Source organism: Bos mutus, chromosome 11 (assembly GCF_027580195.1).
Source record: "Bos mutus isolate GX-2022 chromosome 11, NWIPB_WYAK_1.1, whole genome shotgun sequence".
In the NCBI taxonomy this organism is placed as follows: Eukaryota; Metazoa; Chordata; class Mammalia; order Artiodactyla; family Bovidae; genus Bos; species Bos mutus.
Window position 1 is genome coordinate 85,744,874 of NC_091627.1, and position 144,179 is coordinate 85,889,052.

The 144,179-nt window shown below is 41.0% G+C and overlaps 1 protein-coding gene across 7 annotated transcripts; it reads left to right on the forward strand.

Annotated features, from left to right (window-relative positions):
- The first annotated feature begins 47,687 nt into the window (after nucleotides 1-47,687).
- On the forward strand, nucleotides 47,688-115,594 carry ATL2 (atlastin GTPase 2). 7 transcript variants are annotated; one of them, XM_070379717.1, is made up of 14 exons: nucleotides 47,688-47,846; nucleotides 76,166-76,410; nucleotides 97,940-98,074; nucleotides 98,321-98,425; nucleotides 102,732-102,782; nucleotides 103,081-103,137; nucleotides 104,569-104,661; nucleotides 107,293-107,431; nucleotides 108,254-108,381; nucleotides 109,517-109,573; nucleotides 110,495-110,566; nucleotides 111,204-111,635; nucleotides 113,155-113,169; nucleotides 113,270-113,748. In XM_070379717.1, the coding sequence occupies exons 1-14, from the start codon at nucleotides 47,729-47,731 to the stop codon at nucleotides 113,375-113,377; spliced, it is 1,755 nt and encodes a 584-aa protein (XP_070235818.1). In that variant the 5' UTR covers nucleotides 47,688-47,728; the 3' UTR covers nucleotides 113,378-113,748. The 7 variants fall into 7 exon arrangements, with proteins under 7 accessions (XP_070235818.1, XP_070235812.1, XP_070235813.1 ...); XM_070379711.1 differs by lacking the exons at nucleotides 113,155-113,169; nucleotides 113,270-113,748 and adding an exon at nucleotides 113,761-115,594; XM_070379713.1 differs by lacking the exons at nucleotides 47,688-47,846; nucleotides 113,155-113,169; nucleotides 113,270-113,748 and adding exons at nucleotides 48,202-48,390; nucleotides 113,761-115,594.
- The last annotated feature ends 28,585 nt before the right edge of the window (nucleotides 115,595-144,179 follow it).

The following is a 144,179-nucleotide window of genomic DNA, read 5'->3' on the forward strand; positions in this document are numbered from 1 at the left end:
CAAGGAGATCCAACCAGTCCATCCTAAAGGAAATCAGTCCTGAGTAGTCATTGGAAGGACTGATGCTGAAGCTGAAGTTCCAATACTTTGGGCACCTGATGCGAAGAACTGACTCCTTGGAAAAGACCCTAATGCTGGGAAAGATTGAAGGTGGGAGGAGAAGAGGCTGACAGAGGATGAGATGGTTGGATGGCATCACTGACTCGATGGACATGAGTTTGAGCAGGCTCTGGGAGTTGGTGATGGACAGGGGAGCCTGGTGTGCTGCAGTCCATGGGTGGCAAAGAGTCAGACACAACTGAACGACTGAACTGAACAAAGTGAAGCCCAAATTCTTCAGGCAGCAGGGAAGACCCATGCTGATCAGCTTCTGCCCCACTGTTTGGGTTGTCCTCCTGCCTCTTCACTTCCCCAAGAACACACGCTCCTGTTCTCCTGGACGCTTGCTGTTCCCCAAAAACTCATCCCTGGGTTCCCCACCCCTGTGCCTGGAAACTTGTCTCATCTGGTCCACACTTGTAAACCAGACCAGTCAAGTGGCAGCCTCTAATAAACAGGCACCTCCTTCTTCTCTAGGTCTCCTCTCTCTTCCTGTTCTGCCAGCTCTGACCCTTTACCTCTGTTGCCAACCGATCTGGACTTTGTTGGTGATGATCTCCCAGCTCTTTAAAGGTCTAGCCTGGCACCCCTCCCCGGCTCTCCCCACTCCTTGTTGAGTTCAACTCTGAGGTTCATGGCCCAGGCCCTGGAGGGGTTCATTCTGGTTCCAGGCAAGCAGAGATTCAATAGCTCTTGCTTTTCTCTTTCACCTGAAACACCCTTTCCTCACAGCCAGAGGCGCTTTCCATGACTTAGCTCAAAAGCCATGTCTTTGGGACTTCCTTGGCCATCCAGTGGTTAAGAATCCATGCTTCCATTGCAGAAGCATGGGTTTGATTCCCTAATCAGGAACTAAGATCCCACGTGCCACATGATGTCGCCAAAAAAAAGTCATTTCTCAAAGATAGCCTTTCTGATGTTCCCAGGAAGAACTAGCCACTCCTTTCTCTGGCTCTCCTGGTACTCTGTGCAGACTTGGAACTGCCCTTATCATATTGATGTGCACAATTGCCTCCTCCTTGGGGCCAGGAACTTATCTTAATAGACCTGCTACTGTGCCAGGTGTTCAGTGCATGCTTCCTAAATGTTTGTGCAAAGAACGGAGGCTTGTTGACTTCCACTCTGCCCCAGGTTGACACCCTGGGTTCATATACTGGTTACCTAGGGGACACCAACCACAAATTGCACCATCAGTAACAGAACAAAGTTTAGAAATGTGCAAATCCTAACGCAGCTGTGGTTCTTTCTTCCTGGGCTCATTCAGATCTCTTAGATGAGTTTATGGCCTTGTTCTTCACAGTTACCTTATTAATTATTTTCTATACTGCATACTTTGACATTGCTGCTCAACATCACCTGACCTTAGGAATTAGTTCACCTTCTTAAGAGTTGTGCACTCTCTCAGTGCTATTCCCAGATGACAGTTATTATGATTCCCTCTGCAACTTATTAATAATTATAAGCAGGAAGAAGCTTAGCAATGTTTAATATAGGTGTTGTTAAAACCCAATACATAATCCTCACAGATGAACACAGCAAACCTTATTCTCATGGTTAATTTCAACTTTTTCTTTTCTTACTCAGCTCACTTTGTTACTCATCTCACCCATAAAAGCCTAGAAGTCTGTGTCAGGACAGGTTAAATCTCATCTGAGGGTTGTTTTTGTTGGCTCTACCAGGAAGAGCTCATTATAGAAGTTTTACTTGTGACTTGATCCCACAGCATGCCCCCTAAGGACAGTGCTGGGCTGCAGTCAGGCTCCAGTGAATACTGTAAAGTTGAAAATTCATGAGGGGTGTAAAATGTATACCCAGGTCTTCACTCGAATTTTTTTCCTTTTCTTTTTGGCCGCGTGGCATGCAGGATCTTAGTTCCCTGACCAGGGACCGAACCCATGCTCCTCATAGTGGACGCTCACAGTTGTAACCACTGAACCACCAAGGAAGTCCCTAGATCTCCACTTGAGACGCAACACCCAAACATGAGACAAACACAGGTAATGCCCAGCATTATCTTAGACAATGATTTGATATTTAGAAACAAGGACTAACTTTGGCTTAGAGATGGGGATATTCACCATCTTCTGAAATTAATCAAGATAATATCAGAAAGATTTTTGGTGATACTTTTTAATTTTACAGGCATTGTCTCATTTATTCTCTGCAGAGTTATAAACTCTGCTTGTATGCAAGGAAAACAAAAGTAATCATTTTGACCAGGATCACAAGAAACAGGAACTGTGTAGGTAGGTTTCCAGCTTTATGCATGAAGTGGATTCTGTTTCCTGTGGAGCAGCTAGGTGTGTCAGTTGGATTGTGATGGCCTAGGTCATGGGTTTATGTCCAGCTGGCTCACTTAGCCACCTGGGAATGTTTCTTCATTTCTTACAGTATACATGGTTTCACAAATATGTCATTCGTGTTTTAGCACTTAAGATTTATTGAACATCTGTTTTATGCCAGGCTCTGTGCTTGGTGCAGGAAATGCAGTCTCACCCTCAATAAACTCAGAATTTAGTAGCAAAGACAAACAAGGAAATACAATATGATAAGGAATTTGACAGAGGTATACTCTGGCATAAATAGAGCCAGGCGAAGCATATATACTTCAGAAGGAGCATTGAGGTCAGCAAAAGTTTCTAGGACTCTCCTGATCACACAGATCTTGAAAGCTAAGTAGCCAGGCTAGTAGGAGATAACTAGGGGAAAGCCATTGTAGGAAGAGGGGACAGCATGTGTGAACACGCATTATTGTGAAAAAAGCATGGTAGATTCGGGCAATAGTGAGTGGTCTGGCTTGGTGAGAGCTTAGAGTAGACGATGTGAGGTGCAAGAGTTAGGAGGGTCCAAACTTACAATGGCCTTAGAGTCCATGCTAAGAGACTTGTCTTAACAGTTTTTATGAGTCATGCAGGATTTAAAATTAGGGTGGGGATGTATATGTCATAAAGATCCCTCAGGAAATCATATATAGGAAGAATAGGTATATCTGAGCAAACTCCATGAGATGGTTAAAGACAGGGAAGCCTGGCATGCTGCAGGCCACGGGGTCACAAAGAGTTGGACCCAACTGCTGAGGGACTGAGCAATAACAACGACAAAGCTTGGAGGCAGAGCCCAGAATATCCTGGGGAGTGGCCAGAAGGGGACTGAAGATATCAGAAAGGGACAGGGGGACTTCCTGGTGGTCCAGTGGCTGAGTGTCCACTTTCCAATGCAGGGGGTGTGGGTTTGATCCCTGGTTGAGGAGCTAAGATCACATATGCTGTGGGGCAACTAAGCCCACACACTACAACGATGATCCTTGAGCTGCAACTAAGACCCAACACAGCCAAATAAATAAATGTTAAAGAAAGGGCCAGAGAACATCCTCGGAAGACCAGGTTGATCTAGCATCATAACAAGCCTCTGTGCCAGGTGTTCATACACTTTCTCAAATCCTCACACCAACTCCATGGGTGCTAGGTCGTGGGTATCAACCATTCTCTTTTACAGATGGTAGATTTGAGACCGTGGCTTCACAGCTACACATGTTGGAGCAGACATTTGAACTCAGCCCTTAATCAACTCCAGAACCAATGAGCTTCATCTCTCCATCCACTGCCTTTTCTTGAGGATTAGCCTCATCCAGAATACAGAGCAGGCTCTTTGTTTAAAACACAGGGACTGTTCAGACTGAGCAGCTCAGATTTTTTTTCCTCCACTGCACAGTGGTAGAAAAGGGGTCCTCTGTATTACAAGCCAGTAAGTGGTAAGGATTCCACAGTGGCTTACCTAAAACACACTGCAGCCTCTATCTTTGATGTAGCTGGGGCACAACAGAGAAATTCTTGTTTTGCTGAATAAGGCTGGGATTGGTAGAGCTCAGGAACAAGTTGAGGTGATAACCCTAACTTTTTCTGATCAACTGTGACAGTTCCCTTTTGGGAGGGCGATCATGTCATGCTGTACCTGCCGTGTCACCATTCCCATCAAGGGCCTGCAGTAGAAGCAGCCACGTTACAAAATGGACCAGTGATCTCCTTCTGAAGATTTAGATGGCAGACTCGAAGGGAGTGGGCTGGAGGTCCTCTCTCCAGTGGATGAAGCCAGGAGATGAAATAGTTAGGAGTTGTTGGTGGTCGGGTTTTCTACCATGAGGAGAAAGCTGGACTTAGAGGAATAGAAACTTGATTTCCTGTACAAAGAAGCAGAGACTGGCAGAGATGGGGTCCTTGATTCTAGTTGTTTCTGAGACTCACCTGTATTCCAGCCTTTCTTAAGACTGGATTCTTTGATTCGTTCCTTGGAGCTTATAAATGCCCCCAGCATCCTTCTAATGCAATCTGTTCTTTGTTTAAGCTAGTTTGAGTTGGTCCTAACTAATTCATCAACTTCATCCCAAATTCGCTTAATAGTAATTGGCTCCTGGTTTCAGAAGAATGATTTAGGGGTGATAAAAGGTGACCATTAGGTGTGAAGTGTACCTCAGTGTGGCCACCAACACATAAAGGCTCAACAGGTGAGTGAAGAACCTTTCAGCAAGAGCGATGTTTATGCCATGTTTGCAGCTGCTTTTCTAAATGAAGGTCTGCCTTAATCGGGTGCATTAGTCTATGTAGCTTGACTGGTGAAATGGGTTGGCTACTTTTGGTCTCTGTGTTGTAGCTGGGTATCTGAATGAGGTGGGATCGTTGGGAGGACTCAGTAACTGCCCCGTCTGGTAAAAATTGACTTACTTTCCATTTATGTCCAACTCTCCATGTGAGAAACTAAAACTTGCCCAGTAAGGGGCTCAGTGATACCTGTAGGCTGGGGTGTGTTCCCAGGAGAGCTTCGCGTTAGTGCAAGTTCAGCGCTGGCAGTCAAAGCAAGGGAACCGAATTAGATTACAATCTCCAGGGATCCAGGAACAAGATACAAAGTCCAAAGGGTCACAAACATGGAACACAGGTCGACAACCTAATAAAGTGGCTGCCAGTGGCACGGGCAGTGCCGGTGGCACTCTGACTGATGTATGCTGACCTGTGTCTATACGTCTGTTTTTGTTTTTGTTTTGGCTGTGCGGCTTGTGGGATCTTAGTTCCCTGACCAGGGATTAAACCTGCACCCTTGGCAGCAAAAGCGTGAATTCCTAACCGTTGGACTGCCAAGGAATTCCCCATAGATCTGTTTAGATTAAAACACAGGTTGCTGCTGCTAAGTCGCTTCAGTCGAGTCTGACTCTGTGCGACCCCATGGACGGCAGCCCACAAGGCTCCCCTGTCCCTGGGATTCTCCAGGCAAGAACACTGGAGTGGGTTGCCATTTCCTTCTCCAGTGCATGAAAGTGAAAAGTGAAAGTGAAGTCGCTCAGTCGTGTCCGACTCTTAGAGACCCCATGGACTGCAGCCTACCAGGCTCCTCCGTCCATGGGATTTTCCAGGCAAGAGTACTGGAGTGGGGTGCCATTGCCTTCTCCGAAAACACAGGTTACAGGTGGACAATTCTAGCAACCAGTCAGGATTAGCTCACCTAATATACAGTGAACCCTGGACTTGGGGGAGGACCAGATGGGTAAACATAGAGGAGAAGAGGAGGGTAGCAGGCTAAGCAGATAGATTTTTACATGGATCGCTAGTCCCAGGAAGCCCCCTCCTTCCCCTTTGCTTGACCATGGAAGCCATGCAGCCATGAAATGGAACACAATCGAGTAGTGTTCCATTATATGTCAATTTGTGTAAAAGAGACAGGGAATTTCATACAACATCTTTATTTATCCAAACATTTGGCTCATGTGAGTGAAGATAACAAGCACTATTTGGGCTCTCTGCAGAGGCTCACCATGACATAAATAGACACAGTTGCCCAAAAGCATGATTTTTGTTCTAATAGCTGTCTGGCACCCACTAATCAAGACAGCTGAATAAATAATGTTTCTCTCACTTTATCCAGCATGGTGTCTGCAGTGTCTTCTCACAGTCAGAGAGTTTAGTTTAGTTTTGTTTTTTTTTAAATCTTTTCCAGGTCTGAGAAAATCAAGTATAGGAGTGGTTATTGAATCAACAAACAAACCCAGGGTCTCCGTGCTTCCTTCTTGTGGGGAAGACGCAGCAAGTTGACCCAAACAACGATGAGAATCACTCTGAAGGTCTGGAGAAATGTGTTTGGCCATGAAAGGGAAGTCGCAGTGAGCTGGTGGTAGGTGGATAAGAAACTCACTCTGCCAGCCCCCACGCCCCATGTGCGGAGCAGACCCCTGAAGTCCAAAGCTGAGCTCCTTTTGTTTTACCCTTGACTGCAGAGATAAATACTTTATAAGATGGAACAGAGGGAAGGAAGGCGAGGTTCCTGCACTGTCTGGAAGCTGAAAGCCACCCTTTGTTTGATGGTAGTGAGCAGTGGAGAGGGCACTGGAGGCCACGGCAGTCCTCCATGGCCAAGCTGAGGAGAAACAGTGGCTGGTTGGCGAGTCAACAGATACCTGCTTCTCTTCTCCTTTCCCCCCACAAAGCAGGATGTGACACAGGTGGCAAGAAACGTTTCTCAGCATCTTCCCCCTAAGCTGGCACAGGGTCCCGCAGCTGTTGGACAGATTTTCCATGTCTCAGATTACCTCAGGGTCCTGATTAGAATTCTCTGGGGGGTCTTCACCCACCGTGGACTGGTCCACACTGCTCCACCGTTGTTCGCTTAGCTTGCGTCCCAGTGAGGTCCCAGCTGCCTTTTAGGTCCTGGCCACAGAGGGCTCTTGTCATGTGCCCGTGTGCATGCTGTCTCTGGTCTGGATTGCCTCTCTCAGTCCATTTGGCTGAGATCCATTCATCCTTTATTTTTTGGCCTCACCACATGGCATGTGGGAATCTTAGTTCTCTGACCCGGGATTGAACCTGTGCCTTCCCCTGCTGTAGAAGCTCTGGAAGCCAGGAGTCTTAACCATTGGACCACCAGGGAAGTGCCCCATTTATCCTTTAAGACCCAGCTCAGAGGGTGTTGCAGAGAGGATTTCCCTGACTCTCCCGACTCTTTGCTCAGGGATACCATTCTCCTTGGGGTTTCTCCTTGCCCACACACAGCCCTTAAATATCTCATGCAATACTTAACTGTCACTGAAATGTCCTCAACCCACTTCCATACTTCCCCAGGCCTCACTAGGTTATGGGAACAAGTGAGATCACATTAATATTTAAATCCAAAGCCCACTGGCTGCAGAATGGTGGCAGGACCTCAAGTGACCTTTCTGTGTCCCCTTCCACCCAGTCCCTTTCAGTAGGTCACCCTGCTCACTGCCTCTGCTGCAGTGAGTTCTCCTGCAGTTCTCAGGAAGCCACAGTGGCCCTGGCCCCAGGGGATGCTGGGGCTGGGTACCATGCCAGCGCACAGGACGGCCACAGACCTATCCTTGCTTCTACTTCACTGAAAGCTCTGGCAGAATGGGAAGGAAAATAGAGAGCCCTCTTCCTGGCTCCTAAACATGGCGGCTCTCAGAGCTCATAGGCCCAGATCTGTTCCCATATTTGCTTACAGGGGCTTCTTTGTCAGATGGCACAGGCACCTCTCAGGCGAACCCCTCATGGGCCTCCCTGTCAGAGCCAGCTTCCCTCACCACCACTGGTAAGGCCAGCTCAGTGCACAACTCTAGCAGGCAGTGTTTTCATAAAATGCAACACGAACACACCCCCTGGAGTTGTCCAATAGAGTAGCTCTGAGTGTACCTAAATCTCAGACTCCTCGGGATTCAAATCTAGAGAGTAAGCCCAGAAAGGCCTCGCCTTTCCCTGGCCCAGGTCCTGCTTCCAAGCCCCACTTATCATGGTAGCCTCTGCCTCTTCCCAGCAGCGTGACTGCGGCTGAGCTTGCCCTTTACCCAGATTGGGGTGCCTAGTGATAAAAAGTCCATGGCCAACTTCTGTTACACAGTAACACTTAAGTGTCTGTCTCCCCTAAACGCTGTGTGCTCGCCGAGGGCAGGGCCTGGGGCTCACTCATTTATATCCCTGGAACCAACCACTGTCAATATTGGTGAGCGAATGGATTACTGAAAAGTATTAAGTTTAAAAGGCATCAGTAGGTGATTTCTTTTTGTTTTGGGGGTTTTTCTTTTTTCATTTTTTTTTTTTGGTTGCACTGCATGTGGAATCTTAGTTCCCCAAACAGGAATCTAACCTGGGCCCTCAACAGTGAAAGCTCAGAGTCCTAAGTGCTAGACTGCCAGGGAATTCCTTTGACTGCACGTTAGAATCACCTGGGGAGCTCGAAAAATATACTGATGCACAGACCCCATTTCAGACCAACTGAAGCACTCTGGGTTTGAGAACTGCCCCCCTAGGCCCCCAGAAATTGCCTCATGGCATTCTCAGAGGAAGCAGTTCTCTTTAAAAGCATCAGTTGGTATTCACTGCACTCGGTGTCCATGGTACAGAGGAGAAGTCCAGAGAGGAGTAATAAAAAGGAGGAAGGGAATGCAAAAAATGTTTCTGGTCTGGATAAGAGCCAGCCCTGTGGTAATACACTAGGCACCCATACCAGGACTGTCTCCTGTGAGGTATGTCTGTACCTCTGCCCTGAGACTTTGCTCCTGCAATCTACTGTTGGCTAATCTTCCAGGGACCATGGGCCTCTCAGACACTGTGTGCTGGCCTGTGACCAATTTACTGAGGCGTCAACAGCCACTGCAGAGCAGAGCCCACTGCTACTGCTGCTAAGTCGCTTCAGTCGTGTCCGACTCTGTGCGACCCCATAGACAGCAGCCCACCAGACTCCCCTGTCCCTGGGATTCTCCAGGCAAGAACACTGGAATGGGTTGCCATTTCCTTCTCCAGTGTATGAAAGTGAAAAGTGAAAGTGAAGTCGCTCAGTCGTGTCCGACTCTTAGTGACCCCATGGACTGCAGCCCACCAGGCTCCTCCATCCATGGGATTTTCCAGGCAAGAGTACTGAAGTGGGGTGTCATTGCCTTCTCCGAGAGCAGAGCCAAGCTGGCCAGCACCCTCATCAGACCCGGATGACCTCTCATTTAATTGGCATGGGTGTCCTCCCAGGAGGTTGAGCTGAGCTTGCTGGCTTATTACCCATGGCCTTGCATCCAACTCTGAGGGGGTAGCAGAATAGTTGCATAACCATTAAGGTGGCCCGGCCATGGCCCAGGGTCAAGCCCACTGGCTTCTGAGCCTGTGAAGCAACTTAATTTTGACTTTAGCTGCCCCTGCGGCCATGAGCTCCCGTAGCAGTTTCTGTTTGAAAATTCACTCACTAACCTTGTTATCTCTGTTGTCTCTTCCTCAGCCTCCTTCTACCAGGGAACCAGGAACTTAATTAAAAACCTTTAACCTTTTTAAAAACTCAGTCATTTTAATGACAGCGTTTAAACAGTGCTCTGTCCAGAGAAGCTAAGTCAGGAAATGGTTCCCTGTATTTTTCTCAGAGGATCAGAGAATGTCAGAGGTGATGTCTTAGAGCTCACCTACCATGGGGTTCTCAAGTGTGGCAACACATTAGAACCAGCTGAGGGGTTTTAAAAAGTGCTGCTGGCTGAGCCTGACTAATTAAATAGCAATTCCAGAGGTGGGGCTCAGGCACCTGTGTTTTTAAAGCCCCCTCGTGATACTAATGTGTAGTCAAGCTTAGAACTGTTCAGTGATTAAAATTCCTTTCATCTTCATGTGAGAAAATTAAGACTGAGGTATTTAGGGCAATTCTGCGGCGTTAGCCCTGCTTGGATGTCCAGAAGAGTGGTGAGCAGCCACCAGTGCAGTTCCGCTCTTTTCTGCCAAGCAGATCCCTCCGGCCCACTTGCCCGCTCTCTCACTTTTTCCCCACGTCAGAAATCTCAGAGGCTGTCAAGCCTGTTGTCTTTCTCAGTCCCCAACCTCTTCAATTCCACTTAAATCTGTATTAGTAGGGACTTCCCTGGTCCAGTGGATAGGACTCTACGCTTCCACTTCTGGGGGTGTGGGTTCGATACCTGGTTAGGAAACTAAGATCCCAATAGTCGCACGGTGTGGCCCCTCCCCACCCAAAAAAGAGAGAGATTTAAAACTAGGTTGTAACTTGGGGGAACTAGAAACCGGGGAATTGTTGACCCCTTTTTATTTTGCAGATGCTAAAGCCTTATGATGATACCTCAGAGGTGGAGGAGTGAATGGTGGATGGGGAAGGAGGTAACCGACATGGAACAGGGGTGAGGCATGAAAAAGGCCCCGGCGTGCAGAACTGAAGCTGCTGCTCATTCTCAAGGTCGTGCAAAGCCTCCTTATATTTTATACTCTGGGCCCCTCGCTTGCTTCACCCTAGACTTGACCCTGAGGCAAGAAGAGGGAGAGGAGAAGAGGGAAAATTCTATCCTCGCTGAAGAGCTAAATCTAGAATTTATTTCAAGTTAAATAAAGTTGGAATGTTAACATGCCTGCCTTAGGCGCTGCGTCCAGCTCACAGAGCAGTGACCTCGCAAGCAGAGAAGCCACGAACAGGGAGGCCCCTGAGGGTACCAGGCAGCTCTGAGTGAAGTTCCACTTTTCTCCCTCCAGCCTGGGGCTGGCTCAGTGCTACCACCAGCCACACAGCACCTCTGGGCAAAGTGGGTCCCTGGAGAGGCAAAGAGCAGACTCCTCAGGAGCTGCAGATCTAAATATTTAATTTGTTGCTTTTGTTCCTTTAACTTGAGAACTAGCTTCAGAAGTCAGCCTGTGTCCTGAGGCTTTGCACTCTTCCCATGTCTAGGGCAGGGAGTGTGGCTTCAGGCCTTGAGAAAGTCTCCCGTCTCTTGCTTGGAAATGCTCAGCCTCTTGGTCTTGTTTAGTCCCAGAGTCCATGATTAGAGCTCTTGATCTTTCATCCAGTACAAACTGCAAGTTCCCTGGGTGGTTAGTACACACTGAGGCAGATCTGGTATTTCTGAGAGCTGGGATGCTTGCCCTGACCTGTCTGCCATAAAACCAACTCCCCATTCCACCAGGCTCAAGTCAGGTCCCTCCTCTTTGAGTTTCATGTCTAGGTATCTCTCACCAAGGGAGGATGCTCTTTACTGGATGCATTTGACATTTCCTGTGTTGTTACATTAACTATATTAATGATCGATGTGGGATCCTAGAACAGACAAAAAGACATTAATGGAAAAACTGGTGAAATCCAAATAAAGTTGTAGTTTAGTTAATAATAACATACCAGTGTTGATGTGTTAGTTTTGACAAATGTACCCTGGTTGAGTAAGATGTTAATATTAGGGGAAGCTGTGTGACATTCATATAAGAGCTCTTTGGGCTATGTCTGCAAATTTTCTATAACTCTAAAATTATTGGAAAATATATATACATTTTTAAATTCGTTAGATGCTTTGTCCTATAGTGAAGTTGAGAGACTGAGGTTTTAGGGTAAGAATCTTGACCCAGCCGCTTGCTAGTTTGGAGTTCTTGGGCAAAGAAATTAACTTGAGTCTGTTTGGCTATGAAAGGGAGAGAATACCTGTATAGTCAGGACTGGAACTTGTCCACCAACACTGATCCTTTCCTTCTTCCACAGTAATAGAACACGGCTGCTCACTGTAGTCACTGCGGTTAGGTGACTATTGTGTCAATGGCCAGGGACCTGATGACGCTCTAGAAGCCTGTGATGAAGTTGGGTAATACTGGAGGCTAGACTGGAGGGAGTTCACACTAGGGTTTTGGTGGATTTAAATTAGAGCGTCAGTGACTATGGTGATCCACATGAAACCACCTGGAGAGCTTTAAGGAAATCCAGATGGCTAGGCACACCCTAGACCAACAAAATCTGAGGGTAGGATCCTGGCATTTTTTCCCCCCCAAGCCCTCCAGGAGATTCCAGTGTGCACCAAATTAAAAAAATATTATATGTATATATATATTTTGCTGCACCGGTCTTAGTTGTGGCACATGGGATCTTTGATCTTCATTGAGGCAAGTGGGATCTTTAGCTGTGGCGTGTGGGATTTAGTTCCCTGACCAGGAGTCGAATTTGGGCCCCCTGCACTGAGAGCAGGGAGTCCTGGCCGCTGGACCATCAGAGAAGTCCCACCATAATTGAGACTCAGTGAACTAGACGGTCTTTAAAATCCTTGCCATTCTCGAGCTTCTGGAAAGTGCAGTAAACATGTTTTTGGACTGTAGAATGTGTTTCTATATCAACAAATAATAGGTGTGTTTGGGAAGTCAAAACACTCTGAAACGAAGTCTTTAAGTCTCACATCTAGGGGCTGATTTAGGAAGATTTGGGAAGTTGTTACTTTTCCTCATTCTTACGCCTTTCAATCCTGCTTTACTCTTTTCTCAGTGTGTAGAGCCAGCATGAATTTTCAAATAGAGACAGTCACCGTGCTTCTGAACCAAATCTTCTGGATGAGGAGGAATTATTAAACGGACTTGGGTAAGGTAGTAGAGAGAGAACCAGCGGGGTTAAGAAAGAATGTTTACCAAAGCAAATGTGACAGTTTAGAAAAGTGCACGCACTATTTGTATATGTTTATGTACTAGGTGGAAAATACAGATGAGCACAAAGAATAATGTTTAAATCGCTCTCAATATCAATTTTAGAGATGCGCGGGTTGGAAAAGAATTTCCGGACATAGGGCATTTCAGAAGGGAGTGAGTTTTTATTAAGAACGAAGAGCAGATATAATGTGGGTACTGTGAGCCCAGTGGGCTGACCTCCTGACAGACCAGAAAGTCAACAGTTTTTGTGGGTAATAGCCAATTATTGTAGCCTCAAGACGAAGAAAATTCCTGCTGGACGGTTGGCGTTAGGTGATTGGTTAGGGGTCTATAGGGTGCTTACTGAAGTGGGCATCTTTGCCTAACTGGGAGTCAGGAAGCTTGTTAGTGAATATCAGGGGGCTTTTGGCAACGGTTACAAAAGGGCTCAGTCAGCTTCGGAGATGTCCTTGATTCTGGGCTCCGCTTCTGTGGCCTCGGGGCAAGGCCTCGCACCTGTGGCCTTGGGGCAGGACTCAATACGGACTACCAACATTTCGGTATACCTAGTTCCCATTTAAAATTTACATAAAAGTAGAATGATGGCGAATATAAAGTTTCATATCCTGCTTTGCCACTTAAAATATCTATGTTTTGCACATTAGATATCGTTGAAATCCTGATTTGAATGGCTACATGATATTTTTAACAAACAGTTGTTCCATATTTTATTCAACTGTTTTTTAGCAAGTATCATAAAATCTGCTTTAAAAAATTCCCTTTTATAAATTTCCTCTCTAAATGGACATTTTTGTCCAAAATGCCTTTAAAAATACCTTTCTGTGTGTGTGTGTGTGTGTGTGTGTGTGTGTGTGTGTGTGTGTGGTTGAGCCTCCTTTCAAATAATGGAGAGCTTGTTACCACACACAGCAAAAATCTACTCATGCACATTGTTTGAGAAAGTCTTGCTTGTTTTCTTAGAAATGACTGGAGGCCCTACCAAATACCTGTGACTTCCTTCTATTCAGTTTACATATTTTGGTACACAGATTTCATAATTCTGTCTCCACCCTGGCTATTCCCTACGGTGGCAAGAGAAAAAGAAAAATATTTTTTAACAGGCGGGGATTGCAGTCTTTCCTTGGCATGTTCTCCCACAAAGTACTGTGTATACTTAAGGCTCTGTTTAAATAAATGACACAAATATAGATCGAGTGGGGGAAGAGTCTTGCCCTGCTGTTTCTCTTGAGGCCCAGTGTGACTGTTTTGTTCACACGTTTATGGATTGAAGCTGGTTTGTGTTTTGAATGAGGACCAAGAAGAGATGCATTTGCATATTTGAATTGGGACCAAGAGGAGACAAGTAGATACCAATTTTCATGCATAACTTGTTTTGGGAATTTAAGAAAGAAGATGATGAAAGGTGAAGGGGAGGAGAATGAAAAGAAGGAGAACGAAGAAAAGGAGGAGATAAGGTTGCAACTGCTCTAAAAATTCTAGGGCTGAACTAGGGCTGTGCATCAAGTGCCCTGCTAATCCTGTCAATACGTGGATTCTGATGCAGTAGGTCTGGGGTGGGGCTGGAGAGTCTGCATTTTCCAACACGCCCCAGGTGAGACTGATGCTGAAGTCCCATGGACCTCCTTTGAGAAGCAAGGCTCTAGCTTGGGTTGAACCTTTTTAGAACTCATGCAAAGGCATGCTGTCTCACTGTGACTATTCTTGTGCTGTTTCACCTGTTAGTTACCTCCTTTATCACTAATGATGCTTTTTTGTCTTTGTGTCAAAAATGAGGAAGTTTTCACAAAATTTCTCTCAATGTGACATGGGAGTCACTTTCATGCCCCAAATTCCTTCAGTAGCTTCTCCTTCCTCTCGAGCATGATTTTTTAAAATTTTGGGGTTTTTTTAAAAATTGAAATATAGTTGATTTACAATGTTGTGCCAATTTCTGCTATACAGCAGAGTGTACACTCTTTTTAAAATATTCTTTTCCATTATGGTTTATCCGAGGAGATTGGATATAGTCCTCTGTGCTATACAGTAGGACCTTGTTGTTTATCCATTCGAAATGTAATAGTTTGCATCTACTAACCCCAAACTCCCAGTCCATCCCTCTCCCTCCCCACTCCCCTTTGGCAACCTCAAGTCTGCTCTCACTTGGCAACTCACAAGTCTGTGAGCCTCTTGTTTTGTAGATAGGCTCATTTATATCGTATTTAAATTCCACATATAAGTGATATCATATGGTATTTTTTTTCTCTTTCTGACTGACTTCACTTAGTATGATAATCTCTAGTTGCATCCATTTTGCTGCAATTGGCATTATTTCATTCTTTTTATTTGTCTTCTGTTTTGTTTTATTTCATTTTGGGCCATGCTTTGTGACTTTCGGGGACCTTAATTCCCGGAACAGGGATTAAACCTGCACCTTCAGCAGTGACAGAGGGGAGTCCTAGCCATCGGACCAACAGGGATCCCCTATTTTGTCCTTTTTTTATGGTAGAGTAGTGTTTCATTGTGTATATGCACCACTTCTTCTTTGGTCATTCATCTGTTGATGGACATTCAGGTTGTTTCCATGTCCTGGCTATTGTACACAGTGCTGCTATGAACACAGGGGTACGTACATTGTTTTGAATTACAGTTTTGTCCACATATATGCCCAGGAGTGTGATCACCTCCTTCAGCATGATTTTTATTTCTCAATCTCATTCCCAGTCCTTCCCTGGCTTGAGTCACTCATTCATCAATTCTTCTGTCCTTCTGCCTCTGCTATACCTGGTTTTATTTCTCTGGAGATTTTAACACATGGTCCTTGCATGAAGAACAAGCTTCTACTTTTTCTTTCTGGTTCTGCCTCAGAGCAAAATTACAAATGGAATCTCCTAATGTTGGATGAATTTAGACAAGGCAACTTACAGCTTCGATGGGACAGCTTTAGTTCAGCTCCCAGACCACTTATTCACAGAGGAATGGTCACCACAGTGTTTGGTTTCCAAGAAGTCTGGAGGAAAACAGGTGTTTTCCCTGGAATGCAGTTTCTGTGTCACTGTGGTAAACAGGAATTTTCAGACTTGCAGTTAATGAAAGCCTTTAAAATTCTCTTTGGACGAGACTAATCACCAAGGCTGCCTAACCTCCCTATAACTTAGAATCTTACAAGGTTTGTTGCCCAAATGTTTGATTTTCCTGCCTGAAAACAATGATTTGCATGTGAATCACTGACCACATGGTAATGCCTAACGTCGTCCCTTTAAACCCACTGGAGACCAGTGAGTGGTGATTAAACTGACAGTGCTGGAGCAAGCCTTTCTAGGCCTGCTGCTGCTGCTAACTCTGTGCGACCCCAGAGACGGCTGCCCACCAGGCTCCCCTGTCCCTGGGATTCTCCAGGCAAGAACACTGGAGTGGGTTGCCATTTCCTTCTCCAATGCGTGAAAGTGAAAAGTGAAAGTGGGGTCAACTCTGTGCGACCCCATGGACTGCAGCCCACCAGACTCGTCCGTCCATGGGATTTTCCAGGCAAGAGTACTAGAGTGGGGTGCCATTTCCTTCTCCATTTCTAGGCCTAAGTATGCATTTATCTCAAAAAACCTTAAGGCTGTTTTGGCAATAACCTCAGTAGATCATTCTATAGTATGTCAATTTGAAAACAATACAGTATTATTAAGAAATTGACTTATGTTCCATTCTATCAAATAGAACTCTCTGTTAATTGGTATTTTCACAGATTTATGATGTAATGGTAAAGAATGTTTATAATGAGCCTGAAGTGCTTGCTGAAATACCTTCTGAATCATCTAAGACAGATGCAATTTTTGCTTAATATTTTGATGTTAAGTATATTTGAGGCTCATTCTTAGAAAATTAATTATCATATGCCTAACAGTACCTTGTATCGGCAGATCAATTTCCAGTTTATTTACTATTTCATTTTATTGTTACTATTTTTATTTTTTGCTCTACCACATGTGGAATCCTAGTTCCCCATCCCTGGATTGAACCTGCACCCCCTGCAGTGGAAGCACAGAGTTCTAACCACTGGACCTCCAGGGAAATCCTATTTACTATTTTAAACAAGAATACTTTGGCATTTACAGTCTAAAGCTGGAGGAATATGAGACGAAGTGACTTTCCTAATTCCACAGGATATAGTTCATGAAAAAGCCAGGATCCCAGATCAAGGTCTCCTGTTCTCTTTCGTGGCGGTTCCAGCTCTGTCACATTAATCAGTGCAAGCTCCCACCAGAGAGACTGCACGGTTTTGTGTCCCAAATCATATTTACCTGCTTTATTTACTTGACCTAAGTGGTCAATTACATTACTTCATAGTCAAGATAAAAGAAATAGAGACTTTCCATGAAAGAAAACAAAGTGTGACTCTCTGTTCCAGATGCTTAGATATTCTGAGTTCGGGGTTGTGTCCCTTCTCGGTGTGGCAGACTGGTGAACTGTAGAGATGAGTAGGTTGAGTTGTGATTCCAGGAGGAAGAGATATAGTCCAGACCCACTTGATGCCTAAGTGGCTCCCTCCTTGGCCATGCTGGGGCCCTGGTGGCTTTGTTGAAAGGTGCCTCAGCCTCTTTCCCAAGTAGACAATTTCCAGCCTCTGCACTCACCTCTGTCTTCCTAGTTTGCTCTCGGAGTGTCCAGTCCAACACCCTGAAGCCATCTGTCTCCAACTGCTACTTGGTTTCCAACCAGCCTGGTTTGGCATTGGGTGGGGTACAGGTCTCAAGATGAAGCCTCTCAGATCACTCTTCTCTGCTCCCAGGACACTTCAAGGGAACAGTTCACCCTTATTCAGTCACTCACAGCCCACCTTCCTGACCTAGCAGAGAAACAAGCATTGCCTGCCATATTTGCAAAGAAATAAGCATGGCATGACATATTTGCAAACTGTTAGGCACCTTGGTTAACATCTCCTGGTTAAGATGCGGGTTTGATCCTTGGGTTGGGAAGGTCCCCTGGAGAAGGAAATGGCAACCCGCTCCAATATCCTTGCCTAGAGAATCCCATGGATGGAGGAGCCTGGCAGACTGAAGTCCATGGGGTTGCAAAGAGTTGGACACGACTGAGTGACACACACAGGTGAATAACAAAAGCCATCTCATTCTGTCTGGCCTGATAGCCTCTTATCTTCTTGTGCTTATTTGAGAATCACTCAGCACATCACTCTGGCGTTTATATAAAACCATCAATGATATGTGTAGTGCATACCAGGTGCAGTTATTTCATAGGCTTTACGGCTTCTGCAAACTTTATTATTTCAATCAGCTAAGCTGTTGAAGTGGAAAGGTTTTCTCTCCCCCTGCTCAGGCGCAACACACTAATCTATAATTTAAAGAATATGCAAATATAATTCTTCCTGCAAATATAAATCTACCTATGCTCCCTTCACTAATATTTTAATTATCTTTGATTCTTCCTTTGAAGGAATAAAAATTTAAAAGTACATGCTTCATATTTCTTTTGAGTCTTTTATCTTGTGCCTTTCTTGTCTTTGCTGATATTTTTAGAGAAATATATTAAAAACTGTCATTTTCTTTTCTGTGAGCCCCCAAAGAAGAGGAGGGAGACAGTTACAACTAATGATGAGTTGAGGGTAGAGAGGAGCTAAGCTGGTGGGTGGGGAGGATGGCTGCAGACCCATCTCCACCAGGAGCAGAGTCCATCATCAAACCACTAAGCCTGGGGAGTGAGGCTGTGTCTGATCCAGGCTGGGCTACTTGGCCAGGGTGGAGGTGGGGATTCTATCTGGGTTGAGCAAGCAAGGCACAGGGTGGTATTTTTAAGGAGAGTTTGGGTGTCCCATGTATATCCAAGATGTTTATCCAAGGGTCCATTTGTCCTGGGGAGGAGACTAGAATGAACATGGCCACAGCCCCTGGGACCAGGGTTCAGGGATAGGCTCTGATTCCAACAGGAAGGTGGAGAAGGAATTGAAGCCGAAAATGATGGCAGAGGACAGTTAGTCAGATAGGCCATATATGGTAATGGTGGATGATGCTTCTCAGAGACTCTGTGGAGTGTGTATGTCTCTGTGCCACATGTGGGAATGATAAGTGAGGATAAATTCCATTCAAGTCACAAACCAAGTTAGAAGTGAGACAGAAACAGGCTCTAAATCTCTTTACTCCTAAACTCAGTCTCTCTCTCAAAGGACAGGCAACACTGGAGAGTCTGGACCCCTGTTCTATTCAACTGGGATCAAAGAGCTAGTTACAAATCTCCTGCAGTAAAGTGTCCTAAAAATGATCAAAGGAGACACGATGCCACCAGTCATTCTTTTCTCATCTTTTGGTTTGTTTTCTAATGTCAAAAGCAAATGTTTTCGAGAAGATATTAAGGGTGGGATGGTCACAGAGTAGGGCTTTACCAAGTGCTCACCTTCACTCTCCCACTGCCTAATTCCAAAGGTACATAGAACTCTTAATCTGCGGATTATGCTCAGGGCCCCGGATGGACCTCAGGTTGCTGATCATAGGTCACATTTCTGCAGGCAGCTGAGTATCAACTGCAGTGGATCTTGGAGGCTCATGGCTTTTTGACTGTATCTGAGAGTAGACCAGACAGGTTTTGAGATAGGAAAGAAAGGACATTTTTCTTATCACTCTCTGTCTCAGGTCAGGTACCGTGGAAGCCACGCCCCAGGCTGGGTTTCAGTGTGCATGTCTTGATGGCACAGTGCTCTAGGAGAAAGGGAGTGAGAGAAGCTGAATGAGACAGAGGAAGAAGCTAAGCAAAGATGTCATCTGGGCTGGAGTCAAGCTTCAGTCTAATCCCAAAGAAGCATGAATTTAAAAATTGTGAATCACTATGTCATATACCTGAAACTTTTATGGTATTGTAAATCAATTATACCTCAATTTAAAAACAAAAAAAAAAAAAAAAAAAGGAAGCCTGATTACACCACAGCTGGTCCTACCTTCAGAAGGACTGCTGCCTTTTGTTACAAGAAGGGGCCACTCCCCATCACTCAGACATTGGTTAGCTGCCTCGGATGAGGGTGGTGGTAGAGCCTGCAGGATGAGGGGATCCCATGCAGCAGAGGGCATATTCTCTAGAGAAAGGAAGCTGGGTGCCCTGCAACCATCCAGCAGGGCATCAGCAGAGCCCGACTACACAAGGATGAATGGTGATCAGTAAGAGCCAGTTGGCAGAGGTGAAGTCATAGCGATGCTTGTCCTGTTCTTGCTTTCTGGTAATAGACTGAGAAGCTATTATTAGAAGACCCATCTAGGTTTTGTGGGTCCTAAAGCTTATTACAATTTGGGGATCCTTTTAAGAAAAGGACACAGAACTGAATTCAAAATTAGGTTCACAGTCTGTGCAAGTGGCAGATCCTAAAGCTAAAGCTCTATTAGCTTCATCCATCTCTGGGTGTTTAAGCTCCTTTATGCAGAAAGGAAAACTAAAGTTTAGAGTTAAGTGGAATTGCCCAAGATCAGTCAAGGAAGTGGTTGGAGCCAGAGCCCATCCTTCTGGCTCATAGTCCAGAGCCTGCTGTGATAACACCAGCCAAGCCCACTGAAGAGGACTACCTAGAGGGTGAAGAGATATCAAATGAGAACATGCTGTGTAAGCTGTCTCTCCAATGCCATCTGACTAGAAAGCATTATGATCAAATGGGAAATTGATCTGTGAGATGGGATCATGCCAACTTGAATAATTTGGTCAAAGGGGATATATATATATATCCCCATATATATATATGGGCTTCCCTGGTGGCTCAGATGGTAAAGAATTTGCCTACAATAAGGGAGACCCAGATTCGATCCCTGGGTTGGAAAGATCCCCTGGAGAAGGGAATGGCTACCTAATCCAGTATTCTGGCCTGGAGAATTCCATGGACAAGGGGCCTGGTGGGCTACAGTCCATGAAGTTGCAAAGAGCTGGACACGACTGAGCAACTAACACACACCTGTGAGCAATGGACAAAGACACACATGTATACATTCTCTCCCGAGTTTTCCACTCTGATTAACTAGGTTTGTATAATATTATAGCAGATATCCCTGACTTGATTCTAAGTTGCAAGCTTCAAAAATTGGCATGAGTAATAACCAGATAAATATCCCAGGCTTGTGTCTACTCACCTAAGCAGGGAAACAAAAAATAGACTTTATCATAGAAAACAAGAGCATTCTTCCTTATCACTCAGAAACAGTTGATGAATACTCAACAGTTCTTAAGAGGCAAGGCTGAGGAGATAATAGAAGTAAGCAGGGAGGAGCTCTTGAATTTTGGTGCTTAGCAGTGATGGGGTAGGTTCCTAAAAACGTGGCCTGTGTCCAAAAACTCTCTAAGTCCTGGATGCCACAGTTTGTGCCCAGTGAGTTTTCCTTCATCCAGGTTTTCATCAGCAGTGGATCAGAGGGGCCCACCAACCCCGTGAAAATATGAAAAAAAGCCTTTCTTTCAGAGAGCTTTTATTCACTTTGTTGGAAGTGAGGTCTAAGGATGGCAGGACTGGAGAATCTGAGTTGGTAGCGAGTGCTTAAGCCAACCTCCTACCCTATGTGGGCATTTCCTGTGGATGGTGGTTTCTGGCAGGTGGTCATCCAATCTCCAGTTGAACCCTCCCAGTGACAGGGCTCACTTCTTGATGCTGCTTCTTCATTGGGAGCTCAGGACAGCTCTTCTTATTCTGCCCTGGAATCTGCCTCCCTTTCACTTCTACCCACTGATATTTCTACCCATGAAGACTCATTTTAAAACCCAGACTCCTTGTCATCTCCTTTCACTACCTTGCAAACTGTTATACTTGCAATGATTTCTTTTTTTTTTTAATTAAAAAAAAAATTTGGCTGCCCTGTCTTCATCATGGCACTAGGCTCTTTGTTGTGGCATGTGGAGTGTCTCTAGTTGCATGCTTCTTTTGTGGTGGTGGTTCTAGAGTGTGTGGGCTTAGTAGTAGTAGCCTGAGGGCCTCTCTAGTTGCAACATGTGGGTTTAATTGTTCTGTGGCATGTTCCCCAACCAGGGATCGAACCCGTGTTCCCTGTATTGGAAGGTGGATTCTCAACCAGCAGACCACTAGGAAAGTCCCTCAGTGATTCCTTTAAAATTGGTCTTCCTGGTCACACTGCAAAGGTATATTTGGCTTGTTTCTCACTGTTGCCCACCACCTAGCTCAGTGCCCAGCACGTGATTAATGTGAGAAGTTTCTTGGATGAATGAATGAATGAATGAACAAAATTCATTTCTTTTTCTGCATGACAGCTTTTCACATATTACAACAGAGTTGTTAGACTTTCTCTCCTATTCCCCTTCTTGCCTTTTTTCTAACAGGCTGATTACCCTTCCACAGCCCCTTGCATTTTTCAGACCCACCTAATCTTATCAACCTCCCTCACTGGCATCCTTATTAACTTGTGGTTTTTACCAGTGTTCACAACACCACAGATGAGACCTCCTCACTAGTGTGAGTAGAATACGATCATCTTGTAGACACCATGAACCTTTTTCAGAAAGAAGGCTCTGTGAGTTCTTTTCAGTATTAGACGGAGAAAGTGAAGTAGAAAGGGCTTCATGTCATGGCTATTCCTACTCAGGCTGCAGTATGTCTCATCACTGCCCTGGGAATCAGGCATATCTAAGTTTGCATTTGTGTTCTATCATGTGCTGCCGTGCTCTTGAATAAGTTACTTGTTCTTTCTGCTTTTAGATTCGGTATCTAAAAACTGGAGATAATAAATGCTACAAGTCTGTTGTAAAGATGAAATGAAATTATATATGTGAAGTACCTGGAACATTTACTGACCTGTACCTAGTAGGCACTCAGTTCATGGGGGCTAGAATATTTTTCATGATCTTTGATTAGGGGAATATCAAGAGAATCAGTTAGATTCAGGTCAGATTCATGCAATTAGAATACATGATCTTTAAAGCATGACTTCCCTTTCACTTTTCACTTTCATGCATTGGAGAAGGAAATGGCAACCCACTCCAGTGTTCCTGCCTGGAGAATCCCAGGGACGGGGGAGCCTGGTGGGCTGCCGTCTATGGGGTCGCACAGAGTTGGACACGACTGAAGTGACTTAGCAGCAGCAGCAGTACATAGACTAACTTTCAGAGCCTTGGGTGTGAAAAAATATTCAATATATATTTTGCACTCAAAGAGAAATGTATAGAGTAATTATAAAAGCAACATGATAATACTCTGAGATGTCCCAGAAATTTTTATCATGTAATCTACAGAATAATCTTTCTAGGTCAGACAGGCCTGGGTACATCCACAGGGATATATAAGCTGACATACGCGGGAGATTTTGCTGCTCCCGTGGGCTACATATTAGGCCACGGAACTGTCTCATATACTTTCTAGACTTCAAGTACAGGACACAGGATAAAGCTTACACCAACTTTAGAGCTGCTGGATGAGCAGAAATAGTATAGAATTGGAGAACTTAGAGGCCTATTTCCTGGGACTGGTTTTCTCTTCTTCCTGTATACTTGACCACTAGGCTCAGATCTGTGCTTGAAAGCTCTGACAAGTGGTCGCTAAGGGTACTTAAAGCTGAATCTCTGACCTTTGCCTTCAAGCACATTGACTGGAAGGAAGTGCTCCGAACTTCAGGCCCCAACCTCCCTCCTCCCTCCATTTCTTTTGATGGGACAGTGGATGTTTTCAGTTCCTTGGGGTCCCCTGCTCCAAGGTACCCAAACTCAGCCAGCTGAGAAAGGCCAGCTCTTGGATGGCCGATCTGCTAACAGAGGACACGCCATGATCAACTTGTAAGGTCTATGGCGAATAAAGCATGAGAGTTTGAGACTCTAGCCTACTCATCTTGCATGAGTAGAAATGACTGGTGGCATGCTATTTCTTCATTGTCTTCTAGCCTTTTCTAGTTTTCATGCTGTGAGGCCATTTCTTTCACGTCTCTCTCAGCTCCTAGGGGATGAGGATAGGGTGGGGGCATGTGGATATTTCCTCTCACTCATCACTCTGTTTGCAGAGCTCCTCTCTGCTTGGCCTTGGAGAGGTTCTTCAGAACCATGAAGGTGGGGGAGGGGTAGAGGGATGAGTGAGGGTTGGGGTTAATGGGTATGGTGATGCACAGAAGCTGAGGAGACTGGGTTTTCAAGATCCTGGGATTTTAGTATCTTGTTGATTCAAATGTGATGTTCACTGCCTAGACTGTATATTGAAGATCAACCCCTTGAAATAGAAGCAAGCCATTCACTGAGGCTGAGATGGGAGCCAAAGAGGGAAACACATGTTTTTGGAATCTTCCTAACTGTCCTTTTTGTGCATCCCAGGGCTGCAACCAACAGTCCTTTTGATGTTACATTGAATGAGGCATTTTGACTAGGAACTTTAAGTAAATAATAACCACAGCCAGTTGCAAAGAACTCCGAAATTAGAATGTACATGGTTCAGACTTTTGTCCATGGCAAGTGACATGCTTGCTATTGCCAAAAAAAGAACAAAGGTAACACAGATTGATTTTTTCTTTTCTTCAAAAGAAATGCCATGCAAACAGGAGAGGCAAGTTGGAAAGTCTGGACTTTCTATCTGTGCTAAAATTCTCTAACATTGACTAAGATCAGTAAGATGGAAACTATTCTCATTAGTAAAATGGAATGGACAATGGACGTCACCTTCCTGCCTACTGTGATTAGAAATAATTGAAGTGTATTGGGACTTGCCTAGTGGTCCGATGGTAAAGAACTGTCTTTCAATGCAGGGGATGTGGGTTCGATTGCTGGTTGGGGAACTAAGATCCCACATGTTGAGAGGCGACTAAGCCTGTGCACCACACCTAGGGAAGCCTATGTGCCTCAGTGAAGACCCAGCATAGCCAACAACAAAACAACACTAATAATGATGATAGCCATATAATAATAATAATAATTGAAGTGTGAGTGTACTGGGAATAATAAGACTTCAGGTGACCCATAGGCGTGGTTCCTATAGAATGGCAACCTCCCTCCTCCCTACATTTCCACTGATTGCACTGAAACTGGTCATGAGGCCAAAATGCCATGCCAAGAGCCCCTTTCCTTGGATAATATTGGAGGTGGTGGGAGCCAGTGTTTATCGAGCACATTTATGAGCTTTATCAATGTGTGTTAAGAGCTTAATCAATATTCTCTCACATTTCTCATGATAAACCTTTGTGGTGTCATCACTTTTTAGATGCAGAAGCTGAGACTTGGAGGTTGTCACTTGCCTGAGGTTTCACAGCAAATAGAAATATAATTCTTTCACCTCCTCCCAGTGTCCTTATTCACTTTGGCTCAGATCAGCTTTTTGCTGTTGTTATTTTGGTCCTCTGGTCTTTTTTTGAGGTTTTCACCTTAGCTGCCTGTTAATTTCATTGGAATAGTTATAAACTCAAGTGGATTCAGCTGGATGAATCTATCAAATTGCAAACTTTGTAAGAATAAGGAATTTTGCCTGTCATGTTCTGGGCCATATCTTCTGACTCATAGTAGGTGCCCTGCAGTTATTTGTCAAATAACTATTTGTTATTGGATGAATGATATATCTACAGAAATTAGATCCAGGGAATGTCTGGACCAAGACAGGCTTCTTGGGGCTTCCAAGGTAGCACTGTTGGTAAAGAACCCTCCTGCAATGCAGGAGACACAACAGACATGGGTTCATTCTCTGGGTTGGGAAGATCCCCTGGAGGGGAAGATCCCCCGGAGGAGGGCACAGCAACCCACTCCACTTTTCTTATCTGGAGAATCTCATGGACAGAGGAACCTGGTGGGCTATGATCAATGCGGGTCACAAAGAGTTGGACATGACTGAAGCAACTTAGCACGCATGAATGCAGGTTTCTTGAAGCCCGGGGTCTGGGTTGGCTGTCCATGGGAGATGCCCTCTGGGATTTGAGAGTCTGGACAGGCAATTTCTTCTCAGAGCAGCCCTGATAGAACCACAGATGCAGGATCCATGAAGGATATATATAACTGGGTTCTTAAGACTTTTTCCAAGAAAACAAAGTCCTGTAAGGTATTATAGCATTATGGTTCAAGAGATGTATGTCTATCCTCGGTATTAGGACCAGAACAAAATATGTTCTGAGGATCCTGAAAAAGAGAGTCTTGTGTGATGAATACACTATGTCTTCAATGAATGACATTCATGCCAGAGACACCATGGAGAAATTCTGTGGCACTTTCCTATGGCTACACTCAGTAGAGGTGGATGGCAGATTCCAGAAGCTCAATCAGAAACCATCAGGCCCAGCCCTTGGAGGCCCCTGAAAAGGCAATCCTCCTCTTATTTTAACCATCCCTTCTCCCTGGCTGACTCAGAGGGTTTGGCCTCTGGGACTGTTGGGCACCCTGGGGAGATATCATTCTTTGATTGTTCTAAAAGCAGTGCTAGAAATTTAAACACATGCTCTCTCTGACCCATAACTTATCCTGAAATATGCTGGACCTAAAAGACCATTCCACTTGGAGGGAGCCAATAAGAAAGAAAAAAATCTCATTGCTTTCTAAATAAGATGATGGAAAAATGCAAAACAACACAGCCACAGCCACCCAGTTTGAAGCTGATGTCCTTTGTTCTGATGCAAATTGAAGACAGCCACTGCTCAGTGAAGAGAAAAGGGGCAGCTCAGGACCTCGCCCCCACCAAAATGTAAGTTGTCATTCTCTCTGGTGTGCTTGGCTGATGTGGCAGGGATTCGGAAAAGCCAGTTAATCCAAACTAGCACTTCTAAAATTCTGAAGCCCCCGGGGAGTCTTGCAATTTTCTTTGGAGTGGCAAAGTAAATTTCAGACCTATCATTTTGTCATTTAAAGCCCCAAGACCATTTAGAGCCAGAATGATGAGGGACGCTGGCAGAGGTGCAGGGTAAAAAGCTCTTTCCCAAGGCCTTGTTCTGTTCCAGGGAGCCTGCCAGTTCTGCCTGTCCGTCCAGTGAGAGATTGTGTAATTCCTAATAACCCTGCGAAACCACCGATCCTGCCAGAGCCTGCCTCCTACTTTAACCTGGTCCAGCAGGTCCCTGAGACAAAGAGTCACTTCAGCATCCATAGAACCAGCTTGGACCACTCTGCTGGGTTTAAAGCTGTAAGCCACCCACCTACTGTTGGCTGGCACCCAACTACTGTACCCACTGGCCCGAGTGGCTAGGGAGTAGCTCTTTTCTCTTTGTGTAAGTCAGGATTTCTGAGCTGACCAGTGTTGTATGTCTCCTGGGAGGATAACATGAGAGGGCATGACCTCTGATTACAGCATGGCAAATATAGGTTCCACTAAAGGCAGAGTCCTGGCCAGGGCTGGTGATGGACACCAGGATGAGATTACTGATTAGTCTCTGAAGGAGGCAGTGCAGGGCGTTGGGCAGCTCTGATTGCCCTTTGAGCAGCAGGATGTGGAGTCCACTGCCTCTAAGCTATCATCCGGACTAGAGATCTCTTCAAGAAAATTTGAGATACCAAGGGAACATTTCATGCGAAGATGGGCTCGATAAAGGACAGAAATGGTATGGACCTAACAGAAGCAGAAGATATTAAGAAGAGGTGGCAGGAATACACAGAACTATACAAAAAAGATCTTCATGACCCAGATAACCACGATGGTGTGATCACTCACCTAGAGCCAGACATCCTGGAATGTGAAGTCAAGTGGGCCTTAGAAAGCATCACTACAAACAAAGCTAGTGGAGGTGATGGAATTCCAGTTGAGCTGTTTCAAATCCTGAAAGATGACGCTGTGAAAGTGCTGCACTCAATATGCCAGCAAATCTGGAAAACTCAGCAGTGGCCACAGGACTGGAAAAGGTCAGTTTTCATTCCAATCCCAAGAAAGGCAATGCCAAAAATGCTCAAACTATGCACAATTGCACTCATCTCACATGCTAGTAAAGTAATGCTCAAAATTCTCCAAGCCAGGCTTCAGCAGTACGTGAACCATGAACTTCCAGATGTTCAAGCTGGTTTTAGAAAAGGCAGAGGAACCAAAGATCAAATTGCCAACATTCGCTGGATCATGGAAAAAGCAAGAGAGTTCCAGAAACCTCTATTTCTGCTTTATTGACTATGCCAAAGCCTTTGACTGTGTGGATCACAATAAACTGTGGGAAATTCTGAAAGAGATGGGAATACCAGACCACCTGACCTGCCTCTTGAGAAACCTATATGCAGGTCAGGAAGCAACAGTTAGAACTGGACATGGGACAACAGACTGGTTCCAAATAGGAAAAGGAGTTAATCAAGGCTGTATATTGTCACCCTGTTTATTTAACTTCTATGCAGAGTACATCATGAGAAACGCTGAGCTGGAAGAAGCACAAGCTGGAATCAAGATTGCCAGGAAAAATATCAATAACCTCAGATATGCAGATGGTACTACCGTTTTGGCAAAAAGTGAAGAGGAACTCAAAAGCCTCTTGATGAAAGTGAAAGTGGAGAGTGAAAAAGTTGGCTTAAAGCTCAACATTCAGAAAACAATGATCATGGCATCTGGTCCCATCACTTCATGGGAAATAGATGGGGAAACAGTGGAAACAGTGTCAGACTTTATTTCTGGGGGCTCCAAAATCACTGCAGATGGTGACTGCACCCATGAAATTAAAAGACGCTTACTCCTTGGAAGGAAAGTTATGACCAACCTAGAGAGCATATTGAAAAGCAGAGACATTACTTTGCCAACAAAGGTCCGTCTAGTCAAGGCTACGGTTTTTCCTGTGGTCATGTATGGATGTGAGAGTTGGACTGTGAAGAAGGCTGAGTGCCGAAGAATTGATGCTTTTGAACTGTGGTGTTGGAGAAGACTCTTGAGAGTCCCTTGGACTGCAAGGAGATTCAACCAGTCCATTCTGAAGGAGATCAGCCCTGGGATTTCTTTGGAAGGAATGATGCTAAAGCTGAAACTCCAGTACTTTGGCCACCTCAGGTGAAGAGTTGACTCATTGGAAAAGACTCTGATGCTGGGAGGGATTGGGGGCAGGAGAAGAAGGGGATGACTGAGGATGAGATGGCTGGATGGCATCACCGACTCGATGGACATGAGTCTGAGTGAACTCTGGGAGTTGGTGATGGACAGGGAGGCCTGGCATGCTGCGATTCATGGGGTCGCAAAGAGTCGGACACGACTGAGGGACTGAACTGAACTGAACTGAAGGGAGGGTAGGACAGCCCTGTCACCAAGTATTTATTTGTTAAATGTGTCTGCTGTCAGCACTCTTGTTTCTTGTTGAAAGCTGTTGGGAATTAAAGAGTGCCCTATTAAAATGCCGTGATCTTGAGGAGGGTCCTGCCTTAAACCTGACTGGTGTTCTAGTACTGATTGTAGCGAACAGGGAGGAAAAGGCTGGGGGTGCAGGTTGAAGGGCCACCAGGCATGGCGAGGCTTAGACTGGAAGAGAGGTGGAAGAGAAGGCTGAAGGAGAAAATATTTTGTTTCTGGACTGCTCTGCCTTCCAGTGCCACCAGCAAGAGAAACAACACCTGAGGTCCCTCTGTGCTACTGTGGGTTGAGGACATAGCTGGCTTGAGGAGAAAAGGAGAAAGGAGGAGAAGAGAAGGAAGAAGGAAAAGAGAAGGCTTCAAATGGGCAGGATAGGGGTCAGCACCTATCACCGAGTTTTGGAGGCCAAGGGCAGTGTGCTCAGCGTTACCCAGCCATTGGCTCCCAACCGCAGTCATGGGCCACTGGGGGTGTCAGAAGGCATAGTAGTGTGGTGGAGGGGGAGTGGCCCCTGCCTGCGTGTCAGAGGGTCTAGGCCTGTACTAACTGCCTGGATGACCTCTTGGGCTTTTTATCCAGAACAGAAATGGGTTGGCCCAATGGTTTCAAAGGTTGCTTCCAACTGGAACAATGTTGTGAAATGGTAATGATTTTGAAACTCTCTAATTCCACCAGCACCGAGGATCCACACCTGGCCCAGAAGACGCCCTAATTAACCCCAGGGAAAGGCTAGCTGGGTAGCCTGTGTCATCCCAATGCCCAGCCTCGCTGTTGGCAGAAAGTTTATTGGGAAAGTGCTTGGAAACTGCACCTAGCCTTAATTCCTCTCTTTAACCTTGAGATAAGAACGCCTTTGTTCAAGTCTCAAGCAAGTCTCAAGTTATGTAACTCACTCTTATTAAAACTCTCCCTGACTGTTTTATATTCAGCCTTTTCCCTGCCCTGGTTTGCAGCTTTAACTGAATAGGTGGCCTTGTATTTGTGCTAAGTTTTTTTGTCTTTCTCTTTCAGAACTTGACAGGATAATCACATTGGTTTGTTTAGTAAACACTGAAGGCCAGCTCTGCGATCCAGCGGCCTGACAAATGGCCAGTGATGGCTCTGGGAAAGAAAGCTTTGTTCCCCTTGCAAGACATGGCAAAGGCTTCCTAGGGGAAAAGCCCTCACTAAGCCAAACCCCCTTAGGGAAGCAATTTCCTTCTTGTTTGTTGAGCAAACCCTGGGGACAAGATTCATTTATCCTTTACTTCTCAGAGAGGTTGTCCCTGATGCCCTGTCTAAACTACCTCCTTCCCCTCACCCTACCTCCCAGCTGTAGTCCTTTTTAAAATGGTCTTCATAACACTTCCTGGGGCTTCCCAAGTGGCTCAGGGATAAAGAATCTGCCTGCAGTGCAGGAGACCCACGTTTGATCCCTGGGTCAGCAAGACCCCCTGGAGGAGGGCATGGCAACCCATTCCAGTATGCTTGCCTGGAGAATCCCATGGACAGAGGAGCCTGTCAGGCTATAGTCCATGGGGTGGTAAAGAGTCAGACACGACTGAAGTGACTGAGCACACACAACACTTCCTACTTTCTGAAATCATCTTATTACTTATTTGTGTTGTCACGTAATAGTATTTGGCTTCTACATAAAGGTTTATGGGAGACAGCCCAGACTTCACCTCTGGGTTCAGCAGAGAATCAGGACAATGATTATATAGTGCTAATGATTAAGTTTGGACAATAACAACACATCCCTCAGGGGCAGTAGAGTTTTATTACCTGTCATGAAAATGATGAGGGACTTGAATTTTCATTTTGATTTAATGTCAAAAGCACTGACTGCTAGGCAATGTCACATATTTCACCCATAAAGGTAAATCTATGAGATGGTGAGTGAAGAATGAAAGTCAATTTTACTGTTTTGTTTTTTTTTAAAAACAGAGGCATTGGACATTCCAATATACAATAGATACAGACAAATCTGTTTGATTCCACCTACATGAAGTACTTAGAATAGTCAAATTCATAATCAGAAAGTATATTTTGTTAGATGTCAAGGGCCACGGTAGGAGGTGGTAGGGGGGTTGGGGAGGGAGAATGGGGACTTAGTGTTTAATGAAGACAGTTTCAGTTTAAGAAAGTGAAAAATTCAGGAGATAGTTGATGTTGAAAGTTGCACAACAGTGTGAATGCGCTTAGTGCCACTGAACTGTACAGTTAAATATGGTGAAAATAGTAGGTTTTGTATTATGTGAGGTTCACCACAATACATTTTTTCAAAAAATCCCAAAAAACAAACAAAAACAACCCCAGAGGTATCGAAAGTAATGTTTTCCTAAAATTTTCTGGAGAATCAGTGACAAAATAGAGAGTTTAGAACTCTGGAATTCCTGACCCTCATCAGAGATTATTGAAAGTTAATTTCTACAACTCTTTGGGGCTTTGATTTTCTACTAATAGAAATCGTTAATAGAAAACTGTGTAAATCATATAGAGCTCAATGAATTCATACGAAGTGAACATGCTCATGTAATCAGCTCTCTGATAAAGAAACAGATCATTACCAGCACCCTATAATCCTCCTCTCAGCACTCATCGCAGTAACTACTCTCCCTAAATAAGGGTAACTGCCATCCTGTGTTTCACCACAATAGATGAGTTTTACCTGAGCTTTAAACAAATGGAATCATATATAATGTAGTCATCTTTTTCTGTCTGGCTTATTTTGCTCACATTATGTTCATAAGACTTATTCATATTGTTGCGTATAGTTGGAGTTCGTTTTTGCTCACTGCTCTATAATAGCATGTGAGTAAGGTACATGTCTATTCGACTACTGGTGGTCATTTGGGTTGTTTCCAGTTTGGGGCTGTTATGAGCAATGCTGCTGTAACCACTTTTATCCATGTCTTTTGGTGAAAATATATATGGATTTCAGTAGCACATAAATCCAGAAGTAGAATAGATCATAGAATAGATTTACATTCATAGAGATAATTAAAGAGTTTTCCAAAATGGTTTAAACCAATTTATTGTCCCATCACTGATATATGAGAGGTCCAAATGATTCATATTCTTCTTAGCAGTTGGTGTTATCTATTTTCTTGTTTTAACTCTGCTAGAATGTGTCCTATGATAGATTTTAATACATGTAGACAATAATTAATTTAATTTTTATGATTTTATAAATACATTTGTGAAATGGTACATAAGGAATCTGACATTAGGTAGACATTACATCAGACAATTTTTTTTTAATTGTACTATAGTCAATTTGCTACTTTAAGTCAATTTTAATGCTCAGTTATAGTCTTGTGTTGTTCTATAATTCCTTTATATAATATAGGTTCAGCACACAGAGAAAGATGGACAGCTTCAAGTGGTCAAGGACTTCGTGTTCCTTTCATAGTTGTTATAGCCCTTCGAACAGTGCTGGGTACAGAGTAGGCATCCAGTAAATTTTGATTGAATTGAACTGAACTAAATGAAATGAGGCAGTTATGGCTCAGACGGTAAAGAATCTGCCTGCAATGCAGGAGACCCAGGTTCAATCCCTGAGTTGGGAAGATCCCCTGGAGAAGGAAATGGTAAACCACTCCAGTATTCTTGCTTGGAGAGTTCCATGAATAAAGGAGCCTGGTGGGCTGCAGTCCATGGGGTCACAATGGAGGCAACCCACCTAGGTCTATGGAATGTCTTTCTATTCATAGTTCCCTGCCTAATCGGTCCACTTTCAGGTAATCCCTAAGGTAGTAAGGGGAACAGGAGAGAGTAATTCTAGAAAATGTCCAATTCCTTCATGTTTCTCTAGAGCCCACATTCTAAGCGCTGAAACTTCTTAGGTAAAATGAGCCCCTCTGTTTTCAAAAGGATTTTCCTGAAGCACATACCTAAGTCCACTAGAAAGTGGAACACACAGCAGACTGTCTTACCCGGGGTTGTCAGAATAGAGCATGGGTTGTGCCCTTCCATGCTGGAAGGGGTGCTCTGGACTCAAAATGTCTGGTCTTATTACACTAACCTGATTTCCTTATGGCTGCATCCAGTTTGATAGGAATTTCTCCAAAGGCCACAGTGTCTCTAGGATACTTAGTTCTTCTTTTTTTTTTTTTAATCTGTCCTAATTTTTAAGAACTATTTCTGTCATCTCATCAGCTAAAGGACCTGTACACAATTGCCCATTTCAACACACCGCGTTGTGTCATGTTATGCACATTTTTGTTCATACTGAATATTGGCTATTTTTCTATGGCTGCACTTGGCCTTCGATGCTGTGTGTGCTTTCTTTAGTTGCGGCGAGCAGGGGCCACTCTTCCTTTCCGTGCGTGGGCTCTTATTGTGGTGGCTTTTCCTGTTGCAGAGCATGGACTCCAGAGTGTGTGGGCTTCTGTAGTTGCAGCACGTGGGCTCAGTAGTTGTGATTCCTGGGCTCTAGGAAGCCGGTTCAGTGAGCTCAGAGTGCACGGGCTAAGTTGTTCCGTGGCATGTGGCATCATCTTCCGAGACCAGGGATTGAACTCATGCCCCCTGCGTTGGCACGCAGATTCCTAATCACTGGACCACCACCAGGGAAGTCCAAATATTGGCTATTTCTGGACTGAGATTCTGAGATGTTAAGTTAGTACATTTTAACTGTTCTAAGTTTGGAATTAGCACTTATTGAAAACAATTGGTGGAAATATCCACCCTCTACCTGCCTTCTTTCAGTTTTGAAATCTTTCTTTGGGAAGGTGGATCTAGAGGGAGTGGTCATAAAGGAAGGATTAAACAAGGCAGAAAATACAGACCTTGAGAAACGTGTATTGCTGATCAAACTAAGCCAGTTTTCAGACTCCATTTGGGCCCCGTGCTGTCAGGCACATCAAATTAGAGAGTGTGTGTGCTTGCGTGTGGTGACTGGTGGAAGAAATGAGAAATCCCTGAAAAGAATATTGTGATAAGATCCCTAGAGCATAACAGATTGTAACTGTATAGAGTCACTAATGGGAACAGGCTTGTTCTGCAATCGGAAATGGTGATCAGCAAGTAATCAGATCTAGTGCTCTGGGGCCTCTGCAACATGGTGACTGTTGTAGAGTAGATCAAAAAACAATGGGCTGTTTGACTCTCTCCTCTCCTGGCTGGGCAGCTTCCCAAGACTGGTGTGGAGAGCAGGGAGGGCTATGAATTTCAGAATGTTTTTCCTTTGGGGATGGGCCTCACGTCTCAGACCTCCTGCTAGGAGATCACATGTCACATACGTATATGTTTCTCCCTTCATGTGTGAATTTGCTTTCCAATCTCAGATTGAACTGGCTGTGACTCTAGGATTTATCAAGTCCATTAGGTTACTCCGTGGGTTTATTTGTTACGTAGCCAGGTGCCATAAGTTCAAATGCTGTGGTAGACAAGCAGGCAACATGAATATGAAGTGAGATTGGTCGCAAGCTGGGGAATCTATTTCTTTCTTTTCCAAAGAGAATATACTAGTCAGCATCAGACAATGGTTACTATATAGGTAGGCTGGCCCATGCGGCCAGATTTTCTGATTTTTTCAAGAAAAGCCAGAAATCCAGATTTTTTTTTTTTTTTTTTTAGAAAAAAGAGTGTGTAATTTGCTGATTTTTCCAATGTTTGTAATTAATTAAAAGAAATTATTTTGCAGGCCAACTATGTAACAAACAAAACAAATCTGCAGGTCTCACTCAGTTCCCAAGCCTGAACCTCCAGGTTAGATTGATTTTCTGGTGGGAAAAGCCCAACTTATTCAAGTCACTTCAAGTTATTGAGGACTATATAAACGGTCCCTGACTGGTGATAGTTTGACTTGACGATTTTTCAACTTTACAATGGTGTGAAAGTGATAAGCATTCAGAAGAAACTGGACTTTGAAGTTTGAATTTTGATCTTTTCTGGGCTACTGATGTGCAATATGGTCCTCTCTCCTGAGGCTGGGCACTGGCGGTGAGCTGCAGCTCCCAGGCAGCCACACCATCATGAGGGTGAACGACTGATACACTTAAAACTGTTCTGTCCCCATACAACCATTCTGTTTTTCCTTCCAGTCTTCAATACATTATATGACTATTCAACACTTTCTTATAAAATAGGCTTTGTGTTCGGTGATTCTGCCCAACTGTAGGCTGATATAAGGGTTCTGAGTACGTTTAAGGTAGGCTAGGCCAAGTGATGATGTTCCATAGGTGAGACCAGAAAGAGAAGAAATGACTTCATGAGACTTTGAGGCAGTGAGAAGTGGGAGGAAAAAACTGAAATCTCTCCATTCAGGAGAGACCTTGGGAACCTTTAAGCACAGGCAGGACTGCTTCGAACAAAGCATGGCAGGGCTGGTTGCAGCCTGACCTCTCTATCTCTGTACAGAATTTTCTCAGCTGTGGTACCCAGTGGACCAGAGGCTTTAGGAGCATCAGCAGTCTGTAGGCTTGGCCCAGATCCTAGTTCTCTCCATTGGCACTGCCAGCAAGGGGATGGCTTTGCCTTAAGAGCTCTGAAGAAAGTAGATGCTGACAGGAGGGAGTGTTGGAGGAGGTGGCAAGGCTAGGAGGAGAAGAACCCTGAACACCAACATGAATACTTGCTCAAGAAAAAACAAATTCACCTGCCTATAAATGATAACAGTATGTCGCACCCCCTTCAGTTTGGTGGAAATGAAAGTCCATAAAGGCTAAATACATTTTCAAGGATTCTTATCACAGAGTCAGAATTGCAGTCTGGAGCCCTGGCTGCTGCAGTTTCTGGGTTACCCTTAGCAAGTGTGGTTATGTTTAAGGATGAATTTCCATGGATTAAAACATGGCTGTGCTGGGAGTTGAGCATGCCTTTACAATGCACCATAGCTTCTGGAATGGAGTGGAGAAGGTGTACGTGATGGAGGGTGAGGTCAGCCACTGCCAGCATGGCTCAGTGTGCTATCCACAGGGTGGTGGCGGCTGATGTGAAGTTCTTCTCCAGCAACAGGTGACTCTCCTCTGAGGCAGTCTGGGCTCTGGATTTGAGAAGCAGACTACACCTGATACACTGGAACAGCAGTCTTACATTCTGAGATCTGCCACTGATGGCATGTGGTGACAAGGAAGGGACTTGTAGTGGGGGATAGTCAGGCCACCCCCAAGGAGCTATTGGTATCACACACCTGGAGTTCCTCAAGTTGCTATAGGAAAACAAAATTGATAGTTTCAAGTGTGAACTCCCAAGTTCTACCAGTGGGTTTAAAGCCTTAGCTCCGCTTTACTGCTGCTCTACCTGGGAAGACCCTCCATTATTTTATAAGCTGTGTAACCTTTGGCAGGGCTTCCCTGGCGGCTCAGCAGTAAAGAATCCGCCTGCCAATGTAGGAGATACGGGTTTGATCCCTGGGTTGGGAAGATCCCCTGGAGAAGGGAATGGCAACCCACTCCAGTATTCTTGCCCGGAGAATCCCATGGACAGAGGAGCCTGGCAGGCCATAGTCCATGGGGTCACAAAAGAGTTGGACAAGACTTAGCCACTGAACAACAACAACAACAAACCATGGGCAAATTATTTAATTTGTCTAGGCCTCAGGCTTCCTGGTGTAAAACAGAATACCTTTGCTTTGGAGTTGTGAAGCTTAACTGAAAAACAAGTAATATAACTATATTACCTTATTATGGTAACATGAATTACCAGACACGTGTAAGTACCTGATAAACATTACTTTTTTCTTTTGCTGTGTACAAGAAACGCACTTTATTTTTTTCTTCCAGTTTTATTGAGATATAATTGACATACAGCACTGTATAAGTTTAGGGTGTACAGCATAATGATTTGACTTACAGGCATCATGAAATGATTGTCAAATAAGTTTAGTGAACATCCATCATCTCATATAGATACAAAATTAAGGAAATAGAAAACAATTTTTTGCCTTGTGCTGTTATAAGTCTTAGTAGAGGCTTCCAGGGATCCTCTCCTGTGACTTGAAGATCTAATTCTCGTATGTTAGGTTCCATGTTTCTACTTGCTCCCAGAGCACTTAGCTAAAGGAACAGGGTTGCGGAGTAGAGAGCTTACTCAGGTTTACCAGTTGTTGAGGGGAGGTTCCCAGATATACATCTGGGTCCCATTGCTCTTGTGAGGGGCCTCGCTGGACTGTGCTGTGAGGTGGCTTGGCTCCTCTTCCCTAAGCCCCTTGCACTCATCTGTGGAGCTGGAGTTGATCTGCTTGTGCTCTGTTCTCTGGGGTGTTCAGGACCCAGTGCTCTTTTTTTGCTGATCAGGTCACCTCGGTGTGGCATACCTGTCTGAATCTTGCCTGCAGCCTCCATCTGATTCCTAGCTTAGGCTGAACGTGCTGTACTCACAAACGATGATGTCTGGTTCCCAACTCAGCTGCCTTCCTAGTCCTCCCTGGTGTACGTGGAGATGGCTAGACTCCAGCCAATGGATACTGAGAAGGAATAACCAAGCCCTGTTTCCACCTATCCCCATGTCCATCGTTTTTATCTTAATTTATTTCTTTGGCTGCACCATGCAGTATGAGGGACCTTACTTCCCTGACCTGGGATTGAACTCTAGTACCCTGCAGGAGAAACTTGGAGTTTTAACAACTAGACTGCCTGGGAAGTTCTGCACCATCAATTTTAATCTGCTATGACCATTTCTTGAAGGAGCAAGGCCACTCAGTGGACGAGTTCACTCCCTGAGTACTGAATAAGGGGGAGGACACAAAATCCCTCTGGTTTCTGTTTAACATTGACTTTTTGACATAAGTCTGAAAGGGGCAGAGCAGATCACATGTACCCTTTGTCTCTCTGTTCCTGTTCTCAGGCTCAAAGGTGACAGAACCACATGCAAGGTTAGGAGTTAAAGTGTCCCACGGGCCCAGCATCAGCAGTATGTATGTGGGGAGCAGAGGAAAAACGATGTGGAAAAGTCTTGAGCCAAAAACTAATCTCTGGAAAATTCTTCCAACCACTAGATGGGTAAAATTATAAAAACAGGATTTTGTCCTCATCAATGATGATGAAAAATGGAATTTCTCTCCTGTTAAGACTATTGAGAAAAGCAGCACATACAGTTATAAACCCCTGATGCATTTTCAATTCGAAGAGTATTTGAGATTCGTTGCTAAAAACAAAACTTGATATGCCCTGAAACCTGAAGCTCCTACATGAAAGAGACCTGACAGATTTTCCCAAATTTGACAGTAATCCTAAAAATTTACATGCCAGGAATAAAATGTTATGAAGCTGAAAGAGACTTTCCTAAGCTATCAATAAATGAAATTTTATTAACTCTGCTAGAGGAGAAATTAACTGTCTTATTATTTTCTTTTTGTAAAATGATACTCCAAGTCATATAATATGAAAAGCCAATCAAAGACTGTGCAGCCAAAAATGTCAGAAAGAAAGTATGAGATGTATATGTACATGCTAAGTCACTTCAGTCGTGTCCAACTCTTTGCAACCCTGTAGTACATAGCCCATCAGGCTCCTCTGTCCATGGGATTCTCCAGGCAAGAACACTAGAGTGGGTTGCCATTTCCTCCTGCAGGGGATCTTCCCAACCCAGGGATCGAAACTGCGTCTCTTAAGTCGCCTGCATTGGCAGGCAAGTTCTTTACCACTAGTGACACCTGGGAAGCCCATGGGATGTATGACATGAGGTTAATCAATATATAATTTTCCTGTATATTTGTGAAGTGTTAACATTACAAAATTTGTGATTTCTTGGGATTCCTTTTCTCATTCTAAATAAATATTTTCTTTCTGAGATTTCCCTGGTGATCCAGTGGCTAAGACTTCACCTTCCAATGCAGAGGGTATGGTTCAGTCCCTGGCTGGGAACAAAGATCCCACATGCCTTGCGGCCAAAAAACCTGAAACCTAAAACAGAAACGATATTGTAACAAACTCAATAAAGACTAAAAATGGCCCACTTAACAATGCAGGAGACCTGGGTTCGATACCTGGATCGGGAAGATCGGCTGGAGAAGGAAATGGCAATCCACTCCAGTACTATTGCCTGGAAAATCCCATGGACAGAGGAGCCTGGTAGGCTACAGTCCATGGGGTCGCAAAGAGTCGGACATGACTGAGAGACTTCACTTTCACTAAAAAAAAATTTATTTTCAAATCTAATTTTAACTCATAATTTGTTGTCTTCAAAAAATTCTTTAAATTTACAGATGCTTTAGACCCCACAAATCCTGGATCTGCTCCTGATGGGAGTTGCATGGCCACGGTCATTGACAGTGGCCTCCAGTGGGTATTTGTGCGTGCATCGTAAGGGAACTGACCTGTAAGCAAATGCTGTATATCATCTGTATCATCTGTTTATTTGTCAAATAAAACACAACAAAACAACAACAAATTAAGTACCACTGCTCTACACAGCAAAAGCAAACAACTATACCAGAGTGATATCCTGAATTCAATCTTTACTGTTACTATGTACTAGTTTATACTTTTACTACCTATATATGTTCACACACTGGTAGTATGCTGTGTCCATGTGGTCTGATTGTCTATTACTGTATCACAAATTACCCTAAAACTGAATGTCAAAATAACAATCATTTCATTATGATTTATGTTAGCTCACCTTCTGGGAGGGCAATCAGGACAAGCTTCCGTTCAGTTCAGTTCAGTCGCTCGGTCGTGTCCGACTCTTTGCGACCCCATGAATCACAGCTTTGCCATCAGATCAAGTGGCAACGGCATTACGTGCAGATATCTCAGCTTGAGCATAGAACTCTCATGGGAAAAGAAATAAGGAACTCACTTTCTTGGTGTTTATACCAGAAGACCAACCTCAAGAATATTAGGGGTCAGGAGAAATGGCATTGGGCTGGGGAGGTGGGGGTGGAGGGTGGGCAGTGTTGGAAGTGAAGTGCAGCTTTAACAGTTAGAATATAATGATGGAATTACACTGGTGGTGGTGAATCCAAGGATTAAGTAGGTTACAACAGGGACAATTAATTCTATTAATTAATCATCAAGGTGGAGTGTTTTGCCTGCCAACTTGGCAACCAGTTTTGGGGAGTCTGGAATTAAGCTTGGGTGTGAGAAAGATCTGACTGCTCTCTGGTTACAAAGAAAATATTGAACACGTTGATTGTGATATGCCCAAGTGGATATTGTCTTAATCTTAGAAGAGGCTAGGATGTGCAGCTCCTTCCGTGAAGCATGGATTTCCCACTGACTTTGAAGGCATTCCTAAGGATGGGAGTGATGGGGGAGGGGTGCTGTAAACTGTGTCTGGATGAGCTCTCTAGGGTGGGTATCATTCAGGGCCCTGTTCTCAGAGGAACTGAAAGCATGTGGCATTGTTTGCTTTAAGATACTGGCATGTTTTGTGTACCCTGGGGGCTACAGTCATTCCTTCATCGTTATTTTTGAAAAGATGTTATTGACTACAGTGTAGTTCCTAAAGAGTTCCCACCAGTGTTCTTTTGTATGCTTATCTTAATTAAAAAACCAAGTCACTACCTACTTTTCAAAATGTACGCCATCAAGTCCAGTTCATGAATTTGGATTTTTGTTTCTCCTATCACTAAACAATTTTAGTGACCACAAGACTCCATAGCATCTGTGAATTCCATAGACATTGAACATTCAGGTAATGTTTCTGTTGTCACGGTGTTCCTGGGTGCCTTTTTTCTGGACTTGGAGTTCTGTTTACCTCCATTCCAGCCACTTGAAAGTTTCCTGGATATCCAGAAGCTGTTTAGTGATCAACATAAATGGTTCTTATGATTATAGCGTTTCCAGCGTCTAACCCTGAGGCCAGTGTGTTATCCAGAGATTGATGGTTAAGAACATAGACTCTGGAGGAAGACAGAGCTGCATTTAGATCTCAGCTTTTCAGTTTACTAAGCATGTGGCCTTGAACAATTTATGCCACCTTTTAAGTTTATTTTTTTCTTTAGAATTCTATTTATTTATTTTTGGCTGCACTGAACCTTTGTTGCTTTCCGTGGGCTTTTCTCTAGTTACAGCGAACTGGGGCTACTCTTCAATGTGATTTGCAGGTTTCTCTCTGCAGCAGCCTGTCTTGTTGGGGAGCACAGGCTCTGGGGTGCACAGGCTCCAGTAGTCGCAGCATGCACGCTTACTAGTTGTGGTGCACAGCCTGAGTTGCTCCAAGGCACGTGATGACTGAGTGACTAACACACACACACACACACACACACACACACACACATTCTTATCCACTGTACCACCAGAGAAGTCCCTATGCCAACTTTTAAAGCCCTAGTTTCTTCTTTTGTAAAAGGCTGATGGTGTCAATAGTCCTTACCTCATAGAGATTTTATAGACTAAATAAAATTATAGGTGTTATCATTTTTAATATGCTCCTGCTCTTCAATTCTTCTTAGACTTGATTGGAGTAATAATCATGATGGCTATCATTTATTGTCATGTGCCAGCCACTGGGCTAAATACTTTATCTATATTGTCTGTAATCATCTTGAAAAAATGGCAAGAAGAGACCTTTATAGCAGAGGAAACCGAGGATCAAAGAAGTTAATTAACTTTCTGAAGGTCATAAAACCAAGCGGTATAGCTGGAGTTTGAACTCCAGAATTGGTGTTCTTTTCACTAAGTGACTCTGATGCTCACATATCCTGATTCAAATCATTACCTCTAAGGATGAATATGGATTGGAAGGGTGACTATTTCCTGTCACGTTCATGAGGGACAGCTGTCCCATGCTTCAGAGAACAATGGACACCTAATATTATGCAGCAAGCTGGGTGGAAATCCATCTGCCCACAGTTTTCCATGCAGAGCAAGTGCCTTTCATGATGCCCACAATTCTCAGCATGAGACCAGCCTGGCTGTATCAGAGAGGCATGTACGCATGTCCAGGGTCCTACTAGAAGTAGCCTCATGGAACCCTTGATGTTCTTCATTTGATTTCCTTTATAAGATATAATTCAATGACTCTGGCTTAGGTTTGGATAGAAATAACATTTCCCTACCAATCAATAACTCAGAGTCTATATTACTGTTCACAGCTGTTCCAGCAAGAACCTTGATTTCCCTCCTTCCCTGCAAAAATTTCCTCTTAGGCCCCTCCCTCAAAATGTTAATCCCAAAGAAAACCAAAGCCGATGTGGCAAATTGGTTGGTTAGCCACAGTGGCTGGGCAACTTCTGAGATCAATCAGTGGCCACTGCTCCCGAGGTCAGTGAGAGGAGCCTGCAGAATCCACCGAGAGATGCCAGTTGATGGGGTCAAGCTCCCTGGTGCCCCCAGGCTGCTGGACCAATTTTCCAGCCTTGTTCTTCATTTTGTCAACTAGGCCCTGGAGCAGTCCTGCCTGTGTCCAGATTTAGTCTCCCGTAGCCTCAGGGAAATGACTCATTCATCTTCTGCCAACCACTGTTGGACAAAAAACACATATCTTCACATAAAGGAGCAACAATTTGCAAACGTGGTATGTACCTTAAATTAAATTTCTAGCAAACACATCACTGAAAGGATAAGGTCTACAGAGATGCAATTTTCCTCTATCACAACCTTCGTCATTCTCAGAGAGCAATTTATCTCATTTTAGCCACAGCAATATCCAACTTTTCTATTGTGGCCTTTGTTTTACATTTGTTTTCTTGTTCCCCTACTCTAGCCCTGCCCCATCCATTTGCTGTCCCTCCCCTGAATCAAGGTAACAGTTTTCATTAATGGTTACCCAAATCTCTGACTTACAGGAAGGGAAGTTTCTGTCTGTCTTATACATTTCCATTAAGGTTAAAAAGATCTTACAATTGGTTCCCGTTAGATCTCATACACAGTAACCTGTGCTTTCCTTTCTTAAAAGACTCAGAAGGAAAGTCTCCCTGAGACATGCTCCATCATATTTTTGACTACTTCCTTCATTTCTGCCACAAAGGTGATGCTCATGGCTCACCTGGTATGCATCCTACCCCAGCTCTGGAACCAGTCATTTCTCCAAGGACTCTACTTCTTTTTAGGAGGGAATAGAATTAAGAGCAAGAGTGGGCACTAGGTCATGATCATTGCTACTTGGGTGTCTGTGCTTACAGGCCTGTTCTGTGGACAAAACTAGGAAATATATTCATGTACATACACGTCTGCTGAAGTTGAAGCTCAAAACTTTGGCCACCTGATGCGAAGAACTGGCTAATTGGAAAAGACCCTGATGTTGGGACAGACTGAAGGCAAAAAGAGAAGGCAGCAGAGGATGAAATGGCTAGATAGCATCATCGACTCAGTGGACATGAATTTGAGCAAACTCCTAGAGATAGCGAAGGATAGGGAAGCCTGGGTCGCTGCAGTCCATGGGGTTGCAAAAAGTTGGACGTGACTTAGCGACTGAATAACAACAACAATCATTTTTTTGGTTTGCTTTCAGTTTTAGCACCCTGTTCCCTTTCTTGTTGATTTTACTTTTTGATCATGTAACAGAAGTCAACACTAGATAAAAAGGTATTCTCTATTCTGTATTACTTCTACCTTATCCCCCTTACTCCCAACTCCTTGGAGGCAACTAACTTTGTTTTTTCACCTCTCCAAGTTTCTTTTTGGATAGGTTGATAGATATATGTATGTTTTCTTATTTTTTTCCTTTGGCACAATAGGTAGGCTCTACAGAGGCTCTTTTGCAGTTTGGCTTTTTCTTACGAATGTCTCTTGGAAATCACTCTGTATCAGTTCATAGATATCCTCCTGTTCCTTCTTTACAGTTAAGAAGTGCTCATCATGAAGAATTATCATAGCTTATTTAACCAATCATTTATGCTCAGATATTTAGCTTCCAGTATTTCGCAACTGCAAATAACACTACAGTGAATAACCTTGTGCACAAAAATTTTTTTTTGGATTATTGGAGTTGTATCTTCAGGGTTAATGCCCAGAAGCGAGATTGGCATGTCGAAGTGCAAATGTGAATGAAATTTGTTGGATATTGCCAACTTCTTCTCCATAGGGGTTATACCATTTTGCATTCCCAGTGAGGATGCAATGTAGGAGAGTGCCTGAGTTCCCCAACATACTTGCCAACTGAGTGTAATCGTCAGCTTTTGATTTTTTGCCAACCTGATGGGTGAAAAATGGTGTCTCAGTGTTGTTTTAATTTGCATTTCTCTTATTATGAGTAAAGCTAAATTTTTTTTATATGTTTAAGGTCCATAATTTGATCATTCTTTTTGGTGAGTAGTCTGTGGATGTTTTTGCCCATTTAGTAACAGGATTTTAAACATTTAAAAGTTGTTTATTTGGCAGAAATAACTTTTAAAATAATTTATGCTACCTGAGAGAAGAATCCCAAAGTACCTGGCTGTGGATAAACTATGGATTCTGCCCTCCAGGAATTTACAGTCTGTAAGCTGAACACCATTACAGTGGGTATCAGCATAAGCTGTGGACCCAGACTGCCTGCCTTCAAATGCCAGTCCTGCCACTTAGGCAAGTTTTTAATCTCTTAGTGCCTCAGTTTCTCCATTTGTAAGATGAAAGTAACATTAGCATTTATCTCTTAAGATTATTGTTAGGATTAAATGACTTAGCATATGTAAAGTACTTTGAGCAGGAAACATTCCATAATGTTGGCTATCTTAAGTGTCAAGAAAATCCTCTCAGTATGTTGATTTAATCCCATAAGAATCTTGTTATATAGTTATTTATAAAAAATGAAGACCTGGAAGTGTAGAAACATTAGGTGAATCAGTAGATAGAATCGAATTGTAACCCATTAATTAATTAATTTATTCATTTATTCTCAGCTATTTTTTGAGGCCCTACTAGGCACTGGCTTAGGTGCTGGAGATATAGTCTGAACAAGACAGATCTTTGGGCTCCTGAATGCTCACTTTTTTGTGGTGGAAGAGGCCTGTGTAGGGTGTGGAAAGAAAGAAAACCGAAGGAAACCAATTTTGTTTTTTGGCCACACCATGCGGCATGTGGAATCTTAGTTCCCCAACCAGGGATCAAACCTGAAGCCCCTTTATTGGAAACATGGAGTCTTAACCACGGGACTTCTAGGGAAGTCCCCAAGGAAACCAATTTTGTCTGTCTTGTTCATCAATAGTCTGTTCAGCACACACAACAGTGTCAAAATTCGTTTGTTTAAATGAAAGAATGAAGGAAGAAATGACAGAGTAGTGAAAATGAGGCTTGATGCATAGGTAGGGCCCAGATCATGAAAAGCCTTGTCAACTCTTTTGAAGAGTTTGGACTTCATCCTGAGCAGAGAAATCATGTGAAACAGATTTGCATCTAAGAAACTCAAGTCGGTCTGTGTGGAGGATCTACAAGGGGGAGAACAACAGGGAGGTTGTTATAATAAGTCCAGCGCAAGATGATGAGGTCCAAATCAAGCGGGAAGCTGAGGGGATGGAGAGGAGATGAGCTGAAGGGAGGTTTAGAAGTCAGAGTTGACATCACCCGGACTTGCTGGGTGTAGAGGGAGGAAGAAAGCTGCAGCATCACTGAGATTTCACTGCGATGAGAAACTGAAGACAGGAACTTCCCTGGCGGTCCAGTGGTTAACACTATGTGTTCCCAGGGCAGGGGGCATATGTTTGATCCCTGGTTGGGAAATTAAGATTCTATATGCTTCTTGGAACAGCCAAAAAAAGAGAAAGAAATTGAAAAGGCATGACTGATGGGGAAAATGGAGAAAGGCTTTACAAAAAAATTTTATTTACTTATTTTTAGCTGCACTGGGTCTTCATTGTTGCCCTCCGGCTTTTCTTAGCTGTGGTGAGCAGGGGCGACTCTGTAGTTGTGGTGCAATGGGCTTCTCACCGTGGTGGCTTTTCTTTTTGTAGAGCATGGGCTCTTGGTGCAGGGGCTTCAGTGGTTGTGGCTAATGGGCTTAGTTGCCCCACTGCATGTGGGATCTTCCCAGACCAGGGATTGAACCTGTGTCCTCTGCATTGCAAGGTGAATTCCCAACCATTGGACCACCAGGGAGGCCCAAGGATGGCCTTTTAAACTTATGGATTTGAGGTGACCACGGGACAGTGCTCAATCTCCTGACTGTACTTGCTTTTGGCTTCTTTACACTCCTTGGAGTCAGGAGACTGGGCCCTGTCCAGCACACTGTAGTGGCCCATGAGGTAAACGGTCTAATACTGGAAAGTACACTGGTTAGGGGCATTACTTTGCCAACAAAGGTACGTATAGTCAAAGCTATGGTTTTTCCAGTAGTCATGTATGGATGTGAGAACTGGACCATAAAGAAGGCTGAGCACTGAAGAATTGATGCTTTTGAAATGTGGTGTCGTAGAGTCCCTTGGTGGAGAAGGAAATGGCAACCCACTCCAGTATTCTTGCCTAGATAATCCCGTGGACAGAGGAGCCTGGTGGGCTGCTGTCCATGGGGTCGCACAGACTCGGACACAACTGAAGCGACTTAGCAGCAGCAGCAGAGTCCCTTGGACTGCAAGGAGATCAAACCAGGCAATCTTAAAGGAAATCAATCCTGAATATTCATTGGAAGGACTGATGATGAAGCTGAAGTTCCAATACTTTGGCCACCTGATGCAAAGAGTGGATTCATTAGAAAAGACCCTGATGCTGGGGAAGATTAAAGGCAGGAGGAGAAGGGGACAGAGGAGAGATGGTTGGATGGCATCACCGACTCGATGCACATGAATTTGAGCAAGCTCCAAGAGATGGTGATGGACAGGGAAGCCCGGCATGCTGCAGTCCATGGGGTCGCAATGAATTGGACACGACTGAGCAACTGAAAAACAACAACATTGCTTGGGAGGTCTCTTGACTAGTAGTGCAGCCTTAACCCCCCAGGGGTCCCTGATGGGGCATGCTGGTGCTAAGTTTATTGCTAATTGTAACTGGAAGTTTATTCTTTGATGACAAAAATAACTCATCTTTGCATCTTCTCTCACACCTTAGAGGATGCATAATGCAGACTGCGGGCAATATTAAATAGATGTCTCATAGGAGATTAGGAAATGTAGGGAATCCATCATAGGAAATTAGGAAATCCATCATCAAGCAGGGCTCATGGCTTGGGGGGTTGCCCCAGGGTCACTGAGCCAAGATGGAGAGTTATCACGTGCAGGAGGAACTCCAAATCCCTTTCCATTGATACAGAAAACAGATGAATAAAGAGTTCAACAAAACCCCCTCTAGAATGGCACTCTGCAAGCTTTGATGACACCAGTGCTTTTCTAGAGGTCATGCTAGATGAAAGGCTGTGAAAAGACCAGGACAAGACTGCAATTGGACACTGGACACATGCCTTTACCAGAGAGAAGGAATTTCTGATGAAGCTGGTGATAGGGCAAAGATCCAAAAGAATAGAAACCATGTTTCACAGAAGCCTGCACAGGCAGATATTTATTTTTAAAAGTGACCCGAACTTTCTCTAGGATGTCACTGGATCCCCACAAGAAGGTGCATCAGTTAGGAAAGGACCTGTTACAATTCATTTTCTGATTACAGCGCTTTCTGGTTGACCCTATAAGGGGCTAGGAGCAGAAGGGCAAGGGTATGCGCAGTTAAGAAGATAGGAGGAGGGTCTCAAGTAGAAGGAAGCTATGATAAACAAAGCAGAGGATGGTCTCTAGATGGGAAACGGTATGAGAGACTTGTGCGAAGAAAGACCAAAAGGAAAAGCAGGCCACCAGCAATAGCTCGGGAATGGAGGGAAAGCGAGGGAAGGAGGGAGAGACTAGCACTGGGGGAGGAGGTAGGGGATAAAAAAGGAGAGAAGGAAAGGAGTATGAAACATTTGCGTTGCACGAGTCAACGATTATGGAGAAGAAAGGTAAAGAGAATTGGGTTACTGAATTGGGAAGGGGGAACTTGGTTCTCCGGAGAATCCTGCGATTACACAGCGCTCGGGGGGTGTGGTCCTGAGTTTAGGGCGGTGGGAGTGCGAGAAGGTTGCGGTGAGGGCGCCGCCCAATTTCTCCCCGAAGTGGAAGCCTGGGAAAACCGAGGGGCAGGCAAGCAGGCTAGCAGGGAGGAGGCGGAGCGAGGGCGCCGAGGGGCGGGACGAGGGAGGGCGTGGGCAGAAGGAGGAGGAGGCACAGATTGAGGGCGGCGCTAGGACCTGCCGGCTCCCCGCCGGCTCCCGGGAGGTTGATAAAGCGGCGGCGGCGTTTGACGTCAGTGGGGAGTTAATTTTAAATCGGTACAAGATGGCGGAGGGGGACGAGGTAACGCGAAGCCAAGAACCGCACCAAGGGCTGCGCCGCCGGCGGCGGACCAGCGACTCAAACACCGGGGTTAACCACGTCTCGTCCACGACCCTCCTAGGTACGGGCCGGCAGGGTGGAGGCCGCAAGGCCCGCGCAAGGAGAGGGCGCGGGCCGCTCGGGCTCGCGGGCACCGGCCGCAGGCGGCGGGGTCGTCGTCCGCGGCTGGCTCGGCTCTCCTCCCGCCGCCGCGTCTGGCCGCCAGGCCTAGCCCCCTCCGCGCCCCGAGCTCCCGCGGCGCGCGGCCTGAAAAAGGCGGCCCTGGGGCCGCGGCTCCCGCAGCTGTCGGGTGAACGGGCGGCGCGCGCGTCTGCGTCCGACCCGGCCCCCCTGCCCGCCCGCCGCCGCGTGGCTGTCGCGGTGTCCGCCCCGACCTGAGGGGGCGGCCTTGAGCAGGGGCTGCAGACCCAGGGCGAGGGGAGGTCGGCGGCGGCGCGGCTCTGTCCTCGGGAGCTCCGGACTCGCCCGGGCGACCTGTCACCCGCCGCCACTCGCTGCCCTGTGTCTCGCGCGCGGAGAGGGAGGAAGGGTTAACCAGGTCGTGATGGGCCCGGCGGTGGAGGAGGACGCGCAGCGCGCGGGAGGAGCAGACACCTCGCTGCCAGGTCGGGAGGCTCTCCAGACACCCTTCCAGGAGGGAACCGCAGCCCGCAGGGCAGGGCTGCGTCCCGGGGCTTGGGTTCCGGGGCCCCGCAGTTTCCGAACCTATTCCTGCGGGTAGTGCGTGGCTAGGATGCAAGTTCAGATTTAATTGTCAAAACTGGGCTTTTGAGCTGTTTACTAGTTCTGAGACCATAGTGAGGCCCAGTCGGGCTGAAAGTGTCGGTGGTGTGAAGTCACCTGATCCTTCGCTCGCCGGTTTTGCTGAATGTGAGCTCCTACTGTACGGGTAAAGGAGCGCCCCTGCCCCTTGGAAGACGCACTTGCTTTGGCAGCAGAGTGTTGTGTGTCTCTCTTACTCATTACACCCTATTTTTAGGAGTTTAGCATTTGATCTTTCACTGTGGTGTGAATTGAACGCCTGAAATCTTGATTGAGAATTTTGATGGTACTTAAAGGCATGAAGTTTTCCCAAGGCTTATAATTAGTAAAAGCTTGAGCTTAGGCAAGTGTGGCCATGACATAGATAAGAGTTTATTAAGTATATTAAGTATGAACTGTGTTTTTCAAGTTTCTCTCCACAGTCTGATAAAGGTTTTGTGAGGTAAAATGTAAAACATTTTGATGAAAAACTCCCTTTAATAGAAAAGTTTATGTGAAATATATTTTATCATTTACGTTAGCCCTTGGACGTGTTGAACGTATGTCAGAGGTAAGGACAAACTGGAAGTTTTGTTAAGGTACAGGGAACAGGAAATAAAGTTGATTTTATTACTGCTTGCCAACCAAAGCACTTGACAGAGCTGTTTATGCAGGAAAAAAATGCCACCAGAGAAGAGAGGTACGCCTTAAGTCTATTCTGGTTGGAATTCTCAAGTCATTAGTTGTTCTGGAATGCCGATGGATTGGTTAGTTTAGCTCTTTTGGACCTGGGAATGTGTGTGCACGTGTTTGTTTACTTATACCGTTTTAGATGTAGTTTAGGAGCGTTTTATGTGCTTGCCTTATTAGGAGAAACGTTGCTTTATGACTCACAGTTATGAACATCGTTTTTAGGCTATGGCATATTGAGAAGAGATGCTATTCTTAAGACTTGATATATCGGGGTCATCATTTATTAAATGCTCTGTCTGCTACTCACAGGTTTTTGTCTTGTGTGTGTGTTTGTGAAGTTAGTCCTTCACTTGAAAGCCATTTCTATCAAATGACTGCCCAAAATAGTCCCTCTCCCTGCTGATTTTCTCTGAATCACCCTTTACTACATTAAAAACTAAGTAAATTGGCTGAGATTTGTGCAAACAGGCTCTGAATGAGCAGGTTAGATTTCGGCTGTAGAAACTCTGTCTCCCTCTGCTTCCTGGATAAAGTTGAAGAGTTGGGGTGAGTCAGGTGCTGCTCTTGTAGTTCACTCTTAGGAAGATGCTGTGTCTCTTCAGTGTTCATTCTTTTTAGGATTGTAAGACCTTTATAAAAGACCTAGGAACTCTTCCGTTGACTTTGTAGGATGATAAGAATCTGTGGATGTGATTAAATATATTTAGTAAAGTGTTTTGAAATCCTTCAGATTTTTCGTTTGGGGAAGATGGAGCTGCCTTATAGTAAAGAGGCACTTATTATAGGGCAAATAAACCACGACTTAAAATGAGATTCAGTCCTTAAATGGAATGCACCTGTTTTCAAATTCATTTTTAGGTTGCCTCTCTGTTTTAACTTTAGGGTAGGGTTTTGGAATACTCACAAGTGCAAGTAAGTTCCTTGAAATTTTTAGACCCGTTTCCAAAATTGTGCCTTTTCCATTTATCCGCTATTAAGCAGCTACTAAGAGTATAGGGTCGTGAAGAGTCGGACACGACTGAGCAACTGAACTGAACTGAAGAGTATACTTGGAGGACTATCGCCTAGTTTGATGCTGGAGTTCAAGACATATTTAAAATTGTGAGACCTAGTAGTAAGATGCACATTGTTTATGTTGTTTATGCTTAATTGGGAGACCTTTTTGACACAGTTGTAAGTAAAGCTGTTTGGCAGTCTGTCAAAGGGCCAGAAATGTACGGGGTGGGAATAGAAGTTAGACTTTTCATAACAGTGACTTATAGCTTTACAGAAGGAGTTTTTCTCTAGAGTGGGTGCAGGGAAACAGCTTTTTAAAATTTTTTTTAAAAAAGTGTGATGGTATTGTCTAGCCATTTTGGGGTTGTATTGTTTACTCTTTGGGGCATTATTTAACTTTAGGAAGATAGATGTGAATATAGAATAACCAAACTTGATCCTCCAATTCATTACTGATGTAAGTTTCTTGCTATCCTTTACTCTTCTTTATCACCCATAATACAGAAGACCTATTGAGGGCTTTCTCCATAGCTTTAAAAGTGGATATCCAGAAAAAAAGACCAACCTGAGGATATAGTGTCAGCAGGATAATACTTGATACTTTATAAAGCACTTCAAACATCGTGCTTTGATTTTATTCTTAAAACCTTCCTCTGGAGGAATTAAGTTACTGCCGCTGAAGGGAGTGATTGAGACTGGTCTACAGTCACAGAAGTGACTCAGAGGTGCTCTTACTGCTCCTCACCAGACTTGGAGGAGGGTAGGGGCCTCTTTTCATTCAGATTGTCATGTATCATAGTCATGACCGGGTAAAATTTTGTTGAATGAAGTCTGAAATCATACTAATGAGATGATGGAGCAGTTAAAAAGTAAAGGTAGGGCAAATCACTTAAGTGGAGTGGGAAATTTTAAAGTAGGAAGGGAAAAGGTGGATATTGTAGAAAGAAGAATTAATAATGTAGATGTTGGGGTTAGTCTTCTGGCCAGTACAAGTAGAATCTAGGGGATTCCCTTTACCAGTTTAGTAAAGTTATTTGTACAACTTGTATTTCTATGATTGGCATCAAAATAAATAGTGACTAATAACTTGGTGAAATGTGTAACTGATGAAAGATAATTTAGGCTCTCTAGTGGTTTTGCCTTTTTATTATATAATACTGATTGTGGGGGCAGTGTTTCTTTACCATGTTGCTCAGTCGTGTCCGACTCTCTGCGACCCCATGGACTGTAGCCTACCAGGCTCCTCCGTCCTTGGGATTTTCCAGGCAAGAATACTGGAGTGGGTTGCCATTTCCTTTTCCAGGAAATCTTCCCAACCCAGCGATTGAACCCAGGTCTCCCGCACTGTAGGCAGATGCTTTACCACCTGAGCCACCAGGGAAGTCCAGTGGAAAAAAAATGAGGACTCAAAAGCTGAGTGACTTCATTTAAACTCTAAGCTTGAAACCCCTCACACGCAGTAGTGATAATCATCCCATAAGGGCTGTTGTGGGAAACAAATGAGGTGAGGGTACCAGTGTTTCATAAATTATAAAGCTGTGTGTAAGATACAGTAATGTATAGGTAAGAATATGCCAGTTGGACTACTTGTGCTGTTATATTAATATATGTGTATATTTGCAGTCAGAAAGTTTCTTTTTTTTCCCCTGTAATGTGAAAGTTTAGTGTGGTCAAGAGTGGTGGGTGAATTTTTAACTTTATCTATAAAATGCTGATAATGTGTTCATGATTAGGGTTATTAAATGTGATTAAAGTGCTTAACTCAGTATCAAACATTCTATTTGGTGGTACTTACTATAATGTGTGGTTATTTAAGATGAGACTTTGAACTAAACATTTAATTTTTAAAATAGGTGATTTGAAAAGTCTTTGTTTAGTTTTTATCAGATAAAAATAAACATATTTCTCAGCTACCTTTATTTTAATAAACTTGCATTTTAGAGAATCATTTAATCATGTGGCAGATAATCTTCTGAAGTTTATTTCAGTTTCAGGATTCAATATGAATCATGGCAGTTTTCAAGTAGAAAACATTGGCTTTTCAAACAGTAAAGGTGCGAAATCTAATTAATGTCTGTATGCACAAGAATGCCTGAAACAGTGATTGATTTGAAACCACACTAATCATGAATCCCATAAAAAGCTTTTTTCCCCCCTTTCTGTAGTCGTCATTCATAGAAGAGTCTTGGGTAGTGATAAGAAAGTACTTATTTTAACTCAAGACTTAATTTTGAATTTTGAGTAGTGTAGACTTCCATGGCCTTCGGAATGGAATAACATTTTTTCCTTCCCGAAGGAAATATCTACCCTAGCAAGCTGGTGTCTTTTTTTTTGGATTACTAAGTAGTTAATCTGTGGAGGTACTTTAGACACTTTAAAGCCTCCTATAACGAAACTCTGTAAAGGGGTGAAATTGGCACCCCTTGAGTTGCTCTTTTCCTATTTGAATGACTGGGTTTATGAGCTGGATTAAAAGCTGGATTAAGTTCACTTTTATCAGAATGGTGGGAGGGGGTTTGAATTTTGAATAAGTTGGAGAGAAATTTTGATGAAATTTGAATGAAATTCACCATTGTTCTTAGTTTTTTTGATGTCAGTGGGTGATGCCATCCAACCATCTCATCCTCTGTCACTCCCTTCTCCTGCCCTCTGTCTTTCCCAGCATGAATCTTTTCCAATGAGTTGGCTCTTCCCATCAGGTGCCCAAAGTATTGGAGTTTCAGCTTCAGCATCTGTCCTTCCAGTGAATATTCAGGACTGATTTCCTTTAGGATTGACTGGTTTGATCTCCTTGTAGTCCAAGGGACTCTCTCAAGAGTCTTCTCCAGCACCACAGTTTGAAAGCATCAGTTCCTCGGCACTCAGCCTTCTTTATGGCCCAACTCTCTCATCTGTACTTCACTACTGGAAAACCCATAGCTTTGACTGGATGGACCTGTGTTGGCAAAGTGATGCTAGGTTCACTAAGTGATGCTAAGTGATCACTGTCTAGGTTTGTCATAGCTCTTCTTCCAAGGAGCAAGTGCCTTTTAATTTCCTGGCTGCAGTCACTGTCCTCAGTGATTTTGGAGCCCAAGAAAATAAAGTCTGTCACTGTTTCCACATCTGTTCAGTCTTCCTTTTGATTATGGAGTTATTTCTTACTGAATAATGCTGGCCAAACATCTTTCTAGATAAATCTTGACTTACAGGGTAAGGTCTTAAAAGTAGTTTTCAGGGTTCAAATGGCCTGTACAGTTTCAAGATTGAAGACCACATCAGCATATCCATTCAGAAAGGTTATACCCATTTATTCTGTCTCCATTTGTTCACAATGAGTGTTGTTAATTAAAAATAAATACCAACAAATGGGAAAAATGGGGATCCCACTGTTTGTTTCATTTGCATTTCTTTGATTACAGTTGATACTGAAATTTTAACATGGTAATTGAATGTGAATTTTTGGTAATTGACCTGCTGTCAGTGTTTATCTTATCTTTGTAAAAGTTCTTTTATATACAAGAAATTCTTTTTCCTGTTTGCTTTTTGACTTTGTGGGTTGTTTTTGCGAAATACTATATTTAAAAAAATACTTAAAATGGTTCGATATGAGTTCTTTCCTTAAATTGGCATCTCTGATGGCATGTCTGAACTTAGTAACTTAGTGCTAGTCTCTTGAATATTTAGGTATGCACACCTGGAGGTTTTTTCCTTCTTTTTTGTTTTGAATTCTTTGTGAGATATTTTTCCCATCTCTTTTTAATACCAAAGTATGGGCATCTGCTTCCCTGATAGCTCAGTTGGTAAAGAATCAGCCTGCAATGCAGGAGACCCTGGTTTGATTCCTGGCTTGGGAAGATCCTGTGGCGAAAGGATGGGCTACCCATTCCAGTATTCTTGGGCTTCCCTTGTGGCTCAGCTGGTAAAGAATCCGCCTGCAATGTGGAAGACCTGGGTTCAATCTCTGGGTTGGGAAGATCCCCTGGAGAAGGAAAAGGCTACCCACTCAAGTATTCTGGCCTGGAGAATTCCCTGAACTATAATATAATAGTCCATGGGGTTGCAAAGAGTTGGACACGACTGAGCGACTTTCACTCACATAGGCATCTGCTTCAGTGCTTAGTAGGGTGGTAGAAGCATCCAAACTTAGGAGCTGGATTCAGATCACCATCGTTTTTAAGCTTTGGCTTCCTTAACAAAACAAACCCTACTTTAGAAATTTAAGGTTCAAAGATAATATTTTTCAAAGCTCCTGACGTCTATTGAGTGTACAGGGTTACTCCTCAGGGTAAAGGAGAGCCTGAAGGGGCTGCGGCTAGTTTTTTCTTTTGGGGGTAAAGAGGTGGAGTAGGACAGTCAGGTAGAGGGCCATCCTTGGACAAAGAACTAGCTTTTTTCTCCCCTTGATGTTATGTTGCTATATTGACACCTTATAAAAAGGCTTTCTGTTTCTGGTAGTGAATACCTATGTAGAAAAGTGCAAAAGAGATCACTCTTTTCTAAAGCTTTCATGTAGTTGGGAGATCAGATAGACCTTATGCATATTTGTGAGTAAAGTTTATCATGAAGTTTCTAATTTCAGAAGTAGAAATTAGTGTGTTAATATTGTTAAGGAAGACTTGGGGGAAGTTGGGCTTATCAGTCCTTGAAGTCCTTAGCAGAGTTGTAGGATATACCACTTGTTTGAAGATAGAAAGATAGGCTTATGTTGGGAAGCTTTAAAGTACTTGTTGCTGCTTTCTAAGAATTTTTCTAAAAAGGATGCTTGAAATATTTAAAAGCAATTAGAAGCAACTGGAAGATCAAATTTGTTAGAGCATGTTTAATAAAAAAGGATATGAGTTTTTCTGTAGCCAAGTACAGCAAAGAATTGATTTAAATAACTGAATAACTACTAGAAAAACTGTTTGAATAGCCCCCCTAGCTGTACCTAAAAACTGTAAAGATGTGTGCTCCATGCCGCTATTTTTGATTATGTGTGTATTTCTCTGCCGCAGGAAATCCTGACACTTACTCTAAAATTGCCAAACTTAGAGAAAGAACAAAGGAGAGGATAGTGAGAACCTTTGACACTCTTATCCTGTTTTTTGTTTTTTTTTTAATTAATCACATTTTATCTAGCTGGAAAGATGGTTATTTGTCCCTTTTGGCTCTACTTCCTTTTTACCCCTGCTTTTAGTAGGATTTTGCCTGCACTGAGCCAGGGTTGGGATTTGAGTATACTCTTTGCTTTCCTTTCTTTAAACTGTTGCTGTAATAAGTCATCTGAGGTTGAGAGTTGAAGCAAAGTGGAACGTAGTGTCTTGTTTATAGAGACTTGACACATACCTGTTTGAGATTTGTCATGAAAAGCCTATTCGAAATTTAAGCTTGAGTGTATTTTTTTTTTTAATAACTTCTTTGCTAGCCTGCTACCCCAAATTTCAATAGCTCTTCTATGAGTTTAATATCTTTTATCTTACTGCAGAGTTAGTTGGGAGGCCTTCAGAGTAAATGATTAAACCATTTGCCTAAATTGAGGCAACGCACTCTGGTTTTGTTGGATTCCTGATTGCTTTGTTAAAGTCTTGGGAGTCACTGTAGCAACAGTACATTTGGAAATGGGAATTTAGTGCTTTGTCGCTTTATAAAGGCTTATAGAGAAGAGAATGTCCCTTATAAAAAATATGGAATAATTTGGTATTATTTGTTGCCTACTCTTAAGAACGATGTTGAAGCTAGCTAGTTCTTGCATGCATCACTTTTCTATTTTTACTGTCACCTCTTGACTTTGAGCTTTTCACCTTATACTCAGGCTCCTTCGTTTGCCTTATATCTGATTTCCCTGTTTTTAGACTCATTATTATACTTCTTACTCACTCATCACTTTAAGTTTATCTGTGCAGCACAGCTTTGATCCTATCACTCTGCTTCAGAATTTTCCATGGCTCTCCTCAGGATGATGCTTAGCATTTTTAAACTTTTTTATTCTTTTGTTTTAAAAATTTTATTTTGTGGCACTGGGTCTTAGCTGTGGCACATGGGATCTTCCATTTTTGTTACAGCGTGCAGGATCTTCAGTTGCTGCATGTGAGACCTAGTTCTGACCAGCGAGCGAATCCAGACCCTCTACACTGGAGTGCATCTTAGCCACAGGACTACCAGAGAAGTCCTGGCTTAAATTGTTTAGCTTAATCTGATTCTCATGACTTAGAGAAATGCAGCCTTCTCCAGGGTATCTTCATTGATAACCCTGGTTTAAATAATCCCATATTATCTCTTTCTCGTTATACTGTCACTTTATACTCGTTTGTGTCAGAACTTTGAGTAAGGACTGTTAGTAGCAAATTGTGCTTCCTCTCAGATCAGATCAGATCAGTCGCTCAGTCGTGTCCGACTCCTTGCGACCCCATGAGTCGCAGCACGCCAGGCCTCTCTGTCCATCACCAACTCCTGGAGTTCACTCAGACTCACGTCCATCGAGTCAGTGATGCCATCCAGCCATCTCATCCTCTGTCGTCCCCTTCTCCTCCTGCCCCCAATCCCTCCCAGCATCAGAGTCTTTTCCAATGAGTCAACTCTTCGCATGAGGTGGCCAAAGTACTGGAGTTTCAGCTTTAGCATCATTCCTTCCAAAGAAATCCCAGGGCTGATCTCCTTCAGAATGGACTGGTTGGATCTCCTTGCAGTCCAAGGGACTCTCAAGAGACTTCTCCAACACCACAGTTCAAAAGCATCAATTCTTTGGCGCTCAGCCTTCTTCACAGTCCAACTCTCACATCTGTACTTCTCTAGTGTCTAGCAATAGTGCCTTGCTCTCTGATGATTAGTCTGAAGTAGTTAGGTTGAGAGAATCTTCATGACACATTGCTGAGCATTGTTGGAATCAGTGAATATGAAACAGTAAGTTGCATATTTGTTTACATATACATATATATGCATATCTTACAAAAGATGGGAAAGTATAATTTTATTGCATCTTATGTTTTTAAAGTCTTCAATTAAAACCTGCCCTTCTAGAAGTTATGAAGAAAAAATTTTTTTCCTAATGGAGGACTGTATAAATGATTTGCTAACTATAAATGATTAAGTTTTCACAAGGAAATTTTTTGAAAAAATAAAGAGAAAGATAGCTGTATGCTAAGATTTGTTATAAAAATGAGAAATAAACTTCTTTGCTTTTAAACAAACTGTATTTTTGGTAACTTTTTTTAACTTTATAACTTTATAAAGATCTTGAGCACATAAGAATTGACTTGTGAGTTTGTTCAACAAACATGCTCATTTGGCATAGTTGGAGAATGATGGATCTGACAGTTACAAAGAATGGGTGTACATTGTGATCTGACCACTTCAAAATGTTAGATTTTGTTTACATTAAGCAAACCTCAGTGTCCTCCTTCGTACAGATACGAAAACTCTTAGCTGCTTTTGAGGCTTATATAGTTATTAGCATAGAGTAGGCATTCTAAGTGCTTTTCTCTCTTCTAAAGTAACATCTAAAATTATTTCGTAAAGTAAATTATTTCAAGGAATGAGAAAATTCTTAATAATATCCCTTCTCCCAGTACCCAATTCTTTCAGTTCTCTGTTCAAATGCCTCCTTATTGAGGAGCCTTGCCTGACTGTTCTGTAAAATGGCAACCCCTGTTTTCATTTCCCTTGACTGGTTTTATTTTTCTCTATAGCATTGGCTTCCCTGGTGGCTCACATGGTAAAGAATCTGCCTGCAATGTGGGAGACCTGGCTTCTATCCCTGGGTCAGGAAGATCCCCTGGAGAAGGCAATGGCAACCCACTCCAGTATTCTTGCCTGGAGGATTCCATGGACAGAGGAGCCTGGTGGGCTACAGTCCTTGGGGTCTCCAAGAGTCAGACACAACTGAGTGATTAACATTTTTCACCTCTCACATTTGGATCTTATGCACTAATTTTAATTCTCTTTCATACTTTATTTATCAGTAGATATTCAGGTTCCAAATTTTTTTTGCAGTTAGAGACAGTCCTCCATTGAAAAGGAACCATGTCTCTTCTGTGCATTTGGGTAAGAATTCCTCTGGCATGTAAATAACTTATCTAAAATTAAATTTAAAAAGTTTCAATACTGTTTACTCAAATTCTCTAAAATAGTGTACCACACAACAAAAATGTGTCTCCCATCCTTTTTTTTTTTTTTTTTAAAGGTACAAAAGATGCAGGCCCCTTGGGGTGACTTGGGTGAGATTTTCTGTAAGACTTTCCTTTAGGAACGTCCTTTCCTACTGAGGACTCTTAAGTTGCAGAACCTAAATAGAATTTTTCTGAGTTTCTGTCTTGTTGCTTAGAGCCTCCCAAGCCATTATTTATTCTAGCATTTCTTAGCTAGTCAACAAAATTCACTTCATAAACTGCCACCTTTTAAAAAATAATCTAATTTAATTTCAGTTGAAAATTTGTAATCTTAAAGTATATGCATGTATATTTAAATGTATGCTTTAAGAGCTGGTTAATATTTGATGATAAACTTTGAGAGAAATATTTTGTGATCTATTTTACATTTTTCTTCTATTTAGATAAATGCATAAAAACATTTTTATTCATTTTTTTTAATAGATTCAGATTTTATTGTTTGCTCAGTGTGGGGAATAATCTAAGTCCTCCATATTGAGGAAAGTCAACTTTGTTTTATATAAACTTAAAAGCCAACCAGAGTCAAATCATGTTTGATAAAATAAACAGTTTTAAATTAGAAGTGAGTATATAATGAACAGTTTTAAATCAGAAGCCAATACTTTGGCCATCTGATGTGAAGAGCCGACTCATTGGAAAAGACCCTGATGCTGGGAAAGACTGAAGGCAGGAGGAGAAGGGGACGACAGCGGATGCAGTGGTTGGATGGCATCACCGACTCGATGGACATGAGTTTGAGCAAGCTCTGGGAGTTGGTGATGGACAGGGAAGCCTAGCATGCTGCAGTCCATGGGGTTGCAGAGTCAAACATGACTGAACAACATTTTTGTCTCCCAGAGAAACCCTGTATATACAATAACTTTTAGTTACCTTGTCTTTTATTAACAATGTTTGGGCATACTAATTTTATCTTTTTTAAATCCTATTTTTAAAGCAGCAGTGGCAATAAGAAAATATCCTTCATTCTTGAAAATATTTTTAGCATAGTCTTGTTGTTAGTTGCTAAGTTGTGTCCATCTCTTTTGCGACCCAATGGACAGGCTCCTCTGCCCATGGCATTTCTCAGGCGAGAATACTGAAGTGGGTTGTTCAGTATTCTTTAATTGGAAACAGCAAAAATTCTATGTCATCACTGCCGGTTACTGTGGAAACAGTAGATTACAAGTGGGAAATAATGTTTGAGTCTTATAGGAAAACATTTTTTTGTTTATCTCATGATTTGAGAGTAATGAAGGAAGGAAATATGAACTACTGTATATGCTCTTTAAAAGTATTTTTAAAGCTTGGTGATTTAGGATGGTCTTGTTGGTCAGATGGGCAAAGCTGATGGGGGAAAGTATCTGATGTATGACATTAGTGGAAGGTCTCCTGGAGTCTTTAAAGTTTTCATTTTTACCATTTGCATCATAGTTCCAGTTTTATAGGAGAGAAATTTAAGTTATTAATAACAGTATTTTATAGGAGCAAATTGTTAAACTCTTTTTTGTGGTACCTGTTTGGCTAATAGCTACTTCTCTTCTTAAAAATGTTTGAAGTCCAAGTTTGTGTCTTTGTCAGTATGCTTATTCTGGGCTGCATCTGTTTGGGCAGGGAAAGGGAAGCCTGCTATTAAACGCTCACCAGGTGATTGATGATGGCTCCAGGCCAATACTTTTCAACCCTAGCTATATATCATATTAACACATTAGAAAAAATTCTATATTTATATTTTGAAAGTAGGGGTGTCTATGTACACTACCTCTTTTCACTTTATACAGCATCCAGAGTAGCTCAGCTAGAGTGGTTAGCAGTCTCTCAGGAAAATGGAGGATTATAGCATAGCTTGAAAACCTGTTTTCCTTTACTGAAAACGTTAGCATCACTGAATGCTACATGAAATAAAATAAAATGAATGGTCTTTACCTTCTAAATACCTGTACAATACCGTGATCATCAGTACTCTGTTCTGTTCAGAGGACCGTCAATGTTGGCATCACAACATTATCAAGTTGGGAGTTAGAAATGCAGTTTTAGCCTCCCATCCCAGGTTGCCTGAATCAGAATGTTCAAGAAGAGCCAGGTGATTCATATGCATTTAAAAAGTTTGAGAAACACTAATGTAGAGGAAATAACACTAAATAAAACCACAGTCAGGTCTCCCTCCACACGGTGGTCCAATCATGTGTTTTCCTTGTCTTAAAAATGAGTGAGTTTGGCTGCATAATCTCTAAAGCCCCTGTGAGTGATATATTAGATTTAATTTTAAATATGGAGGCTAATTTTTCAGCATCTGTACTAGAACTTGAATGCCCTAAAATTTCTTGACATTCTGGGGAGTGTATTCATATATTCTCTTTATGCGTAAACACTTGTAAGGAGTTTAAACATGTCCCCCTCTCCAATTAAGAAAGCTGTTTCTTGAGTTCTTTTAAAAAAATATTCATTGTTTAACCATAATATCTTGGTGTGATGAGGACTCACAGGAATTGATTCACAAAGGAGTGAATTTGTCACTATTGGAGATACTCAGAATTACCTTTTTTGTTTTAATCTTTCGTGGCACCATCCTGCCCCTCCTGGTCACTAAAATGCTGTGGAAGTAGCAGAAACATTGAGAGGTACAGTTTGAGAGACCTTTTCTCACTTCTAATAGCTCTGGTCTATATTTCTATCTTTTGTACTTAGATCTACTTCATTTCCTAATAAAGACTATTAGCCTCACCACATAAAAAACTTACTATTATGGGAAATTTCAGATATGTACAGAAGAGAACAACGTTAGAAACCTGTGTATAAACATCTCCAAGATTAAACGATCATCAATATAATGGCCACTTTGTTTTATCTATTTTCCATACCCAGCCTCCCTACCAGATTACTCTGAAGCAAATAACAGATTATATGAATGTTCTGTGTCTTTAAAAGAGTAAAGCTTTTTAAAGAAACAGCCTTGGTACTATTACCATGCTAGAAAAATAATTCTTTAATACCACATATCCAGAGTTCATATTTCCCTGATTGCTTGAACAAGGCCCCCTCGCTGCCTTTGGTTGATACGGCTCTTAAGTCTCCTTCTCTTTTTTCCCGCCTTTATTTTTTCAATTGTTTGTCCAGGTTTGCTTGTCCAGTGAAATTTCCTATATTCTTGTTTTCTGACTCCATCTCTGTGGTGGTAGTGAATGTGTCTCTTTTCTTTCCCATAGTTAGATCTAGAGGCTTGATCAGTTTGATGTTTTTAAAAATTTTCCTCAAACATATGTCTTTGGTGGTATCTTTTGGTTTCTGATACATCACACTTCAGTTCAGTTTAGTCACTTTGTGTCCAACTCTTTGCGTCCAACTCTTTGCAACCTCAAGGATTGCAGCATGCCAGGCCTCCCTGTCCATCACCAATTCCTGGAGTTTACTCAAACTCATGTCCATTGAGTCAGTGATGCCATCCAACCATCTCATCCTCTGTCGTCCCCTTCTCCTCCCACCTTCAATCTTTCCCAGCATCAGGGTCTTTTCCAGTGAGTCGGTTCTTCACAGCAGGTGGCCAAAGTACTGAAGCTTCAGCTTCAGCATCAGTCCTTCCAATGAGTATTTAGGACTGATTTTCTTTAGGATTGATTGGTTGGATCTCCTTGCAGTCCAAGGGACTCTCTCAAGAGTCTTCTCCAACACCACAGTTCAAAAGCATCAATTCTTTAGCGCTCAGCTTGCTTCATAGTCCAACTCTCACATCCATACATGACTACTGAAAAAACTATAATTTTGACTAGACTGACTTTATAACTTTGACTGACTAGACTTTTGTTGGCAAAGTAATGTCTTTGCTTTTTAATATGCTATCTAGGTTGGTCATAACTTTACTTCCAAGGAGTAAGCGTCTTTTAATTTCATGGCTGCAGTCACCATCTGCAGTGATTTTGGAGTCCCCCCAAAATAAAGCCTATTACTGTTTCCATTGTTTCCCCATCTGTTTGCCATGAAGTGATGGGACCGGATGCCATGATCTTAGTTTTCTGAATGTTGAGTTTTAAGCCAACTTTCTCACTCTCCTCTTTGACTTTCATCAAGAGGCTCTTTAGTTCTTCTCTGCTTTCTACCATAAGGGTGATGTCATCTGCATATCCTGGCAGTCTTGAATCTAGCTTGTGCTTCATCCAACCCGGTGTTTCGCATGATGTCCATGAAACTTTTGATTGTCTCTTTGTAATGTTGCTGCTGCTGCTAAGTTGCTTCAGTGTTTCGACTCTGTGCCACCCTGTAGATGGCAGCCCACCAGGCTCCACAGTCCCTGGGATTCTCCAGGCAAAAACACTGGAGTGGGTTGCCATTTCCTTCTCCAGTGCATGAAAGAGAAAAGTGAAAGTGAAGCCGCTCAATCGTGTCCAACTCTTCACGACCCCATGGTCTGTAGCCCACCAGGCTCCTCCGTCCATGGGAATTTCCAGACAAGAGTACTCGAGTGGGGTGCCATTGTCTTCTCCGCTTTGGATGTTAAGGGTGGGTTAATCTATCCGTTGTAATCTATCCCCTTTGCTTTTCACTCAGTTATCTTAGTAGTCTTGACTCAGTAGTCTTAGTAGTCTTCATGCATTGTTGCCTTTTGAAGTCCTCATTTCTAGGGAATGAAGACTACCTGGATTTTCTTCAAGACCTTACTACTTAATTGTTTCCTGGATAAACAGTCTTAAGTCAGATCATTAGTTCCTGTAAGTGTGTTTTATTTTCAGTTGAGTTTTGTTTTAGAGAATCTTTCTATATCGTGCTTGATCTTGAAAATAAATGAAAAGAAAATTGGACAAAAATTTTTCAGGCATTGATTAAGAATATAAACTAGACACGTAACATATAAATAAATAAATGAATGTATTATTACTTAGTAATGATCATATGGCTTCCCTGATGGCTCAGTGGTAAAGAATCCACCTGCCAGTACTGGAGACTTAACGTCCCATTCCTGGGTTGGGAAGATCCCCTGGAGAAGGAAATAACCTAAGTCCAGTATTCTTGCCTGGAAAATCCCATGGACAGAGGAGCCTGGTGGGCTGCAGTCCATGGAGTCGCAAAAGAGTCAGACAGGACTTAGCAACTAAACAATAATAATGATTATATATTTACTGCTACTACAACCTTTTAAGGAATATTTTTTCTTAAACTAGGGTTGCTGAATTATTAGATGGACCAGGGGTCGAACCCGTGTCTTCTGCAGTGGAAGCATGGAGTCCTAACCACCAGACTGCCAGGGAATTCCCTATAACCAGCCTCTTCTTAAGAGCAAGATAAAGTGCAAGTCAGGAGTCCTTCATTCCTTGGTAGAATTTGCTTTAGCAAGTTAAGTCTGCATTATTCCAAAGATCTTATAATTATTTCCAAAATTAATATTAAAATTGTTTCATATTTTTCTTGGTGATTCTTTAAAACTTTGAATAGCAGATGTCTTCAGTGATTACTTGCTTTTTCCACTTTGAAAGTGCTTTGTAGCTGAACTATTTTGAGTGGTGACTACATTGACCTACAGATCTCTGCAGCCTTCAGTTATATTTTCTTGTCTTTCACAACTGTATTTTGTTGAACATGATAGTTTGAACCTGAAAGATAACTCGTACTCTTTCATATCTCACTTCTGTAGATTTAAATGCCATCCTTTATTTCTAGAGTGACAATTTTTTTATTTAAGATTTTTTTTGGGTGATCTACTATTTTTATTTTTTTTTGAGATCATAGTTAAAGCAAAAAAGTTCCAGAGTTTGAAGAAAATATACAAAAAGCAGAGAGCAGAGTATGTATTTATGTTGAGCACTGACTCCAGATTTTTTTTGCTGGATTATTAACCTCAGCTCATTAGCCGATGATCCTTAATTTTGAGTTGTTCACAGTGTTTATAGTTATAGATTTGAATTTTGACCCTGATTGTGGTAATATTAATTGTAATAAAGGTCATGGAAGCAGAGTAGGGTTATTGAAAATAGAACCATTTCTTTCTGAGGCTTTGTCTGTATGTCTGTAAGAGAGGCAGCAATGGGACTTTAACTAGTTCTGTTGTGTGTTTACAGCCAGTTCCAGCTTTTTAACCCCATTCAGTTGAGAGAACCACAATTATTCTAATGGGAAAAACACAGTTTGCTTTATAATGTTAAATTGAAACGAAACATTCTTGACTGAGCATTCTGTAAGAAGTAAATCACTGATATATTATGCAAGCAGCTGTACATCAACTAAATCTTCTAGTTTTCAGCGTTAAATTATGTGTTGTATACAAGGTACCCCTCTGTGCTCTAAAATATGCAAGCAGCACATGATTGTTTTTGAATTTAAAAAACTGTCTGCAAAATATACTGTTTAAGCATTTAATAATTTGCTACTGTTGAATTAAGGGGCTTCCCTGGTAGCTCAGTGGTAAAGAATCTGCCTGCCAAGCAGGAGACGTGGGTTCAAGCCCTGGGTCTTGAAGATCCCCTGGAGAAGGAAATGACAATCCAGTCTGTATTCTTGCCTGGGAAATCTTATGGACAGAGGAGCCTGGTGGGCTACAGTTCGCGGGGTCGCAAAAGTCAGACACGACTTAGCGACTAAACATAGAGTTAAAGTAACTTCTGGGTTACAGTTTATGACTATGTGTTTTCTTAAAGCTGCCTAGATTATGAATAGACAGTTCATACAAGAGGAAACAAATATGCATAGAAAAATGATCAGTCTCAGTCAAGGATATGCGTATTAAAGCAAAATGGATACTGTGACTAAAGAAATGAGTTTTAAATTTTCATTTTAGTTTATGTTTTAAAAACAATTTTGTCAGTATAGGTTTACATATGAATGGAAAGTGATTTTTTGGTATTTGATTCAGTTATTGGAAAACTTATGTTGGGAACACCTTGTGTATGTGAATCTTATTGAGTTGTAAATTTTATGAAATCTGAGTGATCATGTATTTTTAATAAGCATTTAATGTCTGAGTTGAAAGGTGCTATAAGTGTGAAATACACAGTGAATTTCAAAGACAGTGTGAAAGAGAAATGTATATGCCTTAATTTTAAAACATTGATTTTGAGTCAAAATGAGAATATTGACTATTTGTCATAATTTTTAAAAATCTTCTACATACTTTATAAACCCCACATTGCAGTCTATATTTTTGTTCTATATGATCAATTACCTTTTAAGGACATTACTTGGGGGAAACAACCAGTTTTTTATTTTTGTATCCATTTATTTGCTACTTTGGATACTATAGGAAGGAGTGAGGAGGCTTTCCATCTGGTATCATTTCTTTTCAGCTTGAAGAATGAAGAACATCATTTAGCATCTCATGTAAAGCATATCTTCTGGTGACAAATTTGTGTAGCTTTTTTGCTCATTGTCTATATACTGGTTTCATTTTTCAATAATAGTTTCTGAATATAGACGTCTCAATTGGCATTCTTTTTTTAATTTAAAGATATTATTTTTTTGTCTTCTGGCTTCCATTGCTTCTGATGAAAAGTAGTCATTTGAATTATTCCCTTTACTGTCTGGTGGCTTAGATGCTAAAGAATCCTGCAGAAGACCTGGGTTCCATCCCTGGGTTGGAAAGATCCCCCGGAGAAGGGAATGACTGCCCACTCCAGTATTCTGGCCTGGAGATTTCCATGGATTGTATAGGCCATTGGGTCTCGAAGAGTTGGACACAGCTCAGTGACTTTCACTTTCTTCACCACATCATTTCTTTAAAAATTTTCCCTTTATCTTTGGTTTTTAGCAGTCTGACTGATGTGGTTTTCTTTTTGTGTTTACCCTATTTGAGGTTTGCTTTTTGGATCTTTAAGTCTCTGACACCAAATTTAGTAACATTTGACTCAGTTCAGTTCAGTCACTCAATCATGTATGACTCTTTGCGACCCCATGGACTGCAGCATGCCAGTCTTCCCTGTCCACCAACTCCCCAAGCTTGCTCAAACTCATGTCCATCCAGTTGGTGATGCCATCTGAACATCTCATCCTTTGTCGTCCCATTCTCCTCCTGCCTTCAATCTTTCCTAGCATCAGGATCTTTTCTAATGAGTCAGTTCTTTCTCATCAGTGACCAGAGTCTGTCCAGTGAATATTTCATTTTAATTATTGTACTTTTCAGCTCTAGAATATTCATTTGTTTTCTATTCATCTATTTATTGGCTGAAACTCCCTAACTGTTCACTTGTTAAGAGCTTATTGAACATATTTGTAATGTCTTCTTTAACGCTTTTGTTGAACATCTGGGCCACTGCAGGATTGTTTTTCTGCAGCTGCTTTTTTTTTTCTTTACTGTGGGCCACATTTTCTTCTCTGCATTTCTGATGATTTCTGATCATGTTCTTTAATTGTACATTAGCATTCTGGAGATTCTGGATTCTGTTGTCTGATTTGTGTTGTGGCTCAAAGTTCAGTTACGAATTGCTCTTGACCTTTTATAGGCTTGACTTTGTTATCTTTTTAGTATGACTCTGTAGAAAGCTTAGAGGAAATCCTCCTAACTTGGGGATACTAAATCTCCGAAGTGTCTCCTCTCTTTTCAGGTCTTAGTGTTAGGCTTTGTTTGGGTGAATCTTCAGTAGATCTAAAAATAGATAAGCATGGGCTTTGAATCTAAGGTATGGCATTCCTGGTGTTTTAGCTTTCTGCCTGAGGTGTTCTGCCCACAGTGGCTGGGCCAAAATGTCACAGCGTCCCAGTACAGTTTGACTTCTGGTATCTCTGTTGCTCTTGCAACCCTGTGGTTGCTGCTTTTTGGTGAGCCTTGTGTAGTGTGCCTGGGAAGCTTATCACCCTTGGCCAGGGACTTCTGGGCTCTGCCTCTGTGTTGGTGGTGTTTAGTCTCAGTCGTGTCTGGCTCTTTGCGACCCCATGGACTGCAGCATGGTGGGCTTCTCTGTCCTTCACCGTCTCCCGGTTTGCTCTGACTCATGTCCACTAAGTTGGTGATGCCATCCAACCATCTTGTTCTCTGTCAGCTCCTTCTCCTCCTGCCTTCTGCCTTTCCCTGCATCAGGGTCTTTCCTAATGGCTCTTCACATCAGGTGGCCAAAGTATCGGAGCTTCAGCTTCAGCATCCGTCCTTCCAATGAATACTTCTGCATAGTTCCTTTTTCTCTGTCCTGCCTCACAGCTTCCCATCCCACTGCCTTTAGTAGTCCTGAACTCAGATCTTTGCTTGTGCTTTGGTTCCCCACTCTAGTTTAGGAAATTGTTCCTAGGCAGAGAGTGGCCGTGGATGTATGTATGTGTGCGTGCGCAGAGTGGCTGTGGATGGGGGGGTGGGGGGTGTGATCTTTTCCCAAGGATTCTTCTGTCTGTTGTACAGTGCTTGAAAAAAGATGCCTTGTATATTTAGTTTAGTTTTATAGTTTGTGGCAGAGGGCCAGTCTGGTAGCAGTTATTCTAATGACTGAAAGAAGAAGCCTCAAATGTTTCTGTCTCCCACTGCAACTCCCAAGTGAGCCTGTGTTTTTAAAAACAAAGCAAAACAGAATTGGGGAAGATTTGTACTACTTTGTGATCTGCCTTTTTCCTGGTGATTTTATACCAGTCTTAAAGATATCTTTAATTTCTTAAATGTGTATATGTGTTTTAAAACTGCATAATATGTGAATATGTAGTTAAAATATTAGGCCAGTTTCCAGTTTTGAGACATTCAGCATTAATTTTCCCTACCATAAATAACACTGATAAACCAACTTGTATATCTTTGTTAGTATCTTTATTTATTTTCTTGTAATAAATATCTAGAAATAGATTTACCATGATATGACGTCTTTAAAGCTTTTAAAATATGTGCTGAAATAAACTTTTGAGCACTTATATACTATTTTTATTTTGTTACAGAGTGTGGATGTGGAACAAATAAATACCAGACACCAAAATATCACTTTGCTTTTGTTGAATAGCTAATTTTTGTAAATAGACTAAATGCACTGAGTCCAGGCCACTTTCCACAAAAATTTGTTTTAAGTTTTTATTTGGAATGTGAGTAATAAAATATACTTTCATTGCTTCTGAAAAGTGAAATACTTTTTACTTGGTTCTCTTTCTACAAGTTTAGTTTTGGGTTGATGTAACCTAATGCTAGTAGCATTTTATTGTAATGTAGATTTACAGCACCTTTTATTGTATAGCTTCTACTTAAGCTTGAAGTTTTCAAATGTACTTAGGTCAGTCCTGATGTGTCACTTTTCCTGTTGGAATATGTACTGAATGTATGAGTTTGGCAAATATAAGAAAAAAAGCAAAATGATAGGTGTCTTTTTTTTTTAATAATTGACTTTTACGTTTTAAAGCAGTTTAAAACGGTTCACAGCAAAATAGAGCACAAAGAATGCTGGGCCCCCCACTTCCTCACACACCTGCAGCCCTATCAATATCCCACACCAGAGTGGTATATTTGTTATAGTCAGCAAACTTTCATTGACACATTATTATCATCCAAAGTCCAGAGTTTACGGTAGGTTTCAACTTTTTTGGGAGTTGTATATTCTGTGGGTTTTGGCAAATGTATAATGACATATCTGTAACATTAGTTTCATAGCCCTAAAATTCCTCTGTGCTCCACCTACTCATCTCTGTTTTCCCCAACCCTTGGTAAATACTGACTTTTGTTTTTAAACAAAGGTAGTGTCTTTTTTTTTTTTTTTTTGTAGGCCTTGTAGCAAATAGGTTAAGTATTTGTAGCAAATAGGTTAAGTATATTAGGAAAGCTATATTGGCGGGCTGAAACCTACTTTCCCAGCAATCTCTTAGTACTGAAAAGTGGAAATTGAAATCAGTATTCTCCACATAGAATTTAACTTCAGTTTAAAAACTTCCCTGGTGGCTCAGATGGTAAAGCGTCTGTCTACAATGCGGGAGACCAGGGTTCGATCCCTGGGTTGGGAAGATCCCTTGGAGAAGGAAATGGCAATCCACTCCGGTACTATTGCCTGGAAAATCCCATGGACAGAGGAGCCTGGTAGGCTACAGTCCATGGGGTCGCAAAGAGTCAGACACGACTGAGCAACTTCATGTTACACGTTATGTTACGTAAAATCTTAAGTAATGCTAAATTTAAAAAGACTTCCGCTTGTAGGTGATCACTATTCATATTTACAGGTAGTCTAAATAAATTTGCATATAATTCTTAATTTTTTTCCAGTGGCCTAAATCAGTATTTGTGAATGAAATACTTTGCCTATATGTAGTCCAGACTTGGTCTAGCAAGTATGGTGGGAGTGAAGTTAGCTGAGCCATGGGACTGTGCTCCAGAATATCTTTGCAGCATTGGCGACACCTCCTTTTATTATCTGTTGACTGGAAATAGTGACAAATACGCTGCCTGTGTATCTGTAATATCTATCTTTATCCATGATATTAAAGGAAAACAGGCTACTGTAGCCAACTAATTTAGGTGAAATTTCAAGATAACAAAGATTTCCTGCCAGATGGTTATTTTTTGTTTTTATTTTTAAGAAACCAACTAAGACTTTCTTTACATTAAAGATAAGACTACTTGTTGGTTTTAACAAAATCAGCAATCTCCATATTTGGTCATTGTGATATTTTAGCACTTACTGGTTTTGAGTTCTTTTAATTGTGCACGTGAGTACGTGGTCAGTTGTGCTTGGCTCTTTGTGGTCCCATGTATGTATGTAGCCCACCAGGCTCCTCTGTCCATGGAATTTTCCAGGCAAGAGTACTGGAGTGGGTTGCCATTTCTTACTCCAGGGTCTTTTTAATTAAAATGTGTTGTTAGATCTTTGTACTTTTATTTGTGATTTTTGTGATAAATATACTACTCTTGAGTTGCTAGAAGTATTTCCCCAAACTAATTATATGATTGTTAAATTTCCTTATAAAATGGGTGGGAAGGGGCATGTGTAAAACTCCTGAGTAAAATATGTACATTTCATTCCTTCAAGAAATATTTATTAAACACTTGCTAGGTGCCAAGCGGTTTTCTAAATGCTAAGAGCAAGAGTAGTCAACAGGGTGATTAGGATCCTTCTTTTGGTGGCCTGCACCTTCTATGCAGGAGGGGGAGCGATGATGTACACATGTAAATGAATGAAAAAAGGTCATTTTTAAATACTGAAAAAGGCTCTGGGGGAGAAAAACCCTGTTCTGTTAAAGTGATGGGTAGGATCTGTAATTTAGACAGAGTGACTAAGGAAAGCCACATGGAGGAGATAACATTTGCAGTGACACCTAAATGATGGAGAAGCAAGCCACTTGAATTTCCAGGGACAGAGCTTTCCAGATGGGGAAGAATACAAGACAGAGATTTTAAGGTAGGGAACAGGTTTGGCCTATTCAAGGAACAGCAGGAGGGCTGGATTGCCCAGAACTGTGGAGGCTGTGATCAGGAACTTAGATTTTTTTCCCCTCTATTTTCTGGTTACAGTGGGAAACTAGCTGAGGGTGTTCCGCAAGGGTTGCTAATCTAGGGGGCATATAATAAATGAGCACTGACATACATATGCAAATGACGGGTGCATAGAATGTGGGGGCTTGTGGGGGGACTGGGAACCTTGGGAGAAGACATTCATGAGGCAGTGACGTTTAAACTGAGGCGTAAGGAATTAATTAGGGGAACAGCATGGGAAAGAGCATTCCACACAGAGGAATAGCATGGTGAAATATGAGTCTAGAAAGAGCTTAGTGGCATAAGGCTCTGAAAAAGGCTAGCTTGTCTATTTGTAGTTTATGGAGGGGAAATAGCACCAAACGGGGCAGGAGAGATTTGGCAGTGAGTACAGGGTTTTATGACAAAGGTCCGTCTAGTCAAAAGCTATGGTTTTTCCAGTAATCATGTATGGATGTGAGAATTGGACCGTAAAGAAAGCTTAGCGCCAAAGAATTGATGCTTTTGAACTGTGGTGTTGGAAAAAACACTTAGAGTCCCTTGGACTGCAAGGAGATCCAACCAGTCCATCCTAAAGGAAATCAGTCCTGAATATTCATTGGAAGGACTGATGCTGAAGCTGAAGCTCCAATACTTTGGCCACCTAATGCAAAGAACTGACTCAATGGAAAAGATCGTGATGCTGGGAAACACTGAAGGTAGGAGAAGGGGCAGACAGAGGATGAGATGGTTAGATGGCATCACCGACTTGTTGGACATGAGTTTGAGCAAGCTCCAGGAGTTGGTGGTGGATAGGGAAGCCTGGCATGCTGCAGTCTTTGGGGTAGCAAAGAGTCGTTCATGACTGAGCAACTGAACTGAATTGAACAGGATTTTATGAGGCACGTGTACGATTTTAGCTGTTAATCCTCTGTAACAGTGATTTTAATGAGAGTAACTTAATCACTAGTGCATTTAATATTATTAGTAGTTGCTACTCTGTGAGGATTAGATTGGAGAAGGGGGCGAGAATGGAGACCAGTTTGGTTCCACTTTAAGTGAGCTAGGATGGTGTTTTTGCTTTCACTTTTGTCTCAAGTTTAAAGGATTTATTAAACAAAATAAGCCACTCATTATATATAAATAAATAATACAAATATTTATTAGAGAATCATCTAGCTAACATTCAGTTCAGTTCAGTTGCTCAGTCGTGTCCAACTCTTTGCAACCCCATGAATCACAGCACTCCAGGCCTCCCTGTCCATCACCAACACCCGGAGTTCACTCAAACTCACGTCCATCGAGTCGGTGATGCCATCCAGCCATCTCATCCTCTGTCATCTCCTTCTCCTCCTGCCCCCAATCCCTCCTAGCATCAGAGTCTTTTCCAATGAGTCAGCTCTTCGCATGAGGTGGCCAAAGTACTGGAGTTTCAGCTTCAGCATCAGTCCTTCCAATGAACACCCAGGACTGATCTCCTTTAGGATGGACTGGTTGGATCTCCTTGCAGTCCAAGGGACTCTCAAAAGTCTTCTCCAACACCACAGTTCAAAAGCATCAATTCTTCGGTGCTCAGCTTTCTTCACAGTCCAACTCTCACATCCATACGTGACCACTGGAAAAACCATAGCCTTGACTAGATGGACCTTTGTTGGCAAAGTAATATCTCTGCTTTTCAATATGCTATCTAGGTTGCTAACATTAAAAGAATATACTAACATTAAAAGAAAAGAGAAATAGAGCAGAAGATACATTACCTAATTGGTTTTAACCAACATCCAGACTTAAACAACTCTAGAAAGTCTCGTGATGCAGCACATCTGGAGTCCCAATTGGGAAAAGGTCCCAGGGGTCCACTCTGTGGGTGAGATGTCAAAGATTGCAGTTTGGGGTTCCCATTTATAATCCCAGGATGCACACTGATATCATAATCAATCTGTGACCAAATTGCAAGCCTCAGTTCAGTTCAGTCGCTCAGTTGTGTCCGACTCTTTGCGACCCCATGAACCGCAGCACGCCAGACCTCCCTGTCCATCACCAACTCCGGGAGTTCACTCAGTCCATCGAGTCGGTGATGCCATCCAGCCATCTCATCCTCTGTCATCCCCTTTTCCTCCTGCCCTCAATCCCTCCCAGCATCAGAGTCTTTTCCAATTGCAAGCCTAGTTTCCTGTTAATGCTGTTTGTTTTGTCTTGTAAAACTTGGAATGTTGTTAAGCCTGAGGCTTGGTTGGCCAGGCCCACTTCAGGGGCTCAGCCATCTCAAAATTTTTCCCCCCTTTTGTCTGCAACTCTTGCACTCACAGCAGGCAGTCACTCTAGGTCACTCACAGACCAAGCAGTGTCCCGGCAGTTTGGAAGCTAGGTCAGAGGTCTACTTTGCTTTGTCTCTGAAGCCTAAACAAGACTATTTATTTAATTTCCCTGACAGATGGTGGTGATGAGAATACGGATGGTATCAGTAGAGATTTTGAGTGAAGACAGATTTAGGACCTTGGTTAGATTTAGGGGTATGGAAAAGGAGAAATGTATCATGGACAGGCCTCAGGTGTGTACCTGCAAATGGGTAGATGGTGATGTTACATAGCGACACTGGTCAATTAAAGGTCACTGCAGAGATTTAGCATTCTAAGGTTGCAAATAAAAGCTTCTCCTATGGGATTGATTATTTTAAAATTACAGTGCAGTGTGTGCTCAGTCACGTCTGACTCTGCGTCCCTGTGGACTGTAGCCTATCAGGCTCCTCTGTCCATGGGAGTTTTCCAGGCAAGAATACTGGAGTGAGTTGCCATTTCCTTTCTCCAGGGGATCTTTCGGACTAAAGGATCCAACTTTCATCTCGTGTCTCCTTCACTGGCAGGCGGATTCTTTACCCCTGAGCCATTTACTGTCACCTTATGACAAGCACATATAATGCTTACTATGTATTAAGCATATTTCAACTCATTGAATCCTGATGACTTAATGGGGTCGGTGCTGTGACTATCCCCATGTTACAGATGAGAAGACAGGCACAGAGAAGTTAAAAGACATATATCTAGACAGTTTTGCTTCCTGCTTCATTCTTAACTACTAATTAGGCTTAGAAGGTTTTAATCACACAGTTTGCATACTGTGTGGTAATTATCTAGACTCACCTAATGATACATTAAATTGGCATTTAACTGTGTTAGACTTTTCCTGGGAAGTTTACTTTTTTTGTGCATTCAGATAGCATACCTGGCTATATCTTTATAGCATTGGAACAAGCAGTGGTAATATCCTCTTTAATTAAATATTGCTTTCTTTTATTTTCTAAAATTCTTTGAAATTGCTTAGTCTTTATGTATGTGTGTATGTGTGTGTGTGCGCTAAGTCACTTCAGTCGTGTTTGATTTTTTGCGACCCTATGGACTGTAGCCTGCCAGGCTCCTCTGTCTATGTGATTCTCCAGGCAAGAATACTGGAGTGGGTTACCATGCCCTCCTCCAGGGGATCTTCCTGACCCAGGGATCGAACCTGCATCTCTTATGTCACCTGTATTGGCAGGCAAATTCTTTACCACTAGTGCCACCCTAAGTCTTTGAAATTGCTTGGTCTTTGTATTGTTACTGTTTGCAGCACCTTTTGAAATAGTGTTGATTTTACTTTGTACATTAAATGTGGCTCATAAAGTGAAGGTAAAGGCTCTAATGTGCGTGCATACTCAGTCGCTCCACTTCTTGTGTCCAACTTCTTGTGACCCCGTGGACTGTAGCCCGCCAGGCTGTCCTGTCCGTGGAATATTTCAGGCAAGAATACTGGAGTGGGTTGCCATTTCCCCCTCCAGGGGGTCTTCCCACCCAGTGATTGAACCTGCATTGGCAGGTGGATTCTTTATCACTTTGCCACCTGGGAAGCCTGAAGTCTCTAATAATCTTTGGAAATCACATAAGCTAGATGTTTCTTTTTGTAAAGAGACTAAAAATTCATTAAAGTGGGTGTGTGATCTTTGCTCTGAGAATAGTGTCTCTGTGGACTGATATTGGCACACTAATAATGAGCCACTCCTCAGTGGACTGGCTGTCTCCTCCTCTGAGAGGAGAGGCTGTCATTGGGTTGAACGTAGTAGATGCTATATATTTCCTTAGATCGGAAACTGGCACTTAGACAAGCGCGAGGGGGAGAGTCTCTTAAAGACACTCATGTGGGAAAAGGATAAGATCCCCCAGGAGTGTACTAGTGGGATCAAGCAGTTGATAGGGAAGAAAGGCAGACAAGGGATTATGGTACATAGCCTCTGAAACTAGCCATTTGCTGTTTAGTCGCTAAGTTGTGTCCAACTCTTTTGTGACCCCATGAACTGTAGCCTGCCAGGCTCCACGGTCCATGGGATTTCCCAGGCAAGAATACTGGAGTGGGTTGCCATTTCCTTTACCAGATAGATGATCTTCCCTGTGCAGAGATTTAACCTGCGTCTCCTGCATTGGCAGGCAGGTTCTTTACCACTGGGCCACCACTAGCTATTCGGTGGGTTTAAAAAACAGAACGGAACAAAATAGAAACCTAAACTTTAGGATTGTTACTTTTCCACCACTATTCAGTGAAGTTCTTCTGCAAAGGTTAACTTCTTGTTGTGTGCTGGGTGAACAAAAGAGTTTATGTAGCTGTTTCTTAGTGAAAGTCGCTCAGTTGTGTCCTGCTCTTTACGACCCCATGGGCTATATAGGACATGGAATTCTCCAGGCCAGAATACTGGGGTGGGTAGCCTTTCCCTTCTCCAGGGGATCTTCCCAACCCAGGAATTGAACTGGGGTCTCCTGCATTGCAGGCAGATTCTTTACCAACTGAGCTAGCTGTTTCTTAGGAGTTATGTAATTTTGAAAGGGTATTTATGGTGTTTGGTGAGAAAGGGTCCTAGAGGCAAACGAAACTCTGTCCCTCACTAATTGTCCTTCTTGTGTCTTCCACTGAAACATTAATCATGTGCTCTGTTTTAATAAGGAAGGCTATTCTTTTAGGTAACTTTTATTAAATTAGGACCCATTAGCTTTATCATATGCCATTTTGGAAAACTTTTTAGGATCCTAACAATTATATATATATATACACACATGTATATATTTATATATATTCATACATAAATAAATATATATATTTTAGTCTTTGTAACTTGGAATTTTTCCAGGTGAGTCTGGGGGGAAGAATGGAATCTGAATTATTAGGTGAAATTGATAGTTTCTGTGTGCATCCAGTAGCAGGAGTTGTTTATGGCTGAATACAGTGTTCATGAACAGTGATGCTCACATTTAGCTGTTAAGACTTAATTGAGGCCATATTTAGTATTGCTGCTTATCTGTATATATAGTAGGAAAGTGACTGGTATTCTTGGTCCTAATATTACAGAGGGAGTGAGACGTTCAGTATGTATTTGAGCATCACTTTTGTAACTATTTCCAAATGACCTATAATGGGGAAGAAGTTATTTGAAATATTGCTTTAGTTGTGGTCCTTTAGGAAAAAGTTCAGAATGCAGGAATTAAAGTAACCTGTTTCTCTCTTTTTTAACTCTAGGTGAGAATTATGAAGATGATGACCTAGTAAACTCTGATGAGGTTATGAAGAAACCATGTCCAGTACAGATTGTCCTTGCACATGAAGATGACCATAACTTTGAGCTTGATGAAGAAGCTTTGGAGCAGATATTACTACAGGAACACATACGAGACCTAAACATAGTAGTGGTGTCTGTGGCAGGAGCTTTCCGTAAAGGGAAATCATTTCTGCTGGACTTCATGCTTAGATATATGTATAACAAGGTGAATAGTGTCTTTTAAATTGAACCAAGTTAAACACAAAAATTACCAACCAGTCTTGTTTAAAAATAATAGATAAAAAGCAGTAAGAACTGTATCTTTAGTTTTAAAAAATATAGTTCTTGATAAGACTTCTCAGTTAAGACAGTAATGTAAGTTTGTTTGAGCTCTTGATTCTTCTTCATCTCCCATCTCCATAATTCCTCTTTGCAGGTAGTACATATTGAGGCATATGATTGAGCACCTGTGTACAATGTGTTCCAAGCATTGTAACTCTAACTCAGAATGTCTGAGTGTACTTTAAATTTCCTGAGTATTGTTCAGTCTCTCCTATTTTGTATTTCCTCACACCTTCCCCTTCTTGATCACCTTTGCAGTAATGGGTGAAGTAGGCTGATAGAGACTTCTGAAAAGGTATACTTATGCTCCTCAAATAAGTCTCCTTTAGAGAATTTTTCTTTTTGAGGTAAGATTCAGTTCCTTAAAGTGACTTCCATGGCCTTCCATGATCTCTAAGCCTCATTCCTCACCTCTGTAGTTTTTGCAGTTCCTTGACTATGCCATATTCTCTCTCAAATGTTGCTGTATTGTTGGCTTATTTTTTCACTGAAAGCCTTCCATGATTTCTAAGACTATGTTATGACTGTATGGCTCAGGTCATGTGTTGCATTGATACTACTTTAGTTACTTATTTTTCCTGGCTAGTGTAACCTCTGTCAGGAGTGGCCTTATCTTGATTACCATGTCTCTCGTGCCTGGCACAGTAATTGGCCCATAGTAAGCACTTATTTTCTATTTTGACTAATGAATCACCCTTTCTATTTTCACTTTTTGACAGTTGTTATTTTCCAGACAATTGTTATTTCCTTCCCTTTCCCTGACTTCAACTTTCTTCCCTGGAAAAAAAGCAAAAAAAAAAAAAGAATTTCTCCCCGACTTGAGTCAGAATATTTTTCTAATAGTTGGGCTGAGGGAATGAGAGTTTGGTAGGAACTAAGAAGGAGGAATTGAAATTTTGGAGTGGAACACTTAGTGGGGAACGGCTTTATAGGAAGAGGCTAGATGTTCAGAAGGCCACGTGAAGGTGCTGGAAGTGACACTTAGAATTACGTAATTGTCTAAACATCTGTCGTGGTGTTCATCTGTACGAATTCTGTGTAAAATCTGTAACTGGCTGTGTATGTGCCTTGAAATTAAGTAATAAGGCAAACATTCCTAGTTGATTTTCCAGGAAGCTTTTCAGAATTCTTTTTCTAGGAATCTTTTCAGGCATACTTAAATACACCTGAGTATCAAGGATATAGTTCATGTTAAAGAACACTATTTTGCAGAAATTGGGAGTTGAGAAAGATACAGTAAAGTTTTTCCACTTGATTATTTTCCAGAATTTTACATCTGAAATAGAGAAATGTATAATGACTTATTCTTAAAAAAAAAAAAAAAAAGAAAAACTACATTTAAAGATGATGAATTTCTGTATTTTGAGGCTCTAACTTCTTAAGTTAGCTTGTATATATTGTATCTATCTGTGTCTGGCTGTTCACTGCAAGTGTGTTTGATTCCACGTAGGTGACAGAACGTTAGAAGGGGAAGGAAACTTAGATCACTTGTCTAGCAAGTTTCACCTTAGGTGCAATTTCTTATTTGATCTCTGATCAGTTAGTAGTGGCTGTTCAGAGGGGGAGTAGCAGCCCACACATGTGTCATATTTGTTATTTCTGAACTAATAGACAGTGTAGCCTTCTCAGTTAATATCTTCAAAGGTAACCACTGTTCTGAACTCTCACCACAGGCTAATTTTGTCTGTTTTTGAACTTCACATGAATGAAATCATACCATATGGGTTTATGTTTGGTTTATTCATTAACATATCTGTGAACTACCTAAGTTTTTGCATCTGTGATAGTCCATTGTTTTTGTTACTTTGGTATTCCATTATATGATTATACCACATTTTTTTAATCCATTTGTCAATGGATAATCTTAATAAGTTTTAGTAAGCTGATTTTTGAATCACATGTTTCCAAAGAAAAGTAGGTTACTCTGTTAACAGTCAGTAGGAATTGCTAGAAAAATGTTGATCAAGTGGTCATATAAAAGTGATTCCAATTTCAAGAATCAGTTTAGGAAGGTAGAAACTTAATGTAGTAGAATTAAATTAGTAAAACTTAATTTTGGGGATATATTGAACACTAAGTAATGGGAGCTGTTCTAGGTAAGGATTCTTGATCCTTTATAGAGTTGCTTCCCTTTTTAAGTGTTTCTTATTTTTTTAATTTATTTTTAATCATTCCTTATTTTTTAAAAAACTTTTGTGAACAATTTTTAATGTATGAAAGTAGACAGTGAATGCCCATGTACTTAATAATTTTTAGCAAAAAGTGGTTTTAATTCTTTTAAGATTTTCCTCCATTTCTTTTTCTTGGTAAATTTATTTGTTGAAAAATGTGATTGTTGGTCTTACAGAGTTTCCCAGTCTGGGTTTGCTGATTTTACCCCATTGGTGCAGTTTTCTTGTTCTTTTGTTTTGTGAATTTCCTGTAAATTGTTGGTTGAACCTAGATCAGACTCAGATTTGACTTTTTGGCAAGAGCATTTCGTAGATGATATTTTCTTCTATGAGGAGGCACATGTTATCTTTTCACGTAACAGTTTTTGAATCTTTATTGATTTCTGGGTATTCTGATTACTAAGCATTTAATAGATATTATACATAATAGTTTTTAGAATAAAGGCTTTGGCATCAAATTGCCTGGCTTGGAATCCCAGCTGTGCCACTTACTCTGAGTTTCATTCTTCAACTCCAAGCTGAAATACTAATACAACTCCATAGTGTTACTGTGAATACTGCTACTGCTGCTGCTAAGTCGCTTCAGTCGTGTCCGACTCTGTGCGACCCCATAGACGGCAGCCCACCAGGCTCCCCCGTCCCTGGGATTCTCCAGGCAAGAACACTGGAGTGGGTTGCCATTTCCTTCTCCAATGCATGAAAGTGAAAAGTGAAAGTGAAGTCGCTCAGTCATGTCCGACTCTGTGCAACCCCATAGATGGCAGCCCACCAGGCTCCTCTGTCCCTGGGATTCTCCAGAGGAGCCTGGTGGGCTGCCGTCTATGGGGTCGCACAGAGTCGGACACGACTGAAGCGACTTAGCAGCAGCAATAGCAGTATTCACAGTAACACTATGGAGTTGTATTAGTATTTCAGCTTGGAGTTGAAGAATGAAACTCAGAGTAAGTGGCACAGCTGGGATTCCAAGCCAGGCAATTTGATGCCAAAGCCTTTATTCTAAAAACTATTATGTAAAATGATGTTTGGTCCATTTATATACTTATCCTCAATTGTTCTTTTGTAAGTGTTTACTTTTTATTGTTTACTTGAGAAATTGAAAGAGACTGACAGGAGTACATACCTGATAACTTTTCTTGCTGCCCACTGGTATCTTTGCTTAATAAGTATGAGTTTTGACTGTTTGTATCATAATTGCTAGTGGCACTTTAAGGGGAGTTATCTGTAGTTTTTATTCTTTTCCATTTTAAGAGCTGCTCCCAGAACTTCTTCCAGAGATCAAGAGTAGGAACTATCTTTAAGGATTATATGTGCTGCTACATATAATTTCCCAAAAGCACAACTATATCAGGATCAGTATATGGGATGTTGAACTTGGTTTCACTTTTTTCTCTAAGGCTAGTAATATCTGAGATTAAGACTTGGAAATGTTAATCTATGAAAAAAAACTTGGTTTCTTGTGCTTTCTAAGAAAGAAATGTATGTAGAGGAAGAATAATGTTTTTATAAGTTTCTTCCTAGGGTCACTTTTATTATTATTATTATTTTGTGGTATAAAATATAGCAAAGTATGTAAGCCTTAGTACAGCCAGTGAATTTTCATTGAGTTATACTTTTGTGACCACTGCCTCTCAGATAAAGAAAAACAGCATTTTCAGCACTCCAGAAGGCTCTCTTGTTCTTTCTCCTAGTTACTACTATCTCCAGCTCTCAGGAGCCACTGCTGTTCTGACTTAAATTGCCATCGATCAGTTTTGTCTACTTTTGAATTTCATGTAAATGTAATTATAAAGTGTGCGCTCATGTCTGGTTTCTTTCACTTAATATTAAGTCTAAGAGATTCATGTTGTTGCATGTATCAGTAATTGTTTTTTTAATTGCTGAATAGTATTTCATTGGATGAAGATACCATAGGCCTGGAAAAGGTCAGTTTTCATTCCAATCCCAAAGAAAGGCAATGCTGAAGAATGCTCAAACCGCTGCACAATTGCACTCATCTCACACGCTAGTAAAGTAATGATCAAAATTCTCCAAGCCAGGCTTCAGCAGTACGTGAACCGTGAACTTCCAGATGTTCAAGCTGGTTTTAAAAAAGGCAGAGGAACCAGAGATCAAATTGCCATCCACTGGATCTTGGAAAAAGCAAGAGAGTTCCAGAAAAACATCTGTTTCTGCTTTATTGACTATGTCAAAGGCTTTGCCTATGTGAATCACAATAAACTGTGGAAAATTCTGAAAGAGGTGGGAATACCAGACCACCTGACCTGCCTCTGGAGTAATCTATATGCAGATCAGGAAGCAAGAGTTAGAACTGGATATGAAACAACAGACTGATTCCGAATCCGGAAAGGAGTACGTCAAGGCTGTATGCGTTGTCACCCTGCTTATTTAACTTACATGCAGAGTACATCATGAGAAACGCTGGGCTGGATGAAGCACAAGCTGGGAATCAAGATTACTGGGAGAAGTGTCAATAACCTCAGATATGCAGATGACACCTCTCATGGCAGAAATTGAAGAGCCTCTTGATGAAAGTGAAAGAGGAGAGTGAAAAAGTTGGCTTGAAACTCAACGTTCAGAAAACTGAGATCATGGCATCTGGTTCCATCACTTCATGGCAAATAGATGGGGAAACAATGGAAACAGTGTCAGACTTTAATTTTGGGGGGCTCCAAAATCACTGCAGATGGTGACTGCAGCCATGAAGTTAAAAGACGCTTACTCCTTGGAAGGAAAGTTATGACCAACCTAGACAATATATTAAAAAGCAGAGACATTACTTTGCTAACAAAGGTCCGTCTAGTCAAGGCTAAGGTTTTCCCAGTAATCACGTATGGATGTGAGAGTTGGACTATAAAGCTGAGTGCCGAAGAATTGATGCTTTTGAACTGTGGTGTTGGAGAAGATTCTTGAGAGTGCCTTGGACTGTAAGGAGATCCAACCAGTCCATCCTAAAGGAGATCAGTCCTGAGTGTTCATTGGAAGGACTGATGTTGAAGCTGAAGCTCCAATATTTTGGCCACCTGATGCAAACAGCTGACTCATTTGAAAAGACCCTGATATTGGGAAGGATTTGGGGCGGGAGGAAAGGGGATGACAGAGTTTGAAATGGTTGGATGGCATCACCAACTCGATGGACATGAGTTTGGGTAAACTCCGGGAGTTGATGATGGACAGAGAGTCCTGGTGTGCTGCAGTCCATGGGGTCGCAAAGAGTCAGACATGACTGAGCGACTGAACTGATCTGAATTTGAATTGACAGTCTTATGGGTTGTTGGTAATTTTTGTTTGTTATGGATCAAGCTATGATGAATGTTCTTATAAAAGTCTTGGTGAAGTAAGCACTTATTTCTGTTGAGTTTATACCCAGGAGTAGGAATGTTAGGATCAAAATTTTTTCAATAGTGGGTTTACCAATTTTGTACTCCCATCAGCTATGTGTAAAGACTTACAGTTCCTTTACATTTTATAAAACAATACTGTCATTTAGCCATTCTGATAGATGTGCATTTTTAAAATTTTAAGGCATCACTTTGTTCGGGTTCATATGCTCATAAAATTGCCAGATTTGATGTAGAAGTATAGCTTATTCATTTAATTATTGCTTTAACTGAATTTGCTTTTGAATATTTCACCTATTCCAAGTGATACACTGAATATAACTTATGTAACAAACTGGTGAAATTGAAAATTTGATATTGTTACTATTTTTGCTTATGTAAGAAGCAGGCAGAACTTGGTCAGAGTTTTAAGATTGAAAGGAAAAATAAAAATCGGTGGTCTAATTTTGTCTGCTGAAAATATGCTAAAGAGTTGGGTATAGAGGTTATGTGGACTATTGACTACTTTCTTTCTGTTAGCATATTAGATTTTCCCCCCTTGATTTCTGAATTGTATATTTCTGTTCTTTCATATGCAGATTTAAAATTAGTGTAATTTCACTTAGAAGGCTTCACCAAATGTTGCCAAAGCCAGAGGAATCAGAAACAGATGACGTGGAGGAGGCTACAATACGTTGTTCAAAGTCCTTACTGCCATGTTTTAGGAGGGCCTTTCTTGGTTGCGTTTCTGTACTTGTTCCCTGAAAATGTTTTGTCATCTGTAGCCTTTGAAATACCTTTCTAGCTTTAAGCCCCAAATGTATGTACTGCCTGTTTTGTGATATCAAAAGTATTATACCTATGTTATCACTTATTTCAGTTTTGTACTTGAGAGAGCATTAATTATTTTTTCCAGTAGACCTTTTCCTACTCCAAAGTATTTGTTCTTGCAAGTGAAAGTTTACTTTCTCTAAAATAATTGACTTTATGAGGTCATTTTTTGAAGAATATCTCAAGTAATAATACTGTTATACATAAGCACTAATTACTCAAACACCAGCTTTAAAACAGTTGGGGAGTTAAAACAGTTTTATAGAATTCAAGTTCCTTAATACTAACTTTTTTTGGAGGAGAAAGAAATTTTTAAGTAATTAATAACTCCCTGCTTCATTCCCCTATTCCCCCTGGGACAATTTTGATGTTTGACTCATGAGTTCTAGTTCAAGATTTCTTTTTTCTCTTAAAACTTTTTTTTTTCTTGCAACGTTTCTTTTTATAGTTAATAGGATGTATTTTCTATAGATGCTTTAGAGAATGTTCACTGTAATCCTTTTGTCAAGAAGCAAGTTAAAATAACAATTTATGCCACATTGCAGTAGTATATGGACATTTAACAGAACTGCCAGTGGACCATTCTTTTTCCTCTTAGACTTCTGTAGTGTTATAGGGTGGGTTTTGTATGGCTGGGAGTCTTTTGTTAAGTTCATGTACTAAGTGTATTTGATACTTTGTTTTTCTTTTAACAGCTTTATTGAGGTATGATTCATATATAATATATAATTTCATCTACTTGAAACCTGTAGTATACAGTCCCATGATTTTAGTATATTCACAGTTGTATAATCATCATCACAATAAATTTTAGAACATTTTTACCATCTCAGAATGAAAAATATGAAGCCCTGTACTTTTAAGCTGTTAACCCACCTATCCCCTATAACCTCTTCTCCCAGCCTCTCTCCCTAAGGAACTATAATCTTATTTACTGTCTCTCTGATTCTATGGGAGGTTAGTTGGGATTCTGTTGGTGATTGTATTGAATCTAAAAGATCAGTTTGGGTAATGTTGTCTGAATATTAAGCACTTTGATCTTTGAACATGACATGTTTTTCCATTTATGTGGGTCGTCTTTAAATAAATAAATCCAGCTTGGGGGGGGAGAATGTTTTGTAGTTTGTATTTTTTATACTTTTGTTAAATTTACTCCTGATTTGATGATGATATAAATATAATTGTTTTCTTAATTTCATTTTCAGGTTGTTCGTTGTAAGTATACAATTGATATTTTTATATTGATCTTTTATCCTGAAATCTTGTTTAACTCATTTATTCATTCCAGTAGCTTTTTAGTGGACTTTTTAAATGTTTTCTCTCTATCAGATCAGATCAGATCAGTCGCTCAGTCGTGTCCGACTCTTTGCGACCCCATGAATCGCAGCACGCCAGGCCTCCCTGTCCATCACCAACTCCCAGAGTTCACTGAGACTCACGTCCATTGAGTCAGTGATGCCATCCAGCCATCTCATCCTCTGCTGTCCCCTTCTCCTCCTGCCCCCAATCCCTCCCAGCATCAGAGTCTTTTCCAATGAGTCAGCTCTTCGCATGAGGTGGCCAAAGTACTGGAGTTTCAGCTTTAGCATCATTCCTTCCAAAGAAATCCCAGGGCTGATCTCCTTCAGAATGGACTGGTTGGATTTCCTTGCAGTCCAGGGGACTCTCAAGAGTCTTCTCCAACACCACAGTTCAAAAGCATCAATTCTTCAATGCTCAGCCTTCTTCACAGTCCAACTCTCACATCCATACATGACCACAGGAAAAACCATAGCCTTGACTAGACGAACCTTTGTTGGCAAAGTAATGTCTCTGCTTTTGAATATGCTATCTAGGTTGGTCATAACTTTCCTTCCAAGGAGTAAGCATCTTTTAATTTCATGGCTGCAGTCACCATCTACAGTGACTTTGGAGCCCAGAAAAATAAAGTCTGACACTGTTTCCACTGTTTCCCCATCTATTTCCCATGAAGTGGTGGGACCGGATGCCATGATCTTTATTTTCTGAATGTTGAGCTTTAAGCCAACTTTTTCACTCTCCACTCTCACTTTCATCAAGAGGCTTTTTAGTTCCTCTTCACTTTCTGCCGTAAGGGTGGTATCATCTGCATATCTGAGGTTATTGATATTTCTCCCGGCAATCTTGATTCCAGCTTGTGTTTCTTCCAGTCCAGTGTTTCTCATGATGTACTCTGCATATAAGTTAAATAAACAGGGTGACAATATACAACCTTGATGAACTCTTTTTCCTATTTGGAACCAGTCTGCTGTTCCATGTCCAGTTCTAACTGTTGCTTCCTGACCTGCATACGCATTTCTCAAGAGGCAGATCAGGTGGTCTGGTATTCCCATCTCTTAAAGATTTTTCCACAGTTTATTGTGATCCATACAGTCAAAGGCTTTGGCATAGTCAATAAAGCAGAAATACATATATATATATGTGTGTATATATATATATATGACCATGTCATCTGTAAATATAGTTTTCCTTTTTCCCTTCCAATCTGAGTACCTCTTATCTCTTTTTCTTGGCTGATTGTGCTGGCTAGACTCTCCAGTACAATACAGGTGATAAGAACATGTCTTCTTATTGCTTTCCTAACCTTTAGGGAGAAACACCTAGGTTTTCACCACTGTGTATGATGTTAGCTGTAGAATTTTTTTGGAGATATTGTTAGGTTCAGGAAGTTCTCTTTTTCTAGTGTGCTAAGACAGTTTTTGTTTGCTTTTAAAATCATGAATGGACATTGGATTTTGTCAGATGCCTTTTCTGCATCTATTCATATGATCATATGGTTTTTCTTTAGTCTGTTGATTTGATCAGTTCAGTCTCTCAGTTGTGTCTGACTGTTTGTGACCCCATGGACTGCAGCACGCAGGGCTTCCCTATCCATTACCAACTCCTGGAGCCTACTCAAACTCATATCCATTGAGTCGGTGATGTCATTAACCATCTCATCTTCTGTCAGGCCCTTCTCCTGCCTTCAATCCTTCCCAACATTAGGGTCTTTGCAAATGAGTCAGTTATTTGCATCAGGTGGCCAAAATATTGGAGCTTCAGCTTCAACATCAGTCCTTCCAATGAATATTCAGGACTAATTTCCTTTAGGATTGACTGGTTGGTTCTCCTCGCAGTCCGAGGGACTCTCAAGAATCTTCTCGAACACCACAGTTCAAAAGCATCAATTCTTCGGCACTCAGCTTTCTTTATAGTGCAACTCTCACATCCATACGTGACTACTGGAAAAACAATAGCTTTGACTATACAGACCTTTGTTGTCAAAGTAATGACTCTGCTTTTTAATATGTTGTCTAGGTTGGTCATGACTTTTCTTCCAAGGAGCAAACGTCTTTTAATTTCATGGCTGCAGTCACCATCTGCAGTGATTTTGGAGCCCCCCAAAATAAAGTCTGTCACTGTTTCCATTGTTTCCCCATCTGTTTGCCATGAAGTGATTGAGACTAGATGCCATGATTTTAGTTTTTTGAATGTTGAGTTTTAAGCCAACTTTTTCACTCTCCTCTTTCACTTTCATCAAGAGGCTCTTTAGTTCTTTTTCGCTTTCTGCCATAAAGATGGTGTCATCTGCGTATCTGAGGTTACTGATATTTCTTCTGGCAGTCTTGATTCCAGCTTGTGCTTTATCCAGTCCAGCATTTCTCATGATGTACTCTGCATATAAGTTAAATAAGCAAGGTGAAAATATATAACCTTGATGTAATTCTTTCCCAATTTGGAACCAGTCTGTTGTTCCATGTCCAGTTCTAACTGTTGCTTCTTGACCTGCGTACAGATTTCTTAGGTGGCAGGTCAGGTGGTCTGGTATTCCCATCTCTTTAAGAATTTTCCACAGTTTGTTGTAATCCACACAGTCAGAGGCTTTGGCATAGTCAGTACAGCAGAAATAGATATTTTTCTGGAATCCTCTCACTTTTTCAGTGAAATGGATCATATTTTTTGAATGTTCAGTTAGCCTTGCATCCCGAGAACAGTCCACTTAGTTGTGGTATATAATTCTTTTTATACATTGTTGGATTCAATTTTCTAATATTTTGTTGAGTATTATTACATCTGTATTCCTGAAATATATTGGTCTTTAGTTTTCTTTTTTGTAATGTCTTCATTTGGTTTTGATATTAAGATAGCACTGGCCTCATAGAAGGAATTAGGAAGTATTCCCTCTGCTTCTATGTCCTGGGAAAGTTTAGGGAGAACTAGTATCATTTCTTCCTTAAATGTTTGGAAGAACTTAGCAGTGAAACTGTCTGAACTTAGTTCATTCTTTTTTTGAAGGTTATTAATTGTTGATTAAATTTCATTAGTAGATACAGACCTATTCAGATGATGTATTTTTTTCTCATGTGAGTTTGCTAGGTTATGTCTTACAGATAATCAATCCACTTCAAGTCAGTTATCAAAATTGTGGGCATAGAATTGTTCTTAATATTCTTTTATTATCTTTCTAAAGTCCATGAGATTAGTAGTTTTGACTCCTCTGATTTCTGATATTTTTAATTTATCTTTTCTCGCTCAAAACAATTTTATTGATCTTTTAAAGGACCAGCTTTGGTTTGATTTTTTTTTTTTTCCTGTTGTCTTGATATCCTGTTTTCTTATGTTCAGTGTTATTAAGGTTTCTGCTGTAATTTTATTCTGCTTCTTTAGGTTAAATTATTCTTCTAGTTTTGGTTTTAGATCTCTTTCCTAATATGTGCACCCATTTCTATAAATTCTTTTCTAATCATTGCTGTCACTGCATTTCACATGTTTTCATAAGTTGTTTTTCTCATTTTCATTTAGTTCAAAATACTTAAAAATTTCTGTTGGGATTTTTTTGACCCATGTGTTATTTAGAAGTGTGTTGTGTAAACTTCTACTGTTTTGGGGTTTTCCAACTATGTTTACATTATTGGTCACTAGTTTAATTCATTTGTGGTCTGAGAACATGCTTTGTATGATCTGTTCTTTAAAGTTTATTTTAAGGTGTGTTTTAAAGCCCAGGGTTCTATTCTATTGGGGAATGTTGTGTATGAGACTGAGAGGAATGTGTATTCCGTTGTTGGATGAAGGATTCTATAAGGTCAGTTAGATCTGCTTTAATGTTGGTGCTGTTTAGTTCAGCTGTATCTTTGAAAGTGAAAGTCGCTCAGTCATGTCCCGACTCTTTGCAACCATGGACTGTATAGTCCATGGAATTCTCCAGGCCAGAATACTGGAGTGGGTAGCCTTTCCCTTCTCCAGGGGATCTTCCCAATCCAATCATCGAACCCAGGTCTCCCACATGGCAGGTGGATTCTTCATCAGCTGAGCCACAAAGGAAGCCCAAGAATACTGGAGTGGGTAGCCTATTCCTTCTCCAGTGGGTCTTCCCTACCCAGGAATTGAACCAGAGTCTGCTGCATTGCAGGGGGATTCTTTCCAACTGTACTATCAGGGAACTGATAGTTTGTCTTCTGGATCCGTCAATTACTGATTGAGGGGTGTTGAAGTCTCCAAGTGTAATAGTGGATTTTCTTGTTTCTCCTTGGAATTCATATATTTTGATGCTTTCTTATTAAGCACATACACATTGAAGAGTGTCAAGTTTTTCTGGAGAAATGAATGACTCCTTTTATCATTATGTATTACCACTCTTTATAATGATAATTTCCTTGTCTTAAAGTCAGCTCTGTCTGAAATTAGTATAGCTACTCTAGCTTTTATTTGATTAGTGTTAGCATTGTATGTCTTTCTCCATTCCTTTTCTTTATGTTTAAACTGGGTTTTTTTGTGGACAGCAGATAGTTGGATTTATTTTTAATCCAGTGACAGTTTCTTTCATTTAATTGGTTTATTTCAGTCATGCATGTCTGAAGTGATTATTGATACTTGTTATACTTGGTTCTTTTTTATTCTCTTTTTCTGCCTTCTTTAGCTTTAATTGACTATTTTATATGATTCCACATTCTATTCTTTCTTAGTGTATCTATTATATTTATTTAAACATTAAAAAAATCTAATTGCCTGGAGTTTGCAATATACATTTACAACTGATCTAAGTTTGCTTTTAGAATATTACTATACTGCTTTATGGGTAGTACAGGTATCTTATTCCCAGTCCTCCGTATGTACTATAATCGCCTAATACATTGTCGCAATTAGAACTTTGGATATGCTGTTGTCTATTAAATGAATTAAGAGAAGAATAAAAGATTTTCTTGTCTTTCTCTGATACTCTTATATATATATATATGTTTGAGTTTCCAACGTGTATTATTTTCTTTCTGTGTGAAGAACTTTTAACATTTCTTGCAAGGCAGGTGTACTGGTGACAACATCCTTCATTTTTTATCTAAGGAAGAATTTAGTTCTCCTTCACTTTTGTAGGGTAACTTTTACTGGATACAGAATTTTAGGTTGGTGGCTTTTTTCTTTTAACACTTTACATATTTCATTCCATTTTCTTCCTGTTTGTATGGTTTCAGACTAGAAGTCCAAAGTGATTCTTATCGTTCCTTGATCATCTGTAGATATGTGTTTTTGTCTTTGTTTTCTTTTGGGATTTCCTTTTAGTCTTTGTCATTTTGCAGTTAGGCTGTGATACGCCTGGTATAGATCTTTTGATATTTATCTTGTTTGGTGTTATCTGATTGTCTTAGATCTGTTCTTTAGTATTCGTCATTAATTTTAGAAAATTCTCAGCCATTATTACCATGAAATTAAAGACACTTGCTCCTTGGAAGAAAAGTTATGACCAACCTAGACAGCATATTAAAAAGCAGAGATACTACTTTGCTGACAAAGGTCTATCTAGTCAAGCTATGGTTTTTCCAGTAGTCATGTGTGGATGTGAGAGTTGGACTATAAAGAAAGCTGAGCACTGAAGAATTGATGCTTTTGAACCGTGGTGTTGGAGAAGATTCTTGAGAGTCCCTTGGACTGCAAGGCGGTTCAACCAGTCCATCCTAAAGGAAATCAGTCCTGAATATTCATTGGAAGGACTGATGCTGAAGCTGAAACTTCAGTACTTTGGCCATCTGATGTGAAGAACTGACTCATTTGAAAAGACCCTGATGCTGGGAAAGATTGAAGGCAGCAGGAGAAGGGGCTGACACAGGGTGAAATGATTGGATGGCATCACAGACTCGATGGACATGAGTTTGAACAAGCTCCAGGAGTTGGTGATAGGCAGGGAAGCCTGGTCTGCTGCAGTCCATGGGGTGGCAGAGTCAGACATGACTGAGCAACTGAACTGAATTGATGACTTCTGATGTTTCTTTTATGCCTTTTCCCCTTCTCCTTCTGGTATTCCCATTATACCTACTTACTGGTTTAGTCACTCAGTCATGTCCGACTCTTTATGACCCCATGGACTATGACTATAGCCCACCAGGCTCCTCTGTCCATAGGCTTTTCCAGGCAAGAATACTGGAGTGGGTTGCCATCTCCTCCTCCAGTATACCTTCCCGACCCAGGGATCGAACCCACGTCTCCTGCTTGCAAGCAGATTCTTTACCACTGAGCCACCAGGGAAGCCATGCCTATTTATACCTTTTTGTAATTGTCCCACAGTTCTTGAATAGTTTCTTCTGTTATTCTTATCCTTTTTTGTCTATGCATTTCAGTTTGGGAAGTTTCTGTTGATACATTTTTGTGTTCACTGATTCTTTTGTTGATGTGTCCAGTCTGTGGATAAGTATATTAAAAGTGAAAGTCGCTCAGTTGTGTCCAACTCTTTGTGACCCCAGAGACTATACAGTCCATGGAATTCTCCAGGCAGAATACTGGAGTGGGTAGCCTTTCCCTTCTCCAGCGGGTCTTCCCAACCCAGGGATTGAACCCAGGTCTCCGCAGTGCAAGCGGATTCTTCACCAGCTGAGCCACAAGGAAAGCCCAGGTATATTAAAGGTATTCTTTATTTCTATAATAGTATTTTTCTATCTAGCATTTTCTTTTGATTCTAGCTTAGAGTTTCCATCTCTCTGCTTACATTACTTGTTTTTGCACGGTTTCCACTTTTTAAAATTAGAGCTTTTATGATATTTACCTTAGTTACTTTAAATTTCCTGTCTAGTATTTCAAAATCTGCAACATACCTGAGTTTGATTCTTAAGGTTGCTTTGTCTCATCAGTCTGTTTTTCCTCAACTTTTGAGGAAAGTACATGGCTTGTACTTATCAGATGTGAACTATCAGAAAATAGGAACTGAGAGTTAAGCTTTTACTGTGAAGTTTTGTTCATCTAGTTCTAGCTCAGAGATGTGGTTAGTGTTTGCTGCTTTAGATCCCAGAGACTTCAGTATTCTGTCCCACTTCCATTGTCCTTGGGTTTCCCTAAGAACTCCTTAAATAGAATCTGTGTCTTGCCGATGTGTCAGTTGTAATCCACTGATTGATGTGGTGGTAATGTGTGCGTGAGGAGAGCTTTATCATTTTATGATTAAATCTCAGTTTTGTAAGTGGACCTGAGTCCCTGGGCTATGACCTTCAGAAATTTTTTTTCTCCCTTTACTTGAAACAGGAAGGCTAGAGGGAACTGGAGTTGATGAATTGGACTTTCCCAGGGTTAGATAAAGCTCTGATCAGGTAGTTTGCCTTGAAGGGCTGGCCTTCGTTAGTGGGGACTGCTCTCAGGGCTTGTTTGCCCCTCTGTGTGTTTGGAAATGGTTGCAGGGAATTCCCTGGTGGTCCAGTTGTTAGGGCTCAGTGCTTTCACTGCCACGGCTTGGGTTCAATCCCTGGTTGAGGAACTAAGATTCCGCAAACCATGTGCAGGGTCAAAACAAACAGAAAGAGAGAACCTCAGGGAACTTCTTGTGGTAAAAATGAAGAGCTCTTAGGTCTCAAGCTAGTTTCTTTTAGCTTTTAGCAGTTTGTCCGTATTTATTTAAGTGTTTCTTCAGTTTGCTCTAGCAGTTTCTGCTTCTGGTAAACTGATTTTCAGCTTGCAATTCTTTGTATTTGCCTCTCTCCAGAGTTCAGTGTGCAATTTGCCCTGTGACCTTGATTCTCTGATCAAAAAGAAAGAAAGGTCATTGATTTTCATGTTGAGCTTTTTCTTTCGAGGCTGATATGCTTTTTTATATTAGCTTTATACATGGGAGCACTGAGACTGGAAGTCCAGTGGAAGGCTATAAAATCAGATCTCAACACCAAACATCAATAACTAGAAGTGTTTTCCCTTTCCTGTTCTAGTAGCACTTAAGTACACTTGAAAAATTGTGGTTAAAAAATGCATAACAATTTACCTTTTTAGTCACTTTTAAGTGTACAATTTAAATGGCATTAAGACTGTTCATATTATTGTGCAGTCATCATCACCAATACATTTCCAGAACTTTTTCATTTTCCCAGACTAAAGATCTGTACACAATAAACTCTTTCTTCCAGCCCCTGATAACTGCTTTTCCACTTTCTGTCTCAATGAGTTTAACTGCTCTAGATATTTCATTTAAGTATAGTTGTACAATTTTGTTATTTTGTATCTGGCTTATTTTACTAAGTGTGTCTTCCAGGTCAAGGTCAGCTTTTAACCAGAATCATAAGAAAAAAAGATTATTTAAACTTATTCTTCTTTCGCGTGTAGCTAAGTTGATATAGTTGTCCTTTGTCTGAACTTGTGAGTTAGGTCAGTCATTATGTTATCTGTCTGTCCAGCCCCAAAAGGGAAGAGTTGGATGAGAAGATGGGTAAGATGTTAGACAGTTTTAAAATTGTTTTAAAAGTCTAATGTTTCTTAATTTGCTCTAGGACTTGCAGAGTATTCTTACATATTCAAACGAAAACTCTAAGTTATGCTTGGTGGTCAGAATGTTAGTATTAGCTTATTCTATCGTTTGGCGTTTGGTGTTAATAACCTACCTCCTAAGTTAAGTACTAGTTTATACAGATTAAGATTTTTATCTGTTATGTTTTTATGGGGAATGCTTCATAGCTCGAAGGATCTGCTGTTTTGTTGTACAGTTACTTGGATCTTTAATTTCATCCTTCTGTCCATTTTCCTTATAGCTGTGTTGAGTTGTTACGGCTTCTCAGTGCACCTTTATCTTCTGGCATGCCCATTGTTGAAGTTAGGAGACCTGGCTGGACTACCAACTCAGTGTGCAAATTTACCTAGCTTTTGTTTCACTTTGTTGCTGCTGCTGCTGAGTCGCTTCAGTCGTGTCCGACTCTGTGTGACTCCATAGACGGCAGCCCACCAGGCTCCTCCGTCCCTGGGATTCTCCAGGCAAGGACACTGGAGTGGGTTGCCATTTCCTTCTCCAGTGCATGACAGTGAAAAGTGAAAGTGAAGTCACTCAGTCGTGTCCAACTCTTAGTGACCCCATGGACTGCAGCCTACCAGGCTTCTCCATCCATGGGGTTTTCCAGGCAAGAGTACTGGAGTGGGGTGCCATTGCCTTTTCCATTGCTGCTGCTAAGTTGCTTCAGTCGTGTCCAACTCTGTGCGACCCCAGAGATGGCAGCCCACCAGGCTCCCCGGCCCCTGGGATTCTCCAGGCAAGAACACTGGAGTGGGTTGCCATTTCCTCCTTCAATGCATGAAAGTGCAAAGTGAAAGTGAAGTTGCTCAGTCGTGCCTCTTAGCGACCCCATGGACTGCAGCCCACCAGGCTCCTCCGTCCATGGGATTTTCCAGGCAGGAGTACTGGAGTGGGGTGCCATTGCCTTCTCTGATCTCCATTGCTAGAGAATGTTATCTTTCCTATGGTGAAATAAGAATTTGTTTCTTATTGTTTAGAGCAGGTAGGGGTTCTTTATTGTTGATAATTATATTGCTGAGTCTTTTTGGCAAGGATTTCTGTTTATTCACTGTAATATTTGACTACATTCAAAGTTCAAGTCTTTTCAGCTGAGATGCCTTTTGCAACTGGGACTTACTCAGTAAGCTTTTTTTTTTTTTGAACTGGAGGATTAAGATAATTTTTTAAATTTTTAGTTTTTGTCCCTGTATTAATAAATGGTATCAGGTTACTGTTTTTCAAGTTCTTAAGTTTGCTTCTACTCATGACAGCAGACGGTCTCTGTTATGGGCGAGGCTCCTTCTCAATTCATTAGCATCCTCCTGAGGGCAGAGATGTTTGTTCTTTTTCACTGCTCTGTCCCTTGAATCTAGAACAGTGGCTGGCACACAGTAGGGGTTCAATAAATATTTGTTGAATGACTATATTAAATTTACCAGTGTTCAGTATGTTAGAGAAATAACAAGACTTCTTAATTTCATGTTTTGAAATGTCAAAACTTAACTGGTTTTAATTAGGTTCTCTGATTTACCTTTTCTCTCATTCTTTTATTGACTGATCAATTTAGTACTTCTGCTTCATTGACTACGCTAAAGCCTTTGACTGTATGGATCACAACAAACTCTGGAAAATTCTTAACAAGATGGGAATACCAGACCACTTTACGTGCCTCCTGAGAAACCTGTGTACCGGTCAAGAAACAACAGTTAGAACTGGATGTGGAGTTATGGACCAGTTCAAAATTAGGGAAGAAATATGTCAAGGCTGTATATTGTCACCCTGCTTATTTAACTTCTATTCAGAGTGCATCATGCGAAATGCCTGGCTGAAGGAAGCACACAAGCTGGAATCAAGATTGCCAGGAGAAATACCAACAACTTCAGATATGCAGATGATATCACTCTAATGGCAGAAAGCTAAGAGGAACTAAAGAGTGTCTTGATGAGGGTGAAAGGGAAGAGTTAAAAAGCTGGCTTAAAACTCAACATTCAAAAAAGTAAATCATGGCATCCAGTCCCATCACTTCATGGCAAATAAATGGAAAAAAAGTGGAAATATTGACAGACTTTATTTTCTTAGGCTCCAAAATCACTGCAGATGGTAATTGCAGCCATGAAATTAAAAGATGCTTGCTCCTTGGAAGGAAAGCTGTGACAAACCTAGACAGCGCATTAAAAAACAGAGACATCACTTTGTCAACCAAGGTCCGTATTAGTGAAAGCTGTGGTGGCTCAAGTGGTAAAGGACCTGCCGGCAGTGCAGGAGACCCAGGTTTGATCCCTGGGTTGGGAAGATACCCTAGAGGGGAAATGGTAACCCACTACAGTATTCTTGCCTGGAGAATTACATGGACACAGGAGCCTGGCAGGCTACAGTTGATTGCTGAAGAATTGATGCTTTCGAACTGTGGTGATGGAGAAGACTCTTGAGAGTCCCTTGAAGATCAAGGAGTCAAACCAGTCAATCCTAAAGGAAATCAACCCTGAACGTTCATTGAAGGACTCATGGTGAAGCTGGAGCTTCAGTACTTTGGCCATCTGATGTGAAGAGGCGACTCATTGGAAAAGACTGTCTGATGCTGGGAAAGACTGAGGGCAAGAGGAGAAGCGGGCAACAGAGGATGAGATGGTTGAATGGCATCACCAGCCCAATGACATGAGTTTGAGCAACATCCAGGAGATAGTGAAGGACAGGAAAACCTGATGTGCTGTAGTGGATGGAGTCACAAAGAGTTGGGCGACTTAGTGACTGAACAATAGCAATTTAGTAAACATTTCCATTACAGGGTAAACCAAGAAGAGATAATATATAGTTAGTACATCTTTTTTAATGAGACACCAATTCTTTTTAAAGTTCTTTTGGAGATAGTAAGGTTAACAAGCATCTTACTTAGTTTATGATTTCAGTCATCTGTACTTTTTAAAATTCAGTTTTACTCTTATTCATGTATTATTTCTAGCAGTGATTGAAAGGATTTTATTTCTTCCATCTCTCTTACCCATGTGCAAAAAGGAACATGTTGAAGCTTACTAATTTTAAAAATTTAACGTATTTATTGAGCAAATATTTTGAGTACCTACTGCGAGCCAGGCACTATTCTATGTTCTGGGGATACTATCCTGTGTTTTGAGAGGAAAAAAATGACAAAACTTTTTTTCTTCATGGAACTTAAATTTTCATAGAAGAGATAGGGAAAAAAATAAGTAAAATTAAGTAATTAAGTAAAAAGTAATATGTAGAATAAAAGTAGATTTCTCTAATAGGATAAATTCTTTTAAGTTACTTGTGTAGGTTGAATCAGTTCATTAAATATCACTTTGACACTTTCGGGGAATGAAGTGCTATGTGTGAGGAACTAGAATATGGAAGGCATTTTGGTAGAAACAGTTTTGTAAATCAGATGGGTTTATAGCCCGTGCTCGCAATACTTACACAAGAACTGCAGTGCAAAGCCATTTAAAGGGAGCCACCTGAAGTGTCAATAATAGGCTTTAAGAGTTCAGAAAAGTTGGAGTTTCTTTTCCTGACCACCCACTCAGTCCAGGCTGAGAGCAGATTGAGCAAAGGTATAGAGATGCTAAGCAACCTATGTATTTGGGAATATTGACCTTTTTTGTTGTGGGACAAACTGGAAGAGGTGTGTGTGTTGGGGGGACATAAGGAGCAGAGATAGGAAATGTAAATTAAAGGTGGATTGTATACAACACATCTCCAGATGGTCCTGTAAAGAAATGGGGAGCCACAGATGGCTTTTTAGTGGGACCATGGCATGATTTTAGATTTCTTGTTGAGAACATTAAGTGACAGTTGGGAAGGATGGGTTGGAGGGTACAACAGGGAGGTTCAAGGTGATTTGGAGCATCTAAAAAGTATAGTCAGTGCAAGACCGTAACTGGGCTTATCTAGGGTGTACTGTTAATCCCCTGATCCCTGTGAAGGGTGCTTCTTGAAGCACAAGTCTGTAGTATATAGTATAAATAGAGCTGTACCATGTGTCAGCCTTGTGACCAGCAGAGGATGAGGGTCTTAAGTTGAAGATACTGAAAGTGAAGAGAGTCCAAGAGAATTTTGTAAGTGATAGGATTGGTAACAACTGGGGATGGAGTTCTGTGGAATAATAATTATAGATGGTTTGTGTTTTACCATCTGAGCCACCAGGGAAGCCCACTGATGTTTAAGACTGATCTTCATATTAAGTAGTGATAATTTGGGCAACACTTTTGTCTCCCGCCTTTTCCTCATTAAGTCTACCTTATACATCTTTCTCCACCCCTAATTGGACCTTTGTTATCTATTTTGGACTATGTAGTAAAGCTTATTATAAGTATTTCTGAAACAAAGGAATTTTTCCTGTGAGGGAAGGTACTTTGAGAAAAGGATATATGGGCTTTAAATATACTTAAAGTAGAGGGCTCTTAATATATGTCAAAGTTAACTCATTTATCATATTCTAGATTTAATTTTCTAGATAAATTAGCCTATGGTATATTAAATTTCATATAATTTTATAATATTACAACAGTTTAGTCCCGTAATGTATGTGCTAAAACATTTTATTATAGAAAAATTTAAATATACCCCAAAATAGTAGAATATAATGAACTCCAGTGTACCCGCCAACATTTTCCTGGTCTTATTTCATCTGTTTTCCTCTCTGCCCTTTTACTTATTTATTTTAACTATATAAGACTTTATTATTATTAGTACAACCTCAAAGCCATTATTACCTCACACAATCATCTTTACCCCAACTTAGCACCATCTAATACCATACCCAGTCTGGATTCAGATTTCCCTTTGGGTTTTGAAAAAGACTTACAGTTGGATTGTTTGAATCAGATTTTATACAAATCTTGTGGTTATTTTTAAAGTTGATGTTTTTTAAAGAGAAAATTAAGGCAGTGTGAAAACATTTTAGTATATAAGCTATTCTAAGAGAGCAGTGCTGTTTTGACAGTCATTCTGTCTGGAACTTGGTTTTGTAGAAGGAGGTGTCAAAATAGCTGGTATCTTATTTTTATGATTTTGAACATAGGAAGTCTTTCCAAAGTGGGAAAAGTGGGTGTGACCCCACTTATCTAGAAGCCTAGAGTGTGAAAATGGGAGCAGATGTGAGAAGGTTCAGGTCCCTCTGTGAAGGATGTGGGATTTTTTTTTGTAACTACTTGTGTAATGTTACAGTATATTTTATCTCCCTGGATGTACCGTCCTTATCTATAAAATAAGGAGTGGATGATTTCTTTCTTTTTTTCCTAAAATTTTTATTGAAGTGTAGTTGATTTACAGTGTTGTAAAGAGTGGGTGATTTCCTACCTTCCTTTTGAGTTCTTATTTTTGTGTGTTTTATTTTATATTTATGCTTGATTTCAACAGGATTCTCAGAGTTGGATTGGTGGAAACAATGAACCATTGACTGGCTTTACATGGCGAGGTGGTTGCGAAAGAGAAACAACAGGCATACAAGTCTGGAATGAAGTGTTTGTGATCGAGAGACCTAATGGAACAAAAGTAAAATTCTTTTTAGAGTTTTTTTTTTTAAACTATTTTTTCTTCCTTATTTCTTGAGCAAAACAATGCAGAACTCTTATCTTATTATCCGATAACTTAAACATGTGGACTATTATGTCAAAATGTGTGAGATATGTACTTTTCTTGACTTAATTACTGGTTTTTATAGTAACCATTTTATATTTGACTTTTATAAATCACTGTCGGTGAGTTTTTACGTAGTGTTTCTAACTTTTAAATTCCTAGGTGGCTGTGCTGCTAATGGATACCCAGGGTGCCTTTGACAGCCAGTCGACGATCAAGGATTGTGCCACAGTGTTTGCTCTGAGCACCATGACTAGCTCTGTTCAGGTGAGACGCAGGGATGCTGTAGCATGATCAGTTCTCATGACTAGCTCTGTTCAGGTGAGACGCAGGGATGCTGTAGCATGATCAGTTCTCATGACTAGCTCTGTTCAGGTGAGACGCAGGGATGCTCCAGCATGATCAGTTCACAGAACTCCAGTACCTTTGCTCTTCCTCAGAATGCCATTTGATTGAAGAAAAGACGGATTAAAATTAGAGAAACTATTTACATTTCTTATCGCTCACTTACATTTCTGTGCTTGCTGTCCTGGCTTACAGTGTGAAATTTCGTACTTTTAAGTGCTTACCAGGGAAGCAGTGAACCAACAGCCAATGCCTTTGGTATTTTGTTGTAGCATCAATGCTCTTTTTTTTTAAGGAGTATATATTGTATATTATCCTTAATTGAATTCTAGGATATTCAGTTGATACTGTGGCTGCCAGATACAGTAAAATGTAGAGTATATTTTTATTTTTTGGCTAAATCAACCAAACAGCAAAATCAAGTAATTAAATTTAGTTTTCTACTTGATGTGCATGGCAACTAGTACTTGATTATCTGAATGAATGGAGGTATGTTTATATAATAAACTAGGGTCCTATGTAACTTAGGAAACCTGAGTGATGTTTATATAATCTAGGATAGCACCTGTTTCACTTAGAAAGAAGTAAAATTCTTTTCTCTTTCACTTATGCTGTACCCTAGGTGTGTTTGGTGTTTTGTCAAGTTCTAGTCTCTTTGAGCTAGGCCATCTTTTTTCTGTATAATTTAGACTGATTGGACTGAATTAAACCACCACAGGTCATTTTGTATTTTTTTACTTTCCCTTTTATGAGCTCATTTGTGGTTGACACTTCTCTGGCTGAAAAAAGAATTATTGAAGTATGGTGGTTAGGTCCAGCTGGTGGTGGTGTTTCGAGATACATATTTGCAAATATTTTAAAAAGTATGTGCCTCTTCTGAGGTAAGAAATATTTCTTACTGATGAGAGATTATAGATGATACCGTCACAGTGTCTTGGTTTTTGTGCTTTCTATTAGTATCTGGAATGTATGACTTGTCTCGATTAAAGTTCCCATCTCCTTCCTCAATTCGAAGTATTTAGCTGTCAGTGGAAACAACTTTTGGATATTATTATGAGATAAAAGAGAAGGGGCTTCTTTTTATTATAGGGATGGAAATATCTGTCTCTATAAACTAAATGATATTATTGGGGACCCTCAGAATCTCTCTTTTCCAATATGTTCTACTTTTTTTCCTCCAATCTTACAGGGTGGCACAACTGCCATTTTCCTGAGGCAACCAGAAAATGCATCTTTGTGTTTGTATTATCACATTATAGCCCTTCAGATTAGCTGACTCTCTGACTTGCTTTAAATTATAAGCTCTCTGTCCTAAAACTTATATACCGTGGTGTTCTGTTGTTTGTTTAACTTTATGATAGTGAGAGGCCTAATTTTGGAAACTTAAAGCCACTTTCTTACTGTAAAATGAAAATTCTTGCTTTGCTTGACTGTCTCATAATGTGGTTTTATGTGCAGTCAGAAATGAAATCCAAATGCGATAATGCATAAAAAAGTGCTTTGTAAACTAAATAATCAAAAAGATTGATTTTTTTTTTTTTTTTTAAGGCTGAACTGACTGGCATTTGGGATCTTAGTTCCCTAACCAGGGATCAAACCCATTCCCCCTGTCTTGGGAGCACAGAGTCTTAATCACTGAACTTGTAGGGAAGTCCCTGAAATTATTTTTTATTATTGCGTCTTTCCTGATTCTTGAGGCCAGATTTCTGTCCTTCCTTATTATATAAGTTATATGATTGATAGGCTAATGACAGATTGATCCCTTTGTCATTTATTTTTTCAAAAAATAATTGTTGAGCATCTTGTTAAATACAGTGTGGTATACTAAGTACAGCACAGTATACTAAGTACTAATGGTCTACAGTAAACAAACCTTTTCTCTTTGCTGTTTATAACCTGGCCCTGACAATGAAAGGATCTGGGCCTATTTTCTAAACGCTAAGGCCCATATCAGTGAGAATAGGTTGGTCATGCTCTCAGATTTTAAGTTTAAATAGAGTTTAACCACCTCAATCATTAATTTCTTTGTAAGTACCTGTTTGAAATTAGCTGAGAAAATAATTTTAAGTTTGCTGGCTTATAGTGGCTGTTTATTTTCTTGACCTCCAAGTGATTAAGTTTGATCGGCATTTTGTTGTGGTTAGAATAGCTTGTTCTATATTTGGAGTAACCCTGTTTTCTTAGATATGTTATTTCTTAGCAGAGGCTGCAACTATGGACACCTACTACTTTTCTCCTTTGGTGGCCTAGTTGACCTCTTAAAAGATTTGATTCAGAAGGACTGTACCTAGTGAATCTTCTCTCCAGTTTCTCTTTCTTTCGAGTACTTGAGTGAGTGATAGTCACTCAGTTGTGTTCAACTCTTTGCGACCCCATGGACTGTAGCCTGCCAGGCTCCTCTGTCCATGGAATTCTCCAGGCAAGAATACTGGAAAGGGTTGCCATTTCCTTTTCCAAATGACCTTCATGCCCCTCTCACAAAAAGGAGCAATCCCTCATGGTGGAATTTTGGGGCACTGGGGTGCTGCCTGCATCCACTCAGAAACCTGCATGGTGGGTAGATAGGTAGTCAAGTCTGACTGTTCATTATCCTCCCTAAGCACAGCTCCAGTCCCAAGACACATCCCTTTAATTCCCACTGGCCAGTGGCACTTTCCAGGTTTTTCACAAAGCCTCTAAAATTCTGCATGGATGAGGTACTTGCGGTTCCATTCTAGGGTATAATGGTTTCAGAAGGTACCCTGATGCTCCACAGATATTAGGTCTCAAACCCAGTTCTTCTTACCTTTCCCCTGCCCCCACCCAAACCATTCCATTTCCAGAATGCCAGGTCACATTGGTCCATCTCCCAATGAACTGAACACTCCTTCCCCAGACTTGGGGACTGAAGAGAGAAAAGGGGTCAGGAGCCATGAGTTCTCCATGTTTTTCAGCAAACAGGATTCTGGACCCAAACTGGACCCAAAGGGTCTCAGTTTTACCCATGGACAATACAAAGTTAGGGTCAGATGCTCCTTCAATGCTCCTTCTAGTTCTAAAATTCTGTTTTTGATAACTGTGCATTTTTCACATTCCTTCAAAAATATGTGCAAAAACAGTAATTTTCAAATAAAGAAGCTATAAAATGTATAATATATCATAATTCTTTTGAAAAGCTACTTTTCAAATATAATCAGTATTTAAATTAGCAATTTTTAAGATTTTTTTTTTTCGATATAATGGGGGTTCTTTCCAACAGGCAAAAAAAACCCAACCAAAGGCACTTAAGAAATCACTTAATAAATTATAAGACCTTCCCTGGTGGCTCATATGGTAAAGAATCTGCCTGCAATGCAGGAGACCGGATTCAATCCCTGGGTTAGGAAGATCCCATGGAGAGGGATGTCCACTCCAGTATTCTTGCCTGGAGAGTCCCATGGACAGAAGAGCCGGGCGGGCTGTAGTCCATAGGATCACACAGAATCGGACACGACTGAAGTGACTTAGCATACAAGATTATATGTCATTGTACTCAGTTTGAAAACTTAGCCTATTTGATATTTATACTTACTTAACTTACCATTATCAGCTCTGGTCTGTGTGGCTTGGAAAGCCTCCTAAAAATTTGTGGAAAGGGCAAGAGTGCCACCTACTGTTGTGTGTGTTTTTTTTTAAACAGCTACTACAGTCTGGTAAAATTTTCGTGTTATTTAGACTGAGTTTGCTTAAGTAAAAAGATAATCATATTAGAGTCAATGGTAGTTGAGGCACCCATGATATATGGGTGATACATATATTCACCCATATATATTGTGAATGCTCCAGGGAGGAATTTGATCTTTGTAGAACTATGCCCTTCACATCATTCACTTAGAAAAATAATTGGGGAAATCCTATACTTAAGAAAAAAAAAAAAAAACATGGTGTAACATTAAAGAAACTTACTAGCTAAGTGTAAGTATGTAAACGTACAATATAAGTATACTACATATACTTTAAAAAAAAGGTCTGCTGCTCTCTTGGCCCCATATGCATGTATTCATGATTTTTACATAGTTTACCACCACTGCTCCCCCCTTAATGTTTTATAGTTAGGGAAAAAGAAATCCTTTTCATCACCAGTTAAGATAATGATCGAGTCATTCATATGTGTTCAGGTATAAAATAGCCTTCATTTCCACAAGTAAAGTTACACACAGATGGGTATTCAAAGTAAAGCACTAATGAAAACCATATTCTGTTTTAACAGGTATATAATTTGTCTCAAAATATTCAGGAAGATGATCTTCAACACTTACAAGTATGTATGTCTCAAAGAATGTATGCCAAAGTATTGAAAATTTAATTCCTACATTATTGTTACTTTACACCAAGAATCTATAATATTGTAAGAAGATTGACTATTATATGATTTTAAACAGATACATGATTTCTTAACTAAAAGAAATTTTGATGTATACTTGGTCTTAAAAATTAAATGCTTGGCTTTCAAATGATTTTAAAGGCCCTGACATCTAGTGCTCTGATATAGAACAGCTTTACAGATGTCTTCTTTCAACGTCTTTGGGGGCATTATTTTAAATAATTTGATTTAATAGTTATTTACAGAATACGGCAGACTTGCAATGGAAGAAATCTACCAGAAACCATTTCAGGTAAATTAAGTATTTTATCATTAAAAGAAATTTATCTGTGAAAAGCTGTCATCTTGTATTTCTGAAGACATAAGGACATTATGCCAAACTCATTTTTAGCAACAGATCCAGTGGAATTGAAACTAATTTATGGTAGAGTCATTACCAACTTAACAGTAGCAATTTACAAGATAGGAAATAGAACAAATGATTATAGATTGATTCTTAGAATTTTTACTTAAAGAAGTTAATAACATTTCTCTTAATTAGGTGTTAATTCCCAGAGTTGAGATAGTCATGTGAACTTCTTGTATACATCATAAACTACTGCCATATTGTTGGTTGTGTGTGTGGGGGGGAGTATATTACAAGTTGAAGTTAGACCTGTTATTGTTCATTTTTGATTCATAGAAAAGTTTCAGAATTTATTATGTCTCTCCCTCATGTTTTTTCATTACCTTTAAATGCTAGATGCAGAATATTAAGTCAGAAATTAATCTGGGTGGAGTTATTTGAGAAGCATAATTTGATATTGCTTCTTTGGAGTCTTAACATTACGGAGATTTAAAAGAAAAAAAGCTAATTTTAGATAGTTTCTTTTTTGAAATAAGTGGTTTATAAGTTGACATAGTGTTACTTGGTTAGTTGTGTTACAGTAGGTAAGAATGACTCCACCCTGTTTGCTCATCCGTGTGTGAAGTCTTCCCTTACATGAAAGCATCACTGGTGCTTCTTACTGTCAGTGGGTTTACACTGATTCAGCCTCAGTCTTGCCTGGCTCAAGTGATTACTTTCATGAAATATTTAGACAGGTTATGGTGTCATTTTTTGTATATGATAAAATGTACTCTATTTTGCCTATATCTGTTTTTCTGAACTGGGGTAATTTTGCCACCCAAATGGCATTTGCTGATATTTGGAGACATTTTAGGTTATCACAGTTTTGGGGAGGAAGTTAATACCATTGGTATTTAGTTTTTAGAGACCAGACATGCTGTTCAACATCCTGTAATACATAGGACAAGTGTGTACAGCTAAGAATTATCTGACCCAAAGCATCAATAATGCTGAATTGAGAAACCTAAGCATGTAAGAATACAAAATTCTGTGAAGTATTTGGTCTTTTAATTATACAATCTTGGCTTAAAATTATGATCTGTATACCCTGATACGTCTTTTGTTTCTTCTTAAAAATCCCTGTGTTATTACTTGTGGTGACAATATATAGAGTAAGTTTCTCAAGTGGATGTAGATTCTTGGATAGGAGTTGGGAGTGTTACTGGTTTATGTAGTAGGCTCTTGATATAACTATGATTAGTAGGAAACCATTTGGTTGCTGTAACTTTTGATAAGGATTGTTTCTGGGGAGTAAGGGATGCTTCAGTTGTTAAGGTAGTAATTTTTGGTAAAATTTTATAAGAAATGATTCTATGTTTTTCCTTTTTTCTGTAGACATTAATGTTTTTGATTCGAGACTGGAGTTATCCTTATGAACATTCATATGGTTTGGAAGGTGGCAAACAATTCCTTGAAAAGAGATTGCAGGTAAGCCTATTTCTGAGAGAGGAGAGCATAAGCACCGAGTCAGGCAAAGGAGTGGGCTGCCTGGACTGCTGCTTAGACCACCAATGTCTAAGTATGATCGGGACAAATAGAGTATCCCTGGTTAACCTAGGTAACCCCATACATAATTGATGAGGTATAAATTGGTAGCACTCCTGAGAAAGAGAACAGTAGAAATGCCCTTGAATAGAAATTAAGGAACAGATATTTCTCCAGAGACATATTGAAGGGACATTTCAATAAATCAATATTCACAGGATAAGAGTTTGAGGTAGACTAACCTTTTGATCTGTTCAGATTGCATGCATGTCTCTTTCTGGCCCAGCTGAGCTTCTGAACATTTGAGACAGGATGGATAATCTAGTGTGCATGCATTGAACGCAAATGATGTGAGACTTTCTTTCCAAGGAATATTGCCTCATAGAGTGGCAGCATATAGAGAGCTAGAAAAGGGATCTTAAACATTTTATCTAGCTTAGCATTTATACACAGTTCAGTTCAGTCGCTCAGTCGTGTCCGACTCTTTGCGACCCCATGAACTGCAGCACGCCAGGCCTCCCTGTCTATGACCAACTCCCGGAGTCCACCCAAACCCATGTCCATTAAGTCAATGATGCCATCCAAGCATCTCATCCTCCATCGTCCCCTTCTCCTCCTGCCCTCAATCTTTCCCAGCATCTGGGTCTTTTCAAATGAGTCAACTCTTCGCATGAGGTGGCCAAAGTATTGGAGTTTTAGCTTCAACATCAGTCCTTCCAGTGAACACCCAGGACTGATCTCTAGGAGGGATTGGTTTGATCTCCTTGCAGTCCAAGAGACTCTCAAGAGTCTTCTCCAAAACCACAGTTCCACACACACCTCAAAACTGGAACCCAGAAAAGTGACTTGCCTTTGTTTATTTAACACATTATCAGTAACTATAATAGGACCCAAATATCCAGACTCTTGTTCTGACCCATGCAAAATGCCATACCAAGGCAGTCCTGGAAAATAAACTCACCACCATGATCCTTTATTCCTAGAGGTATCCTCCTGTGGAAACCCTCAGGTCAAATACTACCCGCCTACTGACATCAATAAAAGATGTATAAAAATCCCTTTATTCATAAATAGGAGATTTCTTTCTTTGGGGTAATAAACTTTTGTTTTTTCCCTGTGGAAGGATGAATTTAGTTTTGCAACCATATTCAAAGACTGAGGTATAATATAATTTTTCTTGATCCTAAACTGAGATTAAAACCAAATCCTTATTCTTAGATTATATGAAAGGCGTTTCTAGACTGTCAAAGATTTTCATTCATCAGCATTTTCTTTGGTTTGTTCAGAAGAAATTAACACGAAGTACATTAGGCATACTAACTAAATTCAGAATTATGGACTTCAAAGACAAAGGGGTTTTTAAATACATTATTAAAGTGATACAGAAAAGTACACAGACCATAAGTATGCACCTTGGTGAATTTGTGCAAATTGAACATAGCCATATAATGACCCAGAAGCACCCACCTCTGTCTGCTAACTCCCCCTGGTCCCCAAACCCTTCATTGCTGTTCAGACCTTCATGAGGCTTTGTTTTTGGACTTTTTATGAAAGGAATCACACATGATATGTATTCTCTTGTGTCCAGTTTCTTTTGCCCAGTATTACGTTTCTGAGATTAGTTCAGATTGTTGCCTGTAGTTTAGTTCCCTTATTCTCATTGATATTCAGTATTCCATTGTAAGAATAACAATAATTTTTCCATTCTACTCTCAATGGAGATTTGGGTAGTTTCCAGGTTTTGTTGATTACTAACAGTACATGTATTTTAGAATGGTTTTTGAGAAGAGTTTAGGAGGGAATATGTGAATTATATTGGGATAAGTAGTTATTAAAAATCTAACTATAGTATATTCTTCCAGAAAACACATAGCAGTTTCTCTTCTGCAGAAAACTGATGACTAGCATATGTCATAAGTAATCACTTGGGATGAGTGCTGAAATCTTACAGTTCTTTAGACTGTACTGGTAGTTTTCACCTTATCTGTTGTTTTGCCCGAGGGCTGACCTTTTTATTTGTAGGCAGATTAGTACTTTGTTTTTCTCTTTGCCATTATAAGTACTTTAAAGACGGGTTTATAAATCACAGTCACACCTGTTGTTCTGGTGTTAGATATTATGATTGATTATTATTTGTATTTATTCATATCCTTGGTAGCTAATGGGCTTCCCTTGTGACTCAACTGGTGAAGAATCCGCCTGCAGTGTGGGAGACATGGGTGATTCCTGGGTTGGGAAGATCCGCTGGAGAAGGGAAAGGCTACCCACTTCAATATTCTGTCTAGAGAATTCCATGGACTGTATAATGCATGGGGTTGCAAAGAGTCAGATTCGGAATTTCACTTTCTCTTTGGTAGCTAACGGGGAAAAAAAATCTCTTGGTTTAGGAGAGGAGGTGGGTCTTACCCAATGGTTAGAAATGGGTCTTTAATAAAATTTTATATTGTCAAAAAACACCCATGTGGAGTAGCATTTGAATTACTGTGCATGCTTGTGAGTATGTGTGTGTACTTTTTTAAAAAAAATTTGTTTTTCTCTTGTTTGCTCCTTTACCCTGTCTCCTCCTACCTCCAGGTAAAACAGAATCAACATGAAGAGCTGCAGAATGTAAGGAAGCACATTCACAATTGTTTCTCAAATCTTGGTTGCTTCCTTTTGCCACATCCTGGTCTTAAAGTTGCAACTAATCCTAGTTTTGATGGGAGATTGAAAGGTGGGAATTCCCATTCTTGCTAAAATCAGAACTGAAGTTTTAGAGACTGAAAGTTAAAAAAATAATATATATATATATATGGTTCCTTAAAATTTCTCTCTTGTACTGGAGGATATTTCAGTGCATTGTTAATGAAGTGATTGTAGCGCTCTGTGTGGTCTTTGTAGCTTTCCATTTCATTGGTTGGTTGCAAACACCTAGCATATTGATTAACATATTTTTTAATGTCTGTTGCTCAGCACTGATGTCCTAAAAACACTGAAGACTAAGAACATTTCAGTATTTCATCTGATTGCAGTCTGCTAAAAAGCATTACCAATGTATTGTATTGATATAATTAGATTTAAGTCTGTTTCGGGGTGATGGTATAATTTTCTGTGTATGTTTTAGGATTATTTTGAGCATGATAGCAGAAGACTTGGGGACTAACAAAACTTTAACAGTATGGCTAGAAAAACAAAATTTAGTTTTAATATTTAATACAGTTTCATGAATTGCCTGCCATTTGGAAAGGATAGTTTACTTAAAATACTTGATGTGGAATTTGTTTTGATAGTTCACAGTTTTTTATTATTTGAGCTGACAGAATTATTGGAAGATGAAGAAAATGGGGTACAGAGTTGGGTGGGGGCATTATATTTTTTCCTAGGAGATGTGTCAGTATGACAGATTTGGATGAGTTTTTTGAAATGAATCTATACTTAAGTATACTCTTGTTCTATAAAACAGAATCTCATTAACTCTTACCAATGGTGACTTTACTTCTTCTTCTTTTTTTTTTTTTTATTTTACTAATATGTTGACTAATTTCATGCCCATCAGATATTGATGAAGAGTTTAAACGAGAGCTTCGAAATCTGGTTCCATTGCTCCTTGCCCCAGAAAATTTGGTAGAAAAAGAGATAAGTGGATCTAAAGTCACTTGTAGAGATCTTGTAGAATACTTTAAGGTAGGAAAATACTTATATTAAATGACTTTGTGTAAGTTAGAAATATAGTTGACTTAAAACTCATCTGTATGGTATAAAAATTTATCTGTATTTTAAAACAATGAAGTAAAATTTATAATGTATTTTTTTGCCTTGAATTGGATGTATCAATATTTTAGAATATTGAAGATTATAGCAGATTGTAACACATATCTTCTACACAGTGATTTTATTTGTTTATACAGTTATCTTACTTTTTCTCCAGCTCTGATATGCAGAGAAGAACCATTCATAATATTATAATACCACTCTTATCATTTGAAAATAATAATAGATATTGGGAGCATAATTCTGCATCTTGAGTTCTCATAAAAAACCTTGTCTCAGAGTCTGAGTACTTGATGAGAGCCTTTGAAAGTTATCAAAACTGGGTTCTGAGCTCAAGTAAATTATTCATAGATTATTTCCCCCCCCTCTGCTCTCTAATCTTTATAGCTTACTTGCCAGAGCAAGGCCACTGTTGAGGGTTGTAATTATTTGTAGTAGTTGTAGATGGATGGGAAAACACAGTTAATGAAAGAGTGTATTTTTGTGTTATTTAATGGACACTTGATCACTTTCATACTGTCTTTGTTTAGTTATGAAATAATTTAAGAGTCAGATGAAAGTTGAGATGAAAGATTCCTATATGGAACTTACCTAAAAATTTTCATCTTTCTTACTCTTAAACCACAAATTTGGTAATTTTTTTTGCTCTTGAACTGAAATATACTTTAATCTGATCAAAGTAAAATACTGAGTTAAAATGTTTTGTTACATATTTATTTGAAACATTGGCAGTTTGGCAGTAGGAGAGAATTGTGGATTTCTTTTCATAGGGTAGATAGCATTTTATATATAACTTTAAATATGAAACAACTTTTCTGCCAAGTTGGAGTTACATTTAGAGATATTTCTCTAGGATATTACTTAGCAACACACGTTTTTAATAATGTTGAGAATAGGGTTAACTTCGTTGGAATGAGAGTATATGATTTTTAAAGCTTAGACTTTCCTTTTAATAGTGTGAATCATTTTTCTATCTAATGATTTTTCTTTGGGGATATGGAGCCAAATTGCATAACCTATCAATATAATGAGTCTTCTGTATTTTTAGGCTTACATTAAAATTTATCAAGGAGAGGAACTTCCACATCCAAAGTCCATGCTTCAGGTAGTGTGTGCATTGTACATACATTTATTTATGAGGTAGAAAAAAAATTTGCTTTAGAGAGAAATGCTGGAAATGGGGTGGTGCTTCTTTGCATGCAAATACATTTTAGATACTCAAGGCATGGGTCCTGAAGTTTTTGAGTTTTTGTAACTACAGATTGCAGACCTTGTACACACACAGTTCATAGAAATGAAGGTCCTTGGTGCTTTCTCTTCAGTCGCTCAAGAAGTGTAGGAAAATTTCTGTTTCAGAAGATAGCTTGGTGTGGGCCATGCTGAACCAAGCTGCTTCTGTTCTCTGGGTCTTTGACAATGAATGTTGTTTGAAATAGGCTTATTTTCTCTTTAATTAATGACAGCTACTTCTAGTGACTATAGTTTTTTTTTTTTTTTTCCTTTCTTTAAAAAAAAAGGTATTCTTTAGGGACAATGTTATTTTAACCTGTTTCATTTTTTAAAAATTTGCTACTTTGGGCAATTTCCCAGTTTTATAGTGGATTAAACTTTTTTCATAAAATACATGTAGTAAACAGTTTTGTGGATTTAAAAATGTATCCTGTGTCATACTGATTATGAGAGAGAGGACCATATGAGTAACCCTTGATTCTTTGCACCTGGAGACGGGACATATTTTAGGGCTGTATTTATTTAATTCTCTTATAATTTCCTGGGCATATGTGTTCTATTCTACAAACCCACTTTAACAAATCTAAGCAAAACAAAATTAATCAGGTAGTCCTATTAGAAGCAGTTGTTATATCATTTTTACTAGTGTTTCCTCCATTAGAAAGGAAAACTGGAAGTTGATAATATTTTTCTGTTTCATTTTCAGACTTGGTCACTGTACATAATTTATTGTCTTAAGCATTTATAGTCATCAGTTATTTCACATAAAGTTGGCACATTTTATTTTATTTTTTAGGCAACAGCTGAAGCTAATAATCTTGCTGCAGTAGCAGGAGCAAGAGAGATCTATTGCAAAAGTATGGAGCAGGTTTGTGACTAACATTTATATTAGACACTAGAGTGAGAAGATTTTTATATTTAAAATCATTGAACCAATTCATACTCCTTATACATTGTCATGTTACATCATTCCCAAATCTTCTTTTATCATCTCTACTGAAAATAAACTTAAGATTATAATTTCCATCGTTAGAGTGCAGGATGAGAGTAGTAAGTTATTTACATAGACCACAATAAAATATTTTTTGACACATGATTCAGAGTGCTATTATCAGTAGCTTCTGATGTTAGTAACATTGTCCTAAGACCAATAGCAATTTCTTTGCTAAGCTTGCTAATTCAAATATTCAAGTACCTTTTTTATGTGTTACAGCTCTTAACACACTTTCTTGCCAGCAGTCTTTTGTGGTGTATTGCTGGGTCAGCTGACATCAATACAGATTGTAGTGTAATTCTTTTTGTCTTTATTGGTATATAGTTAATTGGGAAAATTTATTTTGCCTGAGTCAGTTAAATATATAAGAAATGCATAGATTATGATGAAGTGTGGAGTATTACAAACAAATTTAAAACTAAATCATGTAGGTGGTTTAACTTCACTGATGGGGAATTTCTTTCAAGTGTGACTTATTTCCAGCATGTAATCTGTCCTGCTGTCTGCACAGGTATGTGGTGGGGACAAGCCTTACATTGCACCTTCAGATCTGGAGCGAAAACACCTGGATCTTAAGGAAGTGGCGATTAAACAGTTTCGTTCAGTGAAAAAAATGGGTGGAGATGAATTCTGCCGTCGTTATCAGGACCAGCTTGAGGCTGAAATTGAAGAAACCTATGCAAATTTTATAAAGCACAATGATGGCAAAAATATCTTCTATGCTGCTCGTACCCCTGCCACACTGTTTGCGGTCATGTTTGCTATGTATATAATCTCAGGACTGACTGGCTTCGTTGGCCTAAACTCTATAGCCGTCTTGTGTAACCTTGTCATGGGGTTAGCACTGACGTCTCTTTGTACTTGGGCATATGTTAAATACTCTGGGGAGTTCAGAGAAATTGGAACAATGATCGATCAGATTGCTGAAACACTATGGGAACAGGTTGGTATCTCTCTTTCGGTTTTTCAGTGACTAACCTTATCCTTGTGGCTCCCCACCCCTCCTCCAGTTCCCCATTCCCCACCCTCACCCCCAATATTTCCACACCTACTTTTTCTTTATATGGAGAATGGCAAAAGGATATTTTCTGTTTTGTTTAGATGCATAATCCAAATATAAAGTATAAACTGAAGAGTTTTTTTTCCTTGAAAGTTTTAGTGTGCTTTGGTTAACTTATATCTGTAATACTCTGGATAGTTTCTTAGTTATAGGCCTGATTATACCAGACAAGTGGGCAGGACCAGAGTCTTTAAGGATTTTCCCCTTTTTTTTTGTTTTTTTGAGAAAAGAAAATATCAGTGCAGGAGTAATGAAGGTAAGGAAGTAAGTTCGGAAGTGCAGTTCCCTTGAAGTTTCTTACTAGGGTTGATAAGAAGCAATGCATGCTTATATTCCAGGAAAAATGGGTGATATTCAGGTCTTCATTGCCTTCCATGAAGATAGTAGTGGTTTACTGATGTACTTACTACAAAGAACAATCTTATAGGGAATTCTTACAGCAAATAATCTTTTACTTCTGTACTATGGAAATGCTAATGAGCAAAGCAAAGCACCACAGTGAGCCAGCTTTTCTTAATCATAATCTGTTGCCGCAACCAGAATTCAAATCATGATTTTTTACCTTAAACCAGAATTCAAAGTTGGGCCTGACAAGTATCTACTAAGGAAAGCCTTGTGTATCAGCCAACTGTTGTCTGGAATTGCCTGTGTTCAGAAAATTCCACTTAAGGATATTGTCATTAAAATGGTCATCGTGAAATACCTGAGCATCATATCAAGAATGAAAGCTACAGTTATTACTGATGGACAATATGAAAGGCGTTTTCAGATACCATTTCTGGGCCGATGAAGTATTGGGCTTATTTTGAAGATTTAAGATAATGCAGGTCCATGCTGGTTTTGGTTTTAAAGTCAAAGACTGAAGAAGTTGATTGATGCTGATTTTTCTACTAATAATGTCGTTACTATTTTATACAGTGACCTGCTATATTAATTTCCATTTTATATTTCTTTAGAGAAATGCTCTATTCAGATCTGATTTGGAACCTTATGTCTGGATATTTATTAAATTTTTATATCTTTAAAAAGTTCATTCTTTATATTCCTCTGATATGTTCTGACAGAAGATGGATTAAAAGCTATCACAACCTAAAAAAAAAAAGCTGTCACAGCATCACTTAAAATAGTATCTACTTTAAAAGTGTTGAATCATTATTAATTTTCTGCCACATGGAATTTTGATAATTGTACAGAGTCTTCTGAAAATCAGTCATCTCCAGTACAGCGCTGATTGTAGGATTTTAGAGGTGCCACTATCACAAAACAAGTCAATGGAAGAATCTAAAGTGTGTACAAGTATTTTTAGTACAGTTGAGGTAAGATGATCACTAGGCGGAAGGTCTGTGCAGTGTCAACAAACCTTGTCTAAATTTTTTTGCATTTCTCTTTTCTTTTGCTTCAGAGGAGTCCCAGGAAGGTGAGAAACTATGAAGTCTCAAATTTTTATAGTCTTAATTAAACTCTTTAAGTTCAAGGCCCTCTGAATCATTCTCCTAACGAATCACTCCATGTTTTAGGTGTTTTCCAAACTGTTCGAAGTTACTAGACGTCGAATGGTTCATCGTGTTCTTTCGTCAGCACAGCGACAGAGACTGTCATCCAACAATAACAAGAAGAAAAATTAGACAGTATTTTTAACTTTTTTCCCTATCTGAAGTGTTCACACTTATACATGTAGGACAATAAGCAGGACCGTCTGGGCCGGTCTGCATAAATGCTGTATACATACCAGATTTGATGCTGCATATAGGGTATGGAATTGCACATCCATCTCATAGGAATTGTAATGGTTTGAATAGGAGGAAAGTAATTTTTGTTACATTATAAAATGTCTAACTGCATTATTTGTAGCATCATAACTTTTTTTTTGGGAGAAGCATCTTTTTATTTCCCACATTCCTGGTTATTTTCTTCATTGCTTTGAATTGAATTTTTTATATCTATTTTTATATGTAACTCTTTTTTTACCTCATGTTTTTATTTGTTTTGCACATTTCTCATACCACAGGTATTGAAGCCCCTGGGTGATAATTTGATGGAGGAAAACATAAGGCAGTCTGTAACAAACTCTATCAAAGCAGGCCTGACTGACCAGGTGTCTCATCATGCCAGATTAAAGACAGACTGACACTTCATCTCCTCATGGACTCCACTCTCCCTTTTTTTCATGCTTGCTGTACAATGAGAACTCAAATAAAAATAAACCAAAGTTTACAATCAACTGTAGAAGTAGTTTAGTATAACTGGCTTCACAGATGGCTGCCACAGAGTGTGAAATTGTTTGTTGGTTTTAAGCATTCTGTTCATGGCTCCTGAGACATGATGATTGGCTGAGGAGCATTAGTTTATCATGCACACTGGTGCCATGTTTAATTCTTTTTTTTTCTTTTTCCCTTCTTTGATGTTAGTGAAATTTGTCTTATGTAAAAGGATATTTCAGGGAAATATTTTAAGAAATCTATTTAGAGTCTTTTTAACACAGTGTCCCATTGAAATTTTAATTTTTAGAGAAGTTAATGAATCACTGTAGCAAGATTCAGATTGGAATGACAATGAAGCCTTTATTGAGCCACGACATTAAAAGTATATATTGCTTTACTGCCTTCAATACCAGTATTACATAAATGCATGTATCAGAAATTTCACAGAAATTACACGACAACTCTTGTAGCTAAGAAAGTGATTCTGAAGTGTACATTTGTCTTGCCTTTTTAAATTTATAAACCTGCCCTAAAACGAGATGCATATCTGGGAAACTAAACTGTCTTTATGCAGTTTAGCCTTCATGTACATAAAATATGCCATTAATTTTATTGGGGGAGAAATTCCATCCAAAAATGTTGCCTACAGCTATGAGTTAAGAGTGTCTGTACAGTGTGTAGCTTTTATTTTCTAAAATCACAGATAGGGCATGTATATGAATTATAAATATATAAATACAATTTTGTATTAAAAGTTTTGTAGTTTATGGCAAAATCTGGTTCTGTGGTAGGCTAATGAGTACAGTCCCTGTGAAGGAGTGTTTGTGGCTCATGTCAGTGTATGAATGCATAGACAATTTGAAGTTTTTGATATATTTGTGATATTTATCTTCTTGAGCACTGCAGTCTCACTCCCCACCCCACCCCCCACCCTTGAGGGAATTCAATGGGAATGTTTATTGTGACTTTGTCCTCTGTTGCATTTTAAAGTTATTTTCTGTAATTTATTTTCAGTACATAATTAAAAATTTGTTGCATATATAAAATGGAACTTGTGATTTTTTTTTTTAAGGAATTCTTCAAATATGTATTCCATTACGTAAACCTATTTGTTTATACTGAAAAGAGCATGAGTGAGGAACACCCATGTGAGAGCTGTAAGCCATTGTACCTCGAAGCTAAGCTTGTAAACAGTTATTTTTCTGTCTGTCTCTGTCAGGGAAAACTTGTGATTAGCTAGGGGATTTATTAATTTTCATTTCTCTCTCTTTTTTCTGGTGTATGTAAGGCTAACATTTTGCAGTACTTTTGTAGCCTTTTCTGTGAACACCTGTTTAAAGCACCTAGTTTGGTTTTTAAATGGAGACTCAGATGTTGAGTTGCATGGCCGAAAGCTCAAAATTTACTTTGGTATATATCTTCCCCCTCCCGCTTCAAATCCTGTTTTTATATGGATTGTGTTTGTTTCCATCTATTATTAAACTGCTACCAACTCATCTGTTCTTTAAGAGAATCCACCTGAAAAGTGTCTCATTTTACTATGTTTTATGAATGTTGTGGACTGTTTTTATGAATGGAAAAAATAAAAAGTTTGTTGTATAATAGCAATTCTTCTGAAATTAAAGAGACACAGGTAACTGTTTTGTTTTTTTGTTTTTTGTTTTTTTAACAAAAGAGTTGTGAAATCTAGACCATTGGAGTTCTTAATATTTCTTGTTGGAAAGAGTATTTTTCCCAAAGATAACAATTCTATTAAGGATTCCAAGAAAGTACTTTGGTTTCAGCTGGAAGACTGAATGTTGTTAAGAAGCAGTAAAAGGGATTAAAGACAAATTCAAACTGTTCCCTGAAATAATTTTGGTGTTAGTATATTTTCTGTGGTAAAATTTTTTAGTAATTTATATTACAAGGTTTTTTTTTTTTATTTTTTAAAGCAAACTGTCTTCCCCATTGAGATATAAATAACTTACTTCTATGGAAGAGATAAAATTTGTGACCCTACTATTGAGTATGCCTTATATATTCCTCATGAAAATAGTCATCCTTGCTTGACTAAGTATATTCTGCTTGTGAAATGGAGTAGCAGTGATTTTTGAGAATTTATATTATTTGGTGAACTTTAATTAGTCATTTTATTCCAGAACTGGGCGGCTTGAGCAGTTACTCTTGGTGTAGGTGTGACTGCTGCTGGAGTTTGTTACATTGTTTGATTATTGCAGGGTTAAACATTTTTTGGGTGGACTTAGCTTGGTTAAGAACCTATTGGGAATAAATATATCATAAAATTGCAGAAAGCACTATAATGTTACTGTTAATGGTTCCCTAAGGTCAAAATGGGCTTATAGAAAGTTTTTAAGCAGTTGCTTAGTCTTTTGGCTTTCCGATTAGCTGTTTCTTTGCCACTGTGGGTTGCCTGGGTCTGTTGCACACATTTTTAGGTTTCAGCAGTTTCATTCTTGGCATGAGGGTTTTTTTCCTACTTTGACCAGGATTGCTCTGTGCACCTAAATATTTTTCCATTTGTGTCCTAGTTGTGAGGTGATGGCGAACGTCGGCTTGGAGAGCTGGCAGCTGTTCCTGGCAGCCATCTACTTGGCCAGAATGTACTCATCAAATGACTCTTGGATTCAGTCTGGAGCCTCTGTCAGAAAGGGAACTTAACTTTGGGGAATTCTTGGCTTTGGGGCAAACAAAGCTACATGAGGGCTTTCTCATGCAGGACAGAGAAATGCCACCTTCTCTACCTAAGTCTTTTATCAGATTTTAGGAATTTCTCCTCTCCAGATTTGCAGTTTGCTGTAATTTAGGATGAGGAATTGATCTACCCTTGACATACTTGAGGGCAATACAGATCCTGTTAACATTCTTCAGTGAAAGCTAGGAGCTGACCAGGTCAAAAGTGCCTGAAGAGGAGTGTAAAACAAGCTTAGGAGAAAGGGGGGCATCACAGCCTTCGTGTAGTCAGTCAAGCACTTGCACATACATTAGTACTTTCTGTTCAACCGTCGTGTGGTAGGAAACCACTTAAAAAAAGCTGTCTCGGGTGTCTCAGGCTTGCGAACCAGGATTCTGCCACTCCACACCAGGGGTTTGAGTCCGTGGAAAGTTTCAGACAGACAGTGATATTCATAACTCAAAATTGTCTTACCTGCATTTTAAAATTACTAAAGCTGGAGAAGAATTTGTTAATACTGAAGCAAGGTGAAAATGACCCATAATACCACGTTTAAAAAGTGGTATTAATCAAGTAGTGAAAGTCTCCCTGTCCTTTTGATTGTATGTGCCAGAGGTAACCATGTATTTGGTGTGTGTGCTATGGAAAACTTCCCCTGTGCTTATTGACACATCTTTATGTATGTATAAAACATGGTTTTTGTTCTACACAAAAATAGAATTACCCTGTACATTATATATTTTCCCCGTACAACACTGACATTTTCTTGGGCTGTTAAGTAATTCTTCAATGCTCATGCAGTGGCTTTGACCCTTCTGAGGGTCGATGGGGTTTTGTGGGGAGAGCCCAGACCTTGGATCTTACTTTTTGTGCCGTTCTGCCCCCTACCACAGGATTGGTGAGAGAATCAGATACGTGGAGGGTGCTTGGGAAACAGGTACTGTAGGAAATTTGTACTCCGTTTTGTTTGTCTGCTGGCTCTATTTGGCCAGTAGACTAATGACTACTTCCTGAAGCTTGTCCATACTTTGATAGGGTGTGGGGGTTATCTGGACTGTGATTTGTGTGTGTGCTCAATTGTGTCTGACTCTGTGTAACCCCATGGACTGTAGGCCACCAGGCTCCTTTGTCCATGGAATTTCCAGGCAAGAATACTGGAGTGGGTTGCCATTTACTTCTCCAGGGGAACTTCTCAACCCAGGGATTGAACCCAAATATTCCTGCATTGACAGGCAGATTTTTTACACTGTACCACCTGGGCTCTTATTTTAAATAACAATTTTAAACTTTCTGAAAGTTTGTATGTCAAAGAATGTGGTCATTGAGTAAAATGGTTCTGTAGCTACTGACAGAGCAACAAAGGTCATCTAAAATGTCATAGTTTAGACTTTCCAATCGAAAAATGTGAAGACTCTGTAAATGCTTGGGTGACCTGGAGCTGGAAGAATACTTGAATTTAAACTCGGGGGAAAAGGAGATGAACCTTGGGGTTAAAACAGCTTTGTTCCTAGCACCACCACTTCCAAGCTTTGTGAACTTCGGCCAACACTTAGTAACAGTTGAGCCTCACTTTCATCTATTAAATAGAGATAATACCTACCTCTCAGGGTTGTTAGGAGAATAGGATGAGAACATAAAATCCTCATAGACATTCTTTTGAATCCCTTTTATGGGGGATGATATTTGTAAATGTGCATCTGTCTTACAAATCATACCTACTCTTAATCTTACACCCTCTGCTTTCTGAAGAGAAAAACCATGATGACTCTTGGAGGGTGATAGTCATTGTGGAGAAAAGCAGTATCAGGAGTTCCTTTCCTCAATAGGACTAAGTTCCTTGGAAAGAAGAAACTATACTTAATGCATCTTTTAGCCTTTCATGTTGTCTAGTATTTTTTTTATACATGGTAAATGCTCAGAATATTTGAACATGGGCTGGAGTGGGCAACTGCATCCCTTCACCCACCTTCCGTACTTAAACATCCACTATAGATGAGCTATACCATCTGCTGTAGATGGGCAAGGCGGTCATGTGGCAGCTATGGGCCCTAAGTATCAGTAGTTGTATTATTCCACCTTGACCTCAAAATAAGGAACATGATTATTAACTAAAAAAATCGTAACTGAGGAAGTGAGGGTAGGCTACCCTTAGGGATTTGGATTATCTTTAGAACTTATACTGATTTTATGCAGCTTCTTAAGTATCTGTGTGTGTGTATGTATAAATTTATAAAGTATTTATGGAAAAATGAGTGTGTGATTACTTAAACTGACACACGAATTTTATTTCTGAAACTCCAGTTGTAAAAAGTCATTTCAAATTAAGTGTCTACTCTTTTAAGTTCTTACAGAACTGGATTTATAGACCTGCACAGTAAGGAGTTTAGAGTTCTTATATTCATTGTGTCTCTAGGAATGCTAACACTGCTTAAAACAGAGGGGAGAGCTGTTAGTTCTATTAGTGTTGAAGGTTTTACAGGAGGTAAGAAAACCAAATTAATACATTTAGCCTCTAAACGAAATACCGCTGGTGCTGACCTACTAATAACCTTGGGGTGGCTATTTAAACAGTCTTTGATAGAGGAGTTATCTGAGACTCAGAGGTTGGCCACTTTTACCAAACAGTTCTGGGATTGGAAGCCAGGTGTACTGGCTTTAGAGTCTAGATAGCAATGAAAGTGAAAGTGAAGAGTGGAAAAGTTGGCTTAAAGCTCAACATTCAGAAAACGAAGATCATGGCATCTGGTCCCACCACGTCATGGGAAATAGATGGGGAAACAGTGGAAACTATCAGACTTTATTTTTTGGGGTTCCAAAATCACTGCAGATGGTGACTGCAGCCATGAAATGAAAAGACGCTTACTCCTTGGAAGAAAAGTTAGGACCAACCTAGATAGCATATTCAAAAGCAGAGACATTACTTAGCCAACTAAGGTCCGTCTAGTCAAGGCTATGGTTTTTCCAGTGGTCATATATGGATGTGAGAGTTGGACTGTGAAGAAGGCTGAGCATTGAAGAATTGATGCTTTTGAACTGTGGTGTTGGAGAAGACTCTTGAGAGTCCCTTGGACTGCAAGGAGATCCAACCAGTCCATTCTGAAGGAGATCAGCCCTGGGATTTCTTTGGAAGGAATGATGCTAAAGCTGAAACTCCAGTCCTTTGGCCACCTCATGCGAAGAGTTGACTCATTGGAAAAGACTCTGATGCTGGGAGGGATTGGGGGCGGGAGGAGAAGGGGATGACAGAGGATGAGATGGCTGGATGGCATCACCGACTCGATGGCCGTGAGTCTGTGAGTGAACTCTGGGAGTTGTTGATGGACAGGGAGGCCTGGCATGCTGAGTTTCATGGGGTCGCAAAGAGTCGGACATGACTGAGCGACTGAACTGAACCAAACCCTCTCTATTGCACCGTTGTAAAGAATAAGCAGTCCTGCATAGGCAGGGCAAGGGAGAAGGAAAGAGGTCAACAGTAAGGAGGAGTGCAGCAGTGGGTTCCAGTGTAGGAGGTGGTTGTAGGGTGGAGAAGGATGGAGTGGTGGGAGAGAAAGTTGTGAAGACCCTGGTCAGATTGTGAAGTCCTTTTACAGACCACGTAGAAGGACTTGGCATGTAGATGTTAAGGATACATGGGTGATTCTTAGAAAAACAGAGGCAGTCAGTTAGCAGTGGTTTTAATTGTCTTGGTTTCTCAAAGTACGGTTTTATTTTTAAATCAGTCACCTGGAAGTGCTTGTTTTAAATGCACATTGTTGCCCCGCCCCACACTAATGAACTCAAATCTGTTTCTGATAGGCCTCTCAGATCATTCTGATGTGTACTGGAGCTTAATATCCAGTATCTTTGAGAAGTGTTTCCTAATGCGTAGTAGGGTAATCAACTTCTGGTGTTTTTTTCCCCGTTGGCAATTGAAAATATTTTTTCCTTTGAAATAAAATGTACAACTAAAAGAGCACAGGGCTTGAGGCAGTAGGGAGGATGGGGGGACACCAGAGCCCATTCTGGGATAGGAATTTGTGCTTCTGATCTCTTTGCTGCTGCTGCTGCTGCTGCTGCTAAGTCGCTTCAGTCGTGTCCGACTCTGTGCGACCCCATAGACGGCAGCCCACCAGGCTCCCCCGTCCCTGGGATTCTCCAGGCAAGAACACTGGAGTGGGTTGCCATTTGCTTTTCCAATGCATGAAAGTGAAAAGTGAAAGTGAAGTCGCTCAGTCGTGTCTGACTCTTAGCGACCCCATGGACTGCAGCCCACCAGGCTCCTCCGTCCATGGGATTTTCCAGGCAAGAGTACTGGAGTGGGGTGCCATTGCCTTCTCCGAATGAGGAAGCTGATAAGGTGGCAAAGCTGGTTGGAAGCAGAATTGGAGGAACAGGAGTTATGTAGTCTACCAGAAAGGGTGTTTTGAAATGAGTGTGCTGAGTGATCTAAGCCTTCTAAAGTGAATAGCAAAGTCAAACCTCTAGGTTAGTGAGTCTCAAGGACTTTTATTCTTAGGACCCCTTATATTCTTAAAAACTGAGGATCCCAAGTGATCTATCAGTATTAACCTTATTTGACACTAAAACAAAAATGTTTAAATATTATAGTAGGCTCTTGAACAAGGTGGGGGTTAGGGTTACCCACCCTCCCCACAGTCAAAACTCCAGGAATCACTTTAGAGTCCACCCTTCATCCTGGGTTCTGCTTCTCTGGATTCAGCCAGCCACAGATTATGTAGCACAGCAGCTGGTATCTACAGAAAAATTTGTTGTTGTTAGCCATTTCCTTCTCTAGGGGATCTTCCCAACCCAGGGATTGAACCCGCTGCTTCTGCTTGGCAGAATGGATTCTTTACCATTCAGACACCAGGGAAGACCCTACAGAAAAATATCTTTGTATAACAGACCTGTGATGTCCAAATCTATGTTTTTCAAGGGTCAGCTGTATTTTCTTAAAAGATTTTTTTCTTTTATGTGGACCATTATTTTTTAAAAAGTCTTTATTTGTTGCAATATTTTTTGTTTTCTGTTTTTTTTTTTTTTTTTGCTATGAGGCATGTAGGATCTCAGTTCCCTGACAAAGGATCCCATTGCATTGGAAGGTGAAGTCTTAACTGCTAGACTACCAGAGAAGTCCCAAAGGTCAACCATATTTTAAAAATAAGAAGAACAAGCCTATTAACATTTTTAAATGAAAAATAACTTGAGATATGTTTTCAGAAAAAAGGCATTTTTACACTTTGGCAAAAAGAACACTAAACTGGCTTATCAGAAGACAGCTGAATTCTTATATCAATTTCTTCATTCACATGTTGCAGTATGTTGTTTTGGTTGAAGTATATGAGGAAAATCTGACCTCACACTTATGTAGTTGGAAAGGGAGGACCTTACAGAGTCCCAAAATGTCTTGGGAAATCTCAGGGGTCCTTAGATTACACTTTGAGAACCACTATTAAAAAATACCCTTGGCAGGCATGTTAAACAATGCCCCAGTAGAACTTTGAAAGTACATGCTGTACTGTCTTTTGCTTATTTCCAAGGTTTGGATGATTTTTCTTATTTATATTTCAAAGCCTATGTTATACTCCTATCACCAGAAACAGATTGGGTCAGACAGACCAAATTCCATTTGTGAACAGTGAGAATTGGGACTACATTGTAAACACATTTCTTTAAACAATCCCCCCAAGCAAAAATGTCTTTTTTTCCTCTCAGTGTAAAATGCACAAAATTCAGAAAATATAAAAGACAATTATCTCTAGTACTTTGAACTTACTGGAGGTAAACACTGATACCTTCTTTTTTTAATTTCCTTCAGTCTGTCATCTGTGTTGGTATATAGAATGAAAGTGAAAGTTGCTCAGCCATGTCCGACTCTTTGCGACCCCATGGTGGAATTCTCCAGGTCATAATACTGGAGTAGGTAGCCTTTCCCTTCTTCAGGGGATCTTCCCAATCCAGGGATCAAACCCAGGTCTCCTGCATTGCAGGAGGATTCTTTACCAGCTGAACCACCAGGGGAGCCCAAGAATACTGGAGTAGGTAGTCTATCCCTTCTCCAGGGGATCTTCCCGACCCAGGAATCGAACGAGGGTCTCCTGCATTGCAGGCAGTGTAGGTGTATAAAAGTAAGCATATGTTTGAATTTGAGACCATGTTTTTTAAAAAAAATTTAATATATTTTAAAATTTAACATATCACAAGCCTTTTTCATGACAGTAAATCATGTCCTAAGTTTTTTAACAGCTATTTTATTTTGTTATAATCTATTTACTTAGTTTCATAATGTATGCTTGACATCTTCATTCTTGGTGTGTTCATAACACAGCAGTGAATAACTCTGTACCTATCTCTTTGTGGACATCTCTGCTAATAATGTGGAGACTGGGACAAATCCTAGAAATAGAATTACCGACCTATAGAAGTCTTGTACCAGTCCACACCTCCTTTAGCAGTGTTTGAGAATACTGACCCATCACCAGTGCTTTTAGGACCAACCCCATCATGTTCCTGTCATCCATCTACCATCAGAAAATGAAGTCATTTATCTTCTTACTGCTTCATTAATCATTGAATCCAGTAGTTCTCATTCTTGTCCGTATAACAGGATCACCACACGCAGCCAACCCTCAAGATTGTGTTTCAGGGGGTGTGCGGCACAGGCTTCATTTTCTAAAAGTTCCCCAGGTGATTCTGTTGTGCACTTAGGACTGAAGACCCTCCCCTGCCCTCCTGCCCCTTCCTCTGTGCTGTCTACAGCTCAGTCCCTCTGTGTTCTCTCTTCATGTCTTGCCTTAACTGAAACTGGGTTTCCTCTTGCACTCCCTCAGTAGAATGTCTCCCTATATGTCTTCGAGGCTGGTTTTCTCCATACCTGTGTTCTTCAAGTCCTGAAGTAGGGTTAGATTAATTGTGCTCTATTGCTGATTCAAATCTTTTTTTCCATTAACTGACCACAAACAAACCAGCTTCTTCAGAGCTGTCAGACTTTTCCACTCCTCACCCCAACTTGCTACTGGCATTTGCCACACCTCTCACCTTCACTAATAACTACAGCACTTGGCTTGCAGTGCTTCTTCTCTGCTCCTTCTGTGGTCATTGTTGGCAACTGTAACACCACAGAAATGACCCATCACATACCTGAACTTTTTTTTCAGCTCCCATGATATCTTTTTTTCCACTCCATTTCCACCTAGTCCTAAGTAGGACTAGTCTTCAGTCACACTGTCCTACTATATCCATACTGCCTCCCAAATCTAAGTTTTTGACAGTTATCACTCCTAACCTTTCAACTCATTTACTCCTGTATTTCCTTTCAAGCAATCCTCTGATCTCACCAAAACCTTATTCTCTGGCCTTACCACTTATTCATACATATCACACCCATCTCACTTCCTTTCTTACTCAGCTTAGATGCAGTGGTCCAGCAAGACAACCATTCTTCTCTTTTTTAAAAAATTTGGCCGTGCCACGTGGGATCTTAGTTTCCCCACCAGGGATGGAACTCGTGGCCCTGGCATTGGAAGTGCAGAGTCTTAACCACTGGACCTCCAGGGAAGTTCCAGTTATTCTTGTACGTATGTTCTTAGTCTCTTTGTGGTGTGTATGCGTGTTAGTCGCTCAGTCGTGTCTGACTCTTTGTGACCCCATGGACTGTAGCCCACCAGGCTCTTCTGTCCATGGCATTTTCCAGGCAAGAATTCTGGAGTGGGTTCCCATTTCCTTCTCCAGGGGATCTTCCTAACCCAGGGGTCAAACCTGTGTCTCTTGTGTCTCCTGCATTTGCCACTTAAGTCACCTGAGAAGCCACAAGAATGTGGTAAGTGCTACAGAAAAAAAAAAAAAAAAGGATCAGGATGAGGAGTGCTAGGGGTGGGGAGGTTTAATTAATTAATTTAAAAATTATGGCATAATTTACATAAGATGCACACATCTTGTACAGCTCAGTTTTCACAAATGTACACACCTACATAACTACCACCTAGGTAAAAATATAGAAGCTTTCCACTGTTCCAGAAAGTTCCCATGTGCTCCCTTTCCATAGGTAGTTCCATGTCAACCCTCCTGTTATTGGGGGGTGGGGAACTGACCTATATTCTGTTACTCTATTTTGCCTGATTTTGAACATTATCTGCATGAATTCATGCATATGTATGCTTGGGTCTGCTTTCCTTCAGCTTCAGCCAACACTGAACGTTTGTAGCGCTGAGTTGCCAGGATTCACGCTTTAGTAGGCTCTATTGCATCCCACTGGTAGATATGTATGTATATGTCCATGGATGACATTTGAACGGATTCCAGTTTGGGTTGCTGTGACATTCCCGTGCATGTCTCTTGGGTGGGTTGTAGGAGAGGAACTGCCTAGTTGAAGGGTTGACCAAGGAAGGTCCTGTTCACCTCTTTGCCCAGGGGCCTGAGGCATAACCTAGAGTACTTTCTTTCTTTCTCTCTCTCTCTCTTTTTTAAAGATTTGCTTTAAATTATGAAAGTACAATAACACATTTTCAGGAGACTTGGAAAATACAGAACAAGGTTACATATAATTCCACTGTATATTAAGATTTTTCGTTGGAGGACTTTCCTGGTGGCTCAGTGGTAAGGGATCTGCTTGCCAATGCACGTGGGCTCTTCACTGAGCCTGTGTGCCACAGCTATTGAACCTGTGCTCTAGAGCCCGTGCCCTGCAACAAGAGAAGCCACTGTAATGAGCAGCCTGAGCACCGCAACTAGAGAAAAAGCCCACATAGCAACAAAGACCCAGCACAGCCAATAAACAAATAATTACAAAAAGATTTTTAGTTGGAGAGTTCAATGTCAAACTCTCAAAAATTAATAGAATGAATATACAGAGAAGTAGAAGGATATAGTAGACCTGAAAAGCACTGTGAACCAATTCAACATAATTAATATTTATAAAATTTTCACACAACAGTAGGATACAAATTCTATTCAAGTTCCCATAGACTGTAAACTAGGAGACACTGGAACACATCCAGGGATATAAAAAGTGCAAAATTGTCATGGTCTAAAGGTACTAAAATCATATAAAGTCTGTTCTCTTATCACTGTGGAATTATACTAGAAATCAATATCTAAAGATATTCGAAAACAACCCACATGGTTTCAAGTGTGGTGTGACATTTACCAAGAGAGATCTTCGACTTAGGCATCAAAAGCCTCAAAGTTAGACTGAAAAAAACACCTTGGGTGACTGCACAGAAGAAAGTGTTTAAACGAGAAATTAGTATCAAGATGATAATATTAATGATACTTTAAACAAAATCCCATGTATTTGGAAGTTAAATGTCCACTTTTAAATGATGGTTGCATCTAAGAAGCCATAACAAGGAAAATGAGAAAACGTTTGTAATAGAATAAAAATAAAAAGAGTATTTACCAGAATTTGCTGCATGTAGCTGAAGTTGCTCAATGCAATTAAATACAAGGGGGATCTTGAATAAGGTATGAAAACAAATAATGGACACAAGCATAAAATTTTGTGAAATTTTAACAAAATCTGTACTTTAATGATGTTGTAGAGGTTTACTGTTTTAAGTGGGATGGTGGCGGTACGATTCATCGTCAAGGTGACATTTGAACCAAGACTTGGAGGAGGTGAGGCAATGAACCATGCAGATGTTTCAGGGAAGAGTATGCCAGAAAAAAGGAAGTACTGGGGCCTGAGGAATGAGGGTGCATATCCTGTGAAAGGGATCAGTCAGGCTCTTAGGGGTCAGGTCATGTAGGGCTTCTACACAGTTAAAAGAAATTTTTAGTAGAAGGCAAACTGGAAACTATTAGGGCATTTTGAGCAGAAGAGTGATAGGAACTGATTGTGACTGGGTCATTTTGGTTGTTGGAATGAGACTAGATTGTAGGGGGTTGGGCAGGGCAGAAAAAGAAAGATCAATTAGGAAGTGATGGAAATAGTCCAGATGAGAGATGATGATGATTGTGGATCAGATGGTAAGAAATAGATTAGGGATATACTTTGAAAAACGTCAAAGGACAAACAAAGGTCTGTCTAGTCAAAGTTATGGATTTTCCTGTGGTCATGTGTGGATGTGAGAGTGGATCATAAAGAAAGCTGAGCACTGAAGAATTGATGCTTTTGAACTGTGGCATTGGAGAAGACTCTTGAGAGTCCCTTGGACTGCAAGGAGATCCAACCAGTCTCTCCTAAAGGAAATCAGTCCCAATATTCATTGGAAGGACTGATGCTGAAGCTGAAATTCCAATACGTTGGCCATGTGATGTGAAAAACTGACCCATTGGAAAAGACCCTGATGCTGGGAAAGATTGAGGGCAGGAGGAGAAGGGGATGACAGAGGATAAGATGGTTGGATGGTATCACTGACTCAATGGACTTGGGTTCATCCCGGAGCAAGCTCTGGGAGTTGGTGATGGACAGGGAAGCCTGGCATGCTGCAGTCCATGGGGTCACAAAGAGTTAGACATGAGTGAACAGCTAACTGAATTGATAGTTTGATGAAATAATAAGCCATAATATAATGTTTTTTTTAAAAAATATAAGACATTTTGTATTATTTCTAGTCTTTACAACAGTGCTTGAAATTTTTCAAGGATGATAAAACTGAGTCTGAGAGAGGCAAAACAAATTGCCTTAGGCACGTGGCTACTGAATTTTTCTATACTAATCAGATGTCTTAGTTCTCACAATAGAATCCTCTCTAGCTAGTTTACATGGGAAGGGATTCACAAAGGCTCTTCAAAATTTGCAGAATTTTTGGAGAAGCTAGGCTGAGCTGCTAGGAACAACAGATCACAGAACCACAGATCAGATTCGACCGGTAATGGAGCCGCAGGCAAAACACAGGGACTCTGCTGTGGACAGAGGAGACGGTTCCATCACCACTGACTTCAGAACCAGCTACCTTTGCTTCCCTGGACGTTCTTTGTTTTTGTTTTTGTTTTTTTCCGGAAAACTTGCTTTCAAAACAAAGTCTTGCACGTGTATTTCTGGTTGGTAGACTTTAATACACTTACATTAATTTCAAAATTTCAAATGTATCTTTGAAATGAATTCAAAATGCATTTTGAAATGGATTCAAAATTTCAATGCATTTAAAAAATCTGTTTCCGATGAGGGAGGTAAGATTTATATGGGGGGAATTATCCAAGTGAGAAGAAGCTGTTTGAGAGATCCAGGAAAGGATAAATGTTCGCCGCAGTCACTCTGTGGATGCCCTACATCAGTGTACACCCTTCCTCCATCCTTAAACCCCCAGCCTGCAGAACACAGCCTCGCTCCTCAAAAGGGGAAGCCCCTAGTTTCAGTGGATTGCATTCAGCTCTATAGTCAGGATTTTGGTTTGCTGTTCATTCTAATTTAAACACATTCTTTTCTTAATGCCTTGGAAAGTGAAAGTGAAGTCTCTCAGTCGTGTCTCACTCTTTGCAACCCCATGACTATAGCCTACCAGGCTCCTCCATCCATGGGATTTTCCAGGTAAGAATACTGGAGTGGGTTGCCATTTCCTTCTCCAGGGGATCTTCCTGACCCAGTGAACGAAGCCGGGTCTCCCGCATTGCAGGCAGACTCTTTACGTCTGAGCCATCAGGGAATCCCTACCCTGGATAAATTATAAAATATATCAACAGAGACTATATACAATATATATTGGGAAAGGGAGAGGAGAAAGATTTAGCAATACATTTATATAACATAACTCACCAACAAGGGGAAATATAAGAATACAGTTAATATTTATTACTCCATGTTGCTTTGCCCTCAGCCATAACTTGGTTTGCCTTTACCTGGTTCAGTTCAGTCGCTTAGTTATATCCTACCTTTTGCAGCCCCATGGACTGCATCATGCCAGGCTTCCCTGTCCATCACCAACTCCCAGAGCTTGCTCAGACTCATGTCCTTTGAGTCGTTGATGCCATCCAACCATCTCATCCTCTGTCAGCCCCTTTTCCTCTTGCCTTCAATCTTTCCCAGCATCAGTGTCTTTTCTAAAGAGTCAGTTCTTTGCGCCACATGGCCGAAGTATTGGAGTTTCAGCTTCAGCATCAGTCCTTCCAATGAATATTCAGAACTGATTTCCTTTAGGACTGACTGGTTTGATCTCGTTGCTGTCCAAGGGACTCTCAAGAGTCTTCTCCAACACCATAGTTCAAAAGCATTAATTCTCTGGTGCTCAGTTTTCTTTATGGGCCAACTCTCATATCCATACATGACTACTGGAAAAACCATAACTTTGACTAAATGGACCTTTGTTGGTAAAGTAATGTCTCTGCTTTTTAATATGCTGTCTAGGTTGGTCATAACTTTTCTTCCAAGGACCAAGCGTCTTTTAATTTCATGGCTGCAGTCACCATCTGTAGTGATTTTGGAGCCCCCCAAAATAAAGTCTCTCATTGTTTCCATTGTTTCTCCATCTATTTGCTATGAAGTGATGGGACCAGATGCCATGATCTTAGTTTTTTGAATGTTGAGTTTTAAGCTGACTTTTTCACTCTCCTCTCTCACTGTCATCAAGAGGCTTTTGAGTTCCTCTTCACTTTCTGCCATAAGGGTGGTGTCATCTGCATATCTGAGGTTATTGATATTTCTCCAGACAGTCTTGATTCCAGCTTGTGCTTCATTCAGTTCGGCATTTCGCATGATGTACTCTGCATATAAGTTAAAAAGGCAAGGTGACAATATACAGCCTTGATGTACTCCTTTCCCAATTTGGAACCAGTCTGTTGTTCCATGTCCCATTCTAACTGTTGCTTCTTGACCTGCATACATATTTCTCAGGAGGCAGGTAAGGTGGTCTGGTATTCCCATCTCTAAGAATTTTCCACAGTTTGTTGTGATCCACACAGTAAAAGGCTTTAGTGTAGTCAATGAAGCAGAAGTAGATGTTTTTCTGGAATCCTTTTGCTTTTTCTATGATACAATGGGTGTTGGCAACTTGATCTCTGGTTCCTCTGCCTTTTCTAAATCCAGCTTGAACATCTGAAAGTTCTTGGTTCACATACTGTTGAAGCCTAGCTTGGAGAATTTTGAGCATTACTTTGCTAGCATCCTTTACCTGGTGGAGGATTTTTATTCCTGAGGATGTGAGTCTGGGGTGACCTTCTGTTTCTCTGGGGTTGCTTTAGTTGTGTTAATTTTCACCATTTGATGGGGAAGTACAAGGAGGGCACTTTAGTTTTGAACATTCCTCCAGCCTGTCTCAGGAAGCAGAGCTATTTCCCTAACAGCCAGGATCAGTGACCCCAGCTGAAACGGTCAACCCTCCCCCTTCCACCCCATTTTATTTGCTTATTTAGTCATGTGGTGTACAGAACCTGAAACGACCAAGCGCCAGTCTCCACTGGTAGATACCCCCGGTGGAAACATTTCTCTTCTGGACATTTTCTGTATCACATGCACTGGCACATATTTATATTCCCTTCAGAATTGTTCTGCCTACACTGATTGTTTTGACTCATCAGAGAAACCTAAGCTTCCAGGTGGGTACAGAGGTATATCAAATGTCAAAATCTTTTTCCTAACGTGACTCTTTTCATATTCAATAAATCCACCGCCAACTAAAGATGATGCCTATAAGAAAAAGAAAGAAGAGAGAAGAGCTGTTTCGTAACGGAAGGGCTGCCTCAAGATGTGATGAGTGTCCAGAAGAATATGGTGACTTCCCTCTGGGGACATTATAGAATTCTTTTATCTTAAACTTTACAAAATATTTATTATTTTATTTATTTTTTGGTTGTACTGGGTCTCAGTTGCAACATGTGGGATCTAGTTCCCTGATCAGGGATTGAACCTGCCCCCCTGCATTGGGATGAAAGAGTCAGTGGGCCACTAGGGAATCCCAGGACACTGTAGAATTCTTGAGTTGGATGGGTGGGTCAGGGTAAAGCCCTTCTGTTTCAAAGGATCTATTTCTGTCCTTGCATTCATTGATGCTTGAGAGATACACGGATTGTGACTGACTGTGACCTTAGGACTAGCAGCAGGGATCTCGGAGAACAGATGAAAGATAACACTGAGAACTTTATATCTTAACCAGCTCTGCCATCTTGGAAACCATCATTTTTTTTTTAACCTTGCAGCTTTTAGATCCTAAGCTCTCAAATATTTATTTTTTGGCAGTAAGCAACATTCAGAAAATATATCTTTATTGTTAAGTCTAAATATTCCACTTTATTAATTTGTTTAACCCAGTGGAATTATTAGAGGACATCAGGCATGTCTAATTGCCACCAATTTATTTCAAACAGTTATGAACAGAGAATTGCAAAGCATTTCTTTCCTTGGGCCTGTATACTCTCTGTGTTATGCCTCTGCAAACAGAGTATGTAAGCCTATTTTCTTTTCTGTTTGTGTATGCATTCGGCACATTAATCGAGTGCCTGCTACATTCCAGCTAATTTCATGCTGGGGACACACTGGTGAGCCGCCCGCACAGTCTTTTTGCCATAGCCTTTCCATTCTAGCAAGGGATGCTAGTACACACCAAAAGCAGCTCTATCTCCTGCTGGTTAGGATGTCCTGTCATTTACCTAGAAAACAGCAGGGGGCAACCCAGCGTTTTAGATGACAGCAGATTAGAATTGTTACTTCAGTTTTTGAAAGAAGCTGGAATCTAGTTTTGCATTTTGCTCAGGGCTTACCTGACTTTAGGTATCTCTGGTATCAAATCTGGGAAAAAGTCAAACTACAGGAACATTTTCTCTTCATATTCAATGAACATCTGAATTCAGACTTCAGAGTAAGTATTTTTGGGGAATGGTTGTGAGGGATGCTTGCTAAGTAAAGGGATTTTATTCTCAATGCTTTAAAAAATAACAACTATTAAGTAGATTTAATATTAACATATAATATTGTCTACAAATCTGATTTTTTAATTTAGATGTTTGCTTAAACTGAGTTGTAGCCACGCTTTGGTTTTTGATGAGAGGATGAGTAAAGAGGCCATTGTTTTCATTAGCTAACCTTATTCCCATTTCAGAAATAGTAGCCACTCCCACATCCCTTCAGAGTGAATGAGAGGAAACGTTAGAAATGTAGAGAAAGAAACTGCACATGCGTGTATGTGTATGTGTGTGTGTGTGTGTGTGACATAGTGTTATGGCCGTGAGAATGCATCAGAGGAGCAGAAGAGAGGAAAGGACCAGGGATGTGGGGTGTTGCATTTTGGCCAAAGACCTTGAGAGACTATTCTAATTTTGGACTTTTTAATGGTACATTAGGTTTGCTGGGTACTCTAAAGCAGTAAGTATTCAATTGAGCTATGAGGCTAGGCATTGGGCTTTTCTACACAAAGGAAAATCTGAGCTAGAGAGGAGAAATACCTGAGCAGATGCCTTTTATCAACCAGCACCTTGCTGGGCTCGTTCTTTAATCTACGGCTTCCCTGGCCCTCCTGTTCTGTTACTGTCCATGGGTCAAAGTGCACCAACTCTCTTTGGCAATGACTTCCTAGGCAGCAAGTGGGTGAGTGGAAAGGGAGGGAGCTAAATCAATCTCTAGTGAATCTGAGAGTCAATCACATCTTCTTATTCCGTTGAATTATTTCTCTTCCCCAATAGATAGTAAGTTCTGTGGCCCAGGGTCGTGTTTATCTTGCTCACCACTGACTTTGCTGTGCCTATACATTTTTCACACACCAGTGTTTAGGAGCATAAATAACAGCCCTCCCACTGACCTCATTAAGAAAAGCCTAAAGAGATTAAAAAATGTGGATAATCCCAGCCATGAGTTATTTGGAATTGTATGTGTGCATGTATGTGACTGATTTCCAATCACCTGTCACTGGTTCACCTATGAGTATGATGAAATAGGTAATGAGCAGGAATAGCTAAGGAATTCTGAATAGGCTCAATGGTAAAGAATCCATCTGTAAGGAAGGAGATGAGGGAGACCTGGGTTCAATCCCTGGGTCAGGAAGATTCCTTGAAGAAGGAAATGGCAACCCAGTCCCATATTCTTGCCTGGAGAATCCCATGGACAGAGGGGCCTGGTGGGCTACAGTCTATGGGGTCACAAAGAGTCAGACATGACTTAGTAACTAAACACACACACACAATACAAGGAGTCCTGAAATGTCTTCAAAGTTGACCATCTACGAGACTTCCCTGGAGGTCTAGTAGTTAAGAATCCACCTTGCAATGCAAGTTTGACCCCCTGGTCAGGAAACTAAGATCCCACATGTCACAGAGCAACTAAGCCCACATGCTGCAACTACAGAATCCATGAGCTGCAAGGAAAGATCCTACATGAGGCAACGAAGATCCAGCAAGCCGCAGCTAAGACCCGACGCCAGCCAAATAAATTTTTGTTGACCATCTAATATCGTGAAATGAAAGAGAAGTGAGAGTCGCTCAGCCGTGTCCGACTCTTATGGACTATACAGTCCATGGAATTCTCCAGGCTAGAATACTGGAGTGGGTAGCCTTTCCCTTTTCCAGGGGATCTTTCCAACACAGGGATCGAACCCAGGTCTCCTGCATTGCAGGCGGATTCTTTACCAACTGAACTATCAGGGAAGCCCTATCCAATGTTGTAGACTCTTTGAATGAGAAGGGCCTTAGCCTGCCACCGTCCAAGTCAGGAATCCCACAGTGTCTCCAAAGGAAGTCAGCATAATCTGCTGAAGCACTTACCAAGTCTTGAGACAGTTCTCCCAGTACTACAACGCCTTCCTTCCTTCTTCTTTCTCTCCTTCTTTTCGGCAGGAGGGTGTTTAAAAAATATAGAAAAAGCCTGGAATGAACAAGTACTAATGTTTTGTTGTTTGACCTCAGTCATCCATCACTGGGGAATAATTCTCCATGGATCGCTCACCTTTTTGCACGTATAGGAGTGAACTACTGGGCCATCTTTTCAAGGACGTTTGGATGGTCAATAAGTGTGGAAGGTAGAGATAGTGGTTGCCTTCAGAATAAAGGGCAGATTTCTTAAAATCTTGGAAGACAGAGTTTGTCTTGCACTGGAGCTACTAAATGCTGATTTCTCACTACTGCTATGGCTGCGAGTAACAATCTGCCTTTTGTTTCTGGCCTAAGACTGGGAAACTGTGGCACATTACTATTTAAACTGTCCTAGGCCAGAGAAAACAGGTGGAAATAGCTCCCAAGTAATATTAATATTAAAACTTGAGAAGGACAGAAAAAGAAGAAAACTAGACAATTTCACTTATGAATGTAGAAGCTAAACTACTAAACAAAAATTAGTAAGCACAATCCAGTAGAAAGTTATACAAAGAATGAAAGGAAATTAAGCTCACATTTATTTCAGATTTGTAAAGATAGTCTAAAAGTTGAAAATTCAGCAAAAAATTTCTGTGTTCAGATGAAAAGAGAAAAAAACCTGCATTATTACAGCAGTAGAAAGTAAAGGCATTGATAAAATCTAGCAACAATTACTAATAGAAATCCCATGTAAATTAAAAATAAAATAAGGCTTTTAAAACATGCTGATGGCTGTATTGAATTATGAAATAGAGAAGCCACTTTAAAATCGGGAACAAATAGCATTGACCACTTTTATTGTTACTGTTGTTTTGGAAGTTTCAAATAATTCAATAGGACAATAAAATATGTAGAATGTTAGAGAAAAACCAGTCACAGAGAGTCAGGATGAGCCACGGAAAGATTCAGAACTTGAAATGCACAGACATGGATCGAAATCTCACTTTGTATCCATTTCATCTGTGGAACTTTGGGCAAGCTATTTAATTTTTTTACAGTTCAGTTTTCAGTGAAACGGATATAATAATCATTTTGGAGATTCTGCACATATTAAATTCCCTCCACTCTTGTCAAAGGGCCCAGCTCAGTGGCCTGACACACACTCGGTTCAACTGCTCATTCCTTCCAACACTTTCAACCTCTGAGAATTTGAAAAACAGTAAGATTCTGGATGTTTGTGAAGCCTATATATCACTATATGCGAAGCCTATAATGTCACTATAACAATTTCTGTGATTAAGAATGACACCAATATAGAGATGCCTAATTTTTTTTTCGTTCAAGCTTCTTCCAGAAACCTGAGAACTTTCAATACTTGCAACCCAAATTGATGATTCTGCCTCTTCCAGAAGAAAATCAATAAACATTAGTGCCTCCTTGGCAGACAAATTATAGGAACCACAAGTTCCACAATGTTTCATAATCTTATGAAATGTCATAATCTTATGACAAACCCCATCTGAGTTCCTGCAGGAGGAATCTTTTCTTACCAGGATCCCACTGGTCAGGCCCAGAGTCGGCTGTGCCTCCCTCCCTTGGTTTTGCCACTTTGCTCATGTGATTTGTCTGCACTTCCACCTTCTGTGAGCTTGGCCATTTCCTGGCTTGGTGGGTTCCCAGCCCTGCAGAACCAGCCAGCCCTTCTTCATGGAGAGGCCTGGGAGGGCTCCTGCTTTGGCCGCAGACTATTGGGCCTCAGCTCCAGCAATAACATGTCAGGCTGAAGGTTTACTCCTCGGGAACATTTAAAAATAGGATTTATTTATTTATTTATTTTTGGCTGTTCTGAGTCTTCGTGGCTGTGTGGGCTCTCTTTACTTGTGGTGAGTCGGGGCTGCTCTCGTTGCGGACCACAGGCTGTAGAGCGCGTGAGCTTCAGTAGCTGCAGCTCACGGGCTTGATGCTCTGGGGCCTGTGGGAATCTTCCTGGACCAAGGATCGAAACCATGTCCCCTGCACTGGCAGGTGGGTTCTTATCTACTGGACCACCAGGGAAGTGGTCTCTGGAACATTTTTTTAGAACATTTATGGCTCAGCCTTCTCTGCTCATCTGTGTGAAGTAATCTTTGAGTTACTTCACTTCTGGATCTTCTTTCTCAAAACCCATACTTTTAATCAATTCAAAGAAAACATCAGACAACTCGGAGGGAGGGACAGTGTATGACCAGGAATCTTCACAATGGTCAAAGTCGTGATAAACAAGGAAAGACAGAAAAATGGGCACAGATTGGAGGAGACAGAGGAGACACGATGACTAAACTCAACGTAGGATCCTGGAACGTTAATGGAGAAGTGGGTGAAATCCGAATCATATCTGGAGTGTAGCTTATGGCATGATCCCAACGTTAATTTCTTATTAATAATTTTGACAAAAGCGGCATGGTCAGAAAAGATGTTACCATTAGCAGACACTGGGCACAGGATACATGGGAACCCTCAGAACTACATTTGTAACTCTTCTGTAAATATAAATTTATTTCAAAATCAAAAGTTTACTAAAAAGAAAAAGTCCCTTCTAAGCCTGAGATAACCTCTGGTTGTTATGGTTCAGAAAATGAAGCCAGGTTTCCAATGTTACAACAAATGCTGACCCACTGGTGGTCTCTCTTCCACTCAGTGATGTGTGCATAGTACAGTGTCAAATAACTGTCATTTTCTTTTAGCTCAAATGGGACCAGGGACCCCTAAGATGTGCCTGTGAGCGAGCCCAGAAACATGCAGGGGGTCAGGCAATGTTACAAAATGGTGCCTCTCTTTCTACTAGAAAGAGAAGCTCTGTTTAATGACCACACACACAGCCCTGTCCCTACTCCAACTGCCCTACAGTGACTGGAGTCAGTTTGAAACTCATCACTAGAGTTTCAGATGCACTCCCAGGATTGACATTTGCCTAAGGACACTTGGACCTGTCAGCCAGGTTGTGTGGCTGGGTCATTTTCTAAATGGCTTCTGGCATTGTGTAGCAGGATCCAAGAAGGACCCCCCTTCTCTCTAAAGAAAACAAAACCAGCATCAGGAACACTGGGGAAGCAGAGGGGGCTGAAGTGAGCTGTCAGAGTGAGGAAGGGGCCAGCAGGAGAGTTAGAAACCTTGATAAGTATTTTCATCTCTCCAGAGGAGTCAAGCTTCTCCAAATTTGTGGTTCCTCTGACTCCACAGGAATTGTATCACTCTGCAGTGTTCCCAGGCAATTATTTCTCCTTGCAAAGCTGAGCCTCCCCTTTCAGGATCCAATCAAGCGACCACAAATCAAAGATAGCTTGGACTCATTCCACTAATAGCATGGAAAGCCATTAGCTGAAGTTGTTTGAAAAGGGAAGTGGCTCAGATATCTCTGGTCTCACCAGAAAAGCTTCTGTAATGTCAGATTATAGTTACCAAATGGCTTAGGGGCTGAGGCATCATGTTTCTCATAAGGAGAGGTTATTTATTGCACCACTGAACCAACACACTCTCCCTTACTCACTTGCACAAGATAAGATGAAGAGTCCTTTCAAGTTGAATTAAGTTTAAAAGGAAAAGCAACACACATGTTCCCAGCTAATGCTTGGGTTTAGCTCTGGTTGTGTAGGAAGAAAGAGTAGATGGTGCCCTCTGTGGGTGGTCTGCGGGGCTCTGCAAGGCCCTCTTTGCCCCAGTGAACTTGTGGGGATCATTCCTTTTGGTTAGGGCACTCTTTCTGAGTGTCTTGGTCAAAATGCTAAAAGTCGGGGCTGTTCATCACCATTAACTTACCAGGGACCCATGTTTCTTTGGGGAATTATTTCTCCCAGTCTCCCTTCCCTGTGGTTCTGAGGGCCTGGCAAGCCCAGAACTCCATGCCCTTGTCCAGGGCTTAGATGGGTATCCTTCTCTCAGACCACAGTGATTGGTTGAGGGATGGGCACATGACAGATTCTGGGGTGATCAGAGGCCTTTCTTCAGACGATCTAAGAAGAGCTAGTGGTGAGAGTCATCTTAACTTGGGGAGGCTGGAGGGATGGATGGGAATCTAGATTCCGGAGGCTATGTTTTCAGCCACACAGAATGAAGGGAATAAAGCCAAGTATGGGGTAAGGAAAAAGGAGTTTTCATGGCATTGAGACCCAATTCTAGGCCTTGAGAGCACAGACATGTGTTTGGATGCTCCAGGTTCTTTACAACGAAGCCCCATTTTAACTAAGCATGTTTATACTGGCTTCCATCACTCTCAAGAAAGAATATTCTAACACTCTCATCAATGTGCCTGACTTCTAGGGCTTTCCATAAATACCAATCCTGCATGGACAAGAAAAGGCTGCTTGCTGGCCTGATTTTGTTGGGGTTAGAGTCCCTGAGTGCACACCCTAGGTGGGCTCCCAACTACCAGGGGCCTCTTCTGGTCAGGAATAAAAACATTTTGACTGGACAGCTGTGAAAGTGGAGGGCCCAAGTGTGGCCTGTTCTTCCTGGCGTTTTCTCCTTTTTGCTTACTGGATTTTCTGGAAGTTTCTTTTGAAGAAAGGGCTCTGTAGCTAGAATTGTTTTATGTTTACCAGCTGAGAAGATCTTTACTGGCCTCTCCAAGGCTAATGTTCTTTATGGTTTCCCTTTCTTAATCACCTGGCCTGGGCATGATTAGAGACCTAAGAGATTGCTGTGTTCACAGGCCGGGCAGCCCAGGGGATGGGGCAGGAGGTTGTCACCTGGGTGGAGACAGGCCTGAGCTCCCATCTGGGCCTTCCCCGCGGGGCCTCCGTTTCTGCCAGCCTCTGTAGGCCCCCGCTGAGATAAGCCTGGAGTATGTCAGTCTCATGGAGTTTCCGCCTCAGCTGGCCATTCCCATCCTTGGATGCTCCGTCCCAGTCAAAAGGGTACGTGTGGGTGTGCAGGGTGGTCTGCGATTCCCGACTCCTGGGAAGGCGGCCGCCCGCCCAGCCCAGGTGCTCCGAGGCCCGCTCGAGCCAGAGAGCCTGCTGTGAGTGAGGCCGGATGTGAGGCGGAGGGGGAGGCGGAGCACGTGGGGTGGAGAATAATAAACTCCTTCATGGCTCTGAAGGCTCGCAGAGCCTGATTTTCAATTATAAATAATCCCTGGATTTGTTCAAAGCTCAACAACAGCCCCGACTGCCCTACAGCTGGCCAGAGCAGCCCACGTGACTTTTCAGATCTCAGGGGTGTCCCACCTCTCTTCTGGCCTTTGCCGTGATGGGGGCGGGGGTCTGAGAACACAGCTGAGACACATTTATCGAACTGAAATCGAAGTTTTACGGCGTATGTTAACCGAGTTTCTGTGCAACAGAGCTCAGTAAACAAAGAACCTTGTGCTTGCAGTGGAGAACTGTTCATCTGTACAGCTCATCTTCACTGAACACCTACTGTGTGCCTATACACCCATCCTGCGCTAGGGACTGGGGTAGGGGACGGGGCGGAGAAAAATATGTCCTTGTTCCTGAGTGGAGGAAGCAAAGACGAGGGGGAGATAAAATGCTGGGATCCTGGTTTTGTTCGGATGGGCTAGAACGGGCCTCGTATCATGAGGAAGGCCTGGAGGGGCTGTTACCTTTGAGCCGGTTCTCGCTGGAGCAGGAGGGAAACTGGTCAGGAGGACTGAGCTTTGAGTCCTGTCAAAGAAGCTCTAGGAATCACCTGAGAATCCCGAAGTCCAGCGCACAGAAGCTGGTGCACAGAAAGAACCCGACCAAAGGGAAGGAGCTGATAGGAGGGCTGGGGGTGAGGGGTGCGTGGAGCCTGAAGCTGCCGGCTCAACACAGAGGCTGTGGGCTTGTTTGTAAACCCTGTGGCTGGTGGTGGCTGGATAAGACGTTATCCATCTCATTTTTACTGCAAAAAAGCTGTGAGCAGCCTGAAAGCTGGGGGAGGGTGTGGTGGTCCCTGGGCGCCTGGCCTCGGGGGAGTGGAGTGGGGTGGGAGATAGGTCCTTCTTCCTCCTTTTCTGCAATCCCAGCCCCAGTCTGCTTTGCCCCTGCACGTAGCCATGGCCTAGGCCAAAATGTTTTGATTCAATAAATACTTTTCAGGGAAAACCAAGAAATCCCAGAAAACATCACTTGAAGAAAATGTCCTTCTGGAGTTTTAATGAAGGTGGAGCGAAGGGAGGGTGGAGGGTGAAAATCACATTTTCACCCAAAGGAATGAAATGGTGCATGGTGTCCTTTCAAACGGTGCTGTGTTTCAAGAATGGCTTGGGCTCTAGGCATGTAGGGGAGGGTAAAATTATCTCACTGTAATTTGAGAAAAACTATTTTTTTTTTTATTCCCTGTAGAAGTGAAAGCAGAATGTGTGTGTGTGTGTGTGGTGCTGGCTGGAATATCAGATGACATGACATCTGATAAACGACTCATGTTATATATATTATTCAATCAGTTGCCTCTGAAAGAAATTGTTAAAATTTTCAGAATCAGCATTATCAAGCTTCCCAGCAAGGATTTTATGAGAACAACAGGGAAAGACGTCAGGTCTTTCCTAATTCAGCCCTCCTACTGCTCTCTTCTTTTCCCTACTGCTTTTTCTTCAAAGAACAGATTTGTCCAAGGGAGGAAGATTCAGGATACTGCATCCTGATTCAGGACAACTCCCTGTTGTCCCCTAAACTGCACCTTGAACAATTAATTTCCTGAACTTCTTTTAAAGTATCTATTTTATTTATCAAAAGTTTTTATTGTATGTAGAGCGATTCAGATCAGATCAGATCAGTCGCTCAGTCGTGTCCGACTCTTTGCGACCCCATGAATCGCAGCACGCCAGGCCTCCCTGTCCATCACCAACTCCCAGAGTTCACTCAGACTCACGTCCATCGAGTCAGTGATGCCATCCAGCCATCTCATCCTCTGTCGTCCCCTTCTCCTCCTGCCTCCAATCCCTCCCAGCATCAGAGTCTTTTCCAATGAGTCAGCTCTTCTCATGAGGTGGCCAAAGTACTGGAGTTTCAGCTTTAGCATCATTCCTTCCAAAGAAATCCCAGGACTGATCTCCTTCAGAATGGACTGGTTGGATCTCCTTGCAGTCCAAGGGACTCTCAAGAGTCTTCTCCAACACCACAGTTCAAAAGCATCAATTCTTCGGCGCTCAGCCTTCTTCATAGTCCAACTCTCACGTCCATACATGACCACAGGAAAAACCATAGCCTTGACTAGACGAACCTTTGTTGGCAAAGTCATGTCTCTGCTTTTGAATATGCTATCTAGGTTGGTCATAACTTTCCTTCCAAGGAGTAAACGTCTTTTAATTTCATGGCTGCAGTCACCATCTGCAGTGACTTTGGAGCCCAGAAAAATAAAGTCTGACACTGTTTCCACTGTTTCCCCATCTATTTCCCATAAAGTGGTGGGACTGGATGCCATGATCTTTGTTTTCTGAATGTTGAGCTTTAAGCCAACTTTTTCACTCTCCACTTTCACTGTCATCAAGAGGCTTTTGAGTTCCTCTTCACTTTCTGCCATAAGGGTGGTGTCATCTGCATATCTGAGGTTATTGATATTTCTCCTGGCAATCTTGATTCCAGCTTGTGTTTCTTCCAGTCCAGCGTTTCTCATGATGTACTCTGCATATAAGTTAAACAAACAGGGTGACAATATACAGCCTTGACAAACTCCTTTTCCTATTTGGAACCAGTCTGTTGTTCCATGTCCAGTTCTAACTGTTGCTTCCTGACCTGCATACAAATTTCTCAAGAGGCAGATCAGGTGGTCTGGTATTCCCATCTCTTTCAGAATTTTCCACAGTTTATTGTGATCCACACAGTCAAAGGCTTTGGCATAGTCAATGAAGCAGAAATAGATGTTTTTCTGGAACTCTCTTGCTTTTTCCATGATCCAGCGGATGTTGGCAATTTGATCTCTGGTTTCTCTGCCTTTTCTAAAACCAGCTTGAACATCAGGAAGTTCATGGTTCACATATTGCTGAAGCCTGGCTTGGAGAATTTTGAGCATTACTTTACTAGCGTGTGAGATGAGTGCAATTGTGCGGTAGTTTGAGCATTCTTTGGCATTGCCTTTCTTTGGGATTGGAATGAAAACTGACCTTTTCCAGTCCTGTGGCCACTGCTGAGTTTTCCAAATTTGCTGGCATATTGAGTGCAGCACTTTCACAGCATCATCTTTCAGGATTTGGAATAGCTCAACTGGAATTCCATCACCTCCACTAGCTTTGTTCGTAGTGATGCTTTCTAAGGCCCACTTGACTTCACATTCCAGGATGTCTGGCTCTAGGTCAGTGATCACACCATCGTGATTATCTGGGTCATGAAGATCTTTTTTGTACAGTTCTTCTGTGTATTCTTGCCATCTCTTCTTAATATCTTCTGCTTCTGTTAGGTCCATACAATTTCTGTCCTTTATCGAGCTCATCTTTGCATGGAATGTTCCTTTGGTATCTCTGATTTTCTTGAAGAGATCCCTAGTCTTTCCCATTCTGTTGTTTTCCTCTATTTCTTTGCATTGGTCGCTGAAGAAGGCTTTCTTATTTCTTCTTGCTATTCTTTGGAACTCTGCATTCAGATGTTTATATCTTTCCTTTTCTCCTTTGCTTTTTGCTTCTCTTCTTTTCACAGCTATTTGTAAGGCCTCCCCAGACAGCCATTTTGCTTTTTTGCATTTCTTTTCTATGGGAATGGTCTTGATCCCTGTCTCCTGTACAATGTCACGAACCTCATTCTATAGTTCATCAGGCACTCTATCTATCAGATCTAGGCCCTTAAATCTATTTCTCACTTCCACTGTATAATCATAAGGGATTTGATTTAGGTCATACCTGAATGGTCTAGTGGTTTTCCCTACTTTCTTCAAGTCTGAATTTGGCAATAAGGAGTTCATGGTCTGAGCCACAGTCAGCTCTTTGTCTTGTTTTTGCTGACTGTATAGAGCTTCTCCATCTTTGGCTGCAAATAATATAATCAATCTGATTTAACAGAATGTGGTCCACTGGAGAAGGGAATGGCAAACCACTTCAGTATTCTTGCCTTGAGAACCCCATGAACAGTATGAAAAGGCAAAATGATAGGATACTGAAAGAGAAACTCCCCAGGTCAGTAGGTGCCCAATATGCTACTGGAGATCAGTGGAGAAATAACTCTAGAAAGAATGAAGGGATGGAGCCAAAGCAAAAACAATACCCAGCTGTGGATGTGACTGGTGATAGAAGCAAGGTCCGATGCTGTAAAGAGCAATATTGCATAGGAACCTGGAATGTCAGGTCCATGAATCAAGGCAAATTGGAAGTGGTCAAACAAGAGATGGCAAGAATGAGTGTTGACATTCTAGGAATCAGCGAATTGAAATGGACTGGAATGGGTGAATTTAACTCAGATGACCATTATGTCTACTACTGCGGGCAGGAGTCCCTCAGAAGAAATGGAGTGGCCATCATGGTCAACAAAAGAGTTCGAAATGCAGTACTTGGATGCAATCTCAAAAACACCAATACAGTATACTAATGCATATATATGGAATTTAGAAAGATGGTAACAATAACCCTGTGTACGAGACAGCAAAAGAGACACTGATGTATAGATCAGTCTTATGGACTCTGTGGGAGAGGGAGAGGGTGGGGAGATTTGGGAGAATGGCATTGAAACATGTATAATATCATGTTTGAAATGAGTCGCCAGTCCAGGTTCGATGCACGATACTGGATGCTTGGGGCTGGTGCACTGGGACGACCCAGAGGGAGGGTATGGGAGGGAGGAGGGAGGAGGGTTCAGGATGGGGAACACAGGTATACCTGTGGTGGATTCATTTTGATATTTGGCAAAACTAATACAATATTGTAAAGTTTAAAAATAAAATAAAATTAAAAAAAAAATGACAGAATGATCTCTGTTCGTTTCCAAGGCAAACCATTCAATATCACAGTAATCCAAGTCTATGCCCCAACCAGTAACGCTGAAGAAGCTGAAGTTGAATGGTTCTATGAAGACCTACAAGACCTTTTAGAACTAACACCCAAAAAAGATGTCCTTTTCATTATAGGGGACTAGAATGCAAAAGTAGGAAGTTAAGAAACACCTGGAGTAACAGGCAAATTTGGCCTTGGAATACGGAATGAAGCAGGGCAAAGGCTAATAGAGTTTTGCCAAGAAAATGCACTGGTCATAACAAACACCCTCTTCCAACAACACAAGAGAAGACTCGATACATGGACATCACCAGATGGTCAACACCGAAATCAGATTGATTATATTCTTTGCAGCCAAAGATGTAGAGCAATTATCCTTCAGTAAATAAATTAATTACAAAATAGCATTAGCATTATAGCTTCTTAGTAAGTATAAGAAAATCTGAACAGTATCAAAAATAATGTCTGTAATGTATATTTTTGGGGGCTCCAAAATCACTGCAGATGGTGACTGCGGCCATGAAATTAAAAGACGCTTACTCCTTGGAAGAAAAGTTATGACCAACCTAGATAGCATATTCAAAAGCAGAGACATTACTTTGCCAACAAAGGTCCGTCTAGTCAAGGCTATGGGTTTTCCAGTGGTCATGTATGGATGTGAGAGCTGGACTGTGAAGAAAGCTGAGAGCCAAAGAATTGATGCTTTTGAACTGTGGTGTTGGAGAAGACTCTTGAGAATCCCTTGGACTGCAAGGAGATCCAACCAGTCCATTCTGAAGGAGATCAGCCCTGGGATTTCTTTGGAAGGAATGATGCTAAAGCTGAAACTCCAGTACTTTGGCCACCTCATGAGAAGAGCTGACTCATTGGAAAAGACTCTGATGCTGGGAGGGATTGGGGGCAGGAGGAGAAGGGGACGACAGAGGATGAGATGGCTGGATGGCATCACTGACTCGATGGACGTGAGTCTGGGTGAACTCTGGGAGTTGGTGATGGACAGGGAGGCCTGGCGTGCTGTGATTCATGGGGTCGCAAAGAGTCAGACACTA

Excerpts from the sequence above, each read along its gene's own strand:
- ATL2 (XM_070379717.1), top strand. The coding sequence starts at position 47,729 with ATGGCGGAGGGGGACGAGGTAACGCGAAGCCAAGAACCGCACCAAGGG. Across the intron at positions 102,783-103,080 it reads ATGATCTTCAACACTTACAA|TTATTTACAGAATACGGCAG; the intron begins GTATGTATGTCT and ends TTGATTTAATAG. Across the intron at positions 107,432-108,253 it reads TTTTGATGGGAGATTGAAAG|ATATTGATGAAGAGTTTAAA; the intron begins GTGGGAATTCCC and ends CATGCCCATCAG.